At 50.9% G+C, this 140,383-nt stretch overlaps 4 protein-coding genes and 1 non-coding gene across 6 annotated transcripts; 3 read left to right on the forward strand and 2 right to left on the reverse strand.

Annotated features, from left to right (window-relative positions):
• Positions 1-4,964: 4,964 nt before the first annotated feature.
• CYB5R3 (cytochrome b5 reductase 3) lies at positions 4,965-29,000 on the forward strand. Its single transcript, XM_065886900.1, has 9 exons — positions 4,965-4,999; positions 13,553-13,684; positions 17,052-17,124; positions 17,483-17,589; positions 19,745-19,874; positions 20,372-20,455; positions 20,675-20,760; positions 24,703-24,802; positions 28,569-29,000. The coding sequence occupies exons 1-9, from the start codon at positions 4,979-4,981 to the stop codon at positions 28,739-28,741; spliced, it is 906 nt and encodes a 301-aa protein (XP_065742972.1). The 5' UTR covers positions 4,965-4,978; the 3' UTR covers positions 28,742-29,000.
• A 5,303-nt stretch (positions 29,001-34,303) lies between these two features.
• On the reverse strand, positions 34,304-34,453 carry LOC136131709 (U12 minor spliceosomal RNA). The gene has a single exon (XR_010656435.1). It is a non-coding gene; the product is annotated as a U12 minor spliceosomal RNA (small nuclear RNA).
• Positions 34,454-34,747: 294 nt separating this feature from the next.
• On the forward strand, positions 34,748-57,566 carry POLDIP3 (DNA polymerase delta interacting protein 3). 2 transcript variants are annotated; one of them, XM_065887254.1, is made up of 9 exons: positions 34,748-34,899; positions 45,128-45,518; positions 46,279-46,365; positions 47,518-47,613; positions 49,372-49,551; positions 50,113-50,190; positions 52,997-53,126; positions 54,172-54,238; positions 55,229-57,566. In XM_065887254.1, the coding sequence occupies exons 1-9, from the start codon at positions 34,841-34,843 to the stop codon at positions 55,404-55,406; spliced, it is 1,266 nt and encodes a 421-aa protein (XP_065743326.1). In that variant the 5' UTR covers positions 34,748-34,840; the 3' UTR covers positions 55,407-57,566. The 2 variants fall into 2 exon arrangements, with proteins under 2 accessions (XP_065743326.1, XP_065743327.1); XM_065887255.1 differs by lacking the exon at positions 46,279-46,365 and having other exon boundaries at positions 34,841-34,899; positions 55,229-55,406.
• Positions 57,567-70,683: 13,117 nt separating this feature from the next.
• RRP7A (ribosomal RNA processing 7 homolog A) lies at positions 70,684-77,799 on the forward strand. Its single transcript, XM_065887797.1, has 7 exons — positions 70,684-70,756; positions 72,394-72,536; positions 74,671-74,796; positions 75,527-75,644; positions 75,957-76,054; positions 76,367-76,565; positions 77,714-77,799. Exons 1-7 carry the CDS (start codon positions 70,684-70,686, stop codon positions 77,797-77,799), a joined length of 843 nt encoding a protein of 280 aa, XP_065743869.1.
• A 645-nt stretch (positions 77,800-78,444) lies between these two features.
• SERHL2 (serine hydrolase like 2) lies at positions 78,445-94,082 on the reverse strand. The gene is made up of 12 exons (XM_065887267.1): positions 94,043-94,082; positions 93,070-93,219; positions 92,843-92,956; positions 92,419-92,460; positions 91,975-91,994; positions 91,462-91,536; positions 90,180-90,289; positions 89,735-89,814; positions 83,873-83,907; positions 81,415-81,497; positions 79,553-79,649; positions 78,445-78,628 (listed from the first exon to the last, which is right to left on the reverse strand). The coding sequence occupies exons 1-12, from the start codon at positions 94,044-94,046 to the stop codon at positions 78,509-78,511; spliced, it is 930 nt and encodes a 309-aa protein (XP_065743339.1). The 5' UTR covers positions 94,047-94,082; the 3' UTR covers positions 78,445-78,508.
• Between the last annotated feature and the right edge of the window lie 46,301 nt (positions 94,083-140,383).

Below are 140,383 nucleotides of genomic sequence, written 5' to 3' on the forward strand. Positions count from 1 at the left end.
CATTCTCTGTAAGGTGGCTCAAGCCAACAAGGAAAAGGAAAACAGATGCCTAATTCTGGGGGCAAGTGGCCGTGGGGAGAGCTGAGTTTCAGAAGCAAGGAGAACTGGGTTCAAACTCCAGCCGCAACCCTCACCAGCTGTGTGACCTTGGGCCAGGCCCTTCCCTTTCTGAGCCATGGCCTCTCGGCTATGAGATGGAGACAGGATGCCCTGGGTAAGCGATGACTCACTCTCAGGCTCGGCTGGTCCAGGGGTGCAGGCCAGACTCCACTGGCTCCATGGGTTTTGGATCCTGAAGGCTGGGACTGTGCTGTGAATACTTCCGGAGAACTCTGATGCGGTTGCCATAGCGCACGCGCGGCACCCATTCCTGTTTCATCAACCTGCCAGCTCTGCTGGCACAGAGATTGCACCAGAGCAGACTGTGGCTTCCAGAAAGGCCTCTGCGGGACAGGCTTGGTGACAGTGGAGCCGACCTCCGGTCCCAGCACCCCCTCCCTGCTGAAGCCCGTTCACAGCCTGAGCAGGTGCCTGATTCTACCAGTAATGCCTCAGTCACCGGCTAAAAAGTCACCAGCTAAAAAGCTTCCAGTGCCTGCTGCTGCTGCTGCTTTTTTTTTTTTTAAACAAGCGCTCTCTTCAAATTGTAAATGCCCGAGGGTTAATACCTTAGCTTGCAATAAATTATTTAAATTATTTAAATTATTTCACTGGCCTCTCCTGACACTCAGCTATGAGAGGGGGTGGGCAGGTGGCCTGGCTGGTTGGGCCTCTCACCTCCGTCCACCTCCAGGAGTGGGGAGACCCAGCCCCCCCTCCCAGGGCCCAGAGGTCCAGCCAGCTCCTCCCATGGCAGAAATGCCTCCTAGGAGGTTACTCCACCGCCCATCACACTGCCCTACCTCTGAGTCCCTCCTTCCCTGACTCAGGGCCACTCTCTCCTCCTCGGCCCCAGCCCCTGCTGAACTCTAGACACTGGACTCCATTGCTCCTCAGGCGTTCCCTGCCCCCTCCCATGCCAGGCCAGAAGCCTCCCGCCCACTCACACCAGCTGGTGGGCCTCAGGCCCCATCAGTCCTGCCTCCTGAATGCTCTTTTCATCCCCTGACCCCTGGCCTGAGCCTCATGGCATGTCACCAGCCACTGCAGTCTCCCCCGACTGGTCCCTTTCTAGAACTGTCTGGCAAAGGGCCTCCAAACTTAAGTCCCTTCTTTCAAGGCTGTCAGCTACTCTCAGAAGGACAGCTCATCCCAGCATTCAAGGCCCCACTGACTTTACCTGCCTTATTTCCTATATCTGATAACATGTGCCATGCATTTTTTAATTCCCCACAGCAGGGAGAAAATATTATTCATTGTTTCCCTGAAATTAAAATTGAACTGGGTGTTCTATATTTTACCTGGCAGCCCTAATGTCAGTCCAGACACCCTGGACAACATCATGAGGGTTTTTTTAGCTTAATTTTTTTTTTTTTTTCAGCTGCGCCATGAGGCATGTGGGATCTTAGCTCCCGCACCAGGGATCGAACCTGCGCCCCCTGCGTTGGAAGCACAGAGTCTTAACCACTGGACCTCCAGGGAAGTCTCCTTTTAATTTTTTAGTATAGCTACATTTAAGTGCAATATCTTGGACATACTTGTACCAAAAAACTGATTCATTGTTTATCTGAAATTCAAATCTAATTGGGCATCCTGAATTTTTATTTGCTAAATCTGGCAACCTAGGTCCTACATAGGTAATAGGGACCAGGGGGACTGGCAAGGGTCGGACAGCCCCAAGCTGGACCCTGAAAACTCTGCCCCGCAGTCAGCCTGAAAGCCTCCTTTCCGAACCTCTGCCCTGGTACCTGGAAGGGGCGGGAGCCCAGAGACTCCTTGGGAGGAATTATTCCACTGCTGCCCACTTCTCTCCTCTCTCTGGGCCTAGTTTCCTTCTCTATAAAATGAAACTCATGGTTTCTCTGTCCCGTTTCCCAACCTCTCCCAAGGATCAAACACCTCAGTAGAGTAGGGGATTCTCAGCTGACCGGATGTTTGCCTTTGCAGAAGGCAAACAGGCTTGTGAGCGTTTCTGTTCTCTGGCTCACCAAAGGGCCTTGAGGAATAATTAAGACAAAGGTCCTTTTTGGCTTGTTTTTTCCCAAAGTACCTCGTAAACCAGTTAGTTAAACTACCTCAATGATAATTGATTCAGACATGATCATCAACTAAAAGCATTGGATGAAGTTTGTTGGGAATTAGGACATTCACAGGGTATCAAAGTAAAAGTTACCTTTACAATAGGGAGACGAGGCAGGTGCCAACAGGCAGGTGACCCTTCACCTGCCCTTTGATCCAATCTGTCTCCAGGCTAAAGGAGACCAAAGACACCTGGCCAAGTAAAGGCCATGCCTGACCTGGGATTAGAGCCTGGACCGCAAAAAATAACGGCTAGAAAGGACATTATGGGACAACTGGGACAAGTGGAATGCGGACTGGGGATTAGACAACTGTGTTGTTTCAATGTTAAATTCCCTGAACTTGATACTTGCACAGTGGCATGTAGGAGAATGGCCTTGTTCTTGGGAGATGTGTGGTGAAGTGTGTAGAGGTGAAGGGCTACATATCTGCAACTAACTCTCCATGGTGCAGCCAAAGTAAACAGGTAAATGGGGAGGAAGGGGGAAAGGGGTCAAAGGATAACAGCTGGTGAATCCGGTGGTTCATTGTACTATTCTTGCAACTTCTCTGTACATTGGACATTTTTCCAAATAAAAAGTCTGAAGGAACACCCACCTAGAATAAAATATCAGAAGTAGAAGGGGTCTTAAAGACCTTGTTCCCTGACCCTTTCCCAGAGAGGGGAAGGCCTTGGCCTGTGCTCACACAGTGAATGGCAGCTGAACCCTCCCCACTTGGTCTGAGTTCCAAGAGCAGGAATGGGCCACCTAACCAATGTCACCTCTGGTTCTTCTCCCCGCTCTCCCTCACCCGCCAACACTCTGCCCCTGGGGCCACCCTACAGTCATACGGGAGGTGAGCAGCTCCCGGAGTCTGGGGAGAACTCCACCCTGCCCCTCCCAAAGAAACTGGACCACAACTCCTTCATGCGAGGCCAAGCCTGGCAGGCGGGATACTTTCTAGGGAAGCTTCCAGATGTAACCAGGAGTGAAATCTCCTTTTGTGCTTTACATACTGGAGTGTTTCAGTGGGGTAAGGTGTAAACACAACAGCTTTTACTGTAGTGAGAGCAAAATGCTTCAATAATTTATATTGTTATAATGTTAATCTTATATACTGCAACAATTATGAAAAGGTTCAGACAGATAAATAAGAAATGGACAGTTAATATGATCTTAAGAGAGGCAACAACAGCAGTGATAACTTTAGGAGGAAAGCTATTTCCTTTTTGAGTTTACAAGTGCATGTAATAATTTAAATGACAAGACGAAAAAGTAGATTCCATCCTAATTGTGATTTTTTAGGACTGTTTGTTGGACTAGCATTTATAGCCTTAGTCTAAATAGTATTTAAGTTTTGTTTATTTAAGGCCATTTAGGTGAGGATTAAAAGGAGAAAGGTGGGCTTCCCTGGTGGCGCAGCTGTTGAGAGAGTCCGCCTGCCGATGCAGGGGACACGGGTCCATGCCCCGGTCCGGGAGGATCCTGCGTGCCGCGGAGCGGCTGGGCCCGTGGGCCATGGCCGCTGGGCCTGCGCGTCCGGAGCCTGTGCTCCACAACGGGAGAGGCTGCGGCGGTGAGGGGCCCGCGTACTGCAAAAAAATAAATAAATAAAGGAGAAAGGCAACTTAGTCACCTCCAAATTTCACGAGAAGAAAATCCAACATCAGACATCCACATTCGTGATAACCATCACCAGGCCAGGTGTAACAAAGAACACGGAGAAAACGAGAAGTGACTGGGGGAAATGCTAAGGTTCGGGGTGGCCTGTGGCTCCCCTGGCCTCTGTGGAAGGTGTCTCTGGAGAGGGCACCTGTGCCGTGGGTGGCCTAGGAAGCACCTAGTAATGAGAACTTACTGGCTGCACATGCTCAAGTAAAGCTTTCCTATTTGATTACTTCCTTTGCAATCAAGGCCAGAGAGCCCCGGCAGGCCAGCATGGGCCTACACAGAGCAGGCACCTGCCCACTGTCTGTTGAATTCACTCATTCAACAAGTATTTATTGAGCACCTACTATATGCTACTCTATGTTCTGTGCTGGGTTCCAGGCAGGCAGGGGACTTCAAAGCAGAGTCCTGCTCTCAGGAGGCCCACAGTCCACTGTGATGGGGTGGGGCTGGGGGCAGACCATCCCTGAAGAAACACAAAGGGTGACTTTAGCTCAATGCTAAGTGCCAGGAAGACCACAAGAGGTTGCCTGGAGAGGGAGTCAGGGCAGGCCTTGCTGAGGACGGAACATCTCACCTGAGGCCCAAGCAAGAAGCCAGGGCTGACCCTGAGGCAGTTAGGGATGGTGTTCCAGAGAGGGAAAGGCCTGGAGGAGGGACCAAGCCGAGCAGTTTGAGGAACAAGAAGGCCTGTGAGGCCCAGCAACGTGCTCAGGGGCGCAGGCTGAGGTCAGGCCAAGCGGGGCTTCCTCCTGCAGGCCTTGGAGGCCGCGGTGGAGTTTCCGGATTTTATTTTAGATCCCATCAATAAGGGGCGCCATCTTCTCCCCTTTAGGATGGCAAACGAGGCCCAGAGACTGCCAGCGTCCCACCCGAGACCACTCAGCGGGTCAGAGCCCCGCCGCAGGCTACCGGGTCGACTGCGCCGGCGGCCGGCCTCGCGTTCTAACGGATCCTCTCCCTTCAACCCTCTTCCCGCGGACGGAAGCGGGCGGGCGGGGCGGAGCCGGGCCGCTAGCTCGGCCTCCCGCCCCCGCGCCCCGACTGGGCCGCGCTCGGGCCCGCCCCTCCTCCTCGGTGACGCGGCCGGGGAGGGCTGGCTCGGGGCGCGGCGGTCTCGGCGGCGGCAGAGAGTGCAGAGCGGCGCCACCATGGGGGCCCAGCTGAGCACGGTAGGCGGGGAGGGACGCCGGCTGCCGCGGGCCCGGGGCGTCGCTGCGGACCGGCGGGCGCCGGACCCCCGTCTCGGGCAGCGCCGACTGCGCCCGGCCGCTAGGGGCGGGGGGACCGGGCTCGGACGCGGGGCGCAGGACCCCACCCGGCCCCGCCCCACCCCGCCCGCCGCGCCCCGGTCGTCCCCGTGCGGCCGTGATTCACGCCCGGGCCTCTGCACCCGGGCCCAGCACTCCCGATCAAGGGGCGTCACCCGGAGGCGGGCGGCCACGCGTTGGGGCGCCCCGCCCGCCGCCGCCGCCGCCGCCCCCCTCAGCCCGGCCGGCCGAGGAGTGCGGATGTGTGCGCTAGTGCTGAGCGAGTGCGGGGGTGAACGTGGCCGGTGCCCCCGCGTGTGAGTTAGTATGAGTGCGACTGAACACGTGTGAAGTGTGAAGGAGGGAGTGCGTATGTGTGAGTGTGAGTTTGTGAGGGCGTGGGTGTGACGTGTGCGTGTGCAGGAGTGTGTATGGGGGTGAGTGACAGTGAAAGAGTGAGCAGGTGTGCGGGAGTGTGACCGTGAGTACCTGCGAGTGTGTGCGTGTGGAGTGGGTGTGTGGAGTGGGTGTGAGGTGTGTGTGTGTGGAGTGAGTGTATGTGGAGTGTGTGTGTGCACGTGGAGTGAGTGTGTGCGTGTGGAATGAGTGTGTGTGCGCACGCACGTGCGGTGTTGCTGGATTGCAGTTTTAACCGACGACAGCCCCTGAACCCTCTCCGTGGGCTGCAAGCTAGGCTCTGGTCTCTCTTAACCCAGCAAACTTGAGAGGCCCCAGCCGGTGGCCCCACTTTACAGATGAAGAAATGCCACTCAAGACTTGGCCACGGGCCGGGCTGGCGGAGTCTGAACTTGTGGAGCTGCAAAGTCCATCGTCATGCTGTCACTGGTTCGGCCCAGGGCCACCCTCCCTTGCCCTCGGGCCTTTCGAATTTCTCAGAAGCCACAGTGGTGGTGCATGGCTTGCGCTCCACGTTGAGGCTGTGGCCAGAGGGCAGTCCCCACCCACACATGTGGGTGCCTGGGCGCTGGCTGGGGGCACTTGGGCAGGGCTGCCGCTGGGAGGATTAGGCCCAGAGCCTCTTGCCTGGCGTCCTCCTCCATCTCCTCCCTCTGGCTCTGTGGGGCTCCCCCATGGGGACTCGGCAGAAGGCCTCTTGGCCTGGGTGTTGGCTTGTGAATGTGTGGCCCAGCCCAGGACTCTGAGTGGCGTTCAGCCCAGGGGGCAGCTTTGCCCAGGGCTAGCCTGGGGGCATCACCCCAGCTCAGCGTAACGTCCTGACCGTGTTCCCAGCAATCCCCTTCCTCCCTCACTGCTCAGCCTCCGGACCGGAACCCAGACCCCCGCCCCTGCTGTTTTCCCGCAGTGCTTCTCACCTTCTAGCCGTGTTGGTTGGGTTTCTCTCTGTGTCCCCAAGATCTGGCTGCTCAGTGTTTTTGCCGAGTAGCCAAGGACCCCTTGTAGCCCCTCTATGAGGGGCAGAGCCCCGTCTGAGCGTCAGGAGACCTTCACCAACTCCTAAGCCTCCTCTATCCAAAGGGTGGCAGGGTTGCCCTTTCCTCGTGGGCCCTGCCGGGGTCCCCACTTGAGCCCAAATACCTGGAGCAGACCCCAGGCAGGCCTCCTGGCACAGCGGCTCCACGCCATCTGCGGGAGGCCAGCACGGGCTCTGGGCACCAGGCGTCTTATCTGAGACGTGCAGGCCCTGAGAGAGGCCTCCTCCCACACACCAGAAGTGGGGACGCCGAGGGGTTGGCACTTGAACCTGCCACCTGGGGGTATGTTGGGGGCTTAGCCTGCCGTCCCCGACTCTGGCTCCCCTTCCCCCAGCACAGTTGTGAGTGCTCAGTGGACCCTGACAGGCCGCCACCACAGGTAGAGTCCAAGGCTTTTCCCCTGCCCCTGGCAGCTCTGTGCCTAGTCCGTGGTCCAGACACCCAGCCCCTGGGAAGCAGGGTTGGGTCCCCCCTGTGGAGGGCAGCTCCACTGTCCACCTGCCCCTCCTCCTGGGTTCCCTTTCCCAGAAGCGCAGAGCCAGGAGCCCCTCGCTGCAGAGCTTCCTCCACTCCCTCCCACTTGCTCCTGCTTCCCGAGAAGGGGGCCATGAAGGAGGTGGACACGCAGATCCCAGCTGGACAGCTGGCGGGCAGCGGGCAGGGAAGCCTCAGCACAGGGGGCTGGCACCTGGGGGGTCCTGGCAGGTCCCTTTGCCCACCCAGACCTGACCTGGGTAGAGTGGATGGCAGGGTCCCGGTGGGGAGTTCCAGGGGGTGAGCAGCTGGCTGGGTGCCGCACGGGGGTAGTAGGGCTACCCAGCCCCTCGGCTGTGGTGGGTGAGCTGGGGGCTCCCTGGAGGCATCGTGGGACTCTGGCACCCCGTTTCCCTCTCCCCTTCCTGTGTTACCAGAGGTGGGGAAAGGCAGGTGGTGGGTTCCCTGGTGGGCACTGTGTGGCCTATGGGGCACCAGGTCAAGGCCTGGCGAAGCAGCTGCCTCCTAGCTCCCCTGGGGAGCTGGGGTGACGTGGTGTGTGTGTGTGTGTGTGTGAGAGCAGCACAGCTGAGGAGGAGCTGGGGTGGGACCTTGGCTTTGGCCGCCTGCCTCCTGTTTACTCTGCCCACTGCTTGCAGGGGTGGGAGTGGTGCCTTGGATGGGGAACAGGGCATCCCAACCCCTTGTGAGTCTGGTAAAGCCTCCGATTTTCCAGAGACGAAGCTTCGCCTTTCCACGGCACCCTTTTCTCTGCCCGTGTCCATCTCCCACACTGGCTTGAGCTCCCCAGGGACGCGGTCCCCGACCTGTGTCCGCCGCATCCCACACGGGCCCTGGCAGCTGTGCCCACTGGGGTTTGTGACCTGAAGGACTGACTGACAGTGAGGGTCGGCTCACAGCTGCCTCCAGAGAGGAATTTGTACAAAGTCCACCCTTGCTCTCTCAGTGGCCCGACTGTCCGCAGATGCAGAGGGACTGTGCAGGGCTGGGGCTCAGTGCTCGGACCAAGCTGGGTGCCAGTTCTCACCCTGTCTCAGTGTCCTCACTGAAGTGGAGTGGCCATAGCGCCCGCGTCCCGGGCTCAAGGACTGTGCGAGATACGAGGGTGTCGCGTCTGGGCACGGGGACTGGAAGGAAGGCCGCTCACGTTATCCACCACTCACTGGCACAGCTCCTTCCAGCAGCGGCTGCAGTCCCACCACACCTCTGAGAGGCAGGTGTGGAAACAGCCAGGAGTTCAGGATCCAACCCCTCAGCCCTGTGCTCCGTGGAGGGCCGAGCCCCACCCTCCCCCTGGAGGCATCTGGTCCCTTGTCCTGGTTGCGGAAACTTTCAGACAAAGTAAGAAAAGTCGGAGAGAGACTGCAGTGCAGGGGCTTGTTCTTGTTCCTTCGTGAATTTATCCACAAATATTTACCGAGTGTCTCTGCTCTGAGTGCTAGAGATGAGACACCAGGTCCCCCGCCTTGCTGGGTCTGCCGTCATACATTGTCTGTGACCTCACATGGGAACCTGGCCCAGCCGTGTGAGCCCAGGACTGGCAGCCAGGGCACACGAAGCTGGCGCCTGGGATCCGCAAGTTCGGTGTAAGGGCCAAGGCCAGTGTTGAGGACTCGTCTTCAGAACTGTTGACAAATGAGTCATTTTCACGGCTCAGCATGTAACCATGGGCTGGCTGGCATTTGGGGCAGGTGAGAGATTTGGGGTGAACGACAGAAAATTGGGAACCGAAGCCCAGACTCCACCCTGGGCCTCCCTGAGCCACAGTTTCCTCGTTTGTCAAGTGAAGAATGCAGTTGGCCTGTCTCCCAGTGCTGAGGGTCAGTGAGGAAATGGAAGGGAAGGTGCTTTGCAGACTGTGAGACGAGCTGCAGGCCAGGGGGTCTTAGTTATTAAACTTGGCTGACCACTTAAACGACTGTGCTGGGGGGAAATAAAACTCCAGAGAGCACCAAACATAACTCCACTTGGGCTCTTAATGTCGTTTAAGTTTATTTCCAGGACTCCCAACAATGGTGATTTCCTGCAAATGTCGCTTCACTCAACTTTTCCCCTAAACAATGTTCTCCATGGATATGGCTTCCCTGATTGATGTGGGAGAGGCCTGGAGCAGAGGAATCGTCAGAGTCGCCCTCATCCCCGTGGAGTTTGCAGAAGTTGGGTGGGGGGCGGGCTCCGGATGTCTGCTCAGGGCTTGCTTAGCTAGAGGGTAAGAGTTGACGTTTGAGCTGGGCTCTGGAAGTGGAATAGGAGTTGTTGGATGAGGGAAGAGAAAGGGCATTCAGGGCAGAAGGGAGAGTGTACAAAGGCCTAAGGCAAGAAAGGCTTGTGACTGGATAGTGGGGACCTTGAGTGTTGGCAGTGGGGAGCCGTGGTGGGTGTTTGGGGGTGGCGGAGCAGCCTGTTAGTCTGGGCAGCTGGGGCTTCACTGCAAGAGCCGGGAGATTGGACTGTGCTGGAGCAAGGGGATTTGGGCCGTGGGCTCCAGGGCATCTGTCCTGGGAGGTGGCTTGGGAAGAACCACACTTTGGGCTAGACAGGCCTGGGTTGCGTGGCCATGGGTGAGTCACTTAATCTCTCTGAGAAATGGGTGTGAGTCCTCTGAGGACTGGCTTTCCTCATCTGTAACTTGATGATAATCACAGTACGTATAGCCTAGGATTGAAGTAAGGATTATGCCAGAGAATTCACGTCCCACTCTTGGAGCAGTGCCAGCTCAGGGACATTGGCCAGTTTGCTCTAACATGGCCTTTTGCAGCCTCGATTCCTCCCCAGCCCTAGGTGGGGCTGTCCTCATGAACTTGAGGAAGATGGAGCATGGAGAGGTGAAGATTCCCTCCTGAAGTCCTGAGCTGGGTCTCAAACCCAAGTCTCCTGACCCCAGAGTCCAGGGCTGCCAACGGGCCTTAAATGCGACCCAGGGTGGGTGAAATACCACTTGGTAGCTAGGACATGGTAGGTGCTGGTTAAGTGGGCAGGTGGCCAGAGACCCTTTGTGTGGCCCTGTGCAGGCCGGAGGGGTGCGCTGGGGCCAGCTCCCTCAGGCCTTCTGTTTAGACCCATTGGTTAACAGACGAGGGGCCCCGTGGGGCGAGGCCGTGGCTGCAGCCAGCCTGGAGGCTCTGTCTGCGGGAGAGGCACCGTGTTTTGAGCCCAACAAAAGGCCTGTAACCAAAGCTTCGGCTGGGCAACTTGAAGCAGCTGGGCCGGTTTGGGGCAGGGCAACTTGAAGCAGCTGGGCCGGTTTGGGGGCAGGGCCAGGCCCAGTGTGGGATCTTGGTGCCTCTGCCTTCATTTGGGTATTCCATCTCCTGGGTGATGGTGGACCCATGAGGGTGGTAGAAAAACCTGTGTGCACGCCCACATTCCACAGGTTATAGACCCTTCGGTGACCTCAGCCCCCCATCTCATCTCATATCCCAGCTCCCCTGGGCTGTTGGCCAGGCAGTGGCCCTCACCTTCCTTCTATAGCCAAGAATACCGAGGCTCAGAGAGGCCTCAGGTACTCAGCCAGAGTGTCCTCCCCAGTTGATAGAGTGGGGGGGTCCTGGCAGGGCTTCTGGGAAGGGAGGGAGCAGTGAGGCTGGGCCTTGAGAGGTGAGAATCTTCTCACCTGACCCTCAATAGGGCAGGGGCCCATTCCAGGTCTGTTCTCTGCAGAACATGCTACCTCAAGAGGCCTGCAAAGGAAGCAAAGAGGCTTCCATGCAAGCAAGGAACTTGACTCTGAGCTTCCTGGCAGCCAAGGCAAAAAGGGGAATTTGTAGTGTTATGATAAGAAGAATACACACGGTCATCTGCTGTGAGAACTAAAGTCAGGGAGGTACACTAGGGAGGGTGAGTGAACAAGCTGTGAAACAATTTTCTTGAGAACCAGTATTTTGGGAGAACTTTTGGTTGTTGACCCCACTATATGAACCACTAGTGTGGACTCCCTTCTTCACTTTTTATTTTGAAATAATTTCAGACTTACAGTAAAGTTGAAAGGATGTATAAAGAGCCCTTATATGCTCTTCATCAAGATATACCAGATATTAACATTTGCTATATTTACTTTATTGTGTGTGTATTTTAAACTATTTGAGAGTAAACCACAGATATGATGGTTCTCTGCCCCTAAACACTTCAGCATCTATCTCCTAAGAACAAGGACATTCAACTGTTTATGTTTTGTTTGTTTTTTTGTGTGTTATTTGTGTGGAAAGTACTCTAACCCTATTGCAGTACAGTACTGTATAGCTGACTGTGCTAGTTGGGTCCCTAGGCTAACTTTGTTGGGCTTATGAACAAATTGGACTTACAAACGTGCTCTCAGATCAGAACTCGTTCATATGTAGGGGACTTACTGTATTCGTCTCCTACAGCTGCATATAAATTACCACAAACTAGGTAGCATAAAACAGTGGAAATTCATTCTTGCATAGTCTGGAGGCCAGAAGTGTGAAATCAAGGTTTTGGCAGGGCGTGCTCTCTGGAGGCCTAGGGGAGGGGCCTTCCTCCTCTTCCCGCTTCTGGTGGCTTCCAGCAGTCCTTGGCCTCCTTGGCGTGTCACCACGTCACTCCAGTCTCTGTCTTCACACAACCTTCTCCTCTGAGTCTTCTCCTCTGTCTTAGAAGGACACTTGTCGTGGGATCTGGGGCCCACCGGGGGGATCCAAGAGGATCTCATCTCAAGATCCTTAGTTTAATTACACGTGCAAAAACCCTTTTCCATCCCCAGGATCTGGGTGGACATGAGTTTTAGGGGAGCACCCTCCGACCCACCAGAGCCTCCTTTAATCTGGACCCATTCCTCGGCCTTCGTTTCTCTTTTTTTTTTTTTTTTTGCGGTACGCGGGCCTCTCACTGTTGTGGCCTCTCCCGTTGCGGAGCACAGGCTCCGGACACGCAGGCTCAGCGGCCATGGCGCACGGGCTTAGTTGCTCCGCGGCATGTGGGATCTTCCCGGACCGGGGCACGATCCCGCGTCCCCTGCATTGGCAGGCGGACTCTCAACCACTGCGCCACCAAGGAAGCCCTGGCTTTGACATTTTTGAAGAGTGGTGCCAGTTCTCGCGGCGAAAGGCCCTCGGTGTTTCCTTGTGTCAGAGGCAGGCTGTGTGCTCCTGAAGGAAGGCACAGAGCGGTGCTGGGCCCTTCTTGCTTCGTGTCAAGAGGTGCACGGTGTCAGCTGGCCCCTTTCCTGTGCCGCTCCCTGGTTAGGGTGGGGTCTGCCAGGTTCTCCACTGTAGGGTTGGTCTGAGCGGTCTTGAGGCTGTTGCTGTTCTCTTCCTGAGTCTCACTTGTGGTCCAGATAGTGGAGGCTGCCCAGGACTCGACTTCCGGATGGCCAAGGGTAGCTTCTGCACACAGATACCCAGTGAGGTCAAGTGCCTGCTGGGCACTGGGTTAGCCGATCTCCATCTTCACAGCCAGAGAGTGTAGCTTATGACTCCCATTTCACAGACGGAGAAACAGGGCCGAGAGGCTAAGTGCTTTTCCCAGGGACAAAAATAGCTAGAAAGAGCAGCAGGCTGGTTGTCTTTCTTTGCAAGGGTGTCCTCTCCACATAAACCTAAGCAGTTTTATTTGGCCATGGGATGTGGGTTTTCTCTGTTTTTAAAAAATCCAAACTGCCTCTAGGGTCTTTGTGAGGCTGCGATATGGGGGGCAGGGGGCTGGCAAGGAAGAGGTTCTCAGAGCCACGCAAGAGGGTGAGTGATGATGAGGGTGAGGCCTGATGTTTAAGAGTGTGATTGGGGAGGCAGGCGGACTCAGGTTTGAGTTGCAGCTCCCCACCTGCCTGCTGTGTGACTGTGGGTGAGTTGCTTCACCTCTCTGAGCTGTTTCCTCATCTGTAAAGTGGCGGTGATGACAGTGCCTACCCCATAGGGTTGTCATGAGGTTAACCCCTGTGCAGGGCTCTGCATGATGCTAGGAGTAGACTCTCAGAGCTTCAGGGGACCTTGCAGTTCACCTGGTCCAGTTCAGTTCAGAGAGGGGAAGGGACTTGTGCAGAGTCACACAGCCAGCAAGGAGCAGAGCTTCCTAGTGTCTAGCTCAGTGCCTCGGCTGCCCCCGCATCTGAAGGCAGAACCCCAGGGCTCAGGGGTTTGTCTGTTTGTCTAAATAGAGCTAGCACTTGACATCACTTAATAGGGCCAGGGAAATTGACTAAAGGGAGGGAGGGAGCGAGGGAGGGAGCGAGCACAGATACACAGTGCTCAAGATTAAGCACAGGTACTTGGGAACTTTATGCTGAGCTTCCTGGCAGCCAAAGTGAAAAGGGCTACATGCTCAGTTATGTAGCTTTCTTTGTCCCCATTCCTCAGGGAAAATGGAGCTTTTCCAATGACTCAGTAACACAGTGATAGGTTTCATGAGTCTGATTTTTGTAACTTCTCCCAGCTGGCACCAAAATGGAGCTGGGGTTCCCTGAATGAACATGATGGGGAGAGGGCGTTCCTGGTAGGGGAGAGGCCCGGAGGTATGTTTGGAGGAAGGGCAGGGGGCAGGCTGACCTCGTGGGTCTGTCCTGTCGTTTCAGTTGGGCCACGTGGTCCTCTCCCCAGTCTGGTTCCTGTATAGCCTGTTCATGAAGCTGTTCCAGCGCTGCACCCCAGCCATCACCCTCGAGAACCCGGACATCAAGTACCCGCTGCGGCTGATTGACAAGGAGGTCAGTGTGGGGCCTGAGGGGGTCGTGGGGCATGGGCACCTCTCTGTCCTTGTCAGCATCACAGCATTTCACAGGCACCTACTATGTGCTCAGGGCATGGCCCCTTGTGAAGTAGGTCCCATTATCTGCCCATTTTACAGATGGGGAAAGCAAGGTGGTCCCTTTCTAAGGCTACCAGTAAGCGGCAGAGGGCTTTGAACTCAGGTCTTTGCCCACAGAGCTGGTTCTTTGAACCACACTCACTATTCCCCAGAAGGTCAGAGTGGGAGGGACCCTGTAAGGACTCTTGGGTCCAAGTAACCACTTAATGGCTGTGAAAACAGAGGACAAGAGAGGAGAAACTCAGGTCACACTGTGAGTTAGGGGCAGGACCAGGACTTAGGCCTAGGCCTCGCGGCTCCCATCCCAGTGCCCCTTCCTTAAAGATAAGGTCTCCTCCCCTCCTCCTTCCCTGCCCGCAGGGTCACCCACTCAGGGCCCCTAGCGTCTTTTGCATCTGTCAGATTCCCCGCGGGCTGGCGGGGCGGCTCCATCTGCTCCTCCCACAGACTTGCTCCTGCCCTCCCCACTTGATGCTTTTCCTTTTCAGACCTCTGATCCTGATTTAAAACCATCCTCTCCCTCCTTTGCCCAGCCGCCCACCCTGTAAGGCTGTTTCCCTCCTTACTCTCTCTCATCAGAGCCCCTCCCATGTGCTATTTCTGGCCACCACAGCTGCCTCAGGAGGGGTGTGACAGGGAAAACTGAGTCATGGGGCAGAGAAAGTCAGTCACTTGCCGGAAGCCTGAGTCCTGGGCTCTAGTCTGCACCCGGGCTCCCCATGAGAGCTGGGGCTCCTGTGACTGTACTTGTACCAGGATTTCATAGAAGTTGAAAACCAGAGAGAGACAAAAAGAAAAGAAAAAGAAAAAAAAATTACTGCTTCCCAGATGAGACCACACTTATCCTCTCAATATATCTTATACACAATTTTTTCTCACTAAAATGAAATAACAATGTTTTAAAAGCTTTTCCTTTTATAAAGTTCTTTTTCTTTGTTGTTGTTTTTTAATTCCCAAAGTAATGTATGATTTATATGTGCTCGCTATAAAAATTTTACTTTTATAAAATAAAAGCACATGTTTATATGTGCTCTGTTCATGAGGTGTGAACGTTCCCCTCCCCCATAACCCCTTTGCAGAGGGTCCCCTTCACGGGTCACCGTGAGCCCTTCTGGTAGTACATTCCTGTGTACATGATGTGTGGAGGTTCAGGTATGTGTATACTTAGTTTCTCTTTTTTAATAACCTGAGTTTTTACCCAGCTGTGCAATATGGACACCTTTACATGTCTAACCCAAAGCTGATTCATTATTTTTTATTTATTTATTTATTTATTTATTTATTTTTTTTTTTGCGGTACGCGGGCCTCTCACTGTTGTGGCCTCTCCCGTTGCGGAGCACAGGCTCCAGACGCGCAGGCTCAGCGGCCATGGCTCACGGGCCCAGCCGCTCCGCGGCATGTGGGATCCTCCCGGACCGGGCACGAACCTGCATCCCCTGCATCGGCAGGTGGACTCTCAACCGCTGCGCCACCAGGGAAGCCCTGATTCATTATTTTTGACGACTGTCTGGTATTTTGTCGCAGGATGTCACACGGTGGACTCTCCAGGCCCCTTTGATTGATCAGGAGGCACGCGTGCTAGCAGTTCCCCTCCCCCATTGTAGCCTAGTGGTGGGCCAGCAGGTGGGCCTGCTCTTGATACTTTTGCCTTGGTCCAGGGAGGGGTCCCGGCTGTCAGCCCTTCCCCTCTCTGAACGGGACTGGACCAGGTGATCAGCAAGGTTGCCCACAGCTCTGCGAGTCTACTGCTCGGGTCATCACGGCCAGCACGTGCCGAGCCCTCACACACGTTAGCCTCATGACTTTTGCTGTGCTGGGCTAGTAATCATCAGTGTCTTTCTCTCATTTCTGTTCTTCCTCCAAAAATATCTGGCACATGGGTTTCTGACCTTGAGCCCCAGGACCAGTTGATAATCCTGGGATCCACTTGCGGGAGGCCCTGGGCTCCCTTTGCAGCTTCAGGCCCGGACTGTGGGGCGGAGAGGCCCACTGGCCGCCAACAAGCACTGTGTCCTAAGTGGTGGCTGGGCGCCGTCTCTCCTGAGATCCAGGCCACCTGCCTTGGCTCACACGCTTCAGTGATGCTTAGAGTGATGCTCTGTCCCTTGGGAGAGGTCTGGCGTCTCCCCTCCGGGTGGTAACACTCTCCATCACTGGACCTTGCCTCGTGTGGGTGTGAACATGTGCTGGACAGCTAGCTGCCTGCCTTCCGGACGGCCCCTCGACACCCACCATCCTGCTGCACCTGGTGCAGGGGAGACCTCACAGGGGCCTTCCGGAGCCCAGGTCGGAGTCCGGGCACTGGGTTCGGTTCCCAGCTCTGACACCTGCTCGCCTCCCTGGCCCCAGTCAAGACTGGGCTCCTTCCTCAGCCTAGCCTCACTCTTAAGCAGCCTCTGCCCCACCCTAGCGGGGGAATGGCCTTCACCCATTGACCACACCCTGGGTGCACACCCTGTCTTGGCTATGGCCAGCCCCAGTGACCTCCTGGGCAGCAAGGCTGCCATGCCTCCTGCCCTCTGCAGCCCAGCCACGGTCATGCTGTCCCGCTTCTCGGGGCGGGGGGCGGCTTTTAGTGTAGTGGCTTCTAGAGCCCATCTCTTGAGTCCCAGGCCTGGGCACATGGGGCCTTGTCTCAGCTCTGCCCCACTGCTGGCCCAGTCCCTGAGCTGTTTCTGCCACCCCGGGACACTTCTCAAGCTGTGGCGGAGGTGGATCCTTTCCTCCTGTCCCTGGAATTTTCTGGGCTGTCTGGCAGCCTCCCTTTGGGATCTTTTTTTTTTTTAAAGCACAGGCTCTAGGCGTGCAGGCTTCAGTAGTTGTGGCACGAGGGCTCAGTAGTTGTGGCTCATGGGCTCTAGAGCGCAGGCTCAGTAGTTGTGGCGCACAGGCTTAGTTGCTCCGTGGCATGTGGGATCTTCCCGGACCAGGCCTCGAACCTGTGTCCCCTGCGTTGGCAGGTGGATTCTTAACCACTGTGCCACCAGGGAAGTCCCTCCCTTTGGGATCTTGAGCTCACTCCCTGCTCCGACCACCTTGCCCTGTGGCCCTGGGTGGGTCAGTGCCCTCCTCTGGGCCAGTGAGAGCAGAGGCACACCCAGTGTGTACCTGACCTCTGTGCCCTTGCACACGCGTGTGCAGGTTGTCTGTCCATATGTCAGTGTCACTTCTCTCAATGACACTCCGGTGCTGGGGAGGGGTGGGCACTCTGAGTCGGGGGCCCCTCTGCCCTGGGTGCCATCCAGCAGCTCACGCTTCATTGCAGGTCATCAGCCATGATACCCGCCGGTTCCGCTTCGCTCTGCCGTCACCCCAGCACATCCTGGGCCTCCCTGTCGGTGAGTGCGGCCCCAACCCAGCACACGTGGAGCTGGTGCTGGGACAGAGAGGTGGGGACTTTGCATTTCAGTTAGTGCAGGGAAGGCTTCAGGGAGGAGGTGACAGCCACCCTGGGCCTTCAGGGGTGAGTGTCAGGATAAGAGGCCAGTTGCTTCAGTGTCCCCGGCGGTGGCACGAGCACGAGCAAAGGCAAAGAGATGGGACGTGATGGGAGTCCCCGGGGGTGGCGAAGGGAGCAGCGGGAGCCGAGGTCAGGCTAGGCTTTGAATGCTGGACGGGGTACAGCGAAGTGGGCTGACAAGACCCAGGGGGCCCTGCAGGGGTAGTCAGCCCACACTCACCCCTGCTGTCCTGCAGGCCAGCACATCTACCTCTCGGCTCGAATCGATGGGAACCTAGTCATTCGGCCCTACACGCCCGTCTCCAGCGATGACGACAAGGGCTTTGTGGACCTGGTCATCAAGGTGAGGTCTTGGGGCCACAGCTGCTTGGCGCCGGGGTGAGCACCTCGCGGCCAAGGCCCCACAGTCTGATCTCTGAAGGCCCTGTGCTCGCTGTGCCTGGTTTCCGAGTGAATAGCAGATCATAGTTCTTAGCACAAGCCAAGCTTTGGGGTCTCGGCAGAGGACAGGGGTCGGGATCAGGCTGAGCATCTGCAGAAGAGGAACCAGGCAGGCCCACCAGCCCGTGGAGGGCTCACCTTCCTGCTCGCGGACTGGCGAAGCCCAGTGAGCTGGGCACCTGCTCTTCCCCTGGGAAGCATCCCACGGGCCCGCTGGGGGTGCAGTGTGAGGAGCTCATGGGACCGTGTCCGGGAGCCGGGGCGAGGGCCTTTCTGGGATCCATCGCCGTTCGGGGGCTGGGTGTGCGCTGTGGGAAGATGTAGCCATTAGAAGCAACAAGACCAGAGAGACGTAGAACAACCAGCAAGGATCTTAAAAAACAAGGTGCTGAACAGAAGGAGAAATGACAACTAGAGCCCGGTACATTTTTATGGAAATGAGAAACACAAACTTTCCAGCAGTGATCCGTGTTCTCTGATCACACACCCACCCAAAAGTGTGAACCAGCCCAGACCGGTGGGCTGGATGTTAGAGACCCTCCCTAGTCAAGGCCCAAACCTCCAGGGCCCCCTCACTGGACCCTTGGGTGGGGGAACAGGAGCAGAGACCCCCGCTGGGCCTCAGCTTCAGCCCTGGGTCTTACAGGGTCCTGGGCTGGGCGCTGTGTCTGTGAGGGCAGGAAGGGAGCTGGGCCTGTCAGTCCTGGCTCTGGCCTGGATCTCCTCTTCGCTTGGTGTCATTTAGACCCTGTGCTGGGTGCCCAGGCCCACTGGCCTCGGTATCTTGTCTTTGGCTGGAGAATGCACACTGAACAGGTGGTCACACAGAGGTCAGTGTTTGTTCAGGGGACAAGCACAAGAGACTGAGCACCTAGAATGGGCACCAGAGCTGGGGCGGGGGTGGGGTGATGAGAGCTGCCCCGCTGAGCAGGCAACAGTGAGGCAAGGTCTGGCGGCTGAGGAGGCGGCAGCCAGGTGGAGACGGAGGAAAAGGACCTTCCAGGTTCAAAGACCCTGAGGTCAGGAGGAGGCTTGAGGACTTGAGGGACCGAAAAGGGAGAGGTCAGCAGGGCCAGGCAGATCCTTGGAGGCCCTGGTAGTCTGGGGCTTTGTCCGGAAGGAAAGGGAAGGTGGTGAGAGTTCAAGCATCTGTTCTTGCTGAAGTCTCTCGAGCCAGATGTGGAGGAGGTGTTGGGGGGATTCAAGTAGAGATGGAATACTCACCAGGACCAGGCCCTTCCTGGCTTGGAGACCTCACTGGCCCCCTTGGCCCTGGCTAAAGGTCAGGCCCCCAGCCTGGCACGCAGTGGGCTCTGCCCACTCTCCCTGCCCCGCACCCCAGACACACAGACACATCCCCTGTGCTGTAGCCGCAAGCTCTTCTCCCCACCCCACCTCCGAGGCCCCAAGCCCTATTAGACGTCCTGGCCTTTGCCCACGCTGTCCCTCCCCCACTGCCTCTCCCCCTTCTCTGCTCATCGCTCCTGCTTGCCCTTCAAAGCCCAGCAGAAATGCCCCGTGGTGCAGCCATCCCAGCCCTGGAGCTCCTCCCCTGTCTGCCCATCTCTCTGTACGAGCGTTGTAGCACATCCCTTTTTCCAAAGCTGAAATCCCAAAAGGCACAAGGAAGGAAATGGTTCCAAGAGTGATGTTTTTATGGCAGCACGAAGTGGAAAGAATTGAACATCCACCCGGAGGGCCTGGTGAGCCGGCTTCCCAGAGCCCTTACTGAGCTGACAGCCATGGGGATCTCCTGCCGGGGGAGGGGGCGGGGGTGGTCACAGATGCTTCCTGGCAGGACATCATGCAGCAGGCCCTCGGGTCGCTGCCTTGGACACCAGGCTGATGCTTTGCCCTCCAAGGGGATGTTATGGGGAGGGCAGACCACTGCGGGGGACTGGACACAGACGGGTAAGTTTTGATGGGTGGAAGGGGCATCGTGTGAGAAGGCCACACACGGCCGCAGAAGACCCCAGAAGAGCGTCTTCCCACTGTGGCCCAGAGCTCACCCCGGCAGCCCTGGGAACAGGGAGCTGAGGACTGTGGGTGTCTTGCAGGTTTACTTCAAAGACACCCACCCCAAGTTTCCTGCTGGAGGGAAGATGTCCCAGTACCTGGAAAGCATGAAGATTGGAGACACCATTGAGTTCCGAGGCCCAAATGGGCTGCTGGTCTACCAGGGCAAAGGTGATCCGGGTTGGACTCCCCGAGGACCCAGTGGGGGCGGTGGATGCTGGGTGCAGGTCCCGACTCTGCTGCTGTCTGGATGGGTGACTCTCGCAGGACAAGCCATCTCCTCTCTGGGGCCTCCGTTTCCCTGGCTGTTAGGAATCAAGGTGGCCGGCACAGGGGTTGCAGACCAGCTGCCTCTGGGGGCCAGATGCGGCCCACAGACCAGCTTTGCTTGGCTGAGAACAAACAAGGGGTAGGGCTGAGCTGGGACGCCCCTGATTCTCCAGCCTCCCTGCTCCCCAGCCATGAGCAGTGAGGCACTCGTCCTCGAGCTCCTCTTGGCCTTTGAGCTGGTCCCGGTGCCACCTTCCCATCCCCCTCACCCTGACTGGCTGGGGGCTGTGGTGGCCGCCGCGCCCGAACCCCTGAGGTGGGGGCAGCTTCTCCAGCCCTTCCGACCCCGAGGCACAGCATGTCTGAGAACTGGGCCTCACCCCTTCTCCTCTCCCCAGGAACGTTTGCCATCCGTCCGGACAAGAAATCCAGCCCTGTCATCACAACGGTGAAGTCTGTGGGCATGATTGCAGGAGGAACGGGTATGTGGACCAGGAGCCCCTCACTGAGTCCCTAGCGGGCGGACGTCGTGGTTCAGGGCCAGGGTGTGGGATGTGGCACAGATTACAAGTGACTGGGAGCTTCCCAAGGTCAGGGACCCAGACCCAGTGGTCCTGGCAGCTCTGGGCATCTGCCTGGCACTGGGCCTGCGCGTATGCAGCAGGCGCTCACGCGGTGTGTGGGGGGTGGCTGTGTTGCAGGAATCACCCCAATGCTGCAGGTGATCCGTGCCATCATGAAGGACCCGGATGATCAGACCGTGTGCCATCTGCTCTTTGCCAACCAGGTCAGTGGGTGGGCCTGAGGTCTGCAAACCCGACTCCTGCTGAGAGGGGGCGAGGCCCAGCAGGCACTGCTCAGGGGTCTGCACAGCTTTGCGGAGATGCTCAGGGAGGCTGAAATGTGAGGGGTGCTCTGAATGTTCTGTGCACAGCAGCCCTCACAGGGGCTGGTGGGGTCAGGCTTTTCAGTGCGGAGCTCAGAGCGTCTCACCCGAGTGGGGCTGCTTTGGTGGAGGGGTGAGGCACCTGGAGCACCCACAGCTCCTCTGGCTGCTTCCTTGGAACCTCAGGGTTCCCTTCACCACACACAGAGTTTGGAACCCACCAGTGAAGTGGGAGGAGCCCGAAGGGCCGTTTTCACAGATGACGTGCCAAGGTCCCACCCGCGCGAGGTCCCTGAGCTGGGGGAGTTGGGACAGGGTTTGGACCTGGGCTCCCCGGATCCTGAATGCATGTCCTCCTCCCCACACCCGCTGCCTGCCCACCCCAGCCTGCAGTGTGGCCTTGGACAAGTCACTCTCCCTTTCTGGGCTTTGCTCCCTCACTGTGGAATGAGATGATGAAGCAAGGTCGTCACAAGGGTCTTTCTAGGTTCAGTGTTTCGTGACGGAATACGTGGATCTTACAGTGACGCCCCTTTTGGGGGGGAAGCTAAGACGGGGCACCCCCTGCCTGTGTGGGGGCCGTGCCCAGGCCCCCTGCGCCTCTCAGATGTGGTTCAGGTCAGTTTGCCCCTGGGTCCATCTGGCCCAGGCTCCACTCCGTGTCATCTGTGAGGACATCGAGCCTGGAGGCGGGGGGGCCGGGCTGAGGTCCCCGGGCTGAGGTCCCACACAGCTGCAGAAAACTGCTCTGAGGCCAACTGAGGTGGCCTTGACTAGGGGTGGGTGGAAGCAGCCACAAATTCCAAGCTGACTGGTGGGGTTGAGAGGGTGGGCAGCGTTCAGCTTGGTAGTGCTGGGGCAGTCTCTGTGGAGGCCGTCAGCGCTCTGTCGCCTAGACGGGCATCTTTGTGCCCATTAGCAGGGGCGGTGGATTCTGTATCTCTCTCTGCACTTTAGTCAGTGCAGTGTCACAAGTCCTGTAGCCTCTGGAAGCCGTGAGGGAGGAGAGTGAAGGAGGCAACTAAGTATCATATGAAAATCGTTCTGACCTCAAGGTCCCTCTGAAGGGTCTCGGGGACCCCAGGGGTCTGCAGGCCACACTGTGGGAACTGCTGCTTTGCTCCAGTTGAGTCATTGCCCCTCCTTCCCCTGTCCTCAGTGACCTCTGTGCTTGGCTTGGACGGGGGCCACAGCCCCTCCATTTGCCCATCCGTAATGTAGGGTAACGGGGGACCCACCTCTTGGGACGGTTGTGAGGGTTGAGATGGCCTTGGATAGGAGCGTTTAACGTTGCAGACGTGTGCATTCTTCCTGGAGTGACCTAGTGATGGGAGTGGAGGCTGGTGGGGAGGCAGGTTGAGGACGACATCCTGAGTCCAGGGGAGGCCGGGGCTCTGCCCCCAGCCTCAGGGAAGCACGACTTTTCAGAAGGGCATTAGGGAGTGTTAATAAACAGCGGGGCGCCCTGCTTCTTGGACAGGGAGACAGAGATTCCGAAGGTGTCAGTTCTTCATAAAGTAATACTCGAAGTCCCAGTGGGGATATTTTCTCCCCTTTAATATGACAAAATGATGCAGTATGGCCTGGAAGATAAAGTACACATGCACAGCCAAGAAAGTTTTGAAAAAGAAGAGTGACAAGGAAGAACTTAGCGCACTGGATGTTAAAACATACTGAAAAGTGTCAGTGATAAAAATAGCCTGGTTCTGGAGCCACACGTGAGACCTGGGCTTACTGGACTTAACTGCACTTCTGGATAGCACGACAGGAAATCTAGACTGTGCTGGGACATGCCGGAACGTGTGGCTAGTTACACTTAAATTAGTTAAGATTGAACGAAGTTAAAAACTCGCTTTCCCAGTCTCACTAGCCACATTTCATTGGTTTCATAGCCACATGTGGCCAGTGGTTACCCTGTGGGATAACACAGATCTATTGTAGAACGTTCCCATCATTGTAGAAAACTGCGTTGAACAGCCCTGGCCTAGAAACAGACCCAAGTGTAGGAGAGACTTTGTATCTGATGCAGGTGACATACCAAACATAAAAAGAGAAAGGAAAAGGAGTGTTGAGTTAGTTGCTATGCACTTGGAAAAAACGAAGTAGATCCCTTACCTTGTACAAAAATGAAGTTTAGGTTAAAGATACACATGTAAAAAATTGAAGCTTTAAGAGTAGAAGGTGAGGGCTTCCCTGGTGGCACAGTGGTTGAGAATCTGCCTGCCAATGCAGGGGACACGGGTTTGAGCCCCGGTCCGGGAAGATCCCACATGCCGCGGAGCAACTAGGCCCGTGAGCCACAACTACTGAGCCTGCGCGTCTGGAGCCTGTGCTCCGCAACAAGAGAGGCCGCGATGAAGAGTGGCCCCCGCTTGCCACAACTGGAGAAAGCCCTCGCACAGAAACGAAGACCCAACACAGCCATAAATAAATTAATTAAAAAATAAATAAATAAAGTATGAGTTCAACATATGCCCTTTTCTTAAAAAAAAAAAAAGTAGAAGGTGAGCATTTCTACAGGAAGTACTGATGTATGAGTGAACAAGGATGGTCAGTCTAAGCAAGACACCAGGGAGAGCCCGTCAGAGAGAAGATTGGTGGAACCATCTGCTTAAAAATGAAAAGCTCCCCTGGGGAAAAACACAAACTATAAATAAGGTAGAAAGATAAGTAACTGGGGATGAGACATATAATGCATCACCAATGAAAATTAATATCCTTCATATAAAAAGTTTTTACAAACTAATAAGATATTACTAGACCGGTGACAAACTTACTTATTAATAATAAAAAATAAAACATAAGCTTTACTTTCCATTAATCTGATTGCCAAAGCTTAAAGGATCATTACCCAGTGCTGGTAGAGGTGTAGGGAGATGGATACTCCTGGGCACGCTGCTGGTGTGCGCCTCGGTGTAACCTACCTGGGGGTTGTAAAGCAGCTGCTGTGTTGAACGCCCTAACCATGTGGAATTTTCTACACTGAACTCCACTCCCTCGAGTTTATCCTCAGGAACAGGGCAGTGAGGGTGGTCAGAGAGGCATTGTTCATAAAGAAGATGCTCAGAGACGCAAGAGGGAGGAGATACGGGGATATATGTGTATGTATAACTGATTCACTTTGTTATAAAGCAGAAACTAATACACCATTGTAAAGCAATTATACTCCAATAAAGATGTTAAAAAAAAAAAAAAAAGAGGAAAAGAGGTTGCTCAGAACAATCTCCACGCCTCTCCCGTAGTCTCCCTCACCCAGCCCGGGGCTCAGTAGAGGTATGTGAGCCAGTGACCTTTTCTGATCGACAGAGCTCTTTGGCCCCCAGTTTCACAACAGTCTTATGAGATCAGTCTCGCCACCCACCGGCCTGAGGAGCCCTGTCCGTCTGTGAGTGACCTGCAGACATGCAGGGCAAAGTCTGTGGTTAGGAATGGAAAGAGGGGCTGTTTCAAAAAAAAAAAAAAAGAGGGGCTGTTTCAGGAGCAGATTGCTGATGTTCCCTGGGGGTCTGAGAAGGCTTCCTGGAGGAGGTGACAAGCCGAACTCTACAGGGCCATGTGGGGCTGGCTAAATGAAATCAGTGGGGATGGAAAGTGGGGAGCTGCAGGCCAAGCAGAGGGATTGGCGTGGGCAAGGCTGCGGAGGGACAGGTGTGATCTGGGGAAGTAGTATCTGTATTTCCTAGACTGTGGACGTACAAGCTGAGATGCCAGACATAGAAAGACTTGGACTTTCCTTGGAAGCTTTGCCAAGTGTGCGGCCCATGGGTGGGCGGGATGACGAGGGTCTCCAAAGGCAGTCCCTGTCGCTGTCCCTCCTGACCGCTGGGTCCTGTCCCCCTGCAGACTGAGAAGGACATCCTGCTGCGGCCCGAGCTGGAGGAACTGAGGAACGAACATTCTGCGCGCTTCAAGCTCTGGTACACAGTGGACAAAGCCCCTGAAGGTGAGAGCGCCCAGGAGGGTGGGCTGGGTGGAGGTGCCGGCCCACGCTCACCTGGTGGAGCCCTCTGCCGTTGTAGAGGCTTCTGCTTGCATGGTCTCCTTTGGTGCTCACTGTGGCCCTGTGAGAGGAAGGTGATGAGGAAAGAGGGATTAGAGAGGGAACGCAAGTGCCCCACAGAACACAGTGGGAAAACCCCAGAGCTAGGGCTTGAATTCACACCCGCCTCCTCCAGAGTCCCAGACCTTCCCCTGCCTGCCCTGCTCTCAGCTGGACAGACAAGGCTGGTGTTCTCCCCCTGGGCCGGGGCTCACTGTGGGGCAGGTCTCCAGGGCCAGTGCTGGGGTGAGGGTGAGTGTTTCCACGTTGCAGTGTATACCCTGTAAGGCACTTTACACCCATTTTCTCTCCCATCATCAGCCCTGGAGTGTGGGCTGGGCTGATGTACAGTTACCTTCATTCTACTTATCCAGGTGTTTAAGCTGTTTGCCAAGGTCACATAGGAGGTGGTGAATGAGGGCTGCCCCTAAAACCTGAAACAAGGTTGCCCTCTGGGAGCTAAACTGTACTCCATTCTCCTCCTTAGGTAGATGTGGTTACAAAAAATATCTTAACTTCTTCTCTGTTGTAAGAAAAGCAGCAGCTGAGGCTTCTTGGTAGATAACACCAGTGATGTTTGGCTTCAGAGTTAGGAGACTATAGGGAGTGGTGGGGACTGTGACGAATTGGAGAGCATCTGCCTGTGCAGAGGGGCAGCCCCTTCCCAGCTGCGGGCAGCCCTGCTGTGCAGGAGTACCGCCCTGGAGGCCAGCCTTCCCATTTTTCAGGGGAAGCTGGGGGCCTGCACTTTCATGGGAAATTTTTAAATATTAGAAACTGGACATTTTCAAAGCACCCACATGGGCACCAGCTTGCTGCCACACTGCCCTTGCTTTGCCTCCTCCTCCTCACACAGCCACCCGGTCCCCTGTTCCCCACCGCAGTGTGGGGAACAGGCCACCCTCTGCTTCCCCCAGAAATGAGCAGGCGGGCTCTGGAGGTACCCATCTCAACAGGGTCCATCCCTGAGAGAGGAGCCACCCTCCTGGGTTGACCAAATCGGATCCTGGGCCCCTGGTGGATCCAAGGACCTGACAGTCTTATTCTGGGGCCTCTGACTGGACCAGCCGTCCTGGGCCCACCCGTGTCTCAGTGGGTCTCCTCCTGGTCGGACCCCTCACTCTGTGTGTTCCCGAAACCAGCCTGGCCCGAGCTGATGTTCTAGTTGGGGAAGACGAACAGGAAACAGGTTTATTAGTAAATTATAAAGTACAGTAGCAGGTGATTAGTGAGACCCAGAAAAGACAAAGTAGAGTCATAGAGACTGGAGGTCGCACAGGAGGCACTGGTTCTGGGAGTCCGAGCTTCCAGTAAAGAAAGGAATTTTTTTTTTTTTTTTTTTTTTGCGATACGCGGGCCTCTCACTGCTGTGGCCTCTCCCATCCAGCTCAGCAGCCGTGGCTCACGGGTCCAGCCGCTTCACGGCATGTGGGATCCTCCCGGACCGGGGCACGAACCCGTGTCCCCTGCATCACCCGGGAAGCCCAAGAAAGGAATTTATCTTGTACCCACGTCTCATTCAAAAGGGGGAAATGAAAGCTGGCTTAGCTCCCTTCTGGTTGCAGGTTCTAGAGTGTGGTCAGGTAGGCTCATTGGCCACGATGGGAGTGTCCTTGCAGGGGTCTCTACCCCTGTTGCCTGCACATGGCCTGGCCGCAGGAGGAGTGGACACTGCCCTCTGGTGGTGACGCCTGGCAACGCCTATACCGAAGTGCCTCCTGGGGACAGTTTTAAGAGTAACCAGTTACTGACCAAGGAGAAGTACAGTTGGGTAGTCTCCCGGTATTTTACACTTACGTTTATTATTACCCTGACCACAGTTCGAGAGTAGTTCGGGTATTGCCGTAACATTAAGGTGTAAGCTGAAGAGGGTAGACGCTGAGGAGGAAAATGGTACCAGGCCAGCAGGCAGTTGTGGAGCTAAGCAAAAGAACAGGGGAGAGGGGCCAGCTGACTCTGTTTCCCCTACAAAGTCACCTTCAGTATACAAGTAAAGAAAAATACACTGTCTAAAAACGTCCTTGTGAAATTGAGATGTGTCTTACATACCTGTACATTCATTACACTAGCAAATATGGTTTAGTCCCATGCAGGTTTTTTCAAAGTAATTTTAGATCTGTTAATAAAATGTTATCTACCTACCTATGTCCCGCCTTGTTCCAGAGGGATTTTAGGCACCTTACAAAGACTCATAGAGTGAGTCGGAGTGGTATAAATGGAAAGTGGGAGTGAAAGAAAAACAAGGGCAGGGCCATAGAATGGAATTGGGAATGAGGTTTGTACAGAAGCATGGGCTGTGATGCACACTTGCTGTGGGTGGCCATGTATATCACTCTGAGCTTCCCAGCAGCCAAAGTGAAAAGGGAGATGGGGTCAGTTACTCAGCTCAGTGTCCATGAGGTAAAGAATACCCCATTGCTCAGCACAGCAGACTCTTCCTCATCCCAAGACCAGCTGGGACTGGCTTGGCCCCTCGCAAGGGACCCCCCCCCATGGAGTGTACATGATGTGATGCAGAGAGCATTGTCTGCCGTGATGGGGGAGTTACGGCCCTGAACGCAGACGTGGAAGCCAAGGCGTAGATCGGAGCCAGAGTGGAGCCGGGCTGGGTGTCGCCTCCTCCCCCTCTCCTCGGGCCCCAGTCATCAGAGCCCCATTCTCCTGGCAGAGCCCTGCCAGCCTGCCGTCCCCGTGGGCCCACCGTGCTCCTGGAACTGGCTGGTTCCCCTCCCTGAGCAGCCCCTACTGGCAGGTCAGTCCTGAGGGCCCGGGTGGGACTAGAGCCCTGCCAGCCTCGGGGCACCAGGTTCTCGCCGCGGGCACCAGCAGTGACTTGTAGGAATAAAAGGTGGCTCTGGATCTCAGGTGAAACCTGGAGACACACTGCGCATGTACACGTGCGTGTGTGAGACAGGGAGGCCGCAGGACCTAGAGGAGCTGTGGCTGCCACGAGGGTCCTGCATCTGGAGCTTCAGCCTGGGTCCTGGCCTTGCTGTTTTCAGGCTCACCGATTGCTTATTTGGGACACGTTCCTTTACTCATTGCTTATTGCGTAACTACTGTGTGTGGGGCTGTCTGGGCACTGGGACTACAGCTGTGGACCAGACACAGCTCCTCGTGGACCGACATGCAGTGGAGGGAAGAGTCAGACAGTGGGCACAGGGCCAGTAGGTAGCATGGAGGGTGGTGGGGTAGGAGATGTCACCCTGACCAGCCTGGCACTGGCTGGGGGACCTCTGGGACCTGGGGCTAACGTCCCAGCCCTGTCCATGCCTTTTTGTGTGACCTGGGACAACTCAACTCTGGGTCCTCTTGGCCTCAGTTCCCACATCTGTAAAATGGGATCAGTAACCCCTGCCCTGTCCGCCCACAGGGCGGTTCTGAGGGCCACATGAGAGGCCAGTGGCAGTGAAACGCGTTGCACGCTGTGAAGCGTGGTGGGGGAAGTTGATGGGCTCGCCTTTGAGGCACAGGTGAGCCCGGCTTGGGGGCAGGGGATCGGGCTGAGGGCTTACTTGGCTCAGCCTCTTCAGCCTTCAGTGTTTGTGGAAAGAAGGGAGGAATTCATGGCACAGGAACTTCGTCACGGAGGAGAGGGTGCTGGGCGGGTGGGCAGTGGGCAGTTGGTCACACGGCCGTACTCGGGCTCACCTGGTCTCCCACCCCGCAGCCTGGGACTACAGCCAGGGCTTCGTGAACGAGGAGATGATCCGGGACCACCTTCCGCCCCCAGAGGAGGAGCCGCTGGTGCTGATGTGCGGACCCCCGCCCATGATCCAGTACGCCTGCCTGCCCAACCTGGACCGCGTGGGCCACCCCAAGGAGCGCTGCTTCGCCTTCTGATGTGCGGGCCCTGGCCACTGGCTTCGCCCCACACTCACCGCGCCCTGTCGCCCTGTCCGTACCCACCCCTCCTGCTGTCGTTTGTTAACACCACTCTCCCCCATGTCTCCTGCTGCAGCCGGGTTCAGCCTGGCCTGCCCGTGCCTGGGAGGTCACCCCGCTGGGCTGGCCCCCGAGGGGCCCCTTTGGGAGCAGGGCTCTGTTACAGGTGGCCGCTGTCGGCCACCTTTAGGGCAGATTTCTGTCTGGGCCTCACTGGAGATGTCTACCCCCCCCCCCCCCAACAAAACACACACACTACTGGGCCGAGGCTGCCAGCACCATGCTGCCCACCCTCCCCAGAGCATACCACACTCTGGAAATAAACATAAATATACGGGCAGCCCATAGCTGCAGGTGCCAGGCCCCTACCCACTGCCTGCTTCAGGGCCACAGCCAGGCCTCGGCACCTGACACTACGTGATCGGTAACACCAACACGTCCTCTTGACGGGGCTGCTGGGGTGAGAGGCTGCCCCGACCCCAGGGCACAGCAGGCCCGGCCAGCAGGGAGTTGGGCTCCCCCTGGGGCTGGACTAGGAGGGGGCTGACCAAGGGCCCTTCCATCCGGCACACGGGCCCTCCGGGAGCCTTCGCATTTCCCTGAAACACCAGAACGTTCGGGCAGCTTTGGGAGTTCCAAGCAGTTGACCTCTGATCGACCAGCTTGGGGTCCCGGGCCGCCAGTCCTGATGGGAGAGCTGAGATGATGTGTTTATCCCTCTGTCCCAGACCCCCGTCCTGCTGCCCTCACCCCAGGTGGGGGAGATGTTGAGCAGAGCCTCTTGTCTGAGGGACATTCTCAGTGGCCTCGACGTTGCCTTTAGACCACAGCGTGTCATCCTCTTGCATATCGGCTTTTCAGAGTCATTTATGAGCACACATGTTGAAGTAAAACTTTGCTAATCTGAACACTTTTTGCAGCTCCTGGAGGCTCTGTGACCTATGTCCTTGTGGGGGAGGGAGGGGGAGAGGAAGGGGCTGTGTAAGGCCTGGCATTTATTTCTGACGTTTGTGTTTATAGTAGAAAACTTGGGGACTTCCCTGGCAGTCCAGTGGTTAGGACTCTGTGCTTCCGCTGCAGGGGGCCTGGGTGTGAGCCCTGGTCGGGGAACTAAGATCCCACAAGCTAATGTGGTGCAGCCAAAAAAAAAAAAAAAAAAAACTGGGAGAGTTCAGAGGAGTATACACAGGGGAAAAAGTGCCGGAATCTAGAGGCCAGCACTGAGAACTTGGATGACACCACGTCATCCACTGTGTGGCCTCTGCTTTCCCCTACTGTCAGATGTGCTTTCCCGCTGTGGTCAGAAGCTCGCCATAGGCCCACATGGGTCATGATTTTCTTATGTAGCAAATCCCTGTTGTTGGACAGTTAGGCTGTTTCCAGTTTGCAGATTTTGTAAATAACAGTGGCCGTGTTCACCCTCCTTTTTTTTAAAATTTATTTTTATTTTTGGCTGCGTTGGGTCCTCGTCGCTGCTTGCGGGCTTTCTCTAGTTGTGGCGAGCGGGGGCTACGCTTCGTTGCGGTGCGGGGGCTTCTCATTGTGGTGGCTTCTCTTGTCGTGGAGCACAGGCTCTAGGCACGCAGGCTTCAGTAGTTGTGGCACGCAGGCTCAGTAGTTGTGGCTTGCGGGCTCCAGAGCGCAGGCTCAGTAGTCGTGGCACACGGGCTTAGTTGCTCCACGGCATGTGGGCTCTTCCCAGGCCAGGGCTCGAACCCGTGGCCCCTGCACTGGCAGGCGGATTCTTAGGCACTGCGCCAGCAGGGGCAGTCCTTCACCCTCCTTATGACTTCTTTTAGGGTAGATTCCTGGGAATAGATGGAGTGTGGACAGTGGGGGTCCAACTTTTAACCCTCCCCTTACACCCAGCCTTATTCACATCATCTCAGCCGCGTTAAAAGGTGTCCCCAGTCCCAACTTTGGACAACCCCCTGTGTCCCCAGTGTTTTCCTTTTTACTCGGTCCTCTGGAGAGCCCTGAGAGAAGTAGAGAGAAGTCAGTAGCACCTATTTGCAACAGAGAGACTGAGGCTCAGGGCAGTGAATGGCTTTCAGGGTGGAGGTCGGGCCTGAGGCAAGGCAGGTGTTGCCCTGTCCTGGGGAAGCTACAGGTGAGGAAGGGAGTGCCTTCATTCATTCAGGCACTCTTCCAGGGCCAGGGCCAGGGCCAAGGCTGCTCCAGACACACCCTTCCCTGCTTCTGGGGTGTTCACAAGAAAGACACTAGACAAGTAACAGGTGATGGGAAATGCCAAGATGGAAGTTAAAGATGGGACAGTGTGGGGCTTCTCTGGTGGCACACTGATTAAGAATCCACCTGTCAATGCAGGGGACACGGGTTCAAGGCCCGGTCTGGGAAGATCCCACATGCCTCGGAGCAACTAAGCCTGTGCGCCACAACTACTGAGCCTGCGCTCTAGAGTCTGCAAGCCACAACTGCTGAGCCCACGTGCCTAGAGCCCGTGCTCCACAAGAGAAGCCACCACAATGAGAAGCCCGCGCACTGCAATGAAGAATAGCCCCCGCTCACCGCTACCAGAGAAAGTCCCTGTGCAGCAACAAAGACCCATCGCAACCAAAAGTAAAAATAAAATTAAAAACCAAAAAAAGACGGGACAGTGTGGGAATGAGGGCTGTTCTCAGAGTTGGTCACCCCTGAGGAGGTGACCTTTGTGCTGCGATGTGAAGGGAAGGAGCTGGCCCCGCTGGGGTAGGTGTTCAAGGCGGAACAGCAAGTGTGAAGGCCTTGTGGCTAGAACAAGCTTGTGGAAGAAACTTTCAGAAACAGATCAAGGAAGGCAGGTGGCTGAGGGGACAGTGAGGATGAGACTGAAGAGGGAGGCAGGACTAGAGGGGTACTCCAGCGGGAGTGACCAGCAAGTGCGGAGGCCCTGGGACACAGTGAGGGCCAGTGTGGCTGGAGTAGAGTGGGGAAGAGGAGAAGACGGGGGAGTTCACAGGAGGCCTCGGGGCTAGGGAGCCACTCTCCCCTTTCATCTCTCACCTTCCATTCTGTCTCTGGCCCTCACACATCCTGGAGCAGGGCTGGGACTCCTCAGTGGGCAGGGGAAGGACTCAGCCTGGGCCTCTCAGGCCCTGATGGCGCTTCTCCACACCTACCGTCTGCTGAGGACTCTGCTGAGCGCTTGATACACATTAGGTCTCCTGGTGCCTGTCCCCGTCTGGAGGATAAGAAAACGGGCCTGAGTGTTGAGACTTGCTGCACACTGCCTGAGCCCACAAGAGGCTGTCTGCTGAAGCTGGGAAGAAGGACGTAAATTGGACCTGGTCCCTACCCTCTTATAAGTCTGTCTCCCAACCTGTAAAATGGGTGAGTGAATAGGCCAGTGATTCTCCACCCTCTCAGACGTGACACCATTTAAAAACAACATTTATAACAGCCGCTTTATGCTCCTGAAGTCACCACTGATACCACCTACCTATACAGAATTTTTAAAAAAATCAACACAAAGGGGACTTCCGTGGTGGTCCAGCGGTTAAGAATCTGCCTTCCAATGCAGGGGACGCAGGTTTGATCCCTGGTCAGGGAACTAAGAGCCCACATGCCGCGGGGTAACTAACCGTACGCACTCTAGAGCCTGCGTGCAACTACTGACCCCACGCTCTCTGGAGCCCGCGCTCCACAACTGGAGAGGAAGCCCTGAGCGCCACAACGAAGAGCCTACACAACACAACTAAGACCCAACGCAGCCGAATAAATATTAAAAACAAAAATGCAAAACCCAAACATATTATAAAAGCAAAAAAGGAAAGGACTTCATAAAATGATGCACATTTCAGCATGTAAATGCTGGTGGCCCCAAGGCCCGTAGACGGAAGCATCAGGAGTCTGCATGGACGCATGGTCCCTGCACTGGCTCTAATGCCGCCCGCCTTCCCCGCTCTGCCGACAGGGGTGCGGTTTTCCCAGGCGGGTCACAATGGTTGGTTAGTCTCCAAGTAAGGCAGGACCCAGTTCCTTTGGCTACAGCGCAGGTGCGTTGCTGGCAATCCCATAGTTGTTTACACCAGGAAAAAAGTCCTGCGTGTTCATACAAGAAATGGAGCGAAACCCAGGATCAAAGAATCGTAATCGGCGCCTCCGCCCCGGGAATGTCCCGAGCGTTGGGAGATCCAGCGGGACGTCCCATCCCGTCCCCGCCTCCACGTGACCGGATCCCTGCCGTTCCGACACCCAAATAAGACCCCACGAAGTTCCGAAACGCTTCTGGAGGAGGGCAATCCGGCAGTCACAGAATTACATGACATCAATGACTCCACTATTGGGGTAGTTTAAGGAAATTATTTAAGCGCTATTTTTACACTTCGCTTTCTTCGCGTGGAGGTGCGAAAGGGCCTTAACTCTCGCGCTCCTCTGGCCCTTTCCTATTCCTGCGCACCTGCCTGCCCTCCGCTGGGCAGCCGGCCAATGGTTGGTTCCTGGTTTCCGCGTTCCTTCCCGGGACCTCGCGGAGGGAGGAGTTAATGGTCCTGTTTCACGGCTGAGAAAAGGAGGGCCAGCCAGCAGCCAATCACGGCTGCGAAGGCGGGGACCTGGATTTCCCTCCTCCGGTGCCCAATCTTCACCACCTCGTCTCTCCACGGACCTTCTTTCTGACGCCAGGTTTTCATCTGCGGTGTGATGTTCTGTCGAGAACACATAACTCCACTCACCCGTTGTACTTACAGCAGTGATTCATAGGGCACTTAATCTTTGTTCGGCGCTGGTCTAAAACGCGTTGCACGTTTAGTCTTTGTTTTATGTTTCTGTTTTTCTGTTAGTGGTGTTTCGGCCACACCGCGCTGCATGCGGGTGTTTTACTTCCGCGATCAGGGATCTAACCCCGGGCCCGCTGCAGCAGAACCGCGCAGTCCTCACCACTGGATCGCCAAGGAATTCCGTTTCCTGCTGTTGTTGTATTTTTCATTCACTGGTTCGACATACTGAACCTCCCACCAGGATCAGTGCTGGAGACTGAAATTACATCAATTAAAAAAAAAATACAGATTCGGAACACTTCATTTGGCCCTCGCAGCGACGCAGTTCCTGTGCCCCATTGTGCAGGTCAGGAAGACAACGGTCAGGCTAGCAAAAACATTGTAAACGTCCTACTGCCTACAAGTGTGAGCCGTGGTACGTAAGCACTGCATTATAACCTACACAACGAGACTCCTATGTACTGCACGTTGTCTCCCCCGAACAATTAACTGGTAACACTCCCAGTCAGCGCACCTCGTAAGCTCCAAAGCACCTCGTAAGCTCCTATGTACTGCACGTTGTCTCCCCCGAACAATTAACTGGTAACACTCCCAGTCAGCGCACCTCGTAAGCTCCAAAGAACTGACTGTATTACCTAAACCCAATCTCAACCGTTTTACGGGTTAACAACCCCGGATAGAGGCGCGAGATTTGACCACCACAGTTAATCGATAATGACAACTACACGTAATTCCTCGATTCGTTTTCAACTTTCCTCAATTCGGTTAATTACTAAATTCTACTTTTTAGATGCAAGGGGTACGGGCAGATCGCAACTCCCAGGCATCCCGCAAAGTAGGCGGGTCACCGTAGGGGCAACCTTTACCCGCTCAAAAATTCGTCTCACATTAGCAGTGAGGATTCGGGCGTCACCCCGAATCGTTATTTTCCTTACTCATAAGTTTAAGGCATAAACCCCTCCTAACGTTTACTTCCTAGGTAATGAATCCCATTCTCATTAGCCCTACGGTGAGTGGCAAAGTTGACCGTCGAACCGAGAACCTCTTTCCTTTGAAGACTGTCTTACTCATTTAATTGTTTTCTGTTGCTTTGCATTTTATTTGCTCGTCTGGAGAAAGAGGGAACGGTAGGGTTACGACCCGCCGTATGCAGATAAGCAGCGGACGTCGCAAAGGCTCACGGGGAGAGCCCCGCCCCTTCCGGTTCTTGCTGGGTTTGATCTGTCGCGAGATTTCGTCAGCCGAACGCCGGAAGCCGCTAGTTGCTCCGTAGCAGCCGAAGGGGCGGGCTCGAGGGCTGAGGGACGATTACTGCTCGCGGCTCGCGCGGCGGTACAAGATGGCGGACATCTCCCTGGACGAGCTCATCCGGAAGCGAGGGGCTGCGGCGAAGGGGCGGTGAGCGGCCTTTTCTCCTTTCGGGGTTCACGGCCCGAGTCTTAGCGAGGCTCGGGGCGGAGGAGGGAACGGTCTGGGCGCGACGCGGAGGGCCGTCTGCTCCCGCCCCCTGCCACAGCCGCGCTCCCCATTGGCCCGGCCGCCGCCGCCGCCGCGGGCCCGGCCGCCCGGCTGCCCACTGGCTGCAGGCGCCGTCGCTCCGGCGGGCCGGGGGGAGGCCGGTGGGACCGCTGACGGCAGAGCGGCCGGACTGCGGGGCTTGTGGGAGCGGCCCGAGGGGCGCCCCGCGGGGGACGGAGTTGCGGTTGTGGAGGGGACGCGCTGTCCGCGGCCCGGAGGGTCTCCGGCGCAGCCCCTTGTCTGAGGAGCCGGGCGCTGCCCCACGGTCTCAGCGCGGCCTCAGAGTTAGGACGACTGGAGTTGCGCGGGCAAGTGATTTGCTCAGACTCTGCCGGTCTGTTAGTGCCGAAGCCGAGATCCACACCCAGACCTTTAATTTCCAAATTTTGCGCCTGGTTCTCCTCTAACACTCGACTCCCTTTGTGCGGCATTTCAGGTTCTCTAAGCGCTTTGCTGCCCAGGCGGTCTTTGCTCTTTTCGCAGCCCTGCTGGCCCGCTCTTAAGGGTTTCCCCATTTTCCAGATGAGGAGCTGGAGGCGGAGTGAGTTGCCCGAAGCCACGGAGAGCTGAGATCGGTGCCGAGTGCACTTTATGAGCTGGCTGAGTTGGCCTCAGGCTTGGGCAGAGAAACAGGTGGGACGGGGCTGGAGGCCGGCTGTTTCTCGATGGTTCGCAGAGAAGACTGTTGTGTATCTGGGTGAGGAGTCGCGGGGATGGTTCGCAGTTAGGTGCCCCGGACTTCCTCTGGGCCTTCAAATGTTGTTAGTCATTTCCAGCCTTTGTGCGCTCCAGTTCACCTGTATGAAAGAGTGGGGACTTCGGCCAGTAGTTTTCCAGCACGCGTTAAATTAGTTCACACGTCCTGTAAACAGCCGGGCTGTGAAGGTAGGTGTAGTTTTCTCAGTCATTCACTCAGCAGACGTGAATTTATTAACGCGGCCTGCGTGCCTGTGGCTAGAAAATGGATTATTTTACTCTCTGAAAGGTATCCCCCTACCCTCACCTCTGCACACATAGCCACTGCGCCCGCCACCACGGAATTCACCAGCCAGCACTTCACCTGGCTTCTGGTTCGTGACAGGCACCCAGCATTAATTTACTCTGCCGTTATGTGTGAGTAGTTCTCTCCTAGGTCTTCCTTCGAGTAACTGGTGTGGAATTGGTGCTGGGTCCTCGGGCCACTTCTAAGCCCATCCCGGTTTCACAGGTTTGCTCGACAGTTGCCGAATGAGCTAGCTTCCCAGGACCTGCGCTTCCTGCAGTCACTTCCCTCAGTTCCTGACTGCAGGCGGTCTGTACTTTTTTTGGTGTTGATGTGTGCGGTCTTGTGTTGGGCATTGGGTGGGCATGCAGGGAAGGGAGGATATGTGGACCCCTGGGAAGGGCAGAGACTGTGCAGCCAGGCAGACCTGGTCCCTTGGCAAGGCCCATTGTTGGGTCTGTGCCTCCCCGGCCAGGTGAGTTCTGAGCTGGGCAGTTTCCTCATTTGTAATAATGGTTCCTGGTAGGTGGTTGAGAGAATTAAATGAGAATGTAAGAATGTATATTTTAAAGTTTGTACCAGATAGTAAGGGTTTAGCAAATGACTTTAAAGGAGTAGAAGCCCAAATCCCTTCCCCCAGGGTACATAATAGCTAAGCATTGGGGTCCTAGAGTCAGACTGCCAAGTTTCAATCCCTGCTTCTCCCACTTTCCATATGATCTTATGAAAGTTACTTAACCACTTCATGCCTCTCTTCCCTTATCTATAAAATATGGATAATATTCACTTCATTAGGTGTTGTCAGGACTTAGTCAATCAATGTATCTAAAGTACATCAGAAAGCATCTGATGGGTACTGAGTGCCCAATAGATGTTAGTTATCATCATCGTTAAGGAAGGCTTTTAAGTACAGAAGTAACATCCAGTCTTCAGTGTGAGAATATTGCTTTGCTTTTATGTGAAGATTGGATTGGTGGAAGTGCAGGCCAAGAGACAGTGTAGAAGAAACTGGATGCTGTGTTTGGGTTAAACCTGCTGGAAACTCCATTTTTAGTTTGCTTGCACAGCCAGCAAAGGGAAAAACTAGATGGTGTGGGGAGGGAATCCCCAACAAGGACTGAAAGGTCTGAACAAATTTCAGTGAACAAACGTCAGTTCCTACAGTAAACAAATGGCTATTTTACATGCTTTCTAGAAGAAATCACCTTACTGGAAACTTTGGTTTAATGTAGCATGGATGTCCCAGGAAGAACTTTGTGCTTAATAATTTAGGAAGAAAGAACCTGTGACCATCTCAGAAAACTTCTTTCCTCTTCTTATTGGAAATAGCAAAGGACTGAGCCCGTGGAAGTGTGAGTAACCCCTTTTCACAGGTCATGGAATTTGCTTGTTCTTCAGAGCAGCCATTCTGTTTTGTGTCCATCGGATTGTGTGAGTCAAGAAAGGTGTCATCATCATCGTTATTACATGGCCCCCAGTTAATCATCAAACGGTTCCTTGATTAATATGAAATTAGAGAAGGGGGACAATGATTTCATGGTACTTTATCCAGGCCGTGGTGAGGTGCTCTCCTTCCTCACACACAGCACATCTCTAGTGGCTCCAGTTGTTCAAGACCCATAGGTGAGTCCTTCCAGGGCAGCACTGGGCACCAGCTGTGGCGCGGGCCTGCCCCTCTTGTCGATTTCTTCCTTCAGATGTGAGAGTATCACTGATTTGGTTAGTCAAGTCACCCCGTCTTTGGTTTGCTCAGTTCACCCCTCACAGGATAGCTATCTGTCACTCCCTCCATGTCATTAGATGAAGGTGACACGGCAGCCTTAGTGGGGAAGTTGGGCCTTGAGTGTGCTGGAGGTGAGCAGCTCTGGGCCAGATGCATATGTGAGAGTCCTTGGAGCCATGGGGAGAGGAGGTTAGGGAACTTTTGAGTTCAGGCCAGGGCTCTGGTCCTGGTACTCACTGCTGGTTTCCTTATTGAAATAAGGTAAAGGAAATTAGATCTAAAACAAGGAGGAGGTAAATGAGTTGCTACATTAGCTTAGAAGGGAAGAATTGTAATTTAAAATGAAACATCTGCACAAAACTCTCTTGGAGGGTAAGGGGGTCGTGTCTTGTTTTTCCTTGTGTCTCTAAAGCACATAGTTCAGAATTGACCCTCAGTAATTGTTAGAACTAAACTGTGTTTCCTCCCTAAGATGACCTCAACACACACGTTCTAACCCAGAGACCCCCATGGATTAAAATCCACTTTAGAATAGTCCAGGGTCCCCCTTGTGGGCCCGAATCCTTTGGACTGGACATCTGTCCAGAGCCAGCTGCCACTCTGCTCTCCACAGGTAGATCCAAGAGGGTGAGGGATCCCTAGCCTCAGACAGACCCTCCCTGGTCATGTGTATGCCAGGTTCCAGCAGGGGACTGGGGGAGGGGCACAGGCTCCAGAGGGCATTTGCCCTCTCGCCCACACCACTCTTCCTAGGACCTGGTGGCGTGCCTGGGGAGCGTCTGGAAACAGTGTACAGTTGCACTGTTTCAGGTGTGGTGGGGCCAGGCAGTTAAGAGACTTGCCCAAAACCTCCCTCTCTCCCCATCCCGAACATTTACTGAGGCCAGAAGTGCAGAATGTGTTTCGGGAACATCAGATAGTCTGCCGTGGGAGGTGAGGCTGCAGGCAGCGGGGGCCAGACTAGTGGTTCCACTAGTCTGTTGGGCTTTGTTGGGCTTTGTTAGAGAACTCTTAGCAGTTCTTGGAGCAGGAGGGTAACATAACTGGTTCTATGTTTTAGAGACCTGCTTCTAGCAGGAGTGTTTATTTGAAAAATTCCTGATGACTAATGCCTGCCATATAAGCAGTACTGCTGCTTGCTGGGATGAATGGCTGTCTTTTCATGCAGGGAGAGGAGCAATGATTATAAAAAGCCTGAACACTGAAACCCCCTAAAGCTGCTTATGAAAGGAGTTGAAAGAACTGGTGTAACCAGGGAACTGAATACATGGACTTGAGGGAAAGTAGCTTACTCGTGCTCTTGCATCCACAGCTGTATCACCTCCCTCCCCAAAATGTACCTTTTTGTGCTGTTCAAATAGATAAAAATACCAGCACGAGACATCTTGGTGGTCTTCCTTGCTAGACAAGCAGTATGGTGTGTGGGTCTCTGGTGAGCACCCTGTCCGCCAGCCTCAGTGTGTGTGCTCACCCTCTCGTCACTAGAGGGTACGCTATATCCCTGGATGTGACTGGAGTCCTAATTTTTTCCTTAGCTTGGGGACAGTATTCACCCTTCCTTAACTCCTTGAGTCCTGTTCTTTATTTTTGACCCACGCTTGATTTATTGGTATTTTAACTAGGTATAGTGAAGTTCAAATCCAGCTTTCACCATTTTAGCTCTGTTATTTGGGATAGTTACTCTCCTTGAATCTCAGTTTCCTCATCTATAAAAGGTGGATAATAACCTAATTCTCAGAGTTGTGAGGGTTAAAGGAGGTGGGTCAAAGTTTATGGATCTGTAGTAAGTGCTCAAAACTGTTAGTTGAGAGTGCCTTCTTTGTAAAATCTTTCATAAACCGTGGTAGCCAGTTGCCCCTTGTGTGGCCATGGCAGACATTGCTTATCAACCATAGACTTCTGTGAATTCTCAATGCAGCACTTCAAACAGCCATTACAAATCATCAGAGAAGGGAAATTGTTGAGGAATATGAATAAATTAAGGTTTCAGAAGCCTAATCTCCCCCGCCCTTCCTTCTACAAAGGTTTACTGTTCAGACCCAATTGGAATGAACCAGAAAACTTTTGAATCTGCCCCTTTCTTCATTCTCTGTTCAAGGATATGAATTTTGTTTTCAAGAATCTCATTGTTGGGACTTCCCTGGTGGCGCAGTGGTTAAGAATCCACCTGCCAATGCAGGGGACACGGGTTCGAGCCCTGGTCCGGGAAGATCCCACATGCCGCGGAGCAACTAAGCCCGTGCACCGCAACTACTGAGCCTGTGCTCTAGAGCCCATGAGCCACAACAACTGAGCCCACGTGCCACAACTACTGAAGCCCACGCCCTGCAACTAGAGAAAGCCCGCGCAGCAACAAGGACGCAACGCAACCCAACGCAGCCAAAAACAAATAAATAAAATAATTGTTTTTTTAAAAAAGAGAGATAAGCTGATAATCCTACATCCATTTAAAAAAGAATCTCATTCTTCCTTTAATTATTCAAAATAGTTGCTTTCAGTAGCTTTTTCTTTTTTTTCTTGGCAATAATGTTTAATTGCTTGAATGACTGGTGAAATTGGGTAACTTGACTTTTTGAAAGCATAATTATGCCATTGGGTCTAGATTTGCCCAATTTTATGGTATTGTAAAATCATGGTGTATCACACGATAAGATCATCCCACCTCCTGTAGTTATAAATATCAGGAACCTTTGGTAGGGGTACCCTGGTGATGGGAGGAGGTGGGATTTGGAGAAGACAGATGAAGATAGGAAATCTTCATTCAGGCTCAAGTTTGGGTTAGGATGTGTCTGACCTCCACTGTGTGGTGGACCTGGTCATCAATGAAGTATTCCACTGCCAGTGTGTATGCAGCCTGGTTCCCTTTGTAATGTCCACTCATTACAAAAAGACCAGCTGCTTTCTCTTCCAGGAGACCTTTCCTGAAGCTCCTGCAGCTCGGCAAGATCCTTGTGGGTCCCACTTTTGGAGTAAGGGCCAGAGTGGCCCTGTGCCATGGCTGTGTGGGTGCCCCTCTCTCAGCTGGGAGAGCGATTGGTGGCCAGGATCCTAGCAGGGCACTGGACCAGTTGGTGAGGGCTGGGTGGAGGACTGGCTTTGCAGGGGCAGTCTTCTCTAGGAGAAGCCCTTCCAGGGCAGCCACCCCTTCTCCCGTCTTACCTCCCCTGGGGCTTGGAGTAGGAAAGAGAGAAGCTTGGAATCTGTTATAATGGAAAGAGTCTGGAGTCTGGGGTCCAGTCCCAGCCATGCCACTAGCTCTTTGATTTGGTTTCTCCTCTGTAAAATGGAAGTGATGGCAGGTGATCTCAGAGATTGTGAGCCTAAAAGGAGAATGTAAGTTAGTAGCCCTGTAGGATCCCTGACATAGCTCTTTGAGCCTTTGTCATTCCCCTGGGGCACTGTTGACTTAGGGGAGGAGCTGTAGGATGTACCCCCTGGGAAGCTCTTAATCCTGTGGATGATGCAGGCTTGTAAACAAATCATTGTGATGCTGCTTGGTAAGTGCTTTAATAGAAGCTTTATTCAGTGCTTTGGGGGCTCCAAGGAGAGAGCCTTCAGCTGTGGAAGTTATATGGGAGAAGTGAAGGAATGCTCTTGAGGGTGGGGAAATGGGGAGAACTTAAACGCCTCCTCAACTTCCCCCCTCCCCCTCTGCGAGAGCAAAGATGCTACAAGCTGTGGGCTGTAGGGGGCGCTCTCCACATTTGGTCTGCCTAGGGTGCCTTTTGACACTACTCTTTCCAGAAACCCTGGGCTACCTCTAAGCCCTCCCATGGCCCCACAGACTTTGTTTTGTTTTTAACATCTTTATTGGAGTATTATTGCTTTACAGTGTTCTGTTTCTGCTGTACAACAAAGCTATACATACACATATATCCCCATATCCCCTCTCTCTTGCGTCTCCCTTGCACCCTCCCTATCGCACCCCTGTAGGTAGTCACAAATCACCGAGCTGATCTCCCTGTGCTTTGCGGCTGCCTCCCACTAGCTATCTGTTTTACATTTGGTAGTGTATATATGTCCATGCCCCTCTCTCACTTTGTCCCAGCTTACCCTTCCCCCTCCCCGTGCCCTCAAGTCCATTCTCTATGTCTGCATCTTTATTCCTGCCCTGCCTCTAGGTTATTCAGAACCATTTTTTTTTTTTGGATTCCATATATATGTGTTAGCATACAGTATTTGTTTTTCTCTTTCTGGTTTACTTCACTCTGTATGACAGACTCTAGGTCCATCCACCTCACTACAAATAACTCAATTTCAGTTTTGGGGTTTTTTTAACATATATAAATTTATTTATTTATTTTTGGCTGCATTGGGTCTTCGTTGCTGCACGTGGGCTTTCTCTACTTGCGGCGAGCAGGGGCTACTCTTCGTTGCAGTGTGCATGCTTCTCTTTGCGGTGGCTTCTCTTGTTGTGGAGCACAGGTTCTAGGCTCGCAGCTTCAGTAGTTGTGGCTCGTGGGCTCTAGAGCGCAGGCTCAGTAGTTGTGTCGCACAGGCTTAGTTGCTCCACGGCATGTGGGATCTTCCCGGACTAGGGATTGAATCAGTGTCCCTTGCACTGGCAGGCAGATTCTTAACCACTGTGCCACCAGGGAAGTCCCCTCAGTCTCCCAGAGTCTCTACATGAGAAAATAGAGCAGGGATGGACAAGCAGTCCCACCTACCCACTTTAAACCTAATCTGATTGATTCTGTAAATGACCCCTTCCATTCTCTCTTCCACCTGTTTTTTGTTGTTGTTGTTGTTTTTAAATATTTACTTATTTAATTTATTTGGTTGCTCCAGGTCCTAGTTGTGGTATGCGGGATCTTCGTTGATGCGTGTGAGATCTTTCTTTAGTTGTGGCCTGCAGGATCTTTTTTTTAGTTGTGGCATGTGAGATCTAGTTCCCTGACCAGGGATCGAACCCAGACCCCCTGCATTGGGAGTGCGGAGTCTTAACCACTGGACCACCAGGGAAGTCCCTTCCACCTGTTTTTTGTATAAACCCACCGGAAAGTACTTAAATCCTAATTTGCCATTTTTCAAAGAAAACTGACGTTATGCATCACTGCCTTAGGTCTGGCTCTGGCATAGTAGTGGCAGCAGGTGTTTTTCCACTATGCTTAGAATAACAAGATGAAGGTCCAGGTTTTCTTTTACTGGTGCCAGGAAGACTCACCTTTGGTTGCACTCCTGCTGTTAGCAGAGGAGCTGGTGGACAGTCTCACTCCAGCTGGCTGAGGAAGAAAGAGGCAGTAGGAGAACCCAGTGGCTTGCCCACTATGAAGGATGCCTCCTGGGAGGCCTGCGCAGTGATGTGGGACATGGTATAGGAACTTGTTTATTCAGTAGTTTTACCTTCTAACTCCAGGTCAGAGATTTTCAACACTGCTGTTCTCCAGGATCACCTGTTGAGTGAAAAATGCATATGCCCAGGCCTTCACCCAGATTTTGGACTCAGTAGCTCTGGGGTGGGGTTTAGAGAGCTGTATTTTTTTGTTTGTTAGTTTTCTTTCCTTTTTTTAGAGCTATCTATATTTTTAAGAAGCTCCTTAGATGTTTCTGATACTGAGCCAGGGCTCAGCAACACTTACAAAGCACGGGGCAGTGAATCAGGAATGAGCCCCATCCGCCACTTCCCTCCCAGTCCAGGGTAGGGAGAGAAGGGAAGAACACAAAGGATAATAGCACAAAGGAGGGCTGTCCTGGAAGAATCAGAGAGGGTTTCCCAAAGAGGAGGCGTGGGAGTTGGTGTCCCCAGCAGGGCACCTGCCACAGGACTGTTTGTGTGGCTGGAAGCCTTATGGTGGGGTGGGCAGAAGCCCACAGATCCCAGAGAGGACTTCCAGGATTGGACTAGAAGCATCTTCTGTTTCCTCGCAAGCCATTAGAAGAGCCAACAAAGGAGCCCCAGAAGAGAATGGGACTTGTTTTATGGAGTTTTGTTCCTTTCCAGTTTTAACAGTTTCTGGATTGACATTTTTGTTGTTGCAGACTGTGATAAGTATATATTTGGTCTTTGTCCTGGCACACAGTTTCTAAAACCCTTGGAATTTCCTGAGTGATAAGGGTGATAGGAGCATCTTTTGTTCTAATGAAGCAGCTCTTGGTAGGCCCCTAGGGAGCTTCAGGACAGGGGCTGGTCACCAGAAAGACCTAGGCATGATTAGCCTGTTGGAACTTGCAGCTCCACCCCACTCCCTACCCTGGACCTCCAGGGAGAAAAGAGGGGCTAGAGATTGAGCTTATCATCAGTAACCAGTGATTTGATCAATTATGGTAATGGAACCTCCATAGAAACCCCTATACAATTGAGTTTGGAGAAACTTTGGGTTGGTGAACACATCCATGTGCCAGGAGGGTGGTGTTGCCATACCCTTTCTCTGTACTTTGCCTTACACATATCTTCTTCTTGGCTGTTCTTGAATTGTATCCTTTGTAATAAACTGGTAATAATAAGTAAACTGTTTTCCTCAGTCCTATAAGGTATTCTAGCAAATTATGTAACTTGGGGGGGGGGTCGTGCGAACCCTCCATTTATAGCCCGTCGATCAGATGAACAGGAAGCCCAGGACTTGGAATTGACCTCTGACTTGAGGACAGTCTTGTGGGACTGAGCCTTTAACCTGTGGAGTCTGTGCCAACTCTAGGTAGTTAGTGTCAGAATTGAGCTGTCAGACACCCAGTTGGTGTCTAGAGACTTAGAGAATTAGTTGGCGTGAGGAAAAAACCTACACATTTGGAGTCAGAGTATTGTGAATAGAAACAGTTCAGAGTGATTATTTTTCTTTCTACCAAGTCTTTATATCTTAGTCTGTTAGTCCTCTGGCTCCAAGCCAGACCCATGTGTTGGCTTTCTTGGTCCCAGCCCAGTGGGGATATCTGCCTGCCCTGGAGGCAGGAGGCTGCCGGAGGCAGGAGGCTGCCGGAGGCCAGCTGGGCACCCTTCGTTAATCACTCAAGCTCTCTAAACCTGTTTCTTCTGCTGTAAAATGGGCATAATAATGCCTGCTCCACAGGGTGCTGAGAGTGCTGACTGAGAGCACGGATGTGGAAGCACTTTGGAAACTGAAGTTGCTCTTCAGGTGTGTGGGGTTTTGATATCTGGGGAATATTCTTATTTTTTGTGGTATTGTTTGGAGGTGTCTATCATACTGTCTAAAAACACCTGGTCTGGGAGCAAAAACAGTCTTAACCTAGTGATAGAAACCAGCAGGCCCTCCCTCCTAACTTTGTTTACAGTGCAGAGTTAAAAGTCATAAAATTACGAAAGAAGTCTCTATTAATTGTTTCCTCTGACAGGGAGCAGCTTTCTGGTTTCTCCAGGACTTTCTTTGTTTCCGGTATTACCATGGCTCTACTTCCACAGCCTGCTGTTGATATCCAGATCCTCTTAATGTTACAGTTTTTATTTGCAGGCTCAATGCCAGACCAGGAGTTGGAGGTGTCCGATCTCGTGTTGGGATCCAACAGAGCCTTCTCGGCCAGCCAGCACGCACAGCCACCTTCCAGCAGAGGTTTGATGCTCGGCAGAAGATTGGCCTCTCAGATGCCCGGCTCAAGCTGGGAGTCAAGGATGCCCGGGAAAAGCTTTTGCAGAAAGATGCCAGGTTCCGGATCAAAGGGAAAGTGCAAGATGCCAGAGAGATGCTGAATTCCCGCAAGCAGCAGAGCACGGTGCCCCAGAAGCCCCACCAGGTGGCTGATGCCCGGGAGAAGATCAGCTTGAAGCGGAATTCCCCTGCTGCCTTCATGAGCCCACCCATCGGGACAGTGACCCCTGCTCTGAAGCTCACTAAAACCATCCAGGTAGGTTGTGGCTCCTGTCACAGATTCCTGGAAACCAGTAACAGCTGTAGTTTCAGGCCAAGGACCAGGAGTGTTTAGGCAAAGTGCCAGTTCCCCCAGCTGTTTGTGTAGTAACCATATGAGGTAGGCAAGATATCATCTCACTTTTCTGTAAAAGAAAAGGGTGGGGGGTAGTCCAGAGAAATTAAGTGATTTTCTAAGTGAGATAGTAGTAGAGGGAAGTGAGAGGAAAGGACAAAACATTGACTGAGCTCGTGCTATGTAGCAGGTACTTAACATGTATTCCTCACTGCAACCATGGATTATTACCCCAGTTTTATAAAAGAAGAATCTAAGTCTCAGAGATGTGAGTAATTGAGCACAGTTACACAGCCGGTCAGTGGGAGGGAGGACCAGGATAGAAGCCCAGTCAGACCTGGCTCTTAGTGCAGGGTCTTGGCCACCTGCACAGCCGCTGCCCCAAAGGGAATGGAAACAATATCATTTAATCTTCTCAGCATCTTTGGTAAAAGGAACAGCAGCAGCAGTGAACATTTATTAAGCCAGGTTCATCGAGCCCTGCAAATGCATCGTCACATGAGCTCTGGGATGATGGGTCTTCCTGTCGCTTTCCTGCTTTGGGCATAAGGCAGTCTTGTAGGGCCTTTTACCACAGACCAAAACTGAGTGCCCACCATATTTTAAGTTAAGTGATCCTCTACTCACATAGAGAACACTTGCAGGCCCTGTGGGATGAATTGTGACCACTGGGTATTTCTAGGTTCCACAGCAGAAGGCCATGGCACCAACTCATGCCCATCCTGCTGGAATGAAGATCAACGTCGTCAATAACCACCAGGCCAAACAGGTGGACTGTGTGTGTGTGTATACACACGTGTGTGGTTTTGTTTGTTTGTTTAAATTTTTTAATATTTATTTATTTATTTTGCCTGTGCTGGGTCTTAGTTGCAGCATGCGGACTTCTTAGTTGCGATGTGCAGACTCTTAGTTGCGGCACGCAGACTTCTTAGTTGCGGCACGCATGCAGGATCTAGCTTTCCGACCAGGGATCAAACCCAGGCCCCCTGCATTGGGAGTACGGAGTCTTACCCACTGGACCACCAGCGAAGTCCCCCACACTTGTGTGTTTTGATGTGGCCTTCCACGTGGATTAACTGAGGCCTGGCCCAAGGTTCCAATTTGAAGAGTTGGAGGAGGGATTAATTACATTTGACACTTTTTGCAGTGTATGAGTTTTAAAAAAAAATTTCTTAAATGCATAGGGAGAGAGAGGCAAATTGAAATTTTTTTTATTTTTATTATAAAAGTAGTATGTGCTTATACAGAAATTTTGCAAAACAGAGAAAGGTTAAGGAAGGGGATAAAAAAGTCCTCACGCTCTGGCTCTCTACAGCCAGCCCCTGTTGAAATTCTGCCCTGGTTCCTTCCTGTGTCGTGTGTGTGTGATTATTATTTATTTAATGCATAGCTGTAGTTGTGATTATGTTATTATCCAGTTTCATGTTGTTTGTTTTCACATTTACTGTAAACATTTTAATAACTGCTTGATCCATTGAGTTGACATTTGGGTTTATTTTAACCATTTTCCTGTAATTTCCACTGTTAGAAATCCTTCTATGAACATCTTGGAGGAAAAAAGCTTTTTCTAGAGTTTGGGTTTATTTCTATAGGCCAGATTGCCTGGCACAGACTTTGTAAGCCAAAGGATATAAACAGACATTTTAGGGGCCCTTGATAGGTAACTACAAGGTACCCACTTGTAGAAAGTTACTTCTGATGTAACTGGAATTGCAGCACTTTCATTGCGCCCTTGGGGGCAGGGAGGCAGCCTGCCAGGACTTGAGCCCCAGTCTCCCAGACCAGTTTCCCCCAGGCACTCCCCCTGCACCCACTTCTCCCCCCACCTCACTTACTCCAGCCCTCATCTCCCTGTTGTCCTTACTCCAAATGTCTGTTGAGAGCCTGCATACCATGTTAGCTTATATTTCTTTATTTTCAGAATTTATATGACCTGGATGAAGATGATGATGTTATAGCTCCCATTCCTAGTAAACAGATGAAATTTGCAGCCTCAGGCAGCTTTCTCCACCACGTGGTATGACATCTTACCTTCTTCCTACACTCTGGGTGTGTCTGATCAGGTTCATGGGAGAGGTGGTGGAGAGTAGGGCCTTTCAATTCAGAAATATTTCTTCATTTGGGTCATGAGATTATCAAAACCGGAACTAGTCCAACCCCTGGCTTTTATAAATGCTGAGACCAGCAGCGCGTCCACTGACTTGTTCAAGATCCCACAGATAGTGAAGTGCAGAGCTGCAGCTCCCAATTGCTGTGTCTGAGTCACTGCAGGGGAAATATGAGTGATCCCACAGGACAGAATCACATTTTATTTCCTTTGTGGCAGGACATTCTGCCTGGTCCCCTTCCTTCCATGGTCAGCAGCTCTGGCTCCATTCTTGAGTCTGGATTCCCTTGGTTAGTGTGTTAGCAAGAATAAACTGAGCCTTGCCTGAAGGCTCCACCAGGTGCAGCCTGCATGCAGGGAAAGCTCGATGGACTAGGATGCTGATGCAGAGAAGGAAAGAAAGTAGTTCCTCGGAATATCAGGGACCTCTGAACATCATGCCCAGCTCAGTGCATGCGGCCAGATTACACATAGGGAGGCAAGTGGGTGCCCAAGCTAAGTGCCTTTGTTTGGTCTTCAGAGACCCAAAGACTCAGTTTTGGTCACTGCACTGAATATGTGGACTAATTTCCTGGTTACCGTTGAAGCTCTTAATATGATGTGTGAAGCTGAATGATGCCAGTTTGTTACAAAGGGGCTGGGCCTTTCCTAACTCAGTTAGTGGCTAACCCTAATTGGAAAAAACCCTGTGTTTATATTAACTTATTTAAGACTTCCTTTCCTTCCCACCCTGTGAGATGGGTACTATTATTACCCCTATTTTACGGATGAGGAATTAGGCACAGAGAGGTGAAATAAATCTGCTCAGCTTGTAAGTAGTGGATCAAGGATTTAAACCTAAGCAGTCTGGCTCCCAGGCTATGTGTTTAACCACTACACTCACTGGCTCTTGAGACTCAGAAAACAGCTTGAGAAATGTGGGATCCAGCATGAAGCTAGATTCACCTGGATTGGCAGAAGCTGGTGAATTGACCCTGTCCCATCATCTGCTTGTCTGGCTGCTGCATTCCTCCTTTTTCCTACGACAAGACCACCTGCCACTTCTGCCTCATGCATTTTTTTTTCCTCAGACACATTAAAACCAGGGAGTTCACTGGTTTATATTTCCAAGGGATCACGTCCGCACTTAGGGGTAACAGGTAAGTGAGGGATGGAGCTGTTTCTGCTGGTTTGCACATGCTGACTCTGCCAGCATGTCCCTGACAGTCTGGGAGCTGAGGAGGCAGGGCTACACATCGTTCCTCTGTGCAGAACAGGGACCAAAAAGCTGGGAGTCCAGGCCTTCTTAAGAGTGAGTTCCTATTCCCAGCCAGCCCATCGTGATAGAAGCGTATCTAGGAGTGAACTTGACCCCGAGCTTCTGGCCTCTTAACTCCAAATTGTAGGGTTTTTATAAAGTCTAAACGGTATGGGTGAGCCTGTGGCTCCTGTTCAGGACTGCGTGGAAGCTTCTTGGAAAGGGCTTCCCACACTGGAAAGTGGCTTCTGTGAACACACGTGCAGGCCGTTTTTCTCTCCTCCTTCCCCTTCCCTGGCAGCTGGCACCTTTCTGGCTTTAGATCGATAATGGAACTGGGAGGTGGGAGGCCTTGAGATACTGGGGGTTGTCAGACCCCTGGGGTGTCTGGGTCGCTAGCTTTTCAGATTCCTCTCTTCCTCTTTGTTTAGGCTGGGGTGAGCAGTTCCAAGCTTTCCATGTCCAAGGCGCTTCCTTTCACCAAAGTGGTTCAGAATGATGCATACACAGCTCCTGCTCTCCCCTCCTCTGTTCGAACAAAAGCCTTGACCAACATGTCCCGGACGTTAGTGAACAAGGAGGATCCCCCCAAAGAGCTGCCGCCTGCCGAGGTGAGGTGAAGGTGAAGGAGAGGAAGTGACCACGCTAGTTGAGAGTTAGCCTGTGCTGGGTGGGCAGTGTGCTGTGTGCATCCTGTTGGGTCCTCATAGTGCCTTTGAGGTGGGCGTTGCCACCCCCGCTTTACAAATGAGCAAACCAAGATCCAGTGGCCCCTGCCCTCAGAGAGCTCACAGGCAAATAGGGAAAACAGAGCTGCAGACAGAGCACTGTGCCTGGTGATACAACAGACGGCTGCCAGGAGCACTGAGGAAAGAGCATCTAATTCAACTGAACAGATACGGGAAGGCTTTAAAGAGAAAGTGCCATCTGAGCCGGGCGGGTCTTGAAACGTGAATGGCATTCCAGGCAGAGGCTCGGGCCCGAAAGGGCCTGGCGTATTTGGGAAATGATGAGAGGTTCCATTCCCTAGCATAGGGTGATGGGGGCATGATTAGAGGGGCCCAGTTGTGACAGGCTCTCCATGGGGGTTTCCTCTGGACCTTCCTGGTTGTTTGCCTGAAGTGAGCTCTGCTGTTCACTGACTTCCGGTAACGTTCTTTTGTCTGTGGCAGCCTGTCCTCAGCCCTTTGGAAGGCACCAAGATGACCGTGAATAATCTGCACCCTCGAGTCACCGAGGAGGACATTGTTGTGAGTACTGTGGCCTGCCAGAATTTCAAATCTCAAGCCACTTCTGTTTCAAGGGTCCCCAAGAGCACCCCCTGGTTAGCTGATTCTCTAAGAGGACTCACAGGACTTAGCATAGAGTTGTATCAGGGCTAAGATTCATTACAGGAACAAAGCAAAATCAACAGAGGGAAAATGTTCGTGGGGCAAAGGCTGGAGGAAAGCACACTCAAACTTCTGGAGTCCTCTCCCATTGGAGCCACACAGGATATACTTTATTCCCCCAGCAGTTGCTTGTAATGACATGTGTGAAACCAGGGAAGCTCATTAGAGACTCAGTGCCCAGGGTTTTTATCAGGGACGAGTCATGTAGGCACCCTCTGCCTAACGCCAAAATTCCAGACTCAGAAGGAAAGCAAGTGTTTAGCATAAACTGCATTGTCGGCACAAACAGTTTAGGCTCAGTGCGCCACTGTTATCGGTTAGGGTTATGGGAGCCCTCCCAGAATCTAAGTTCCCAGATGCCAGCCAAGGGCCAGCCTTGGAAGCAGACCTTCCAAAGAGCAGTCAGGCCAGGTATGTGAACCCTTTTCCTCACAGCTTCTAAACCAGAGCCAGGGGAATTCCCTGGCGGTCCGGTGGTTAGGACTCGGCACTTTCACTGCCGGGGCCTGGGTTCAATCCCTGGTCAGGGAACTAAGATCCTGTAAGCCATGCAGTGTGCCCCCCCCAAAAAAAAACGAAAACAACAAAAACAGAGCCAGGTGCCCAACATAAATCTCAGGGCCATGGAATTGTGCTAGAATGGGATCATTTAGTCCCACTGTGCAAAATCCAGTGGTTCATATTTTCCTCAGTCTTTGGAATTTCTTCCTCCTTTAGGGGTTTTCATGATAGCTCCAAAGTAAAAGGGATGAAATGGACTGGTGTTACCTAGTGGTTGGCCCCTCTGGATTGCGCTTCTGGTCCATCCTGTCCCACCCTTGGCAGTCATGGGCAAAACCCAGTTCAGGTACCTAGTGAAGGGTGGCCCAGACTTAGCCAGGACTTTTCTTTTCTTTTCTTTTTTTTTTTTTTTTTTACATCTATATTGGAGTATAATTGCTTTACAATGGTGTGTTAGTTTCTGCTTTATAACAAAGTGAATCAGTTATACATATACATATGTTCCCATATCTCTTCCCTCTTGTGTCTCCCTCTCTCGCACCCTCCCTATCCTACCCCTCCAGGTGGTCACAAAGCACCAAGCTGATCTCCCTGTGCTATGCGGCTGCTTCCCACTAGCTATTTATTTTACGTTTGGTAGTGTATATATGTCCATGCCTCTCTCTCGCTTTGTCACAGCTTACCCTTCCCCCCTCCCCATATCCTCAAGTCCATTCTCTAGTAGGTCTTTGTCTTTATTCCTGTCTTAGCCCTAGGTTCTTCATGACATTTTTTTTTTTCTTAAATTCCATATATATGTGTTAGCATACGGTATTTGTCTTTCAGCCAGGACTTTTCAACCTCATTTTCATTCAGGCACCAATAAGACTGTTAAAGAACCCAGGCGCCCTTTTTACTCAACTGTTAGATCACAGAATGAATGGAGCTGGACTCCAGCCTCTCCCTGCAGCTGAGTCCCAGGTTCTATAACAGCCCACACTGGCCGCCACGTTTGTTAATGGTTTTACTTGTGAAATGTGAGTGCTGGGTGATCACTTTGTGAACAGTGCACATGAGAATAGAAATTGTTGCCTACTTTGTATAAGACTTGACAAATGAGAAAGAAAGCAATTTTTTCCTGATTATAAAAGTAATAATAGCTTTTATTTATTGAGTTAATTATAGCTATTATTATTTATACACTTACTGTGTGGCAGGCATTCTGTATGCAGGATCTTTGAAATTACAGAGGAATGAAAAACGAATTACCTGTAATGATTACTACTCATAGTAAACTGCCAATAATCATAGTGAACTGCCAATAATAGTCATCCTCACCTCTTTTCTACCCAAATAAGTAATGTTAAAAGAAAAACTAATAGAGTTAGAATTACACTTAGTATTCAGTTCCGTATCTTGGTTTTGATATGTAGCATTTTTCCTTTTATCATTAGAAAAAAGTCATTTCAACGACCTTTTTGTAAATCTTTTTGTCCCCATAACCAACTTGTGAAGGCAGTTGCAGGTGAAGAAATGGCTTGGGTGCTAGTTGGCCTTTGCAGTCTGTATCCATATTGGGTTCCCTCTCTGGCCTCAGTCTGTGAAAGAGGAGGGATTAGAGTTGGAATAAATGATGATGATGACACAGGTGTACAAAGCACTGCCTTGAAAATGATTTCAGTTGAAATCCCTCAATCTAGCCAAACTAGGATGATTGGTCACCCTGCATAGAACTCCAGAATTTGTGTTTCTAACTGATTCCCAGATGATATATTAGCTACTGTCTTTGATGAGCCTATATGTCTGTCCATTCTCATTACAGACACTCTTGACAGAAATTCCGTATTCCATAACTATTTCCCTTGTTGAGGAAGTGAGCACTGAGGCAGGAAGACTTTGGGGGTGACTTGGAGTCACAGGGACTCCAAGACTTGTAAGCCCAGACTCACTTCTCACTGCCAGAACAGCTTTTCCCCTCATCTGGTCCCAGGTTGAGGCCTGTGGATGTCCCAGGACCACCTAAAATGGAGCCTCCCTGAAATCTTGGCTGCTGGGCGTGTTCAGTCAGAGTGCGGCCACCAGTCAACCCAGAGCCCTGTCTGGAGTGTGTGAATGGCAGGCTGGAAGGATAATGACTGCCCAAAATGCTCCCCCAACCCTAACTAACCCCTCTTGTTCTTCACAGGAGCTTTTTTGTGTTTGTGGAGCCCTGAAGCGAGCTCGGCTGGTCCATCCTGGGGTAGCAGAGGTGGTCTTCGTGAAGAAGGACGATGCCATCACTGCATATAAGAAGTATAACAACCGGTGTCTGGATGGTAAGTCAGGGAGAAAGCAGCCACCTCACCTTGCTGCTCCTCACTGCTCACAGCAGGCCTTCCTCTGAGATGGGTGGTTGGACCTCCTGGTGCATTAAACCCTCCGGGGCCACCTGTGTACTAAGAGCAAGCAGAGATGTTATGTTTTTAATTGAAGTATAGTTGAATTACAATGTTAGTTTCAGATGTACAGCACAGTGATTCAGAGATAGATACACACACACACACATTCTTTTTCAGATTCTTTTCCCATATAGGTCATGACAAAATAGTATAGTGCTATACAGTAGATCCTTGTTGGTTATCTCAGCCTCTGCTTTTTTATTGGATTATTTAATCCGTTCACATTTTATGTGGCTTTCTTTTGCATTATATGAAAATCTAGTGCAGCATTTTAGTTCTTTTAATGATTTTTTTCCACTGTATTTTTTGAGTCACTTTCTTAATGGTTGCTCAGGGGTTTACAGTATACATTGTAGGTTATCAGAATCTATTTCAGGTTAGTATTAACGCAGTTGCAGTGAGATTTAGAAATATCACTCCTATAGGGCTCTATTCCCTCTTCCCCTTTTTTTGTGCTGTTATTCTTACACTTATCACATGCTATATAAAGTGGGAATCCAGTCCTTGTAAGGTTAATCCTTCATGGACAAAGTAGACATCTGAACATAGGCTTTGAATTTTTTTTTCACTTAATTTTATACCGTAAGCATTTTCCCTTACTACTTGTTTCACAAACAAGTTTGGAGTGCTTCATGCTGAGTCCACTTTTTCCCTTACTTTGACTCTGATCTCCTGCATGAAGCTAGCTCTGTTGCCACTTGGCTTCTTGGTGCCATCATTGGCAAGGTTTCATGGACCTCATAACCCTGGGGTTTTCTTAGTCTCTGGCTTTGCCAAAACCTGACAGCCCCATCCCTAGCTGTGCAGCCAGAGCTGCCAGTGGTGTATGCTTTGACTCCTGGTAATGAAAATGGCAGTCCATGTCCTTTTGTGTGAGGAGCTGAAGTCCCATGGCAGAGCCTTTTCTTTTTTGGTTTTTCAGGGCAACCAATGAAATGCAACCTCCACATGAATGGGAATGTTATCACCTCAGACCAGCCCATCCTGCTGTAAGTTCCAAAGGTGGGGTGCTGGGGACCAAGTGGAGCTTTTCTGCTTGCCTACTCTGCATGACCATCTCTCTGTTCTGAGGGGTAAACTGCCTGCATACAGCTCCATTCCATTTCCTCTGCTCTGGTAGCAGGCAGCCAATCAGGAGGCTTAAATTTGTGCAAAGTGGCTTGTCACATCATCTGCAGGGGATTGACCCCACAGGGGCTAACATTAAGACCTCGTTCCCAGCCTTATAATTTAGAAACACCTGAGAAGAAAGCGGCGAGCAGGCCAGTTGTGTGTGCGTTGTCCGGGTGAGCGGAAAACCCTGCCTCCTCATGATTGACTCTGGGGGACAGTGCTGGGTGCTACCCCTTGTTTTGTTACATACCCAGGCATACATTGCCTGGTCCAGGACTGAGGACTTTTTGAAGCCTGAGATGCAGAAAATGTCTAGACTGACATTCAGAAGGAAGTCCTTTTGTAGACAAGGATACACAGACCCAGGGAGAATGTTAGCCTTGCCAAGGTGGGAGGGGTAGTGTGGGGCAGGCCTGAAATAGACTTTGAAATACCGAAAGACGGCACTTTGAACCCTGGATATTGCGTCGTGTGACTTACATAAGTTTCTTAAACCGTGTTGCAGGATTAAGTTGTATTCTGAAAAATGTGCGTTTTATGACATAGTGAGTTTGGGAACCACTGGGCTAAACCCAGTTAAATCTATAAGACTTCTCAGAATGTGTAATATGCCGATGTGTGTTTGACCATCCCTGAGGGACATGCAGTGTTTCCTAAACTTAAAACCCAGATCATAGCAGACTGCATCTCAATTTTCTCATCAGCAAATTTAAAAAATGATAGGTTTGCTATAAGAAATGGAGTAAAAGGGTACGGAAAGCATTATGTTTGGTGCTCAGCTTTTGAGAGATCCTCAGCTAACAGTGGGACTGCTCTCTACGTAAGGGAAACCCACAAGGACTTTGACTTTTCTGTGCTCTCTACAGACGGCTGAGCGACAGCCCCTCAGTGAAAAAGGAGAGTGAGCTGCCTCGCAGGGTGAATTCTGCCGCCTCATCCAACCCTCCTGCCGAAGTGGACCCTGACACCATTCTGAAGGCACTTTTCAAGTCCTCAGGGGCCTCTGTGACCACACAGCCCACAGAATTCAAAATCAAACTTTGAGCGGGGGAGCGAGACAGCCAGAAGCGGGGGCAGAGGAGGGTGGCTCTGTTTCCCAAAACAAAGCTTGTGACCTATGGGCCATTGGACTGGAGGCCCCTGAGCGTGGGAAGGGTCGCCGGGGGTAGAGAGCTTCCTCACTGGATGGTACCCGCCTTTCTGTGTTGTGTTCTACCCTGTGCTCTTCTGTATGTTAACATTTCCTGTAGTATGTCTCTTCTCTCTCCACCTCATCACCAAGGTAAGCTTGTGTTGCTCAGAGTGTCTCCCCCTAAACTCAGCCCTAAATTGTTTTTTTCTGTCTGGAAATGGTTCCCTGAATTCTCTGGGTGGCCTTCTTGAGGCCCAATGGAATGCAGGCCAAGGGCTGTTTGAAGGACACTGCTCTTTCTTCAGGGGTGAGGGTTTGACTCCCCTTTCTCTTTTTTAAACTTTTTGAAGTGGGGAATGGAAGCCCCTGCCATCCTAATAGGAACCAGGTCAGCTCAGGATCTCTGCCGCTCACTCTCCTGGTCAGTGGAGGTGGCCTAGGTGGGGATCAGGTCACAGGCCCCTTGTCCTCTCACCGCAGTTGGCTCCAGACCAGTGTGGTCTGGAGAGGACCCTGTGGCAAGGGCAGGGTGAGACTTGCTTCGCTAGGAAGAGTGCACCGCTGGCTCTTGGTTTGGGGGACCTGTACTGTCTCAGTCAACCTAGAGTAAATTCTTGAGTTCACACTCCCCTCTTCCCTTGAGTTGTGCCGAGTGCCCCGCCCCAGCTCTCTTGGCCTTCTGGGCGTCACTGCTGGGAGGGGCTTGCAGCATTAGCCTCCCATTTCTCAGCAGTACAGCATTGTCACACCCTGGTTTTGGTGCACATGCCAGCTCTCTGCTCGTTGGGTGTTTCAAAGGGCCTGCCTCCCGTCCTGTGACTCTGTGGGCCTGGGGGGTTATTTGAATAGGAGTTGTTGACTTACTGCTAGATTTTTTCTTCTGGCCTTAGGTACAGGAACAGGACAATAGTTAGGGATGCTGAGAGGCGGCATATATCCAGCAGCCACCAGGGGGCACTGCTCCACTGTTGTGAGGGACCCACCCTGACGGGAGGGTGTTTTCCTGCCTTGGCAGTCGGGGTAGGGGAGCGATGGGTGGTGGGGAGGGAGGTGAGAGAGCAAAGCAGCCTTTCCAGGCAAGCTGGTGAGTTGTTCCCTCAGTATGGTTCCAGGCATTTGGGGCAAAACTGTAGAACCTGGGGCAGCCCCAGAATATACCAGCACAGCATTGCTCCAGTGACATTCATTCTCAGTTTCCTGCCGGTTTGTTGGGACTGTAAAGGGAAGCCAGCCTAGCAGAGCTGGCGTGTTTTGGGGAGTGGGATTCTGGGAGGGCTACAGATCAGTAGCAGGTGGTATGGAAGGCACAAGCCTAGAAAGTATAAACGGGACCTGAGACACTAAGAATCTCTCATGACCTACTTGGGGCCAGTCCAGTGAAGAAAAACCTGGAAACTCATGTTTCCACAGAGTTAAATCTGTCAAGCAGGGGGGACCCAGGGTTTGAACCGAGCTCAGTCGTCCAGGTCTGAGGTTGCCCAGGCCTGGGAAGCCCGAGGAATCTGCCTGTTGCTGCTCCACTTTCTAGTACTTTAAAGAAGGCTGCTTTCGTTCCCTTCTCTCCCTTTGAATGGGTGCAAACTTAGTTCTCTTCAGCAGCTGGGAGACACGCCTCCTACACTTTCCCCTCCTTGGCCCCAGAGAATGTCCATAAGACACTAGGACCTGGTTTCGCAGGTACTGGAGACAGATCACTGCGTGGACTCTGCTTTCGGGAGGGACGGTATGTATCCCGACTGCATGGCTTTATCCTCCTGTCTCCCCTCCAGTACCATGTCAGGCTGCTCTGCTTATCACAGGGTTTCAGTGAACCCACCTGCAGCTGCCTGGCCATCTGGGCCCTGTCCTCTGGCTGGCCATATGGTACATTGCAGGGCAGAGCCTGTTTGCCCCCCTGTTCTACAGGATGGCATCGTGGGAAACAGAAGGTGGTAGGCCAGTCCTTGTGTCCTTCACCTCCCACTCCCCTGCATTCCCCGTCTGTGTCTCTTTTGTTCAAAAGGAGAGGAAGAGGCATTAAGGGATGGAGGAGGCTGTGTTACCCATTTCTGAATAAACATTTGTTATTCCTACTTTTGAGCTGTCATTTCTGAAAAGATTATGCTAAGAGGCCTCATGGAATTTGGCACAAGGAAATGAGGATTTGCCTCTGCTTTACGGCTCACCAGCTATGACCCTGGGACAGTTGTTCCCAGGACTCACTGAACTGCAGTCTCCGCAGCTGAGAGAATGTGAGCATCAGTGTATTGGAAGCACCTGGCAGAGGAGCTCGGCGCCTGCTGGGCCTAAAGTGCCTCACTGTGTATTAAGCATGGTCAGCTCCAACGTAGAGTTAGGTCTGTTCATAGGGAGCAGAGGAGCCTTTGCCTTGAAGTTACACTTACGGGTGAAATTTACTTCTTAGATCAACTATGCATTAGAAAAAAAAATTATACACACAAAATTTATCATCTTAACTATTTTTAAGTGGACAGTTCAGTGGTATTAAATACATTCACATTGCTGTACAGCCATCACCACTACGCACCTCCAGAGCTTTTTCATCTTGTAGGAGCTGAAATTCTCCCTTAAACACCAGCTCCTCATTCCTCTCCTGAGATCCTCCCCTGCCCCTGGCAACTACTATTTTCTGTCTTTATGATTTTGACTACTCATGTAAGTGGAGTCAGACAGTATTTGTCGTCTTGTGACTGGCTAATTTCACTTAGCATAATGTCCTTAAGGTTCATCCGTGTTGTAGCATGTGTCAGAATTTCCTTTTTAAGGTTGAGTAATATTCCACTGTATGTATATACCACATTTTGCTTATCCATTCATCTGTTGGACACTTGGGTTGCTTCCATGTTTTAGCTGTTGTGAATAATACTATGAACATGGGTGTACAAATATCTCTTCAAAACCTTCAAGACCCTGCTTTCAATTCTTTGGATATATACCCAGAAGTGGAATTGCTGGATCATGTGGCAGTTCTATTTTTAATATTTTGAAGAATCGCCATTCTGATTTCCACAGTGGCTGCACCATTTTACATTCCTATATGGGAAGATGGGATGGAAGTATTTATCCCTATCCTTTCCACTAAATAAAACCCTGGATATTTTATATAAAACAAACAGAAGACTGGAAGGTGGAGAGAAGAAAGACTGGCTGGGGACCTTGGGACCCAATGAACGACTGGCATTGAGTTCCCTGGGTTTTCTTTTTCCTTCATATAAGCCAAGCTGGGTGCTGGAGAAGCAGACCAACAACCAAAAAACCCAAGTGAGGACCGGAAAGGGGTTAGCTTAACAAGACTGGAAGAAAACTCTAGTGAAACACCACGGGAAGAACTGCAGCCCCTCCTTCACCAGTAAATGCCGAGTTGGGTCCTAGACTTCCAATCCTGGGTCCTAGACTTCCAATCCTTGCTAGGCTGTACTGGGGGCACCCCCAAATCTCTGCAGGGCTGGAGTCAAGAGAAGGCCGGATAGGGAGCTGGGACTTTAAGTTGATGTCCGTGGAGGCCACGTGAGGAGAAATGGGGCACCCCAGCCCCTCCCAACCAGGGTTTTAGTAGAGGTGTGGTGGGATGATGGAGCTCACTGCCACCCACACCTGGCAGTGATGAAGCAGTGCCTTTTCATGCCCGTCAGAGGAGGTGTGCTGTAGGAAGATTTAAATAAGATCCAGAGTCGTCTTAACGTAATACCCAAAATGTCCCATGTTTCAGTCAAAAGTCAACTCATACCAAAGATCAGGAAAATCACACCCTGAAGGAGAAAAAGACAATGGACATCGACACCACGATGACAGAGATGTTAGAATTATTGACAAGAATTTAAAAGTGGCCATCATAAATGTGTTGATGAGCAATTAACACTGCAATAAGTCTCAGCAAGGAAATAGAAAATGTAAAGAACCATTTAAAGTCGAAAAATACAGGGCTTCCCTGGTGGTGCAGTGGTTAAGAATCCGCCTGCCGATGCAGGGGACACGGGTACGAGCCCTGGTCTGGGAAGATCCCACATGCCGCAGAGCAACTAAGCCAGTGCGCCACAACTACTGAGCCTGCACTGTAGAGCCTGCGTGCCACAACTACTGAGCCCACATGCCGCAACTACCGAAGCCTGCGCGCCTAGAGTCTGTGCTCCGCAACAAGAGAAGCCACCATAATGAGAAGCCTGCACACCGCAACGAAGAGTAGTCCCTGCTCGTGGCAACTAGAGAAAGCCCGTGTGCAGCAACAAAGACCCAACACAGCCAAAAATAAATACATTTTTTAAATGTATTTAAAAAAAAAATACAGGGAATGCCCTGGAGGTCCAGTGGTTAGGACTTAGCTCTCTCACTGCTGGGGCTGTGGGTTTTATCACTGGTCAGGGAACTAGGATCCCACAAGCTGTGCGGTGCAGCCAAAGTTGAAAAATACAATTACCGCCCCCCCCCCGCAAATGGAGAAGAATCAGTGAACTTGAAGTTAAAACAATAGAAACTACCCAGCCTGAAGAGCAGAGAAAATAGACTTAAAAAATAATAATGAAGGACTATGGGGACCTATGGTACTAAAACAAAAAGTCTAAAGTCTGTGTCATCAGAGTCCCAGAAGGAGAAAAGTAAGGGTGGGGCTGAAAAGCAGTTGAAGAAGTAATGGCTGTCAGGAGTTCCCTGGTGGCCTAGTGGTTAGGATTCTGGGCTTTCACTGCTGTGATCTGGGTTCAATTCCTGGTTGGGGAGCTAAGATCTCACAAGCCATGTGGCATGGCAAAAAAAAAAAAAAAAACAGAAAGAAAGAATGGCTGTAAGCTTCCCAGAAATGGCAAAAGATGAAAACCTGCATGGGACTTCCCTGGCAGTGGTTAAGACTCCACGCTTCCAAGGCAGGGGGCGTGGGTTCAATCTCTGGTCAGGGAATAAGATGCCACATGTCGCGCAGCATGGCCAGAAGATTAAAAAAAGAAAAAATAGCCCTGCGAATTCAGAGAAGCCTAAACAAGGTAAACCTAACGAAATGCACACCAAGACACATCACAGCTAAACTGAAAACTAAAGAAAAGAGAATCTCAAAAGCAGCAAAAGAGAAATGATATCTTACCTATAAAGGGACAGGAGATTCCTCATCAGAAACCATGAGGCCAGAAGGAAGTGGCACACTTCAAATAGTGAAAGAAAATTATCGTCAACTGAGAATTCTATATCAAGTGAAAAATATCCTTCAGAACGTAGAGGGGACTTAGACATTCTTAGATGTAGGAAAACTGGGAGAATTTGTTGCCAGCAGTCCTACCCTAAAAGAATGGCTAGGGCTTCCCTGGTGGCGCAGTGGTTGAGAACCTGCCTGCCAATGCAGGGGACACGGGTTCGAGCCCTGGTCCGGGAAGATCCCACATGCCGCGGAGCAGCTAAGCTCGTGCGCCACAACTGCTGAGCCTGTGCTCTAGAGCCCACGAGCCACAACTACTGAGCCTATGTGCCACAACTACTGAAGACTGTGCTCTAGAGCCCATGCTCTGCAACGGGAGAAGCTACCACAATGAGAAGCCCGCGCGCTGCAACAAAGAGTAGCCCCCACTCGCAACAACTAGAGAAAGCTCGTGCGCAGCAATGAAGACCCAACACAGCCAAAAATAAATATATTTATTTATTTATTTATTTTAAAAAAAGAATGGCTAAAGAAGAGCTCTGAACATAAAGGAGAAAATAAAAGAAGAAAACTTGGAGCATCAAAAAGGAAGGAACAGCAGAAATAGTGAAACTTGGGTAAATATTTTCCTTCTTTTATGTTTTCTAAATTATGGTTGATGGTTGAAGCAAAAATTATAAAATTGATGTTCTCAATGTATGTAAAGGAAATATTTAAAACAATTACTTTATAAATGGGAAGTACTAAGGGATATCAAGAGAAGGAAGGTTTCTACACTTAGAAATGTCAACAACATTGATAAAATGTCAACAGTATACTGTGGTAACTTATGTGTATTTGATGTAATTCTTAGAACAACTTCTAAAAAAAGATAATACACCCCAAAACACTATAGATAAAATGGAATTCAAAAAAAAAATTCAAGTAACCCACAGGAAAGCAGAAAAAAAAGAACAGAAAACAAAAAAGATGGGAGACTCAAGCCCTAACATCACTAATTCTATTAAGTGCAAGTGGTCTAAATATATCTATTGAAAGACAGAGATTGGCAAAGTGGATGAAAAAGTGTGACTTAACTACATGCTATCTACAAGAAACTCACTTCAAATATAACTATAAGGTTGAAAGTAAAAGGATAGAAAAATATATCATGCAAACAATCAAAAAAGAAGTAGGTATATTAATATCAGATATATTAGACTTCAGAGCAAAGAAAAGTTACCAGGGACAGGGAGGGACACTATATAATGAAAAAAGGGTCAACCCACCAAGAAGGTACAATCCTAAATATGTATTTACAAAACTACAGAGCTGCAAAACTGATACAAAAACTGATAGAATTGAAAGAAGAATAGCAAATCCACACTTCCACTGGAGACTTCAACACCTCTCTCTTAACAATAGGTAGAACAACTGGACAGAAAACCAGTAAGGATGTAGAAGAACTTAACAGCACTATCAACCAACATGATCCAATTAATATAGAATACCTCACCCAACAAAAGAAGACACATTCTTTTCAAATATCCATGGAACGTATACAAAGATAGTCCATATCCTGGCCCATAAAACAAAGTCAACAAATGTGAAAGAATTGAGACCATACAACCTCCTTGGTCACAGTGGAATCAATAATCCCTGGGTTAAAAATTGAAAGCTTTCCCTCTAAGAACAAAGGCAAGACAAGGATGTCCACTTTCACCACTTCTATTTAACTTTGTACTGGAGGTTCTAGCCAGGGGGTTCAGTGGGGGGGGGAAAAACATCAGATTGAAAAGAAAGAAGTAAATTCATCTCTATTTGTAGATGGCATTGTCTTGTATATAGAAAATGCTAAGTAATCCACTAAAAGGCAACTAGAACTAATAAACACAGCAAGGTTGCAGGATATCGATACACTTGCAATGAAAAATCTAAAAATCACAAGAAAATAAACAATTCCACTTAGCATAGAATCAAAAAAGAATAAACATACATAAATGTAACAAGTGTTAGAATACTTATACATAAATATAACAAGGGTTAAACGCATAGTCTGAAAACTATAAAACATATTTTTAAAGAAGTTAAAGGGACCCTGAGTAGACAAAACAGTCTTGAAAAAGAATTGAAGGACTCACACTTCCTGATTTCAAAATTTAAGTACAAAGCTATCAAGACAGTGTGGTAATGGGACTTCCCTGGTGGTCCAGTGGTTAAGACTCCACACTACCAATGCAGGGGATGTAGGTTTGATCCCTAGTCGGGGAACTAAGATCCCACGTGCCGTGTGGCGTGGCCCAAAAAAAAAAACCCCAACTATTAAAGTATAGAAAGTCTTGAAAACGGAAGAAAATTCCTTTTTTAAAAAATTTTATTTTATTTTATTTATTTATTTTTGGCTGTGTTGGGTCTTCGTTGCGGTGCATGGGCTTCTCACTGAGGTGGCTTCTCTTGTTGCAGGGCACAGGCTTTAGGCACGCGGGCTCAGTAGTTGTGGCTCATGGGCTCTAGAGTGCAGGCTCAGTAGTTGTGACACAAGGGCTTAGCTGCTCCGTGGCATGTAGGATCTTCCCGGACCAGGGCTCGAACCCATGTCCCCTGCATTGGCAGGCAGATTCTTAACCACTGAGCCACCAAGGAAGCCCAAGAGAAAATTAAAAAAAAAAAAAGTATGGTACTAGTATAAGAATAGACATATAGATCAATGGAATGCAGTGGAGAGTCCAAAAGTAAGCCTCACATATCCGGTAAATTAATTTTTTTTTTGGCTGCGTCCGGTGGCTTGCAGGATTTTAGTTCCCCGACCAGGGGTCGAACCAGTGCCCCATGTAGTGGAAGCGTGGAGTCCTAACCACTGGACCACCAGGGAATTCCCCTGGTCAATCAATTTTTGACAAGGGTGCCAAGACAATCCAGTGAGGAAAAAGAATAGTCTTTTCAACAATGGTGCAGACAACTGGATATCCACAAAAAATAAATTTCATCAAAATTTAAAAATTTGTGCTTTAAAGGACACCTTTGACAAAGTGAAAAGACAACTCACAGGAGATAGGAGAAGATGTTTGCAAATCATATATCTGATGAGGGAATTGTATTCAGAAAAGATGAATAACGGAAACTCAGCAATAAAAGGACTGGGATTTCCCTGGTGGTCCAGTGGTTAAGACTCTGTGCTCCCAATGCAGGGGGCCCAGGTTTGATCCCTGGTCAGGGAACTATATCCTGCGTGCTGCAGCCAAGACCCAGCACAGCCAAATAAATAAATATATAGTTTAAAATAATAAAAATAAAAGGACAAATAACCTCCCAAAATGAGCAAAGGATTTGAATAGACATTTCTCAAAAGAAAAAAAAAAAAGATACACAAATGGCCAACAAGCACATGAAAAGATGCTCAACCTCATTAGTCATTAGGGAAATTAAATCAAACTCCAGTAAGATACCACTTCAGTACAGTACCTTCCAGTAAGATACTTCTAATCAAAGATAGATAATAACAAGTCATGGTAAGGATGTGGAGAACTTGGAAACCTCATACATTGCTGGTGGGATTTTAAAATGGGACAGTCACTTTGGAAAACAGTCTGGCTGTTCCTCAAAAAGTTAAACGTAGAGTTACCATATAACCAAGGAATTCCACTCCTAGATATATATCCAACAGAAATTAAAACATGTCTGCACAAAACTTGTACATGAATATTCATATCAACATTATTCATAACAGCCAAAAGTAGGAACACCCATATGTCCATTGACAGATGAATGGATAAAGAAAATGTGGTATATACATACAATGAAATATTATTCAGCCTTAAAAAGACAGGAACTTCTGATACATGCTACAACATTAATTAACCTTGAAAACATGGTAAGTGAAATAAGATGCAAGAGGACCTTATATGAAGTACCTAATGTAGTCAAATTCATAGAAACAAAGTAGAATAGTGGTTAACAGGGGCTGGGAAAAGGGGAAAGCGGGTACAGACGTTAAATTTGGGAGAGTGAGAAAGTTCTGGAGGTGGATAATGGGGACAGTTGCACGACAATGTGAATGTACCAAATGCCACTACATTGTACACTTAAAAGTGATTAAAATGGTAAGTTTTATGTTTATTTTACCACAATTTTAAATAAAGGAATGAAGTACTGATACATGCTGCAACATGGATGAACCTTGAAAAAATTATGCTAAGCAAAGGAAGCCAGTCACAAAAGACCACATATTGTACATTTCCATATATATGAAATGTCCAGAATAAACAAGTCCACAGCGACTAGTGGTTACCAGGGGCTGAAGGCAGAAGGAGAAGACTGGGTGGCTGGTAATGGATATGGGGTTTCTTTTTAGGATTCTCAAAATGTTCTAGAATTAGATAGCAGTGATGGTGGCACAACCTCGTGAACGTACTAAAACCCACCGAATTACATACTTTGAAACAGCGAGTTTTATGGTATGTGAATTATATCTCAATAAAGCTGTTATGAAAAACGTAGTGACTTAAAACAGCAAGAATAATTTATGTTCTCAGTATTCTGCTACTTGGGCAGGGCTTAGCAGGGATGACTCGTCTCTCCGCCACATGGTGTTAGTGGGGTTCACTCCTACAGCTTCATTCCATCAGTACAGTTGGGGCTAGAACAACTGATACAACTTAATTCACACGACTCAGCTGGCAGCCTCCCTCTCTCCATGTGGTCTCTCTCTCTCAGAAGTCTAGGTCAAGTTTCTTTATATGGCTAGATCCCAGGAGGTTGGAGGCTATAAGCTTAAATCCTGGGCTTGAAAACCCCAGTATATGACTTCTGTCACAATCTGTTGGTCAAAGCAAGTCACAAGACTGGCCAGATTCAAGTGGGGACATAGCCTCCAGCTCTTGATGAAAGGAGTGGCAGGTATTTACAGGGATGGGAGGAATTGTTGGCAGCCATCTTTAGAAAAAATCTCCCAGAGATCATATGAAGCTGAAAAAATAAGACCTTTGCTTCCGGGAATAAGCAGAACTAAGTCATATGGAAAACCCTCTCCTTACAAAACATCTAGAAACTCTTCATATAACAACCTTCCTTTTAGTGCTGTACACCTGTGAAAATAAGGAATATCTCCAGGCACAAAAATGAAGAATCTAGATATTGGAATGTTAAGTTAGCAGTGAAGCTATAGCTACCCTACAAGTATTTGTTGATACAAGGACTTAAATACTGGATTTCAAAGGCTAAAGAGGGAAGAGGAGGCAAAGCTATCAGTCTACTCAAGATGGAGTGTTGGAACTTACAGCCATGCACTAAATTCCCTAGTGGTGTCTCCTGGGATCACCTACCAAATAAACTACTTGCGCCTGAATCCTTGTCCCAAGGTCTGCTTCTGGAAGAACCCACTCTAGAACAATTGGTACCAGAAGGGTGTCTAAGAAATAGATACTCAGAATTAGATTCTGGAATTGGAAGGCTCAACAGCTAGATGGCAACAAAGATCCAGTTGGTGACAGTAACTGGAGTAGGTATTATGGTGGATTAAAGATAGCTGCAAATTATTTGACACTCTTCCCTTCAAGAGGTGGGGTCTGTGCCCCTCCTGAATCTGAGTAGGCTCTGTAACTGTTTTTTTTTTTTAACATCTTTATTGGGGTATAATTGCTTTACAATGGTGTGTTAGTTTCTGCTTTATAACAAAGTGAATCAGTTATACATATACATATGCTCCCATATCTCTTCCCTCTTGCATCTCCCTCTGTAACTGTTTTGACCAGACATGACTCAGCCAGCTTCTGGCCCCAGACTTTGAAAGGTTGGCCACTTCCCCACTTCCTACCCCCAGAACACCCTCTGGCGGCCTTGAGCCACCACGTATGAAGACTCACTACTGAGACCATATATTGGGAAAGCCATGGGTAGGTGCTCTAGCTGACAGTCCCACGTGAGCCCAGCCTTCCAGCCATCCCTGCTAAGATGCCACATATGTGTGAACCTGACTTGGCCCCTTCAGACCAGACCATATGCAAACTGAATGACCTCAGTCAATGCCATATGGAGCAAAGGAATCACCTGGCCCAAATTCCTAACCCACAAAATCATGAGAGGTAATAAAACAGCTATTGTTTTGAGCAGTTAAGTTGTGGGGAAATTTGTTATGCAGCAATAGCTAGCTGAAACTTGTTGTGATAACACTTGGCATGCTGAATCTCATAATTACTAAGACTCATCTCTTCTGCCCTGGGATGGGGCACATTGGGGAAGGGGTACACTGGCTTAGGCAATGTCTCTAACATTTGAGATACATGGGGCAATGGTAATTTATATGGAAAGTGAACTTGATGATTATTAAGTGGCAATGATGTGCTGAGGGAGAAAATAACAGGCTCAGGACAGACATTTATCAATCCGTGGCCCAGTGTGAAAGCCAGGAGGTTTCAATATCAGTGTTTAAAGACTCTTGTCTAGGGCTTCCCTGGTGGCGCAGTGGTTGAGAGTCCGCCTGCCGATGCAGGGGACACGGGTTCGTGCCCCGGTCTGGGAAGATCCCACATGCCGCGGAGCGGCTGGGCCCGTGAGCCATGGCCGCTGAGCCTGCGCGTCCGGAGCCTGTCCTCCGCAACGGGAGAGGCCACAGCAGTGAGAGGCCCGCGTAACGCATAAAAAAAGAAAAAAAAAAAAAAAAAAAAAAAGACTCTTGTCTACTGCAACCTGTACTGGTGAAGGCCCAGAACCTGCCTGAGAAGAGTGGAGTTCTGAAGCAGGCCAAAAAGATGACTCTGCTAAAGCCTGTGCTCCAGTCGTGGTCACAGAAGGGAAGGAGTGGGACACTGAAACCTAGCAGGGGGACATCTGGTAGATGGGCTTAAGGATCTTGAACCCCAGATTCCCATTAACCCCCTGAGCCAGTAGAAGTGGCCCATTCCCTCTTGCTTAAGAATAGCAGCCTCTTACCTGGAGACCACGCAAAGTCCCCCCTGTGATGGTTAATTCTTTTTTTTTCTTTCCCATGAGGCTTGCGGGACCTCAGTTCCCTGACCTGGGACCAAACCTGGACCCCAGCAATGAAAGCCCAGAATCCCAACCACTAGGCCAGCAGGGAGCTCCCTGTGATTGTTAATTCTGTCTGTCAGCATGACAGGGATAAGGGAGCCCAGATAACTGGTAAACAAATTCTTTCTGGGTGTGTCTGTGAGGGTGTGTCCAGTATAGATCAGCATTTGAATTGGTAGCCTGGGTAAGACATGGCCCTCACCAGTGTGAGTGGGCATCACCTAGTCTGTTGGGGGCCCAAACAGAACAAAAAGGCAAAGGAAGGGTAAATTGGCTCCCTTTGCTTGAGCTGGGACATCCATCTTCTTCTGCCCTCAGACATACGCGCTTCTGGTTCTCAGACCTCCACACACAGACTTAACCAAACCACCAGCTTGCAGACAGCCGATCATGGAGCTTCTTGGTCTCCATAATCACATGAGCCGATTTTTATAATAAATCTCTTCTATCTATCTATCTAGCAATGCTTTCCCTCCTCAAGATCTCCCCTAAATTCCCTCTTTGCTTCTGGACCAATAATTATGATCGAGTCTCCCCACAGTCCAACTGGGAGAGTCCTGCCCCTGCCATGAGAGAATTGAGATGATTCCCCACACTGGCTGCAGAAACTGGCCGAGATGTGCCACCAGAACAAGACCATGTCCAAGGTGGGTCTTGAGGGCTCCGGTGGGAAGAGAGCAGAATATTAGGTTGGGTGAGGGAGAGTTTACAGACATGGAGCCACTCCCCCGAGGCTCAGGATGTGATCTGGCAAGACCCCTGGAGCCAGTCCTGATATGCCACTGAGATGGCTCATTGAAGTGTGGAAGAACTGGTGGCCCCACTAAATAAGAGGGAGGTAACAGGACAATCTTGGCAGGGTATTGAGAAGGGACCAAAAGGCTCAGAGGTGGACGTAAGACCAGAGAACCCAGCTGGCTGCGTGCTCAGAGGGCCCACAGGAGCTGCCTTCACTCAAGCACAAGGGATGCACGAGTGAGGAGCACTGATGCCACAGGGGGCTCGGGGGGCTGCCTCTGAGGCCAGAGGGGTGGACCGTACCTTGGAGCTGGGCTCCCAGAGGTCAGTGGGGATGACAGGATTCCAGAGAGCAGAGGCTGGGGTTGATGTAACTACCAGAACGGGAGCAAGGCCAAGTGGCGGCCAGGGAGCATGGGCCTGCAGGGTTCTGTGCTGATGGCTCGCAGACCATGGTATTCCCAGGGACTATGGCAACCATGATATTTCTTAACTTTTATCATCAAAGAAAGATGGAAAACAAGTAAACAGGAGGCTAACGCCAGCTGCTAATGGAAGAATCTCAACTCCTCATCAAGTTTCCAGGCCCAAGTCAGTCCTCAGACCCAGAGGTCACTGATTGAAAGGGAGGGTGGGTTCCCTTGAGAAGAATGCTATAATGCCAGAGCAAACATTTGTAGTAGCAATTCCATCAGGCCTTCCCCAAAGGGACCCACAGCCCCTTCCAAGAAGTAACCGTACACTGGGACAAGGGGAATACTGGAAATTTCAAGGGGAGTTGGGTACATGGTCTGAGTGGGCCTTTGGTCATCAGATAAATAGAGTCCTTGGACTTCTCTCCTCTGTCTACATTCACTCCCTGGGTGAAGGCACCCTCTCTCATAGCTTTCAATAACATCTGTACATCACCAGCTCCCACATGTATTTCCCAAGTCAGACCTCTTCTGTGATCTTCAGTTTCATATCTCTCTGCCCACCTGACCTCTCCCCTGGGATGTCTAATGGGCATCTCAACGTGGTCCACAGCAAAGTCCAGATCTGCCCACCCTTTCCTGCTCCAAGCCCACCTCTCCTACAGTCTTCCCATCTCAGTAAATGACAACACCGTTCTTCTAGTTGCGCAGACACTGAAACCTGGCAGTAGTCCTGGATCTCTCTTTTTTCTCACACTGCATACCCGATCGGTTATCAAATCCCATTGGAATTATTCAGAACATACCCAGAATCCAACTACTTCTCACCACCTCCACTACTACTTCCTTGGTGACCAAGCCATCATCTTTCCCCCAGATTATTGCGATGGTGTCCTAAACAACCCCGCTGCTGCCCTTGCTCCCCACAGTCTAACTGTAATACAGTGACTCCTCTCTGCTCAAAATCCCACAGTGGCCCCCATCACACTTAGAGTAACAGTTAAAGTGCTTCCAGTGGCCTACCTGATCCTACCTGACCCACCAAGCCCCCTGCCCCCTGACCGATTCTTCCTCTGGCTCACTGTGCTCTCCGCTATGTCTCTACTACACCAGGTAGGCTCCAGCCTCAGGGCCCCTCGCCAGTTCCCTCTGCCCAGAATCTCTTCACCTGAACGCCCTGCTCCCCCACCTCCTTCAGTATTTTGTTCAAATGTCACTTCAATGAGGGCTTCGTCTTATTTAAAATGACAACACCTTCTCTCACCACACTCCCCGCACTTTGCACTGATGCGTGTGCTTTATACGTTGCTTCTTAGATGTTTACTGGTTTCTTTTTTATTATTATTATTTTTCAAATTATTTGTTTATTTTTGGGTGCGCCGGGTCTTCATTACGGCATGCGGGATCTTTAGTTGTGACATGCATGCGGGATCTAGTTCCCCGACCAGGGATTGGACCTGGGCCTGCTGCATTGGGGGCGCAGAGTTTTACTCACTGAACCACCAGAGAAGTCCCTGTGGTCATAGTTTCTTTCCCTCGTTAGAAAATAAACTCTGGGAAGGCTCTATTTTATTTCACCCCTGTATCTCTAGCGCTGAGGACAGTGCCAGGAGTATTCACTGCTATTTGTGGAATGGATTAATGAATGAACGGAAAGTAGAGGTCGCACCCGTGAGCGGCCCAGCTCTACGGAATTTACCCCCACATTCACGCGCAGACTTTAATCCGAGCAAATGAAGGTGGCGCCCTGGGAGGACGGCGGGAGGGAGTGGGCGGGGGGGTCGGGGAGTAGGGGCCGGGATAGGCGGGCCTGGAACCGAGGGGCGGGGCCCCCAGGCGGCGCCGTCGTCACGGAAACGGCTCCCTAAGCCGAACTACAACTCCCAGCGGCCGCCGCGGCTTCCGGTTGGCAAGATGGTGGCGCGCGGGAGGAAGCGTGCGGCGCGGGAGTCTGAGAAGGGGATTCTGAGCCCGCCGGGCTACTCAGGTGAGGGGCTGCGGGACGCGGGGCCGGGGGATGGCCAGGCTTCGTCGGGAGGAGGCTCGGGGTCGGCAGTGGCTCTGGGCCCCCAGGAGCAGCCACACAGTTGGACATGAGGCCCAGAAGGTTGTGAGGCCCGGGGCCCCCCAAGACCCGCGCGGCGCCCTGTTCCCATCTGACTCCACTCGTCCGGGACGAGCCTAGTTTGGTTAACGCTTCTCTTGAGTGAAGCCACCTCTGTCTACACTCTCCCAGGGCGAACCCGCGTCCGTCTACACTCTCCCCCTGAGGTGCGCCCGTCCGCTTACCAGCTCCCCTTTGCAGTTCTTAGTCCAGCCCCCTCAGCGCTCACCTGGCCTGTGCCCTCCGCACTGGTTCTCCTGCCTTCCGTTTTCCACCCAGGAGCCAGAATGTTCTTTCTAAAGTCAGATTTAAATCAGAGCTTGCCTCACACGCCCATACCCACTGAACTCCCTCCAGAGGCTAAAGTTAGCACCTAAAACAAAATCCACACTTCCCACCATTGACCTGCGTGGCCCCGCATAGCCTGGCTCCTGCTAACCTACAGCTCTGTCTTTCTGTTCCTCTGAGGCAACAAGCTCTTTACACCCTCAGCGTTTTTGTGACTTACTGGGTCTTCTTCCTCAGACAGCTCTGCGCTGTTACGCGGCTTCCTGTCATTCTGGTCTAAGCTTTAATGTTTCTTCCTCGAAGAGCTGGTCCCCATCGATGGCCTGTCCTCAGGCTTCTGCCACCCATCACCCTGCACTACTTCACTCTGTGTGTTTCCTTCCTATTTGATACGACCTTGTTACATGCTTACTTGTCCTTTTCTCCCTTCACCATGTGAGCTTCCTGAGCGCAGGGGTTGCAACTGTATCCTCACAGTGCTCTGAAGAAGGTGGTGAGAAAAGCAGAACCGTCCTTAGCTTGATGAGGGTTAAAGTTTATGGGAATGCCAGCTATCATCCTGATCATCGCACAAGGGACTCCCCTGGCGGTCCAGTGGTTAGGACTCCGTGCTTCCACTGCAGGGGGCACGGGTTCGATCCCTGGTCGGGGAGCTAAGATACCGCATGCCATGGTGTGGCCAAAAAAAAAAAAAAAAAAAAATCACACAAATAGAGACATAGAGACCATGAGAGAAGGTAAGAAGGCGCAGAGCAGGTGGATCTAACCTGGCGTGTAAGGCTCTCCTGAGGAAGTGAAGTGAAAACCTGAAGGATGGGTGGAAGGACGAGGGTTGATGTTTCAGGAAGGGGAGAGCATGTGTGAGGCCCTGGCTTATTGGAGGAACAGAGAGGAGGCCGGAGGGGCCAGCATGTGGTGTGGAGGGGGGAGGGTGGGGTGAGAAGAGGCTGCAGAGGCGGCCACGGTAAGGACTTGGCTGTTTACCCCAAGAGCAGCGGAGTTGGAACTTCTCTCCTTTCGCATCCTGTTCACATTCTCTCTCCTGCAAGCTTGGGAGCCCTTTCTGGGCAGATTATCTGTTCACCCTCCCAGCCTGCATAATACCCTGCACAGGCCTTGCCTAGGGAAGGGCTCAGTGAAGGATGGATGGACAGACAGACACACAGGACTGGAAACGGACAGACTGAACCTGACTTTCATGCTGTCCCTCCCCGCCCCCATTTTCCTTCCAGCCGTTCCCATCAAATTCTCTGAAAAGCAGCAGTCTTCTCATTACCTCTATGTGAGAGAGCACAAAGTTCGAGAAGGCACCAAGTCTTCCTGGCCTCAGAAACGGACCCTTTTTGTCCTCAATGTGCCCCCATACTGCACAGAGGTAAACTGGTGTCTGGGAGGGAACCTGAGCCTGGGGCGGGGGCTCCAGGCAGAACTGGGCTCCTACGGGCCCCCCACCGAGTCCTTAGTGGTGCAGTGGAAACAGCTAACTGAAGCCCTGAGGGGTGGTATCTGTAAGGCTGCCTCTCTTGTGACAGGAGATTGGCCTTTTAAAGGTGTGTTGTAAAAAATATAATTCTCTAGGGAACCCAGAGCTTTTTGTATGTTACCCAGAATTGTTTGAGTTAGTATTTTTTTCCCCTGATTATAAAATTGATACATGTCCATTGCAGGTACTGTTAATAATACAGCTGAAATGTTCTGTTGCTTAAAGCGATCGATGCATAACTGTCTCTGTCTACCATAATTCCATACGAAGACAGAGACACATGTTCTCAAACATTTTTCTTGAGTATTGTGAAAGTTGTGCCAACTACTTGTGTGACATCTGACAACATAATCATTGTCTTTTTTTAAAAAAATTGAGGGACGGGACTTCCCTGGTGGTCCAGTGGTTAAGACTCCGTGCTCTCAGTGCAGGGGGCCCAGGTTCGATCTCTGGTTGGGGAACTAGATCCCGCATGCTGCAACTGAGTCTGCATGCCACAACGAAGATCCCTCGTGCCGCAGCTAAGACCCAGCACAGCCAAATAGATAAGTAAATGTTAAAAAAAATAAAAATCTGATACATGTCCATAGTAAAAAATAGGAAAAGTAGAAGAAAATAAAATTACCTCTGAGTCTACTATGCAGACATGTCTGTTAATTTTTTTTCACAAAAGCTGTTAAATTTAGTATTTCATTATTTTACAGAAGAGAAACTAAGGGAATTGCTGGATTTTCGATGTTTTTTTACAGAAAAGAAATACTAATTTCTAAAAGATTCCTCTACAGTTAAAGAGAAACAGTAACAGTGAGAGGAGAGGGTGTTATTTTTAACCTTTCCTGAAGACTAGTGTATGTGTGGAGAAGAGCCTGGACCCAAGTGTAGCACTCACTCATTTCACAAACCGAGTAAACCTGTGTCATCAGTACCCAGGTGGAGAAACAGAACATCACCCCACCCCCAGAAGTCCCGTCATGCCCCTCCCCCCACCAAGGATAACCAGCATCCTGATTCCAACGGAGTAGATTTAACTCTTTTTTTTTTTTTCCGGCTGTGGCTTGCGCCATGTGGGATCTTAGTTCCCCAACCAGGGATTGAACCCGTGCCCCCTGCAGTGGAAGCATGGAGCCCTAATCACTAGACAGCCAGGGAATTCCCAGATTTAACTCTTTTTCAATGGCTGATTCAGGTAGTAAAACTTAGTTGGTTTTCGTATAAAATCAGAGTACTCAGAATAAAAGTAAAAATGTCCCCACCTGTTCTTATAATAATTTTTTAAAAAAGTTGAGAACCCACTCCTATTTTACGGATCATTCACTTTTTTTTTTTTTTTAATTTATTTTATTATTTATTTATTTTCGGCTGCGTTGGGTCTTTGTTGCTGCGCGCAGGCTTTCTCTAGTTGCGGTGAGCGGGCTTCTCATTGCGGTGGCTTCTCTTGTTGCGGAGCACGGCCTCTAGGCACGTGGGCTTTAGTAGTTGTGGCTCGCAGGCTCTAGAGCGCAGGCTCAGTAGTTGTGGTGCATGGGCTTAGTTGCTCCACAGCATGTGGGATCTTCCCAAACCAGGGCTCGAACCCGTGTCTCCTGCACTGGCAGGCGGATTCTTAACCACTGCGCCACCAGGGAAGTCCCGGATCATTCACTTTCAAACGGAGAAATCCCTTTCAGGAACAGACCAAGCGTATCCTGGGCACGTGCTTCTAGCAGGGTCCTGTCATAAAGCTGAAAAGCTTATACCTGAATTTTGTCTCACCTCTGTGTCCTCCCTCCCGAGTCCCCGGCCAATGGACTTTTTACCCACAGCTTTGAACATGAAAATTCACAAGGTTGCTGTCTGGGGCCGTGGGGGGCCAGGGTTGTGACCTCTGTGTTGAGGAGGTGGTGGCTTGCCCAGGCCGTCTGTGCACGCCCACAGGTTGGACTCCGAGACCTGGGACCCGGTCCCCTGGCAGTGCTGCCCAGGGCAGAGGGAGGCTCCAGAAAGGCCCTGTAGCCGCTCATACTGTGCTTCTCTCCGGCCACGGCAGGAGTGCCTGTCCCGCCTGCTGTCCCCCTGCGGCCCTGTCCAGTCGGTGGAGTTACAGGAGAAGCCGGATCTTGCTGAGAGCCCAAAGGAGCCAAAGTCAAAGTTCTTTCACCCCAAGCCAGTTCCTGTAAGCCTCCACTACAGGGGTCTGCTTGAATGATGGTGTGGGTCGGGCTAGGGCAGTATCCCCAGTGTGTAAGGGGAAGGTGGTGTCAGGGGTGGCAGTGGGACTTGCAAGCGTTCCCTGTGCTCAGGCCAGTCCTGGCCTGTGTGGTCTAGGAGGGCTGTCAGGTAAACAGCTTCCACTCCTTTCCCAGATTTGCCGTGTCCTGTCTGGCTCTTTCCATTGTCCTGGGTGAAAGGTCAGGGGCATCTCTGCTCACTGCCCAAGGGGCCTCCCTGAGCCACCCGCTGCGTCCCACATTGAGGTCGATTCTTTCTTAGGCTTGGTGGCCTGGGCCTTGTTTCCCTGTGTGCCTTGAGTCCACACCTCCTCCTGTTTAGTGGAGTTTGAACTAGTGAGCGCCCCATCTGTCTGTCCACTCCTGGCCCAGGGAGACACGCTCTTCCCTGAGTCCCTCCCACACCTGGAACAAAAGTCCTGAGTGTCTCACCTCTCCCTGGTGAAGAGGTGGGATCGGGTCATTTTTAGCAGAAGTTGCATAAATAGGAGTGTGGCCGCCCCTCCCCTGGATTAGAACAACCTCCTGGTTACCTTCACGTTCAGGAACAGCCCAGCACATCTCCCCCGGCCCCGCGACAAGTCAGGCTGAGGGCAGGGGGGAGCCCTTGGGCCAGGCCTGGGATGGCTGGGAGGATGGGAAGGCTCCCGGCACTGACATCTCTCCTCCTCCCAGGGGTTCCAGGTGGCCTACGTGGTGTTCCAGAAGCCACGTGGGGTGTCAGCTGCCTTGGCCCTGAAGGGCCCTCTGCTGGTCTCGACAGAGAGTCACCCTGTGAAGAGCGGCATTCACAGTCAGTACCTCGGGTGCCAGCGGGCGCCTCCTTCCAGGGCTCTGGGTCGGGGAGGGGAGCTTTGTGGGCTGGCGTCTGCTGTGTCCCCTCGCCCTCAGAGCAGATGTGGGAGGCTTGAGCTTGGCACTCGGGGTGGGCATAGGTGAGGGCCCAGCTTGCCACCACTAGGCTCTTCCTCACGCCCTGAACCCTGGCCCACGAGTCTCCCTGCCTGCGGCCTGTGCAAGAAGATCCCACCTGGCCTGCAAGGTCCTGGGCGGGGCCCCGAGGGGCGGGCCTGGAATCCGTCTCTCTCGCTCCCTCCTCCCTCAGAGTGGATCAGAGACTACGCAGACTCGGTGCCGGACCCCGAGGCCCTGAGAGTTGAGGTGGACACGTTCATGGAGACGTACGACGAGAAGATGGCTGAGGTGGGGCTTCTGCATGGGCAGCTGGTGGAGTCCAGGCTCCTCTCTCTCTGCTGAGCCCTGGGCCTCCTGGCTGGTAACATCTAGTCTCGGAATGGTCTCTAGGGAAAGGACGGTCGAGGGTGGAGGAGGAGGTAGCGTTGGCATGTCTGCCCCCCGCCCTTCCCCCACACTCAGCCGCTCACACAGTGCTGGGTGCGGCGCCAGGGCGGTCCTGGGCACGGGAGGGAGAGCGGAGATGGGGAGGTGAGGTGCTCCTGGGGCTGCAGGGCGGCTCCCAGGCACCTGCCCATCCCAGGGCCACGTTCTTTGCAGGAGGAGGCTAAGGCCAAGGAGGAGGAAGGGGTCCCTGACGAGGAGGGCTGGGTGAAGGTGACCCGCCGCGGCCGGCGGCCGGTGCTCCCGAGGACGGAGGCAGCCAGCCTGCGGGTGCTGGAGAGGGAGAAGCGGAAGCGTGCACGCAAGGAGCTGCTCAACTTCTATGCCTGGCAGCACCGCGAGACCAAGATGGAGCGTAAGGGCGCGCCCCAGGCCCCTGTTCTTCGGCCCCCTGCCCTGGGCGCCCAGGCTGTGAACGCGGTCTTGTGGCCGCTCTGCCAGCCCTGGCGAGACATGGAGTTCTTGACGGCAGGCGCCAGGCCTGCGGGCGGGTAGGGTGTTCTTGGGCGCAGACTTCCTAACAGGCTCTGGGGTTACAGTCCCAGCCTGGCAGCGTCCCTGTGTCGTGGGCTCCCTGTTGCTCCTGAGGCAGCTGCGGGTGCCTCTGGGTATTGAGGCTGCACAGGCACCTGGGATGTAGGCCCCACCTCCAGGCCCTTGTCAGCCTCCAGCAAGGAGCCACACGCAGAGGGTGGCCACACGCAGAGGGAGCCCCTGACCACCTGTGGCTGCTCTTGGGGGCTATGACGCCGAGCTCGCGGCCCGGGCCACCTGGTCTCCTGCTGGCAGGACGGCTTCCCCGTGGACCCGGGAGAGGGTCCTGGCCTTGCACGGGGGAGGCCCTGACCCCGCCGCCCGGTCACACCGCGCCCTCACCTGCCTCACTGCTCCTGCCCACACCGTGCCCACTGCTCCTTCGCTCTGCGCTCCTCTGGCCCCGCCTGACAGGGGCCTCCACCAGCCTCCCCGCCTTGGGCTCAAAACCCCACACCCGGTGTCCCGACCCGGTCACCCTTGGTGACTGGAGTCGCCGCGTGAATTCTGTGGCAGTCTCGGGGTGGAGGCCCCTTACTTAATTCCTGACGCCCGTCCCCAGCCTGATAGCTGCCGTGAGGAGGGGCTGGGAGAGGTGTCCCGGGAGTCTCCCAGCAGCCCCAGAACCTTCTTCCTTCACCTTGGGGGGCGTGTTGGAGGCGGGGTGGTAAGGGGGCAAGTGCCTTTTGGCTTTCTCTGCTTTCTCTTCGACCTGGTGAATTTTCCGCCTGAAACCTCGGGTGTCCCTTCTGCTCCACTTCAGCCTCTGCCCTCCGACTGGGCTGCAGTCTGGTTCCAGTTCCCACCGCAGAGGCGACGGGGGAGAGGGGCGGCCGTGCGGAGCGCCCCCAGCGGGGAGTGGGGACTGAGGGAGGGGCTGCTGCCCTCGTGAGTCGGGGGCAGCGGGGGCAGCTTCCACCCGGCCTATCTGATCCCGGCCCTGTCTCGTCTTACCCCCTTTCGCCCCAGATCTCGCGCAGCTGCGCAAGAAGTTCCAGGAGGACAAGCAGAGGATCGAGCTGATGCGGGCCCAGCGCAAGTTCCGACCCTACTGAGCCTCACCCACCCTCGGGCCCCGTGGAGAGGGGTGGTGACTGGGTGGCAGTGCGTGGCCAGCGAGGACACAGGGCCTGCAACACTCATCTCAGTGGCCGTGCCCAGGCTGAGGGACCACACGTCAGCCCCAGAGATCTGAGCCCACGTGATGTGGGGTACAGGACAGTGTCACCCCTTGGTTCCTGTGCTTCGGCAGTCCTGGGGCCCGGCGCAAGGACCTGGACTCCGGAAGCCACTGGCCCAGGAAGTGGCTCCTTCCCTGTCATGGGCTCTGTCCCCAGCCTGTCTCTGGACTCTCCTCTCAAGGCTAAGTGTCTGCTGTGTTCTCCCCTTCCTCCTAACGGAGAAGCCCCATGGGCAGTGAGACAGCCTCAAACGCAGAAAGAATACAAGAACATTTTATTTTTCATCGAGCTGGGCGGCAAGAGAAGGCTACAAAAGGCGGGTGGGCCTATCCCAGCCCCTCCCTCTGCCTGCTACGCAGTCACAAAACAGGTAACTCCCACACCCAGACACCGTCTCCCCCTTGAAGTCACAGATGTTAGTGTCAGAATCTTGTATCCCCTCCCCCGTCCTCCCCCCAGCTCTGCCACAGAATTCTTTTCTGGCCATGCTGGTCTTCAGGACCAGGGGGCCCTGTCCCCACCACACCTGGCCTGGGCTTGGGAGTCTGGGGCTGAGCAGGTGTCTGTAGCCCCTGGCCCAGGGCTACAGGTGGGCTGGGATCCTCTCCTTGCTCTGTAAAAAGGAGCTGATGATACCAGCCATGTGCTGGGGTTGGTTCATGTGGACGTAGTGGTTGCCGGGGACTTGCACGTACTGGAACCTCTGGGGAAGGGAGGGGACACGTGGTGAGGTGACCCAGTGGAGGGCTCTGTGGGCCCCTCTGGCACACTGGGGCTTTCCCGCGGCCTGCTGCCTCCCAGTGGTTCCAAGTGTCCACCACAGGAGCCTTGGCAGTGCCTGACCCGTGGCCTCGCGGGCCCCAGTCACGGCACCCCCTGGGGGGTGTCAGGGCCTGGCTCAAAACCAGTGAGAAAGGCCTGTCTGGGAGGGAAGAGCCCAAACCCTGGGGTTCTAGGCCATTCTGAGCTGAAGTTGTAGAGCTAGGCTGGGGAGGGGGCTGGTAGTCAGGGCTGCTGCTGGTTCTGAGCATCTTATAAGGTCCACTTGCAAAAAGAATAGGCCATCAGCCTTTCAAACTCGCCCTTGCTCGGGAGAAAGGCCGACAAGGCAGGAAGGCACTGCAGTTGGCCAGCCAGCCACACGGGCTTCCCTCTAGTGACACCCAGTCGTCTGCACAGGCCCCAGGGTCAGGTGTTTATGGTGGATGATGGTCATAAAATGCCAGGTGCTCCCAGGAACCCAGGCAAAGGGCAAAGTCACAGCACATGTCCCAGCCCTCCAACTGGGAGGCCAGCACCCACTGATGAGACTGGTCATCTGTTCCCATGTGGGACCCTAGGAAACCATGGCAGTGCTGAGTTGGGTGTGGTGCAGGGAACATGTGGGGACAGTAAAGCCAGGAGATTCTGCCAATGAGAAGTCTGCTTTCTGCGCTGATTTATATGTGACTGCAGGTCTCCAGGGACCGCAGCAGGGAGTGAGGCCTGGTAGCTCCTGGGGGGTCACCTGTTAGACCTAGGGCCAGACCAGAGGTCCCAGTGCAAGAAAAGAGAGGGGTGAGCTGGAGCCCGGGGCGGCCTGGCAGCCCCTCCTGAAGCCCAGCTGCCCTGAGCTCTACGTACCCACCTCTTTCAGGGTGGATCTCAGTGAGCTGGTCACGAATAGCACGAGCTCCGTGTTAGCATCATTCTCTCTCCTCAGATCGTAAAACCCTTGGGTTGCTCTGGGAAACGAGAAGAAAGGTTCATCTGGGACCACCTCTTTGCATGTTCTCCCCCAGCCCTGGGCTCCAGGCTCTGAGACTGAGACCGGCCTGGGCGTCCCTCCAATCTTCCCACCGCTGGGTCCCTTGGAGCCCAGGTTTAATTCAGGATTGAGTTACTCAGTCCCCGCAGGCACTCACAGCTCACTGAGGCCTGCTCAAGTGAAGCAATTCAGGTTTATCTCGGGACCTGGCCACGGTCACAGCCACTGAATGGCAGGGCTGGGATCTGAACGGGGTCAGAGTCCGTGCGTTCTTTCTCTGTTAGCAGCTTTATGGAGATAATTTCACCCATTTAAAGTGTACAATTCCATGGATTTTGGTATATTCAGAGTTGTGCAAGCATCACCACTGTCAATTTTAGAACATAATGAATCACCTCAACAACAGAAAGTCCCGCACCTACAGTTTCCACATAGAGCTCCCCGTCCTCCACAACCACTGATCGGCCTTGTCTCTGTATGTTTCCCTCTTTGGACTTGCATATGAATGGAATCATATGCCACCTGGACTTCTGTGACTGGCTTCTTTCAATTAGCCTAATGTTTTCAAGGTCCATCCATGTCATAGTATCAGTGCTTCATTCTGTTTGTCACTGAACGATAGTCCGTTGTATGGATGGAGCATATTTTGCTTATCATCTGTCCATTGATGGACATATGGGTTGCCTCCAACACTATTCATTATGAAAGATGCTGCTGTGTGCACAGATGCTGGAAACACACCTAGGAGTGGAACTGCTGGGTCATGGTAATTTAATGGCTTGAGAAACTGCCAGACTTTTCCAAAGCAGCTGCACCATTTTACAATACCAGGGGCCCTGGTGGCGCAGTGGTTAAGAATCCGCCTGCCAATGCAGGGGACACGGGTGCGAGCCCTGGTCCGGGAAGATCCCACATGTCGTGGAGCAACTAAGGCCGTGCGCCACAACTACTGAAGCCCGCGCGCCTAGAACCCGTGCTCTGCAACAAGAGAAGCCACCACAATGAGAAGCCCGCGCACAGCCACGAAGAGTAGCCCCCGCTCGCCGCAACTACAGGCAGCCCATGCACAGCAACAAAGACCCAATGCAGCCATTTAAAAAAAAAAAAAGTTTACAATCCTACAGCAGCATGCAAGGGTTCTAGTTTCTCCGCATCCTCACCAACACTTGTCTCACTTTTAGAGTCTGGCCATCCTAGGGGTGTGCAGTGTATCTCACTGTGGTCTGGATCTGCCCCTATCGAGTCCATGCCTTCTAAACCCCTGTGCTCGGCAGATGTGTCCCTGGAAGTCACAGTTCCTGCCAGTCCAGGATGGCTGCAGTGGAGTGGGTGGTGGCACCTAAGCCACACCAAAGGATGTTCACTGTGCTGTGGCACCCAGAGGCAGTGGATGGCTTCTGGCTAGCAGGTGGGGGAAGGGAGGACAGCAGACAGGAGCAGTGTAGGCCTGGGGATGTCAGGAGCCCGGGGTGGCTGGAGGACTGGGGAGGGCAAGCGGCAGACTCCAGTGTCTGCCAGTCTCTCTGCCTTACCTGGGTGTGCCCCCCACAGATACAGACACCTGCTGAAAAGTGCGGTGCAGTCCTTTCCCATCCCTAGCTGCCCAAGCCCTCCCACTGCCTTGCCTGCCTTCCACACACCAGCGGCCAGGGGGCTGCCCAAGAAAGATGGTGGAGAGGTCTCACACTAGGAGACCTGGAGATTCCTGGCACTTACCTCTGGGGCGCTTGGTTCAGACTTACTTGATGAACAGGACGCGGGCCTGCAGCTTCCTGATGGAATGCACAAACAGCTCCCTGCTGATGAAATTGAAGTAATACTCTGGCTGCAGAGACAAAACCCCAGTGAATTCTCACCACGAGGCCCTGGCATTGCTGGGGGGCAGAAACCGGTCTCTCTCGGTTACAGTGGGGGCCCCTTCGGCCACCTAACCAGGACCAAGCCCACTGCCCAACTGTATCACTGCCTCAACAGAGGGCTTTAACTCCCTCAGGCCAGAGACTTCCCCCCTCCACCTCCAAATCTGTTCTCCCTCTTCCTGGGCTCATGGCTGCCCAGCTAGACATGTCCCAGACTCCCCTCAGCCAGGTGTGGCCATGCAACTAAATGCAGACAAGTGACCTGGGCTACTTCTGGGCTTAGGTTTGGGACTGAGGCATGGCCCCTCCACACCTCCTTTCCTGGTCCACGGGCTGCCTTGTAACGCTGCCCAGCCAGCCTGGGCTCTGGACTCTCGGCAAGCACAGCCCACTTACCTCCACCGACTGTTTCCATGAGAAAGAAACCTGCTTAAGCCACAGTGCAGAAAGAGTGCACCTTGGTGTCCCCGCAGCCACTGCTGGCCTCCATCACAGCCCTGACCTCCCCGTCTTACGACCATTTAAGAGGTCTAGGTCTATACTGTCCACACGGTAACCATCCGCCATCTGTGGCTACTGAGAGCTTGAAGTGGGGCTAGTCCAGCCTGAGACACACTGTAGGTGCAAACTGCACGCTGGATTTCGAAGACTTCGTATAAGAAAACAATGTCAAATATCTCAATATTTTATGTTGATTACATGCTGAAGTGGTGACACCTTGGATACACTGAGTTAGAAAATATTATTAAAGTTGATTTCACCTGTTTCACTGTTCATACGGCCACTAGAAGACGTGACGTTAACACGAGCTCACATGATACTTCTATTGGACTGTGCCGCTCCAGGCCAAGAAGCCTCAGAGGGCAGAAGCTCTCAGGATTTTCTGTGCTCACAGCTCTCGGCACACGGCGCGACAGAGGCGGGGCTCAGTGAGGGTGTACTGAGTGGGTTAATTCAAGAGAGCTCCCACACAGACTGACTGTCGCGTTGTGCTACAGCATCACGATGAAGCTACGACTCCTGTGAAGAGACAGGCACACAGCTGCCTGGTCAGCCACTTACTGTCGTCGTTCTGCCCTAACCCCTCCCAGCCACCTCCTGCTCCTCGGGCCACAGTGACCTCAGGGGCTTCTCCAGAAGCAGAGGCCCCCCTATCAACCACGAGGCCCAATGAATGAGCATTTACTGAGCACCCAGACTCGCCACACATTATCTCCTCCCCGAAGGATCAGAAACGCTAAGTCCCTATGTCACAGTCAACAGCTAACAGGAGGTGGTGCCAGGACTCAGCTCGGGCGTGAACTGCCCCTCACCCCCTCCTACCCCAGCTTCTCAGCCTCGTTTTTTTTTTTTTTTTAATTTATTTATGTTTTGGCTGCATTGGGTCTTCGTTGCTGCGCGCGGGCTTTCTCTAATTGCGGCGAGCGGGGGGCTGCTCTTCATTGAGGTGTGCGGGCTTCTCATTGCGGTGGCTTCTCTTGCTGCAGAGCACGGGCTCTAGGCGCACAGGCTTCAGCTGTTGTGGCACGTGGGCTCAGTAGTTGTGGCTCGCGGGCTCTAGAGGGCAGGCTCAGTAGTTGTGGTGCACGGACTTAGTTGCTCCGTGGCATGTGGGATCTTCCTGGACCAGGGCTCAAACGCGTGTCCCCTGCATTGGCAGGTGGATTCTTAACCACTGCACCACCAGGGAAGTCCCTCTGGCTTCTTTTTTCTCTTCCTCTCCATCTCTCCTTTGACTTCCTTTTCCTAGTCCACTTACATCCTCAGATCTGTATTTTTCTTTTGTAATTCAAGTATAACTTACAGCAAAGTCCACAGACCTGGGTGTCAGCCCATTATGGCCTTTGACATACGGATGCGGCCGTGCAGCCATGACCCGGATGAAGGCCTGGAACCCCTCAGCACCCAGCAGGCTCCCTTCAGTGTTTTTCTCCAAGGGCACCCCCCTAGATCAATTTTGCCACTTTTTGAACTTCATATACATAGAATCATTGTGTGCTTTTTTGGTTTGGGCTTCTTTTGCTCTGTAAATGTGCTTTTTTCATTCCTGTGTGGTGTTCCATTGTATGAATGTATAACAGTTTATGCATTCTATTGTTGATGGACATTTGGGTGATTTCTACTTTGGGGCTATGATGAATAAAACTGCCAGGAATGTTCTCATACAGTTCTTATGGAGCACACAGCACACACTGTTGCCGGGTACATATCTAGGATTGGGATTACTGGGCACAGAATTTACATATAGCATAAATATCATACTATGTATGTTTTACTACCATAAAAAAAAGAAAGAAGCTGTCAGGCACACTGTGAAGGGTGGGAAGACAGTAGCACTCACCCTAGTGATCCTCCGATCTCTGTTCAGAAACAGACCTGGAAGGAAGCAATGGAGACATGGCCTCAGCGCCGCCTGTCAGGGTGTGGCGGGGGGAACTCAGCTCGGCTCCCCTGGGACCCTGGGCCCGGGCAGCCAGGGCTCATTTCTTCAGCCTGGACCTGCAGGGACCACCCCCAACATCCTCTTGGGGTTCAGCCAGAGCAGAGCTTGCCCACAGCTACCCTGCCACGGACAGGAACGCCCATGCAGGTGCCTCCCCGGCCATCCCGAGGGCTGCACAGAATGACGGCGGTGGGACAGTCACCCACCCGGCACCGTAGTCTCATCTCTGAGAACCTTAAAATGTTCACTCGGATCTTTAAGCACCAGGAAGTGCCCAAGAGCTAAGGATCGCATCCTCACTTGTTGGAGAGAAATCGAGCCAAAAAAGAAAGGCTGAAAAAAAAAAAAAAAAAGAAAGGCTGGAGGGGTTGAGAGGCCTGGGTCGTCCCAGCTCCAGCTGGGTTCTCTGCCACGGTCCCAGTGGGGGCAACTTGGCCTCACCTAATGAGGATGGACACCCAGCAGTTCCCGCCTGGGCAATGTCTCCTCAAGAAAGGGCTGCCAGGTTCCCTGGTGGTTTAGTGGATAAGACTCCGTGCTCCCAATGCAGGGGGCCCGGGTTCGATCCCTGGTCGGAGAACTAGATCCCGCATGCCTGCCACAACTAAAAGTCTGCATGCTGCAACTAAGAGTCCATGTACCACAACTAAGAAGCCCGTGTGCCACAACCAAACTCCCACGTGCCGCAACTAAGACCCGGCGCAGCAGGCATGCATGCATAAATGCTAAAAAAAACAAAAAAAAGGGCTGCAGGGTCTCAGGGAGGTCACAGAATCTCAGACCCTGCAGGCTGCCCGATGTGAGCAGTGCAGGGAGTGAGAAAGGGAGATGATACGGTGACGTGGGTCACCCCAGGAGAACGTGCCGGCCAGGAGAAGCAAGGCTGCTCCCTCCTCCCTACACACCTTTGCTCAAATGCCACCATCCCAGCCAGGCCTCCTGGACCTCCCCTTTACACCCACAAACATCTGACCAGAGCCCCTCCATCCCCCGCTGATTTATTTCTCTCCGTAACTCCCAGCACTTTCTTTCTTTCTTTAGTATTTATTATTTGGCTGCATCAGGTCTCAACTGCTGCACCGGGATCTTCACTGTGGTGCACAGGCTTCTCTCTAGTGACTCACGGGCTCCAGAGCATGTGGGCTCAGTAGTTGTGGCGCAGGCTTAGCTGCCCCGTGGCATGTAGGATATTAGTTCCCCGACGAGGGATCAAACCCGCATCCCCTGCATTGGAAGGTGGATTCTTAACCACTGGACCACCAGGGAAGTCCCTCCCGGCACTTTCTAATGCACTCTATCATTTACCCTCTGCTAGATCATATCTTCCAGGACAACAAGGGGTTTGGTCTCTTTTTAATTCACAGCTGTTTTTTTTTTTTAATTTATTTATTTTATTTATTTATTTTTGGCTGCGTTGGGTCTTTGCTGCTGTGCGCGGGCTTTCTCTAGTTGTGGCGAGCGGGGGCTACTCTTCGTTGTTTCAGTGGCTTCTCTTGTTGTGGAGCACGGGCACCAGGCAAGTGGGATCCAGTAGTTGTGGCGTACGGGCTTAGTAGTTATGGCTCGTGGGCTCTAGATCACAGGCTCAGTAGTTGTGGCTCACGGGCTTAGTTGCTCTGCGGCATGTGGGATCTTCCCAGACCAGGGCTCGAACCCGTGTCCCCTGCATTGGCAGGCGGATTCTTAACCACTGCGCTACCAGGGAAGCCCCACAGCTAATTGTTGATAGAGGTTCTTAGGCATCTGTGACTCAAAATACTTAGAAGGACCATGTTGTTGGAAGGTTTTCTGGTTTCCACACTACTAGATCATCTCAGCCTGATCAAACCGCGGCTGAGGCTTCTGGGCTGGCTTCAGCTCCGGCCACGACCTCCCTGCACAGATGACTGGCCCTGCTGCATGTGCAGGACCAGGGGTGACCCCTGGGTGCCCCCGCCCCCAGGCTCACTGCCCTCCTCCTTCCTCCAGGCCTGGGTTTCAGGTGCTGAGAGGATGTGAAAAGACTTAAAAAGGGGGTTTTCTTGGGGGTGGGGTGACCCCCCAGGTATTGTGGACCCCCATCGTGCTGTTTTCTCTGCCCTAAGAATCGCTCCTCCCTGTGGTCAAGTCCTCCAGCTCTTTTCAAGCCTGCTTCCACCTGACACATCCTGACGTGCCCCAGGCACTCCCCCAGCCGGCTGCTCTTCTGTCTGCCTCTCCTGTGTCAATGACCTTTGTGAGGGCAGGAATGGTGTTTCTCAGACCAGTGGGCCAGCGCAGATGTCACTTAAATAAGGAGTCCAGGGGCTTCCCTGGTGGCGCAGTGGTTAAGAATCCGCCTGCCAATGCACGGGACACGGGTTTGAGCCCTGGTCCAGGAAGATCCGACATGCCGTGGAGCCACTAAGCCCGTGCACCACAACTACTGAGCCTGTGCTCTAGAGCCTGCAAGCCACAACTACTGAGCCCTCGTGCCACAACTGCTGAAGCCTGTGCGCCTAGAGCCCATGCTCCACGACAAAAGAAGCCACCACAATGAGAAGCCAGCACACCGCAACGAAGAGTAGCCCCTGCTGGCCGCAACTAGAGAAAGCCTGCGCAGCAACGAAGACCCAACGCAGCCAAAAATTAATAAATAAATAATTAAACAAATAATTAAATAATTTAAAAAAATGAAACGGTCTTGAATGCAGGAGATATTATCAGGATCATAGACTCCCCACTTCCCTGCCAACAGTTAGGGACTGTGACACTGTGATATAACAAAACATATATTTTAGTCCTGGTCCTTGGCTCCTAGCCAGAGCTCCTAAAAACTGTTGTTATTTCCTAAAGTGGTGAAAGTGCAAGAAGCCTCTTTTGTCCGAACATTTGATCTCTGACACAGAGCTCCTAAATCCCTTGGAATTTCCTGAGCGATAGGAGTGTCTTTTGTTCTAATGAGGTGACCCTTGGTGGGTTCTTGATGGCTTCAGGATCGGGGCTGGTCACCAGAAAGAACAAGCCATGATTAGGAACGTGGAACTTCCAGCCCGGCCCTTCGGGGAAGGGAGAGCGGCTAGAGCCTGGGTTAACCATCATTCACGCCTATGTGATAAAGCCCCCATAAAAATCTCTGAGTTTGGAGAGCGTCTGTGTTGGTGGATACCGGGAGGTATCAGGATGGTGGGTGCACCACCCGCTTCCTCTGCTGGGACCTGCCAAGGTCACGGACTCACCGCAGAGGCTGGGCAGAGTGGGTGCAGCGCCCGCTCGCACACAGCAGGGTCTCCGCACAGCTGTTCTTGCCTATGCGGAAGGCAGAATGTGCTGCCAGGTGTTGCCATTTTTCAAAAGAAAACGGAAATCTCCATTTTCACATAAACTCTCTCTATTCTAAATATGAGCAACCTATTCAAAATCCCCCTCGTGGCAAATTGTTGTGTTTAAACTGCGCAAGTCAAAAGAAATCATGCCCACAGCCCCAGGGCAGGCCAGCCTGTGACAGGGTCTGAGCACCCCCATGGTGGGCCGGCTGCAGGCGGTGGATGCTGACAACAGACAGTCCTTGGTCATTAACTCCACCCGGAGCTGGACCTTCCCTCCTTCACGCTAACGCTAACACGTTGACCTCATTTTGAAGGCCTGGGCCAGGGCTGTGATGGGAACGCAGATAAGAGGTAGATAAGATAGGAGCTGGCCTCCCTCCTCGCCCTGGCTCACCGCCTCCCGTTTCTCCCACAAGCCTGATGGAGCCCGTGCACCAAGCCCTTCCCGGCAGCTCATCTGCATGATGGGGTTCAGGAGTCACCTTCTCCGCAAGGCCAACCCAGGCCCTTCTACTGAACATCCTGACCCCCTTACCCGCTGTTTTTCCCAAAGCGCTCTCACCTCACACTCTGTGAAGACGTGGGGAGAGGGTCACACATGAGCCAAGGAACACCTGAGGCCACCAGAAGCCAGGAGAGAGGCACGGACAGCCTGTCACAGCCCTGCCAATGCTCTGGCCTTGGCTTCTGGCCTCTGAAACAGTGAGACAGTAAACGTAAACGTCTGCTGTTGAAGCTGCCCCATCTGTGGGACTTTGTAACGGCAGCCCTAGGGAAGGAATTCAGAGTTGGGGGGTATGGGGTTGGATGACGGAGGTGTGTGCGGCTCCAGAACGGAATGGGGGCTCTCGGAGGCTCTGGGGCCTGAGGGAACGGGCTCAGGAGGGTCCTGGAATGCCGGCTCCCCCGCTGTCACCCCGCCCACTTGGGTCTGGGAGGCTGGCTTGGTCTTCTTTTAGGTTAACCCTGGGCCTCAAAGGGCCACACTGCTGCGGAGGGGCTGGGCCCGACACAACGATCCAGCCGCCTGCCCAGTGCCCACCCCTCCCACCTCCTCTGCCCACCCCCTTGACAAGTGGCTCAGCGGACGTCTGCTCACTGTTTCATGTGACCCTGGGCTGGCCAAATCGGCTTCCCAGGCCAGGTGCATGTCTAATTCTGGATTAGCCCACTTCCGCACGAGGGCCCCTCTGGCCCGCCATCTGTACCAGCACATCAGGGAAGCTGGGGCCCACGCCCTCTGCCATCGACCTCCCTCCTCCATGACGGATTTGCAGGGAGGACCAGACAAACGCTCAGAGATGGTAACCAAGACAGGAACGGGTCTCCAACCCCCTTAGGTATATTCCACTTGACCTAATGGTGTGTTGGCAACTTCTGAGAAACATTACAACACAGCAGGGACTTCCCTGGCGGTCCAGTGGTTAAGACTCCGCGCTGCCACTGCAGGGGGCACGAGTTCGATCCCTGGTTGGGGAACTAAGATCCTGCGTGCCACGTGGTGCGGCCAAAAAAAAAATTACAGCACAGCAGACCTCTGGCTCCTTTTGAGCAGCTAGAAATTCTGGCCACAGGAGCCCCAAGTTCCCATGTGATAAGCCCTGGGAGCCGCCCTCCTGCAGGGCACACGGTCTCAGTGCCACAATCCCCACCACTTCACACGGCCCCACTCCCAGCAGCCGGCATAATTTCACAACTTGTTCAGCTCCCACAGGCATCTGGGGTTTTGACCCCTGCCTCGTTTGGTTCTTTACAAACTGAAGTCACCTAAGAAGACCAGGGAGTCTGACTGTGGGAAGGAGCTTGCCCACAATCTCTGAGTTCCTGGGGCAGTCGCTGCCAGCAAGGGCGCTTGTGGATGGCGCCCTCTGGAGTTGTGCTGGCTGGGTACTGGGCCACCAGGAGAGGGCGGGTGTCTGTTCTGGTTCACCATGCTCCTGCAGCCTCACAAGGGGCTGGGCACAGAGCGGACTCCGAGTAAAAGGTTTCTTCAATGAATATGTTGGGAAATAAAGTGTAGAAAACACAGGCCTGATGCTGCCCTGAAGCCAAGGTGCCCCCAACTCCACTTCTCCATTCTGAAAACCATCTTCAAAGTCGCTTGCCCCATGGGAGTCCTCAAAGCCTAGCCTCGGACACCAGGCACCCACCACACAGGATCAGCAGAGCAGGGCTGTGCTGTACCCCAACATTTAGTCCCAAGACCCCTGACCAAGCTCCCCACAGGACGTGGCTTTCCAGGATAGGCAGTAGCCGCCTGACCTGGCACAAGCCGCTTGGCCCTTCTGAGCCTCAGTTTCCCCTGCTTTAAACAGGATGAAAATAGGGCAGTAGGAGCGCTAAAGGAGATACTTTTTGTAAAGCACTAAGTATCATGCCTTGGCCAGAGCAAGCAGCCATAAAGCCTAGCCATCATCATCCCTCAGTAAGCACAGTGACAATAAGCAACGGCCTTGGACAGCGAGTCCCTTACCTGTGGCCACCTGTGTGGTTCCTCTCTGCAGGAGGAGTTTCCCACACTCTTCTCCCACATGACTGTTGTTCTTCAGGAACCTGGGGGAGACAAGGACGACACTGGATGCCTTGGGGCAGGGGAGGCCAGATGAAAGGAGAGGAGGGCAGGGAAAAGGCTACCCCACTAGGACACAGGCCTGTACCGATGGGGATGTTCGCATCGGTGTGGGTGTGTGTGTGTGTGGAGAAGGGGGCAGAGAGTATGCGGAGGGGTGGAGAGAATGCAGCTCAAGCCCCAGCTGGGGCGGCTAAGGAGCGCCAGGTGAGCACAGGGAGAAGCAGGCTTGCTGTGGATTTGCGAGTAGGAGAAGGAAGCTTCCTCCGTGCCCCAGAGATCTCCTCCCTCCGTGGTCCAGAGCTCCCCCAGGCCTCTGACGCTACCGGTCTCACCCGCCGGCACCCACCCCTGCAGCATCTCCTCCGGGCTGACCACTTGCGAGGGCTTCTTGGAGGCCTCCACCTGCAGCATGTGCTCTATGGCTTTCCGCTTGTAAGTCAGCATGTTCTCCAGTTCCTAAGGATTCATGGGTTCTGCTGGGTGGGCAGGGCGGGGCTCCCAGCTGCATGCACGCAAAGGGGCCTGCTCCCTCGCCCAGCCCCACCCTCCACCCTCAAGAGCCCCTCAGCTACGCACCCGCCTGGCCCAAGATGCATTCTGACCCAGCGGGCGGCGGCATGGGATCAGTCCCTGCCAGTTAGCCCTGTGACTGCCTCGGTCACAGCCAGCCCAGCCCTGCCTGAGGCCCGGGACAGCTGGACGGATCAGGTTGAAGATGGAGGAAGCCCCCAGGGGCACTGTGTGTGTCAACTCAGTGGGTGAAACCGGTAAAGAAGCAAGAGTGGCAGCCACCGCTGTCTCGGTGAATCCTCACAGTAACCTACGAGCTCTCTGCTCACGCAACGCACGTTTATCGAGCACTTACTATGTGCCGGGACTCGGCAGGTGGTGGTAAAGAGACAGCTACGTACGGTCCTTGCCCTTAGGGAATCTGTGATCATTTTATGGACAAGAAAACTGAAACTGATGAAGGACCCGTGTGAGGCTGAGCCCTCGGGAACAGAGTGACCACCTGTCAGAGCTGGAGGGCACCTCCACAGTCCTCTACTCCAACCTCCTCATTTTACAGGTGAGGAAACTGAGGCCCAGAGAGGCAAAGTGACCTGCCTAGGGTCACAGAGCAGGGAAACGGCAGAGCCAGCACTCAGATGCAGATAGCACTGGTTGTTGTCATTGGTGGTGGTGGTGGCGGTGGCGAGAGGGGTCAGTGCTTTTCCCACGGGTCCACACTCAGGTCTACTGTGTGCAGTGTGTGCACAGCTCAAAGGTACTTGACTGAGCACAAGTGCAGGTGGGCGCACCCAACTGTGCGCCCCCAGAGCTTCCTCAACCCACTGCTTCTACCCTCTCTCACCCCTGCCGCCTCGTGACCCACCTGGCATCCTGCAGACTCCAGGCCACACACAGGGTTCCCAAGGATGACCCAGGCCCACACGCCCTGTTCCTTACCCACTCCTAGGGTGTAAGTAGCATAACCCTGTCCTCTGGCGGTGGGGGGGCCTGAGGCCCTTTGTCTACCCTCTGCCACCTCCTCCCGCCCCACTGAGGGAGGCAGGGCTGAGGGCACTACCTGGGACCGGACCCAGGTCTACCCCAGCGACAGCATGCATGAAAAGCCCTGTCCTTACGTTAGTTTCCAGGATAAATGGTGAGGATTCCAGCAAGACAAGTTTATCCACCATCTCAGGGAAGATACAGGAAAACTATAATGTGACACAAAAGGGGAAAGATGAAGGGGAGAGTAGGCAGGGAAAGGGACTCACTTTCCTGTGGGGACACCGGTGTTTTAGGCTGGGGAAAGGGTGCTGCCCAAGAGGCCAGCAAGAATCTCCTATCCCTTCAGGGCACCCTTCTCTCCCCTACTCCCAGTCTGCATCCAGCATCAAGATCCCGACCCTGGGGCTGGACTCCAGGGTTCTCTGTGACAGAGGAGGTGGGCACTGCTGGAACACTTAACTCCATCAGGAATGCCCTCACAACAGTGATTATCACGGGACTACAAAGGAAGCTGGCACAGTCACTAAAACGCTGCCTGGAACTCCCGATGTGAGGGGGCACTCCCCTTTCCAGGCAAGTTCCCCTTCGTCGTCCCGCTCTCGCCACCCCACCTGGAGCAGGGATGGTCACTGTAATCTACTCACCATTCCACCCACAGTGCCACCTGGGGGGACAAAAGAGTAGTTAGCTGATATTCCGCAGCTCTCAAAGTCCTTCTAAAACTCCTTCCCAGGGGTCGAGCCAGCCCCGAGCCAGGGGCCAGGCTCCTGTCCCCCACCAGCAGGCCCGGCTCTGCATTCACTATCAAACTTGAGGCTCCCTCTCTGGGGCCACGGGGTCCCTGCATCAGACATGACCCTGTTTCCCTCGTCAGATCCGGAGACTGCTATCTACGGGGCCACGTGTCCCTTGGGGAGCTACCTGACGCCAGAGGGCATGGTGCCCAAGGGTCAATGTCTGATGAACCCCCTCCATCTCTCCTTGTGGTTCCAGAAGTGCAAGGGAAAGATACCTGTGTACCAACTCCCCTCCCTTCCTCACAGCCCCACAGCCCAAGACCAGTCAGGTCTTGGCCAAAGCGTACTCACCAAAACTGTGGCCCAGGAGGGAAAAACGGTTCCATTTCAGGGCTGAAAACACACAGAGCCAGGTCTGGATGGGCCCAGCTTCCCTGCACCCTCTGTCCTGCAGTCGCTGTGCTCTGGAAATCCCTCCCCAGCATCTGGGATGCCCCACTCAGGAAACCCACTTAAAGGAGTCCCAGTTCCACAGCAGGGGTGGAACTCGCAGGGGGAAGTGAGCTCTTCTTGCCAGCTCTCTCCAGCTTTCCCAAAGTCACCCATGAATTCCTGGCAGAACTGGGGCCAGACCCCAAGTCATGCCCAAGCCAGCGTTGCTTCCTGGCCACCACACCCAACTTCAAGGATGAGGGCATGTCCCAGAGCACCCCCCCCCCCCCACACACACCCACAACACACAGAGATGAACATACAGGCTCTGTCTCTTACTCACCTGCTGCGACCCTTCGGACCTCACTCACAAAGTTTTGGTGGTCATACGGGAAACCTGGGCTATAATGGGATGACAGCCCATGACCCCCGAAATCCATGGCAACGTAATAAAAGTCTGAGACAGAGGGAAAGGGTAGGGGAAGGCGTCTAGGTCAGCCACCTCCCCTTCCTGATTCTCCTGCAGTCCCACTGCCTCACCCCTTGGCTTCCATTCAGCCTCACACCCACCTTTTGGGAGAAGAGGGATGAGTCTGTCAAAGGAGTTGGCATTGTCCAGCCACCCGTGAAGGCAGAGAACTGGGGGGCTCTTATGGGAGCCCCAGGCTTTGGCAGCAATGTGGCCCCAGGGCATAGCGAGCTTCAGCTCTGAGATTAGACCTGAAACACAGAGTGACCATTCATGGAGCCTGCACCTCCGGAGCCCCTCATCCACACCCAATGTGTCCAGAGCATTGGCACTACCCAGAGGGTTCAGCTGCCTGCGCTGCCCCCGGGGGTTATGGGGAGAGAGCCAGATGAGGAAAGCTAAGCTGGGTCCACTGGGTGAGGAAAACCTTGGGAGGGCTTCACAGCAGAACTTTCTAGAATAGGTTGGGGGGTTAGCTAGGCCTGGGCTCCGCCACTTGCTGGCTGTGTGACCTTGAGCAAGTTAGTAAAACCTCTCAACCCTCAGTTTCCTTTTCTGTCCCTTCGCAAACCCAGAAACTGAGGCACAGGGAGGTGCAGGCCATTCTCCAGGTCACACAGAGAGAATGGGGTGGAGCGAGGATTTAGCGCGGGCGGCACGACCCCAGTCCCCAGTCCCGACCACCGGGCACTACACTGTCTCCGGCCTGCTCAAGTCAGAGCTGCTTCCTCCGTCGCCCAGGGCTAACATTTTCACCCTTCAGGCTCTCCCGGCCGGGCCTGAGACCTGCCTACCCGCAGACGCCCGCGAACTTGCCTCTCTGACCTGGGGCTCCCGGAACCCTGGGAGGTCAAGTGCGGCCAGGCCCCCGCCCCCCCGTCCCCCCGCGCCCCCCACCGCCGGTGTGGCTCGGCCTGCTCCAGAGGCTGCGGACGCAGGACTTGCTACCGCCAGGAGGGCGGCGAGCCCCCCCCCCCACCGCGGTCCCAAGTAAGTGGGTGGGCGGATGGAAGCGCCCGCGTGGCCTCCCCCATCACACTCCGGTCTCGGGGGCCCCGGACTGGGGACCTTCACCCATCGCTCGCGTCCCGCGGTCTCAAGGCGGCCGTCTCTCCATCCAGCTAAGTCGCGCAGGAGCCTAGGGACGCCAGAGTTCCGGGTTCCGCCCTTCAGCGTCCAGACCCCCGCCCCGCCCCGCCCGCCCCGCCCCGCCCGCGGGACTTCCGGCGGGCTGGCTGGATCCCGAAGGTGGTCAGACCTGACCTTCAGCTCCCACCGCCGCCCGCACGGGGAAAGCCGTCCCCCGCCCGCCCGGCGCAGGCTGTGAGCCGAGCGGCTGGGGAACCCGGGGGCTGTGGCCAAACGACCTTCAAAATCTCGGGCTACACCCGGGGCCGCGACGCAGGGAGCGGAGCCGGCCCTGCTTGACACGTGGGTGGTGGAACCGCGACCCTTGGACAGTACACATGGCCACCCCTGCCCCTGCGCGGGACCAGCAGCTGGCGAAGGCCCAGGAGCTGCCCCAGCGAGCGGGGCACCCCGTGGGTCCTCACTGACCAGTACCGTAGGGCTAAAGGTGGGGTGACTCTTTATTTAGTGGTTTAATGTCCTCCTGGAAGGAGGGGCTGCGTCCACCGTGTTCTCACTGTGTCCTGGGGTCCTCACCCTGCCTGGCATGAGCCAGCCTTAGTAGTTGTTGTATGGGTGAAGGAATGACTGTATTAATTGGGAACATGAGGAACCCCCCAGGTGAGGAAGGGTTATAGACGATGACGTTGAGCCTGGAGAGGATCAAGTACCCCAAGGGGATGTTTGGGGCGCTAAATCCTATAATAAGGGCACTGTAGTGCGCATCCTTTGAGTCTCTGAAAGTGGCTAGTCTAGGACAAGGAAGGGAAAATATTTCCTATTCACTCAGCACCATTTGCTAGTTGGAAGGCCTAGGAGAGAATCCATGTGGTCCCTGAGGGGTCACAGTCCAGCAGAGCTCCTAACTGGAACCAGAATCCAGCCAGCTGAGGGCTGGAGAGAGCTGTACAGTAAATTCTCCCTGGGGTGTGTGTGTGCCCGGGGGGGGGGGGGGGCGGGGGGGAGGTGATCAGAGACCCTGGTCCTGAAGACAGGGCTGGTGGACATGCTGGGGGGCGGGTCACAATGCAGGGAAAGTTGGTGGCTGGAAAATGTGGGTAAGGGTGAGGATGGGTCTGAGTGTGGAGCTAAGGAGTTTGGACCTTACTGAGTGGTGGGGGTCTGGGGAGGCTGGGAGCTGGGGTTGACGAGACCATCTCTAGGTGGTTACATGCACAGTGGTGTCCATGAGTTCCAGAAATGCGTTGGCTTCCTTGACAAGTTATGCAGGGGGGTCACAGATCCTGAGGTGACAGAAGTGATCCATGGAATACTGACCGCCACGTCAGTGAACAAAGGATGTCACAGTTCATCAGCAGTTGCAGCCACAGCCAGTGGTGAGCTGGTGGGTCCTAAGCGGACTTAGGAAGGAAAGAATACCTGCCATCTAGCCGCCATCAGACTGCAGCCGCTCCCTGCGGTGAGCCCTGAGGAAACTCAGGATGTGAAAACACAGGATACTGGCCCCAGATAGCTGAGGTTGTGTATCAAAGGAATAATTTCAGTGAGCCCAGACTCGTGCATCTTCCCATACACAGAAAAGTGCTGAATTCCTTAACTTGAGATAGCTGGTTTTATTTTTTATTTTATTTTAATATTTATGTATTTATTTGGCTGCGCTGCGTCTTAGTTGCAGTACGAGGGATCTTCGTTGCCACATGTGGGATCTTCCTTGCGGCATGCAGGATCTTTTTTTTTTTTTTTCAAGTTGCGTCATGTGCGATCTTCCTTGCGGCATGCAGGATCTAGTTCCCCGACCCGGGATCAAACCCGGGCCCCCTGCACTGGGAGCGTGGAGCCCTAGCCACTGGAACACCAGGGAAGTCCCTGGTTTTCTTTAATTAACAATAATCTTTTGATGTTCAGACTACCCGCCCTTTGTTGCAAAACTCCCATCTATCCTGGGTCCCCCCACCCCTCACCTCCTCAGAGCAGTTCTCTCAGGGTTACTTGAGATGCTGCCTCCCAGGCTTGAAGTCCTAAAAAAGTCCCACCGAATAAAACATAACTCTCAACTTTTAGGTTGTGAATATATTTTTTTAGCTGACGGAAGTAATGGGGACATGGACCCTGTGAAGAGGCTCCTTCCTCCTCTGCCCTGGGGACACACTGCCACCTCTTCATGGATGATGCCACATTTATACCTGGCACCAGGCTCCAGCCTGACCGCTGAGTGGGGACTTCTAGCACATTTGACCTCAAATTCCCTCAGCCCAACCGGCCCCTTCAGCACAGACCATATCCGCTGCCTCATCTCTGTCCCTCAGGCTCGCCTCAGTCACCCACCTCCGCCTCCTTCCTCATCCTCACATTCACATCCTGACCGTGATCCCACCGCAGCCTTTCCCTGCCTGCCTCTGCCCCCTTCCATTCCAGTGACCCCCCCTGGGCTGGGTGCCCATCACCCCAGGAAGACAAGAGAAATCCCTTCCTCCGGGCCCCCTGCTCCACCCCACGTATCCCATTGCCACCAGCTTACCCTACAGCATGGCTGCAGCTCTGATCTTTGGCATCACTACCTCTGGGGGGAGGTGGATCTCCCGCCCAGCACTGGAGGCCCTCCCTGAGGTCAGTCTCCCTCCTTTTAACACACATTCCAGCACCAGGAATCCCAGGCTACTGGTTCTCTGCGTGTGCCCACATTTTCACGCTGCTGCACCTGTGCTTACACCATTTCTTCGGTCCAGAATCCCGTTCCCCTTTGCCAACCCTTGAAACCCTGCCCTTCTTTCAAGGCATGGTTCGAAAGTCACCTGCTCCAGGAAGCCCTCTTCAGTCCTCTCAGGTGGGATGCATCTCCCCATCTCTTGTTTTTGCTGCTGGTATGCTGCCTATCACCCCCTGTCTGGTGTTGTATTCAACTGGGTCCACTCCCTGGGTGGGTCAGCTCCTAAAATTAGGAAAAGGTCTTACTCAACTCTGTTTTCCCCCTCAGCATCTACCAGAGTACCTTGCACACAGCTGAGGCTCAATCAACTTCTGCCGATTGAATTGGCTGAGAATTACAAAGAACATTCCCTCCCAGCCTGTCCCTCTGGGCTCACCAAAGCAGCAGCACACAGTGTGGGAAGTCAGGGAGTAAGTCTTAAGGTCTTACGTCCTTACTACCTTGCTATGTTCCTCAGGTTAAAATAGTGACCACATCCAGAGAGGTGGGAAGGGATTAATAAGTGAGAGCCAGAAATGTGCCCAGGAGTTCCTCCTTCATCAGCAAGAGGAAAGTCCCTCGGCTAAGTTTATGAAATAAAAGCAGTCCTTGATACTAAATGCAGTGTGGTATCCTGGATTGGATCCTAGAACAGGAAAGGGACATTCTTGGAAAAATCTAAAATCTAGAGTTTAGTTCACAGTAATGTACCAATGTTAATTTCTAGCTTTGTATCATGGTTATGCAAGGCATTAACATCACAGGAAACTAGGTGAAGGGCATAGAGGAAATTCTGTAGTACCTCTGCAACTTTTTCTGTGAGTTAAAATTATACCAAAACTTAAGTTTCATTTAAAAAAAAAACAATCCTGACAAGAAACTTGACTTATACTTTAATTTGATTAAATATAATATACCCTGTGTGTTGCACTGTGAAATGTACAGCCATTATTAACAAGCCTGTTTTGCTCTGTTCCAACTTTAACTAAAAAAAAAAGTTTCCCCCTTGTATCCTATTCAATGTATTTAAAGCTTTAAACTTCTAAAGACGATTTTACCTGTGTCCCATATAACTCGACATGGTATATTTCCTTCTCATTGAGTTATGCATATTTAATTTTTTAAAGAGATAACACACTCACGTAGTTCAAAGAAGAAACACACAAGAAGGTGTGCAGTGGGGTATCTTGTTTTCACCCCATCCCTGGCCAACCCACTCCCACCACTCACTTCAGGAAACTTCTATTAATTTCTTAGTATTCTTCGTGGGTTGTTTTTTTTTTTTTTTGCGGTACGCGGGCCTCTCACTGTTGTGGCCTCTCCCGTTGCGGAGCACGGGCTCTGGACGCGCAGGCTCCGCAGCACGTGGGATCTTCCCGGACCGGGGCATGAACCCATGTCCCCTGCATCGGCAGGCGGCCTCTCAACCACTGTGCCACCAGGGAAGCCCCGTGGGGTTTTTTCTTTTTTGTTTGTAATGTACGTGTGGGCAAATCTTCGCACTTTTCTGGCACTAGGAATGGCTTGCAATACTCACTATTCTGTGCCTTAGCAGTATATCCTTGAGCTTTGTCCACATTCATTAAAAAAAAAACATGTTTCCTCATGCTATTTTTATACTTATGTAGTCTTCAACTGTGTGAATAAGCCACAGTTTTATTTATCTGTCCCTTACGGAGAGAAAATTGACTCTCAAAAAAAATGTTTCCCAGTTTTTTGCTTCACAGCAATGCTGCATATACCACGGTCAGGGATCACTGAAAGTTAATCTCCCAGAGGAGGGAGAGCTAGAGCAAAGGCTAACACAACCGTGATGTTGCTGGATGCTTCCACATCGCCAGACTCTCATTCTGCCCTCTACCTGTGCTGGACAAGCCTGCCTACTCCCCTGTGGCCTTGACAGAGGGGGCCAGTATCCAGCTTTTGAATTTATGTCAGTCTGATAGACGAGAAATTTTATCACAGGGTACTTAAAATTAGAAGTTCTCTTTTTGGATTAATGGGCTTGATCTCTTTATGAACTTAAGGGCCATTTGTGTTTTTAGAATGTGCTGTGTCTATTTTTGCTATTCCCACCCCCCCCATTTCTTAGAACTCTTTAATTATTTGAGAGATTAGTTCTTTTTCTGTGATGTGAGTTGCATATTTTTTTCCTAAATGCCTGTCATTTGACTTTTGAATCTATTGCCACACAGAAGTTTTTAAATTTTTATGTAGTCAAATCAGCCATCTTTTCTTATTTCACTTGTAGATTTGAGTCATCCGCAGAAAGGCCTTTGTCATTAAGTCTTGGGTGGATGGTTACACAGCAGTAGGTTACTGGAACAGCCATGGCACATGAAAGGAGCTTGGAAATTTGTTTGTTAAATGAATTAATAAATGAAAGAATAAGGAATGATACATAACCTCGGAAAACCAGTGCACCGCAAAACTTGTATTTTTCTTTTTAGTTCCTTAGAGTGCCCGGAGAGTGCTCTAGGATGTTCAGGGGCCTCTGGTCTCTAGTTTTGTGGGTCAGTCTCCATGCGGGACGTTGCGCGTATCTCATTTTCAGTCCCCTGTGGGTCAGGTAGTTTCACACTGTTAGAAAAAACCGTTAGGGAGTTCCCTACTCTACACAAATATACACCCTGTCACGGGGGCCCTGACAGAGGGTGACCCTCATGGGCTCAGGGCAGTTTCCTCCTCCACCCCCTGAAGACGGGGCCCTGCGTGGAGGAAGTGCCCGCATACTCCTGAGGCTTCAGGACAGCAGATCCTCTTTGGTTTGGGCACAGATTCAGGGATGCTGGTTGTAACTTAGGGGACAGAGGGTATAGCCAGAGCCAACTGAAACAGTGACGGGTGTTGGCCCAGCCTGGTCGGACTGAGGGGCTGGTGTGCCCGGGGTCTTGGCGAGGGGTACTTGAATGCCTGAAGGTGGGGATGGACAGAAATGCTGGGTCCCTGTGGTGTGCCTGGCCCTGGGCAAGTAGCTTCAGAGTAAGTGACATAGTCCAGGGCAGCTTGGCAAACCCTCCGGAGCTATTAAAAGCCTTTGCTGAAACCTGAGCTCAGGGCTGGTAATACACTCTGTCACTCCACTACGTGTAGTCATAAGAGCTGCGTCTGCCCTGCTGTCCTTAGGCTGAGTTGGCTGCCAGCCTGCCCTATCCTACTGGCCTAAAGCACAGAGGCCTAAGCACCCCCTGCCAAGCCAGCTGTTCCCTCCTCCCCTCCCCTTCCTGCCCTGAGGCAGGGCCTGACCTGTTTCCTGAAAGACCCAAGGTGACTGATGAGATGGAGGGAATTGACTCTGCTCTGTTTCCTTGCCACAAACAAGGCAAGGAAACATTTTTTTTTTTTTTTTTGCAGTACACGGGCCTCTCACTGTTGTGGCCTCTCCCGTTGCGGAGCACAGGCTCCTGACGTGCAGGCTCAGTGGCCATGGCTCACGGGCCCAGCCACTTGCGGCATGTGGGATCTTCCCAGACCGGGGCACGAACCTGTGTCCCCTGCATCGGCAGGCAGACTCTCAACCACTGAGCCACCAGGGAAGCCCTGGTCCGGGAAGATCCCACATGCCATGGAGCAACTAAGTCCAAGCCCCTTCTTTGAGGGGCTAAATAGCAAGCCCCTTCTGAGAATACCCACAGCTTCCCTTTTGCCCAGGGAGTCTGGGTTTTCACCTCATTTCATTTAGACTTTAGAAGGCACAAAATGACACATATCCACTACAAAATGTAAAATAGCTAGCTAGTGGGAAGCAGCTGCATAGCACAGGGAGATCAGCTCGGTGCTTTGTGACCACCTAGAGGGGTGGGATAGGGAGGGTCCGAGGGAGGGGATATGGGGATATATGTGTATGTATAACTGATTCACTTTGTTATACAGCAGAAACTAACACAACACTGTAAAGCAATTATACTCCAATAAAGATGTTAATAAAATAAAATTACAGGGATACAATGTACAGCATGGGGAATATAGTCAGTAATATTGTATTAACTTTGTAAGGTGACACATGGTAACTAAACTTATTGTAGTGACCACTTCACAATGTGTACACACGTTGAATCACTATGTTATACACCGAAACTAAAAATATTATTGAATGTCAGTTATACCTCTATTAAAACAAAACAAAGTCACAAAAGACACACTGCTATATTTAAAATAGATAACCAAGGACCTACTGTATAATTAATTAATCAATTAATTAATTTTAAAAGTCACAAAGTAGAGTTCACCCAAACCAACAGATCTTGACTCAGTGAAACTAACTCTCCTCCCAGACTCACCCTTCCGGAGTGATATTCAAATGCGCAAGCACTCGCCAGGCTGGGGTCCACCTTAACCCCTCAGTGCTGGGGAGGTCTGCAGGGCGTCCCTGGAGGGGCTCGTGGAGGCTCTTCACCAGCAGGTGTGAGAACATCTTAGTAGCTCAACAACTGGTCCAGCTGCACCATCAGTGTGGCCACCACTGTCCTCCTGTTGACTCAGGTTAGAAAGGGAAGCCGCTTTCTCTCTTTATCCCAGAATGTCTAGCTGGAGGGGATCTTATGGTTCATCTACCCCCAACACTTCTGTTTTCAGATCATCAAAGAAACATTTTGTGGGCAGGCAGTTTTCGCCAGACCTAGTGCTGGGAGCTGGAGTAGAGAGATGTGTCAGGAGTCCCTGCAGTCCACGATGACAGGAGGGTGCAGAGAGCCCAGGTTAGAGAAATTTGGAAGGTAGAACAGACAGGGTTGGGGGTGGCTGAGGAGTGGGGAAGAGACTGGAAGAGGAGGGCATCCAAGGATTCCGACCAGGGTGACCAGGTGGATACTGGGATTGAGCCATCGGCTACAAAGAGGTGCTCTCACAAGCTACAGTGAATATACCAGAAATAGTGAATGTCCCTGCAGAACTGCAGGAACAGTATCACAGGAGGAGCCCCTTCTGTGTTCCCAGAGAATGTCAAGTGCGCCTCTATCAGTTCTGAGCAGCCAGTGTTGGAGGATGTGTCAACCTTCCTCTCTTCTGTTGCATCAGCCCTAGGAGCTGTGTCAGCTTCTTGCAATTACTAATCTTGCAATCTTTCTTAGTTTGCCCTTCCTTCTGTATCAACATTTTTGTAAACAATTTCCCTCATTAAATTCCCTCTGTTGAAATACCTAGAGTTTTTCTGTTGACTTAACTAGACACTGGTTGCTGTGATTACATACCCACCAGATCAGCAAAAAAATTTTTTTAATTTATCTATTTATTTATTTATTTTTGGCTGCGTTGGGTCTTCATTGCTGTGTGTGGGCTTTCTCTAGTTGCGGCGAGTGGGGGCTGCTCTTCGTTGCGGTGTGCGTGCTTCTCAGTGAGGTGGCTTCTCTTATTGCAGAGCACGGGCTCTAGGCGCGTGGGCTTCAGTAGTTGTGGCGCGAGGGCTCAGTAGCTGTGGCTCGCGGGCTCTAGAGCACAGGCTCAGTAGTTGTGGCACATGGGCTTAGTTGCTCCGTGGCATGTGGGATCTTCCCAGACCAGGGCTCGAACACGTGTCCCCTGCATTGGCAAGCGTATTCTTAGCCACTGCACCACGAGGGAAGTCCGGCAACATTTTTAAAGTTTGATAATACCAAGTATTGGGTAGGATGTGGAGCAATTGAAGCTGCTGGTGGCAGGGGTGGGGGGTGTGTGTGTGTGTATAAATTGAGGCACTTTGAAAAACAGTTTGACATCAGCTATTAAAGTTGAAGATTGATACTCTATGACCCAACAGTTTATCTTTTAGGTATAAAACGTAGAGAAAATGGTACACATATGCATTAAGATATATGTACAAGTAGTATTGCTTGTGAAAGCCAAAAGATGATCTAAATGTCCATCAACAAAGATGAATAAATTGTGGTATATGAAATTTGATGGACTACAATATAGCAATGACAAAAAAATGAATGAGTGCTACACACATTACCAGACATGAAAGTTACAAACATCATGGTGAGTGAAAGAAGCAGTACACAAAAGAGAATGACAGGGACTTCCCTGGTGGAGCAGTGGTTAAGAATCCGCCTGCCATTGCAGTGGACACGGGTTCGAGCCCTGGTCCAGGAAGATCCCACGTGCCGCAGAGCAACTAAGCCCGTATGCCACAACTACTGAGCCCACATGCTGCAACTACTGAAGCCTGCGTGCTTACAGTCCGTGCCCCGCAACAAGAGAAGCCACCGCAATGAGAAGCCCATGCACCGCAACGAATAGCAGCACATGCTCGACACAACTAGAGAAAGCCCGCACAGCAACGAAGACCCAAGGCAGCCAAAAATAAACTTATTTTTTTAAAAAAAGAGAGAAAATGACAGTGTAATATACTTTACAAGGAGTTCAAAAAGGAGAAAAACTATAAAGTATATTGTAGTAAGCAGAAAAAAGCCTCCCAAAGATGCTCGTGTCCTAATACCTGGAACCTGTGAGTGTGTTACTTTACATGGCAAAAGAGACCTTGCAGATGCAGTAATAAGGACCTCGAGATGGGGAGATTAATGTGGATTATCTAAGTGGGCTCAAAGAAATCACAAAGGTCCTTGAAAGCAGAAAAGGGGGCAAAATAGAAAAGTCAGAGCGGAACATGTGATTACAGAAGAAAGGCACAGAGATGTGAAATGTTGCTGGCTTAGAAGAAGAAGGAGCCGAGCAATGTGGGTGGCCTCGAGAGGCTGGAAAGGGCCAGCAATGGATTCTCCTCTAGAGCCTCCAAAAGAAACACAGCTCTGTGGACACATCGATTTTCAGCCCAGTGAGACCTGAGTCAGGCTTCTGACCTACAGAACTGTGAGATAATACATGTGTGTTGTTTTTAAGCCACTAAGTTTGTTACAGCAGTAATAGGAAACTAATACATATATATTGTTCAATCTTTTTCTGTTTTTCAGATTGGATAATTTTTATCGATCTGTCTTCAGGTTCTTTATTTTTTCTGTCATCTTCAGTCTGTAGCTAAGCCCATTCAATGAATTTTAAATTTCAGATATTGTACTTTTCAGTTCTAGAATTTCCATTTGGGTCTTCTTTCTAGCTTCTATTACTCCGCTCAAATTTACTGTCTTTCCAATAGTCATTATTTTCTTTTATGTCCTTAAGCATACTTATAACAACTACTTTAAATATCTTTGCTAATTCCAACATCTGGGTTCTCTTGAGGTCAGTTTCCATTGCTTTTTTTTTTTTCTCTTGGTCATATTTTCCTGTTTATATGTTGAGTAATTTGGATTCTGTTCTGGTTATTGTGAATAATACGTGATATGGAGTCTGGATACAGCTCTTCCACAGAATATTGATTTATCTATTTTAGCAATTAACTTGGCTGAACTCCTGCAAATTTGGTCTCCCTTTTAGTAAAAAGCAGCTCAAATTTCAGTTTTGTTCTTTTAGCCTCAGCTGGGCTTCTTGGAGTCTACCCCATGCCTACATAACTCAGTGGTCAATCAGAGGTTTGGACAGGATATATATGCAGATTTGGGGGATCCTCATCTCTTGTTCTCTCCTTTGGAACTCCCCTACTTAACTTGCCAGCTTTTGCCACAATCTCTGTTTTTCAGTTTTCAAACTAGGAAGACTGTGGGGCTCTATTCAGGTTTTAGCTGTCTGTATACCTATTTTAGCTGTGAGGATTGGGGCCTGCTTTTAGCCTAAATCCATTTTTAGAAGTGGGAAACTCACTCGGTTCCTTTCTTTTCCAAGTGTCAACCCCCATCCAGTATCTGCTTGTTTCGGTTGCTTTCTGGTGCCTTCAGGTCATTGTTTTTTATATTTTTCCCCAGAATTTACAATTGTTACCTGTGGAAGCTTGGTTCAGTAGAAGCCACTTGGTTGAATAAAAGTGGAGTATCTAAAAAATACAGCTTACAGATTAATACATAGTGGTAAACTATAAGGTACAACAAGGGGACGAATGTTAGTCTTGGGAATGTGATCAGGGAGAGACACATAGGTACCATCTCAAATGATGGCAATGTTCTAGCTCCAAAACTGTTTGGTGGTTATATAAGGGTGTGCCTTATTTTTATAAATCTTCAATGTGTTACAGATATCTTACATACTCTTCTATATACGACATACAATTTAAAATACAATGTTTAGTGTCTTTAAGGACGGAGATATAGAATTGGAACCATGGGCCTACAGCTGGCAGGTGATGCCATGGAGATGAATGAGCTCCTACTTGGAGGGCGTGCAGTGCAGGAAGGGGAAATGAGGAGCCCTGGCATTTCCTGGACAGGCGAGGGGAGGGGCCCACAAAGGGAGCCTTACGCAGTGCAGTCAGACCCTTGGGAGAAGAAGTGGTCTGCCACCCATGGAAGTGTGCAATCTCCGGGAAGCCAAAGGAGGAGACTGTCAAGAAGGGAGTGGTCTAATGTACAGAGTCAAAAAAAAAAAAAGAAGGGAGTGGTCAACAGAATCAAGCACTGCAGAGAGAACAGCACAAGCTGAAGCTGGAGCTGTGCTAACGGGAGTGTAAGGATAGGGGAGGGTTAGCACTCGGTTCACTGGTGAGATGGGGTCAGTATCCTGATACAGTGCATTGAGGAGTGAACAGAAGGTGAGGTGGGAAGGCAACAAGGCCAGGCTCCATCTCAAGGGCAGGACAAGGTACATAGGCACCTGGGAGTATTTGAAAGAAAAGTGTAATAAAGCTCAAATCAAAACAGTAGAAGAGGAAAGACAAGAGTCACAAAAAAGGGTGAAGTGACATCCCTGCCAACTGAAACTGATTAGGGTTTGTCTAGAGATTGGAATGGAGAAGGAAGAGGAAGCATCTTTGTTGAATTTGTATACTTGTGTTATAATTATGTATTCATACATCCCGGCCACCTGTCTGGAATGAGTGCAAAGGCTCAGGGAAAAGTTAGTAAGGCTCGGCCTGGCCTCTGCAGTGGAGAGGACCGCACTCCACAAGGAAAGGCCCGTCCAAGCCTGTCTCCCCATCACTGAAACAACTGAATGCTTCCAGTTCCTCTGCCTGTTCCTTCCAGAGGGCTCCTGGGACCACCATGGCACCCATCCCCACCCCAGCATAGGCCCTGGCCCAGGATGGCCTTCCACTTGGGATGTCTCCTCCCCCTTACTGTTGCCTTTAAAGCATCTGAGAAGGAGAAGTGGGTATGGGTGGAGAGGAAATTTGGTGATGGGTTGTACCCAACCCACCTGGGTACAAAAGTACCACCGGGACAAAGTACCACAAACTGGGGGACTTAAACAACAGACATTTATTGTCTCACAGTTCTAGAGGCTAGAAGTCCAAGATCAAGGTGTCAGCAAGGCTGGTCCTGAGGGAGAATCTCTTCAGGCCTCTCTCTCAGCTTCGGGGGTTGCTGGAGATCTTTGGTGTTCCTGGGCTTGTAGATACATCACTCCGACCTCTGCCTCCATCTTCACATGGTGATTTCCGTGTCTTCACATCTTCTTTCTTCTGTGTGTGTCTGTCTCTGTGTCCAGATTTCCCCTTTTGATGAGGACACCTGTCATACTGGATTAGGACCCACACTTAGGACTTCATTTTAGCTTGATTATCTCTGTAAAGGCCCTATTTCCAAATAAGGTCACATTCACAGGTACTGGGGATTAGAATGCCAACATATTTTTTGGGGGGGACACATTTCAACCCATAACATGGGTATATGGGGGTTTGTTATACTCTTTTTATATATGGGGTGTATGCTCTCTACTTTTGTATACGTTTGAAATTTTCCATAATAAAATGTTAAATAAGCAAAACAAAACAAGCCCCTCCCATCCCCTTTCAACTTTGGCCCCATTTCTCAATTCAGCTTCATATCAAAATTCCTTCAGAGACGTCTCCTCCCACTGACTTGCCCCCTCTCTGCCCAGCTGTCTTGAACCTACTTCAAACAGGCTTTTTTTTTAAGAAAAAACATTTTATTTTATATTAGAGTATAGCTGATTAGCAATGTTGTGATAGTTTCAGGTGCACAGCAAAAGGACTCGGCCATACATATACACGTATCCACTCTCCCCCAAACTCCCCTCCCATCCAGGCTGCCACATAACATTGAGCAGAGTTCCCTGTGCTATACAGTAGGTCCTTGTTGGTTAACCGTTTTAAATATAGCAATGTAGGGACTTCCCTGGTGGTGCAGTGGTTAAGAATCCACCTGCTAATGCAGGGGACATGGGTTCGAGCCCTGGTCCAGGAAGATCCCACGTGCCGTGGAGCAACTAAGCCCGTGCACCACAACTACTGAGCCTGAGCGCTAGAGCCCGCGAGCCACAACTACTGACGCCCGCGAGCCGCAACTACTGACGCCCATGCGCCTAAAGCCCGTGCTGAGCAACAAGAGAAGCCACTGCAATGAGAAGCCCTTGCACTGCAATGAAGAGTAGCCCTCGCTCGCCACAACTAGAGAAAGCCCGCGCACAGCAATGAAGACCCAATGCAGCCAAAAATAAATAAATAAAGCAGTGTATACACGTCAATCCCAAACTCCCTGACTATCCCTTCCCCTCTGGTAACCATAAGTTTGTTCTCTAAGTCTGTGAGTCAAACAGGGAATTTCTACCAGTATCTATCTGTCAGGGTCCAGGCAGGGGGCAAAAATCATACAAGTGATTTGAACAGGGAAAATTTCAATACAAAGAATTATTAACGAGGTAAAAGATGGTTAACTACTGGATGGAATAAAAGAGAAGGCGTAACTGAGGTAGCAACCCAGCAGAGGCGAGCACCTCTGGGGCTGAGGTAAACGTGAAAAAGGAAGGATTGGGAAGCTTAGGGCACGAGGCTCCACAAGGCTGAGGTTCAGATTTCTGACGTGAGGCCCCGGCTGGCACAAGAACACGGTACCCCCGTAAATGAAACAAAGGCAGAAGAGAAGAATGCTGGGATGAGAATTACTGAATGTTTAAAAGTAAATTAATAACCAAAAATTATACACAACATGATACATAGGCATCTCTGGTTTTGGAGCCTGGTCACGGATATTTTGGGACAGGATGATAGCCGCGTGGGCCTCTACAGTGAAGTCCACGTGGTGTGAGCCTCCAGAAGGGCTTCCTGTTACCCATCCTGACAATGAACAAGTGCAAAGTGGGTGAGGGGCTGACCCAAACAGAGTCCTTCCATGAGGAAGAGGTGGTGTAGCCAAATGCACCAGAAACATGTTCTGGGTGTTTAAGTAAAACCATGTCATTCACGGCACATACCAGCGACAGACTGCATTACCTATAGACACTGGCTGTTACCCAGAAACACATGCCCCAAAGACCCTTGCACTTTCCAGGACTAAATGACACAGAGACCCATGCTGCCACCCGGGCATTACCCATAGACCCTTGCTGCCGCCCGGGCATTACCCATAGACCCTTGTTGCCACCTGGGCATTAGCCATAGACCCTTGAGTTGCCTAGGACTGCATAACCCACAGACCTTTGATGCTGCCCAGGAAATACAATCCTGACAGGCAGTCAGAGATTCTCTCACTTTGGGCTTCTCTTTTTTTCAAAGGTTACAATTAAGGGAACTGCATTCTAGGTTGTCCTTGCTTCCTTAAAATGTCATTACAGCTTGGGCTCACATATATGGATAACTGCTTTACCTTTTTAATCACAAAATGAATAACTTCTTGTTATAAAAATTCACATAGTGTGGATTATCTTTTATTAAATCGATTGTCTTATAAGAGGCAGGGGAAGAGAAGATAATCCAGTAGATCCCTAACACCTGATTCATAGGGTAAACTAGATAACGCAGAGAAAGCTCCTAGCCCAGTGCATGGCACTCGGTCAGCATTCAGTAATAATAGGCAATATCATTATCCTCAAGACACAGGGGGGAGCTCGGGGAGAGGGACAGGAGTGAGGAGGGCTGACAGACTGTCAATGTAGTTATTGCCACAGTCAGACAGAGGAGCCCAGGACCCAAATCTTCCCTGAGTTATGAAAGGAGCACAGAACAGGGAGCCCAACTGCGTTTAGTTCTTCTGACTCCAAGTCATGTATGCGACACGTTTTCTCGCTGTAAAATGAAGCAGTGTATGGTCTCCGTGTCTCCTAGTTCTAACATGTTAGCACCCCCCAGTCAGCTTCAGGGAACGTCCTTGCCCTGAATCCTGCATCCTGCCCGCCATGGTCTCTACAGTAAAAGGGGGTAGGTTCTTCCTGGTTGATTAAGCAACCAGAGCAACACAGACTAGAATTCTTCAACTCCTACCATATAACAGAATAAGTGGGGTTTTCTTTCTTTCTTTTTGCTCAATGACTGTGACAAGGGTCAACTCTGCCTACACTACATTATTTTATTTTTTAAAAGATACTTTTTTATTTATTTGGCTGCATCAGGTCTTAGTTGCGGCACATGGGATCTTTCGTTGCAGCGCACGGGCTTCTCTCTAGTTGTGGCGTGAGGCTTCCAGAGGGCACAGGCTCAGTAGTCACGGCACGCGGGCTCAGTTGCCCCACGGCATGTGGGATCTTAGTTCCCTGACCAGGGATCGAACCCGGGTCCCTGACCGGTTACTGGGGTGGGCAACCTGATCCAAGTTGGGCCAAGTTGTCCCGCAAATGTGGAATTGGGTTTGATACTCCAGCCTTACTCTAGGCCTGTCTTCAGAATGGAACACATTTTTTAAAAAAATTAGGAGCTGTAGTATGACCATCATCTACCCCTGCACCCTAAGCAGTGGGAAAAAATCAGACGTGCACAGAGCAGCAGAGAATGAAACAGGCGTGGAGGGGGTGCTGTGGTGTGCCAGCCAGATCCTCCGAGGGCTGGGGTGCCATTCCTCCAGCCATCGGCTGTGACAGCTCACAGCTGAGTTCTTCCCTGAGACTTGCCCTTTACTGAAGGGACCAGCCATGACCAAGGATATGACCTCCCTAGCGCAGTCCACCACCAACAACTGGTCCATGCAGGGGTACAAAGGGCTGGCCCCCTACCTTGATTCAGGACAACTCTGAAGGGCCATCCCAGCTCCTGAGCTCCCTGTGGAATTGGGTCAGGCTCCCAGCTGCATCGAAGTTCAACTTTTGTCCAGTGCAGCTTCTCTGATTTACTCAGAGGCTGCCCAATAAGCTTTCTGCATGCACGAGTAAGAGACTCCAGCTTTGTTTCCCAGGGCACCCAACCTAAGATAAGAGACTTATAGTTGAAAGGGACTGGTGGTATAACTGATGGTTGCTATGACGATGCAGTAGTTCCTCCCAATGAGCATCTCTGCTTCCTTGCTGGCTCTAGTGTTGGGTCTTCCTAGATTAATGTTTACTAAATGGAACATAGTTTGAGGGAGGTCAGGGTGGTAATCATTTCAGCCTCCAGCATAGCAGAGTAGGCCGGGGGAAAACTTTGCAAGGGAGGTAAAGTTTGGCCTTGGCACTTCATCCTTTTCCTGAACCTCCCTCACACAGCCCATCAGGTCCCCCCACCGTCCTAGGGCGGAGATATGAGGTGCTTCACCCAGCCCAGCCGGCTTCTCTCTTTCAACAAGGACTGAGGGCCCACAAGGTGCGGGGCTCTTTCCCTTACTCATCTCGCCATCACAGTGCCCTGGACCAGGTCCCATCTCTGATCCCTGCAGTAGGCGACACACACGTGCATTAATTCCCACCAGCTGCATTTTTACCACGGTGTTTTCCCTTGGGTTCCTGTTCCTGGTCTCAAGGAAATTTCCTCCTCTGGTGAGACAGCAGCTCAGTCCCCATTTAAAATCTGGAAAAGTCTCCAGGCTGAAGGCGGTATAGACGCTCAGAGGCCCTCAGATGGGCTCCAGAAAAAAATTTCATCCAAACCTCTCGTATTGCCACTGAGGAAACAGAAGTATTTTAACCAATCCTGCAGGCCGGGACAGGCGGGTGGGGAAATGCTTTTCCAACGACTGAGAGGTTCTTCGTTTCAATTTGATTCTCTCACCACCCAGCACCAGCCGCCTCCCGCCCTTTGGATGGTTTCCAGGCGCGAATTTGCTTCCAGGTGCGCAAGGGGCGCGGGGAAGGCGGGGCGCGGGCGGGTACCGTGGGGGAGGGGAGCGGGGGCGGGTGGGGGCCAGAGGAGCCGTTCTGGGGCCGGGGGCTGCCTGCGTGGGTGGGAGGTGGGGTGAAGGGGTGCAGGAGGGAGGGAGAGAGCGAGTGTGTTTGTGTGTGTGGTCCTCACCGCCGCCCCCCACCCCCGTTCTCCTTCCTTCTAGAACCCCTTCGGGGGCGGGGCGAGTCTCCATCCCGGCCGCGACTTACGCGACACTTTTTTGGAGAAAGAGAGCTTCCTGAATTGAGGGCAGTGGGGTGACAGGCCGAATGGAAGAGGAGGGAGGCATTTCATCCTTACCGGGATATAGAGTTCGAAGAAGACCCGCCTCCTGCAGACCCGGAATTCGACCCCTCGAGAGCGGCTCGGGCCGCACCGGCTGCCGGTGCGAGGACGCAGGTGGGCGCTGCGGGGTTTAGGGTGAACGCGAGCAGAAAGGGGGAGACGCATGAGGGGGCGCTGGACGGTCCACGGAGGCCCCGGCCGCCGCGTGACCCCAAACACGCAACGCCGCGCGGACCTCAGGCGGTGAGGACCTCGTGCGCGGGTCAACCCCCAGGAAGCCGTGCGGCGCTTCCCGGGCGGGACTGGAGCCCCCCCTGGCGGCCCCCCGCCTTATTGCAGCCCTTGCCCGCGTCCTCCCCGGGCGGACGCGGGGACCCGGGCAGGCGCCGCGAGAGCGTCCAGCAGCTTCCTACCAAGGCCTGTAGTCCCTTCGCGCTTAGGCTGCTACTGATCTGGCCTTAATTTAAAGAGAAAAGGGAGGAAGGGTCTTCCTTCCGACCCCTGTGTGAGAAAATGGAGAGTAATACACATACACTCCGGTGGGGTTCTCTAGACGTTTTTGGTTCAAGGACAACTTCGGGGTCAAAGATTCTAAAGCACATCTCCTGCTGCCGCCGTACAAAGTCTTAGGGCGCTTTTAATTGGACAGTCATTGAAAAGTTAGATTTGGCACTTGGGAATGGGGTTTCAGATATGTACAGAAAACAGAATAATGTTTTTACAAACTGTTGTTTCGTTTGTGATTTGATTCTTTGAACGTTGCTTCTTAAACTGCCGGGAGGACCTTCGGGGTCAACTCAGAACCAGTATTGGAGAATACTTTTGATTCACCAGGCAGGAATTGTAAGGATCGTCAGTTTATTTTAGGTTGAATTGTTGGCACCAGGGACATTCTGGGATCTCGGAGTATTCTAGAACTGTGTCCACGTTGGGCTAGCGGTTGATAGAGTACGGTTTATCAAAGTAATGTAAGACAGAAAGGGCTTCCGAATGTAACCGATTTAGTGATAAGACCCACCGTATCTGCATCATTTAGAAGAACATACTTATTGATCCATCGATACAGGGCTAGAAAGAAATAGATTTCACCTTCTTCCTTGGTCTCATAACATTTATTTTTCCGAAGTTCTAACTTAAACACTTTTTGTTACACTTTTAGCACACCATCTCATGTTGCTTTTGGAAATGGAGGGCAATTTATCATTAACTTCTACATGATAAATTTCCAAATAATTGAAGACAATTATTAATTGTGTACGTTTCAACCTTCTTTCCTCCAGGTTAAATAATGAAAGTCTTTAACCTATCTTCATATCATGTATTTTCTGTCTCTTCTCTCTCTAGCTTTTTTTTTTAGTTCATTACTAATTCATGGGGCAGCACACACCTACTCAGTGTCTAAATCTGCCTTGAGGTCTTTGTGTTTTCCTTTGCCTCTTATCAATTGCTGTCTGTGGAGACAGCTCCAAAGAAGAATGTCTGGGTATCTACCCTTTGCCCCAGAAACTCCCAGTTGGAGGATTCTGAAAGCAAACATGAAAAAAAAAAAAAAAAGGTATTTAACCTGGCAAATGCCACGCCGCCACCTCCGCCTCCCCCCCTCCCTGCCCCGTTCTAGACGTTTCGTTGTCAAGGCACATACAAAACTTTCTTGATACTCTGGCACTTGTCACCCAAGAGTAGAATTTTGTCCTATGAAGTCAAAAAAAAAAAAAAAAAGGAAAGAAAACGTATCCATTCAGTTTACCATTATGGAAAGTGCCAGGTGGATAGGGAAGAAGGAGAGTATATAGCGTCCCTTGTCCATAGCATTTGATTATAAAACATTTGGTAGGAAAAGTATAAGAAACTGCTACCTGAACATCTAAAGTTGTAACTCTGGTCCCCAGCTCAGCACCCTGTTTGCTTTCGTCATCCATCCCTGTTTGCAGCTGTTTTCTCTTTGTCTTTGGGCTGTTTTGCTGCTCGTCAGTTAGCTCCCCAGGGCAGTCAGCACCTCAGCATCAGTCCTCTGCCTGGCACAGAGGCAGAGCCCTCTCAGAAGCTGTGTTCGGGGTAGAACCAGGTCTCATTTGTTCTTCTGGCAGTCTCTGCACCCTGTGTTCCCTCTTCCACGGATCTCCTCCAATTCCCACAGGGAATGAGTCAGTAGTCTCCAGTCCACATGTAATCTACGTTATGCCATGTGTCCGAAATGGACTATATTTTCTGACAAGCCACCAAATCCTTTCCAAGAATGTTCTGAAATCAAGTACGAAGTGAGAAGTGGCAGTGCAAGAAGGGACAGACCTGACCTCGGCTGGGCTCTGCCATGTACTAGATGGGTCACTCTGGACCGAACACAGTGTCCAGATTTGTGGTGGAGCGTCATACTCCTTCCCTCGTTAGGAATGATGCGACATGTGGAGATTAAGTGAGGTCATAATGGCCAACATTTATTGAGCGCTAGCTATGCCCAGCATGGGTCTTAGAACTTTGTGCACTGAATCATTTAATCAATGAGATAATGCCAGTAGGGTGCCTGGCTCGGCGTCCTACACAAAATAAATGGTAGATAAAAATAGCATGAAAAATTTATTCAGTGAGAAAAGAGACTACAGATAGAAAACTTCTTAATGCTTCTTTAGCCTATTGGAAATGCAGTTTATGTACACAGTCAAAACTCTTCTGTTTTACTGTGTGAAAACTGACATATAATGTTCAAAGGTTGCAATTTTAACTGCTTTTTCAGCTTCTTGGTGTGATGTATTTTAAGTTTAAGAATGTGTCAAGTTATTGTAAGCTGCATACGTTTCATTTGAATGTTTATATTTCGGCACTACTGATTTAAAATGCGTAAGTATTTAAAAAAAATTGAGCTACATACTTAAAACTTATTGTGGGATTAAAGAAAATACTTATATTTAATTTAGCTTTATTTTCATATAAATAATTTTATAAAATATGTAATATTTAGCACTGTTTTGATATAGTATGTGCTCAGTAGTAGCTTAGCGGTTATTATCACTATTACTAGCTGGACCTCTGAAATAATAGTCAAAATAAAAATGTCCATGAGAGAAATAACTTATTCTTAAATATTCTTGAATATTCTTCAGGTACATTCTTTCGGCCACCTGAGCTTTCTCAGGCAGACATTTTAAGGAGCTTGGGGTCCCCATCCTAGGGACAGCCTTGAGCTGCTGGAAACATGCTAGTGTTTGTTCAAGTCTCTCAGTGTGGGGAGGTGGCTGAAATTGATTGTGCTAAAAGCTGCAATTCTTACAGGCCAAGGTTGAGGTCTAGTGGAGAAGAGGACTCAGAGGAACCTGACTAAAGTTTGGTGGGGGACAATCTTTGTCACTTTCCGTAGCAACTGTGCAGAGCTGCCTCTGTCCTTTTATGGATGATGGTCCCTATTGATGAACATTTGAGTACAGTGTGGTGAAGGTTTCATAAATCCAAGCTATTTTCAAGAAAACAAATATTAAATGGAAATTGGTTTTTCAAAAATGATTAATACAGCATGTAAAGAAATGGTATAATAATCAATCTGAGGTTGGGTTGTTTTTTGTTTTTTTAAGAATCCTGAACTATTATCCCTTTCCTAGGACTAACCTTGTAAAAATGTGTGATGAACTGTATATTACCTAAGATGCCATGGCCTGATGCTTGGGTTTCAATCCTGGTTCTGACACTGATAACCTACATGGTTGTGACATGTAAGTTATCAGTGCCAGATGACTCTGTGTCTCTTTGTCTGCATCTGTAAAATGGGATAATAATCTCATAGGGTTGTTGTGAAATTTAAGCTAATGAGTCCATGTAAAGCCCTTAATAACTGTTAACTAGTTTAATCCAACTTTTTCTCACCTCCCACACCCAGGCCTAGAGAAGTCTTGGGAAGGACCAAGGATGACTATGTGCTTTTGTACCTTTAGTTTGCAATATCTGTCCTATTTCTGTATCTTAAAAAGTTCTCCAGCATTCACTGATGATTTCACAGGTACCTATTCCCTAAACCCCTTGCTGGTCCCACTGACTTGCCATTAGCATCCTATGTGTATTTTCCATTATAGAATTAACTTTAGCTCTCCATTCATTACAGTTTGGGGTTCTTGTCTAATCTTGGCTACTCATCTTTTGACCCCCACCAACTCAGTAAACCTTTAAGCATTTGCTGAGGGTCTCACCTCATGTGGGATACACAAGCGGGGTGAGATGAAGTTTTCTTTCACAGAGAATATACAGTTCCATTACGGCTACTAGCTTTCCAAGCTCTGTCAAGTGCCAAAAGGTCTAGCAGAGGTAATTGCTTTGTTTTTAATACATGTCCTGGAAACCTAGAGGAGTCAGGATCTTCAGGGAAGGAGGAGTGGGCTTGAGGTAGGTCTTCAAGGATGCTTAGAGTTTGATAGGTGGCCTTGGCAGGAGACAGGTGCCTGGGGAGACTGGAGAGCCAGCCTTGCCTGTGGGGAGAGAATTCCGATTTGGGGTTGGATGGGTAGGGCGGGACCAAATTATGGTGGACTTTGGAAACTAATCAGCTCTTTAGATGTGATAAGAGAGGAAATGGAGAGGCCCTGTGTATCTTTTCTTTTTTAAAATAATTAATTAATTTTTGGCTGCGGTGGGTCTTCGTTGCTGCGCATGGGCTTTCTCTAGTTGCGGAGAGCGGGGGCTACTCTTCGTTGCGGTGCACGGGTTTCTCACTGCGGTGGCTTCTCTTGTTGCGGAGCACGGGCTCTAGGCGTGCGGGCTTCAGTAGTTGTGGTGCGCGGGCTCAGTTGCTCCGTGGCATGTGGACTCTTCCCCAGCTAGGGCTCCAGCCTGTGTCCCCTGCATTGGCAGGAGGATTCTTAACCACTGCGCCACCAGGGAAGTCCTAGCCCTGTGTATTTTAAACAAAGTCGTAGGTAAATACGGCCCCTACTAAAAGAGCCTGCGTCAGGATAATAAAATCAGTGGAATCACTACAGCCTGGGAATTTTTCATGAAAAGCAACTTTTAAGTGTTTATTAACATCTCAGTTTTTGTCCTTAATCAGTAGGAATTGTAAGTGGAATTGAACTTGTGACACGTTTTATTCTCTCTCCACCTCATGAAAAAAAATGCTAACCTCCAATCCCAGTGGCACCTGGCATTGATCTTTCTTTCATGGTGACATTCCCTCTGTGAATTAGGAACCCAGTACATTCTCCCTTTCAAGAACACAGCAATGCGTTTGTTCACTAAATATTGAAATTCTGCTACATGTTGGATACAGTATTAAGGGCTACAAATAAACAGAGAAGTACAATAAATTCTTGTTTTTGTGGGTTTACTGTCTTGTTGAAAATTGACATCTATATAAATACAAAAATAGAGTAGCCCAGGGACTTCCCTGGTGGTCCAGTGGTAAAGAATCCGCCTTCCAATGCAGGGGATGTGGGCTCAATCCCTGGTCGGGGAACTAAGATCCCACATGCCGTGGGGCAACTAAGCCCACACGCCACAACTACTGAGCCCACACACCTCAATGAGAGAGAAGCCCGTGAGCTGCAACAAGAGCCTGCGCGCTGCAACAAAAGATCCTGCGTGCCGCAACTAAGACCTGAGGCAGCCAAAAATTAAAACGATAAAAAAAAGAGTAGCCCAGGGGTTGGCAAACTTTTTCTATAAAAAGCCAGATAGTAAATATTTTAGGCTTTGTGGTCATACAGTCTATTCAACTCTGTCACGGTAGCGTGAAACGCACCCATGGACCCTAGCTAACTAGGTACACAAGTGCTGCTGTGTTCCAATCAAATTTACTTATGGACTGAAATTTAAATTTCATATAATTTTCATGTGTCGTGAAGTATTCTCCTTTTGATTTTTGCTCACCGCTTAACAATGTAAAAGATACACCTAGTTTGCAGGCCATACAAAAATCAGTGGCAGGCTAGATTCGGCCCACGGGCCACGTTTCGTTGACTCCTGGAGTCAACTCCTGGAGTGGGCTATGACAGACCTCGTACGTACAAAATGCTACAGAATACAGAGCAGGCAGGGGTTAACTATTTCTGCAGGACAGAGGTAGGATTGAGAATGCTTCCAGGAGGAGGGGAATTTTACCGAGGCTTTGACAGTTAAGTATTTGTTTGCCTGGGGTCAGTTGAAGGGGGTGGAGGATAAGGACCAGTGGGGAGCTGATTCCAGGCTCCTTGAGCAAAGGCATAAGGACAACAAGGCCTACAGGGCCTGGCGTATTCGGAGCCTTGACCTGTTTGCTGTGGCTTGAGCTTGGGTAACAGGAAGCAGGAGACTGGCCCGAAGCGGGCAGAGAAATTGGGCCAAGTTTTGTGAAGGGCCTTTATTGCCATGCCACAGCGTTTGGGTTTTATTTCATAGGCAGTGGAAACCTTGGAAGTTTCCCAGCAGAGAAGTGATTCAAAGCATATCAGTGTTTTAGACATTCCAGGGCAGGGGCATGGGAGCCAGGTTAGAGAAGGGGGCCCAGGAGCATTTAGTGGTCGGGTTATAGGCAGGCCGGGTAGGATCCGGGAGTGTGGGCCATCCCCAGATGGTGGGTTGTGGGCACTGCCAGATGGAAAAGAGGCTTTAATGGAGTCCAGGGAGCGAAGCCAAACGCTGAGAGCCAGAAACAGCCTGGAAGGCACTGCCTGGCAGGACTAGGGGGGCAAGGTATTGGGAGAGGTGAGACCGAGAGATGGAGGGTGTGGGAACGGGCAGAGATGGTCCACTAGTTCCTGCAAGAGCTGGACAGGACCTTTGGGGAAAATATCTCATTTTTTCTTATAAAAACAGCACTTAATAACTGGAGAAAAGTAAAACAGCACAGAGATCCATATGGTCCTCCCTCTGGACCTCTCTCCTCCCACACCTGGGGGGAGTAACCGTTCACAATGGGGTATGTGTCCTCCCCAGCTCTCTGTTCTACACTCATGCAAACATATAGATCATGTCTTCTTAAATAAAAAGGGAAAGCATACATATTTTTATGCAATTTACTTTTACTGAAAATATCTATGTTGCAGACATCTCTCCTGTCAGCACGTATATATCTACCACGTTCTTTTTAACAATTTTGTCATTTTTCAGAGTGTGGGTGTGCCATAGTTTATCTGTGGATGGGCGTTCACGTCGTTGCCGTCCATCTAGGATTTTAGATAAGGCCACACACACAGTGAATGCACGTGAACCCTTGCCGTGGAATCTCGGGCTCGGGTTTGCCTGTGCAGTTTGCTCGGCGCTGCTGGATTAGGGCAGGAGGCCAGTGCGGCCAGCAGGGGCTGCCCTGACCACTTACATTTGGGCAGAAAAACGGGTCTCGACTGGAGTGAGGCATATGAAGTAGAACCAGTAGGACCTGGCACGGCAGATAACGTCGTAGCAGGAAGTTTAAAAATGGGTAAAAGTGTTCTAGTTCATCAGCAAATCCCACTGGCTTTATCTTCAGAATTAATCCAGAGTCGGTCCGTTTCTTCCTCCCCCCACCCCAAAGCCCATTCTGATGTCAACCCCCTCCCGCCCCTGCACTAGGGGAACAGTCCCCAGAGCAAATGGAATGATCCCTTTAAAATGTAAGTGAGACCAGGCCTCACCTCAGAATCCTTCACCGGCTTCCCAGCCACTCAGAATTAAGTCCAGCTCCCCACCGAGACCTCCAGGGCCCCGAGGGCGCTTGCCCTTATTGCTCCTGCGCCATCCCATCTAAACAGCCCCCCAAGGCTTCCCCGGTGGCGCGGTGGTTAAGAATCCGCCTGCCAGTTCAGGGGACACCGGTTTGAGCCCTAGTACCGGAAGATACCACATGCCATGGAACAACTAAGCCCGTGAGCCATGACTACAGAGCCTGCGCTCTAGAGCCGGGCGAGCCACAACTACTGGAGCTCGCGTGCCTAGAGCCTGTGCTCCGCAACAAGAGAAGCCGCCGCAATGAGAAGCCCGTGCAATGAAGAGAAGCCCCCGCTCACTGCAACTAGAGAAAGCCCGTGGGCAGCAACAAAGACCCAACGCAGCCAAAAATAAATAAAAATAAAAATAAATTTATATTTAAAAAGTAGGCATGGGCTTCCCTGGTGGTGCAGTGGTTGAGAATCTGCCTGCCAATGCAGGGGACACGGGTTCGAGCCCTGGTCTGGGAAGATCCCACATGCCGCGGAGCAACTGGGCCCGTGAGCCACAGCTACTGAGCCTGTGCGTCTGGAGCCTGTGCTCCGCAACAAGAGGGGCCGCGACAGTGAGAGGCCCACGCACTGCGATGAAGAGTGGCCCCCACTTGCCACAACTAGAGAAAGCCCTCACACAGAAATGAAGACCCAACACAGCCTAAATAAATTAATTAATTTTTTAAAAATGTAGGCATGCATTAAATACTAATAGAAAAAACAAAACAAAAACAAAAAGACTGGCGAGTGTGCACCTAAAGTCACGAGTAGGATTTTGTTCATAACTGTTCCCTCCTCCACTGACAACTCAGAGGGTTGCCGTGGGCATTTGGGATCTTGTATACCAATAGAATACAATGTTCATTGCCTTCTATTGAAAAGTAACAGTATCTATCATTGGTTAGCATTTTACAGTTTACACCACATTTCTTCATGCATGATTTACCAAATATTTACTGAGTGAGTGAATTTTCTCATTGGATCACAGCATCCTTTTGAGACAGGCCAGCAAAACCACATCACCATCTGATGGGGATGAAGGGCTTTTCCAAGGTCACCCTGCTAATGAAGGGCAGACCCAGGACCATAACCCAGGTCTTTTGACTCTTGTGAGGACACATTCCAAATCCAGCTCCTGTGACGCGCCTCCGTGTCTGACCAGTAACCACGTAAGAAATTATAGCCTTTCTTCCCCTTCTAGTTGGGGATCCATTCTAAGATAGCGTCCAGCTTTGAGGTAGGTAGGAGAATAGTTCAAAGGTGGAGGCTACTCTCTCTGGAGTTTTAAAATAGGTCATAGAGGCTTCTTGGCTATTTATATATTCATAAACTAGTATTCCTCAGAGGTAAAAATGGAGGCTAATTTTTAAGGAGAGGGAAATGGGGTCAAGGACACCGATATGAAGGCTTCCTGGAAGCTGAAGGCGTGGCCAGGTCCCACGTGATTCCTCGCGCTTGAAGAAACTCGACAGCAGCTGGTCTCATCTGGTAAAGGGCTCTGGATTACTGCGCAGTAGGACAGGGGATGAATTTTACCCTTTAAAATGTAGAATCTTTTTAGTATGTGCCAAACTGCAATACTGAGGGTTGAATTGGGGGTCTTAAGTGAATAGTGGGAGTTTAAGAGCTACTGTCTTGCCCTTGTTTTGTTGCTGCCTTCATGCTTACTTATCTGGGAATGTTTTCTCTTTTCTCTTTATGCTTCCCTTTGCTCCATGTTTTCTGACTCTCCTCAAGTTGATGGGTTTCTCCTTTTTTACTCAAGAAGAACCATGAGAAGTAGAGTGAGAACTGGGCCTGGAGCCAGGGGGTCTGACTGGAGCCTGGGCAGGTCCTGGAATCCACAGGCTTCACATTCAGAGCCTGGAAGATGGTCAGGCATTCAGTGACCCTCAGCCATCGGGGAGGGTGCTTTCCTAACTCACCTCATGGGTGTTTCCAGCATCAGATCAGATCATGGGTGAAAACTGTTAAGTGCTGCAGCAATGGCAGTTCTGAAATAAGATACTAGTCACATAGTCAGAACCTAATTTTTATCTTAAAATAGATTATATGCACCTTCCCTGATTTGATGTCAAAAAGTTTACAAGCTTTTTGGCCATTTGGAAAGGCCAGCATAATCCTGAGCTTCATAAAATAGACACATAACCCCAACAGCCGACACAACCTAAGATGTCATGTAGTGTTTTACACTTTTAAAAAACCGACAGGAATAGCATCAAGGGAAAGAGGCCCAACAAAGAGCTGAAAGTGTCATCTACTCCACTGTAGCTTGCACTAAATTTATATGTGATAACTTGATTTTCTGTAAAAATCCTAATTAATATACTTAGGATCTTCTGTTTCTTTGAGTGAAATGAACATTTATAAATGAACCAGAAATTAATTTTTAAATTTTACCTTTTCTCTCCTTTGGCAGTAATTTCTCATGGCTTTGGTGATGGCTGACAGCTCCCACCTTTCTATCTCTGGCTGGAACCTCTCCTCTCGTGCACCCCGCTGCCTTCTCAGCATCCCTGTGTCCACATCTGTCTTGGGCCATCCCAGTCCGCATGTCTCATCTTGCCTTTCAGTCCTGCTCTCTCTGTTGAGCGCAACTCCAGCCCCTGTCACTCAGGCCCAAACCCTTACAATCATCCTTTCTTTCTCTTCTTTCACCCCAGAACCCATCTATCACGAGATGCCGTTGGCTCTGTGTTAAAATAAATGCAGAATCTGTCTCTCCTCACCACCTCTATTGCTGCCAGACAGTTGGAGCCACCCTCATCTCGCATCTGAAAGACTGCCAGAGTGCCTCACCCTGTATAACCTTTTGTTTCCTAAAATCTATTCTCAACACAGCAGCCGGAGTGATGCCCTGTCCAAACCTTGCAATGGCTCCTCCTTTCCCTCCGTCAAAGCCAGCATCCTTACAATGGATTCAAAAGTCGCAAGTGGGGACTCCCTTTGTGCCACAGTGGATAAGACTCAGTGCTCCCAATGCAGGGGGCCTGGGTTCGATCCCAGATCAGGGAACTAGATCCCATATGCATGCCACAACTAACCGGTGGGCTTTAGACAGATTTATTGGCAGGGGAGATAGAGGGGGGAAATAGAAGGAGGCAAGGATGTGTGGGACATTTGGTCTTTTTTTAAAAATAAATTTATTTATTTATTTTTGGCTGCGTTGGGTTTTCGCTGCTGCATGCAGGCTTTCTCTAGTTGCGGCAAGCGGGGGCTACTCTTCGTTGCGGTGCACGGGCTTCTCATTGCGGTGGCTTCTCTTCGTTGCGGAACACAGGCTCTAGGCACGTGGGCTTCAGTAGTTGTGGCTCACGGGCTCTAGAGCGCAGGCTCAGCAGTTGTGGCACCGCAGGGGCTTAGCTGTGTCACCAGGGAAGTCTGTGTCAGCAGGCAAGTCCCGACATTTGGTCTTGAAGAAAAAAAGTGATTTATTTTTCCCGACATTTCAGTTATTGGAATTAGTAAATCAAAATTCTAAAACTTCAGATAAACAGAAATTCCTTTAGGATTGGGGAGGGGAGCAAGGCGTATTCCTAATTGGGATCCCATGCACTTTAGATGATCCCACGGACTATGTGAAGTTGTGTGTGTGTGCATCTTGTGCATGTTTGTGGAGAGTGTGCCAGAGCCCTCACTGAAGTCTTGGACACAAAAAGTTAGGGGCCCCTGGCTCAGGACAGCCCCAAATGTGTCTGCTGGATGCTGCTGACTTCCTGCCACCTGGATGCCTGTGAGAGTTGCTGTTGGCCCTTTCTGACTCCGGTTCCCCACTTTAAAATGGTGCATGGGACTTCCCTAGTGGTGCAGTGGTTAAGAATCCGCCTGCCAATGCAGGGGACACAGGTTCGAGCCCTGGTCCGGGAAGATCCCACATGCCGCAGAGCAGCTAAGCCCGTGCGCCACAACTACTGAGCCTGTGCTCTAGAGGACGTGAGCCACAACTACTGAGCCCGTGCGCCACAACTACTGAAGCCTGTGCACCCTAGAGGCTGTGCTCCGCAACAAGAGAAGCCACTGCAGTGAGAGGCCCGCGCGCCGCAACGAAGAATGGCTCCTGCTCGCCGCCAACTAGAGAAAGCCCGCGCACAGCAACAAAGACCCAACGCAGCCAAAAAAAAAAAAAAAAAAAAGACTCAGTCAGTAGGTATACCTCGTTTTCCTACTACAGACAGCTCCTCGTGTGCCTTTCTTGGACAACCAGAGCAGGTATATACTCGACAGTCTTTGTGGCAAGCGAGATTGGGCTCAGAGTGTCAGTTTCACGATAAACCTTTGGTGTCAGTAGAAGCACACAGAAAGCAGTATGGGTTTTTCACCTCCCACTATTCCTCTCTCTTTTTCTCCTGGCAAACTCTGCAAGTGAGCCCCAAATAGGATATTACAAAAATATATTAATGCGTAGATAAAAGATGGGAAAACCGAATTAATTTAAAAGCCCGATAAATGTCCTCTTTAATAACAGAGCTTTATAGGGAGATGGCTGTTCAATTTTCCTCACAACACCGCCATACTGTCGTAATTTGTATGTGTTTTTATAGGGTCATTGATTCATTTAGCAAAAGTATGTTGAGCCCTTGTGGAGCAGCCTTGTATTGATAGCTGCGTAGGAGGCCCATGGCATGAGGGGTAGGGCCAGGTCACAGAGTCTGGTGTAAGCTGAACCCTGGACCTTGGGGAACAGGAGATTAAGACCTGGAGAAATGAAATGATTTTCCCAGGACCTCCTGACTTCAGCCTGTAGGTTTTTCTTCTAGACTATGCCCATTGTATTCTTCTTTTTTAAATTAATTAATTTTTTATTTTTGGCTGCATTGGGTCTTCATCGCTGCGTGCGGACTTTCTCTAATTGCGGCGAGTGGGGGCTACTCTTCGTTGCGGTGCGCAGGCTTCTCATTGCGGTGGCTTCTCTTGTTGCGGAACACGGGTTCTAGGGCACGCATGCTTCAGTAGTTGTAGCATGTGGGCTCTAGAGCGCAGGCTCAGTAGTTGTGGTGCACGGGCTCAGTTGCTCCACGGCATGTGGGATCTTCCTGGACCAGGGATCGAACCCGTGTCCCCTGCACTGGCAGGTGGATTACTTAACCACTGCGCCACCAGGGAAGCCCAGCCATTGTATTCTTGATTTGATTTTTTTAAACTTTGGAGGTAAAGGAAAAAATTTTCATCCTCAAAACAATTTTTTTTCATCCTCTTAAAACTGGTTGGATTTATATGAAAACACCATTTCCCAAACTATTTCATGGAATAGTAGTTCTATGAGATATTATTATGTATTCCCGATTTAAAAAATTGTTAGCAGTACTTTTTCTAAAATTATAGGTTTAGGGTCCAAACCCTAAAATGCAAGGAAATAGAAACAGCACAAAAGATCACCTGATAAATGAATTGCATGCTGGATCTTGTAGTATGGATCTCACGCATGGGCATCATTTATCATCTCAACATTTTGTATGTCATTTAGGCACCTGTAAACCTGACTTCTGGTTTCTGGATTATATTTTTCATTAAAACCTCAATATATGATTGATATTCAGTATTTATTTTATATTAAACACCAAATCAGATTTTAAAAACTTTTTGGAACTGTAGGCAGCCTTTTAAAACGAGTTTGCACTTCGTTACTGAATTGTTCAACTCTATGCATCTCTAAAATACCCAGTCCTACAGATAGACAAGTGGGTGGGTATGGAGCCCTCGAGGACCGTGGCTTCTGGTGGAAGAGGACAGCTCATGTGTCTGTGATCAGTTCTGTCACTGGTTCAGTGTGTGGCCTCTGTGCTCCAGTTCTTTTGTCTATAAAGTGGGTGTTGACCAAAGAAGCTTGCAAATAGAAAATAAAAGGGACCAAAAAACATACCATGGGGAAGTTAGGTATTGAGGGATGAATTATTCCATAATCTTTATCCAAAATGTCTTAAAAAATTTTTTTTGTTTGTTTATTTTGACTGCTCTGGGTCTTAGTTGCGGCATGAGGGATCTTTACTTGCAGCATATGGACTTCTTGGTTGTGGCATGTGGACTCTTAGTTGTGGCATGCATGCGGGATCTAGTTCCCTGACTAGGGATGGAACCCAGGCCCCCTGCATTGGGAGTGTGGAGTCTTACCCACTGGACCACCAGGGAAGTCCCCCGAAATGTCTCTTGAAGGTAATAATTTTAAGCCATTTGGCCCACATTTTCTGTAAGCACACAATTATTAGGCACAAGGATTCTGGAAAATGTTTTTTGTGTGTATGAATATGTTTTAAATTAAAAAAACAGAAACATATGCCCCACATAGGTTGTCTGTGATGCATAGTTTAGTGGACTTAATGATTTTCCGTTATGGGAATTCCCTGCTGGTCTAGTGGTTAGGCCTCCGTGCTCTCACTGCCAAGGGCCCGGGTTCAGTCCCTCGTGGGGGAAATAAGATTCCACAAGCTGAGCAGCGCAGCCAAAAAAATATATTTTTTTCCCTTAAAGGTATTTAATAAATATTTTGCAACTCGAGGGGGGGAGTCCAAGCTCAGTCTTGGTCTTAATTCAGGATTTAAATTTAAATTTTTTTTTGAAATTTTTTTGGCCGCCTGGCATGCGGGATCTTAATTCCCCAACCAGGGATCAAACTCGTGCCCCCTGCAGTGGAAGAGCAGAGTCTTAACCACTGGACCACCAGGGACTTCCCATTAACTCACAGTTGATTTTTGCCTAGTGAACCTTCCTGCAGAACTCTGAATAACACAAGTTAGGTCCAGAGCTCAACATTCTTAAAGTCCTAGCTGCAAAGATGGTCAAAGATCATGGTTAAAATGATTTTTCTGGTATTAGGAACCTTATATTCTGGGTAAGGATATGTTGGCTCCTAAATAGCAAATATTGATTTTTTAAAAAATTGATCATTTGGGCTTCCCTGGTGGCACAGTGGTTGAGAGTCCGCCTGCCGATGCAGGGGACATGGGTTCATGCCCCTGCCCTGGAAGATCCCACATGCCGTGGAGCGGCTGGGCCCGTGAGCCATGGCCTCTGAGCCTGCACGTCCGGAGGCTGTGCTCCGCAACGGGAGAGGCCACAACAGTGAGAGGCCCGCGTACCACAAAAAAAATTAAAAAAAAAAAATTAAAAAAAAAAAAAAGAATTGATCATTTGGTCATGTTTTTCGCAGATATTTTATTATACTTTTATTTAAGTATTGTTGATTTTATTATACTGTTTTATAAGTTTAGTTAACAAAAGAAAAACTTTCTTGGGTGTCTTGTTTGGTGATAAATACTGAATCTTCATTCCTCCTGGGTAGTGACAAAAGTTGAAATGATTTACTTGGGTCCTCAATTGTATTTACAGCAAGAGTCAAAACATTATTTCATTCAAGTATGACTGATAGGGGCCTGCCCCAAATTTACCTTAATAAACCCTTTCTTTATAGTATGCATTAATTTATAGATAAGATTGTGAATCAGTCATTTAAAATGCTTAAATTTTATTACACTTTGTCTAATTCAGAACTTTCACTGATTCGGATTGGCCTTTCCCTCAAGTGGGCCAGATTGGCCACATTGTCACACACCATCGTCACCAGCACCAGGACCAGCATTGATTCCTGACCCAGCAGGTTTGCAGATCAATGGTCAGAAGGACCCTGCTGGTTCAGCAAGACGTTCGGAGCAAGTAATTTCAAGCTCTCCATCTTTGAAGTTCCTGCTGGCTAGAATCTTTGGTGACTTGAAATTTTTTTTTCAAGAGGAATTTTTTAAAGCCTGAGAAATGGGTGTTCCTTTGGGATCGCACGTTGGCGACAGGGTACGGATCCATCCCTCAAGCATTAGCGGGGGTCGACGCGCGCCAGGTCCTCTGTTGGGCGCCAAACGTACGCGGAGCCTTAAGGGTCTGTCCAGTGGGGACAGAAAAAGAGGAAAACAGCGCTTGGGGACTTTGCAATCGGGGTCGCCCTCTGCAGAAGGCGGTTCAATGGGAATAAACAGAGGCGCCTTCAAAACAGAAAGGGCCGTGAGCCGTTGCAGAGAACGACTGCGTTTAGCGAGCGCGTCCCAACTACACAACCGCTGGGAGCCCGCGCTGGCGACCCCGCCCCTGCGACCTCGGGCGGCGGCCACCGACCTTGGGCGGGGGCTGAGCGGAGGGGGCGCAAGTGGCGCCAACCGCGGGGCCTCATTTTCTTTCCTGGGCCGGTGAGTTCCCAGAAGGGTTCCGATGCTTTTGCTTGGCAGAGCAAGGGGAAAAGACATTTAAAACGTATTCCGTTGTCTTTCCTGGTGACAGAGCGGCCCCCAGCAGCGTGTTTCCAAGTGTCTCTTTGTAACCGTGCGAGAGCGGTTACTCCTTTCTCCTCTTAAAGCGCAGCGATAGTGAGTAGGAAGAAAAAGTGCTTGTTGCAAAGCGTCGATTATTCTAGGTCATTGAGCGTTCCGCATCCACCTGCTGAGGAAATCATGGCTTTGCCTGCGGGGGGATTTATTGCGCAGTTCATTTGCATGTTTAGAAAACCTGAAAGATGGGAACCAGCTAACGGGGGGCTACTGAACCAGAGCCACCAGAGTGTTTGAAGGGTGAATGCAACAGGGTTTAAACAGCTGGTAAGTTCTTCCTCTTAGTTTCCACTACCCACCCCAGAGGCAGTAATATCCCACGTCCCTTCGGCTGTGGCCCCGTGTGGCAAAGTGTAGCTGGCACATTTTCTAGGACCTGAGCTAGCTGGAGGTGGGACCCTTGGCTATTACAAGCACCAAGTGTAGCTGCTGTCATCTTACAAGACCAGTTGGTGGCAAGTCCTTCCAAGGCTTGGATGCCAACAGGTGGGGGATTGGATAGAGAAGTGGAGGCATGATTCCAGAGCCTTCCTTTTTTTTTTTTTTTAATCTAGACATATTATATTAAAACTTCTGAAAACCAAAGGTAAAGTGAGAATCTTGAAGGCAGCCAGAGAAAAAGATACATTACATTCAGAGGAAAAAAGATAAGAATTGCATCTTTAAAGAGCTGAAAGAAAATATTGTCAACTCAAAAGGCTATACCCAGGGACTTCCCTGGTGGTCCAGTGGTTAAGAATCCGCCTTCCAATGCAGGTGACGCGGGTTCGATCCCTGGTTGGGGAACTAAGATCCCACGTGGTGCAGGGCAACTAAGCCCGCGCTGCAGCTACTGAGCCTGTGCGCTGCAACTACAGAGAAGCCCGAGTACGGCAACGAAAGATCCTGCATTCCTCAAGGAAGATCCAGCATGCCACAACTGAGACCCGATGCAGCCAAATAAATAAATAAATATTTTTTAAAAATATATATTTTAAAAGGCTATACCCAGTGAAAATATCTTTCAAAAATTAAGGCAAAAATACAGATGTTTTTAGAAAAACAAAAGCCAAGAGAATTAATTCCCAGCAGGCTTGTGCTATAAGAAACATCAGGGCTTCCCTGGTGGCGCAGTGGTTGAGAGTCCGCCTGCCGATGCATGGGACACGGGTTCATGCCCCGGTCTGGGAAGATCCCACATGCCGTGGAGCGGTTGAGCCTGTGAGCCATGGCCGCTGAGCCTGCACGTCCCGAGCCTGTGCTCCGCAACGGGAGAGGCCACAACAGTGAGAGGCCCGCGTACCGCAAAAAAAAAAAAAGAAACATCAAGGGAGGTTTTTCAGGTAGAAGATGTATGATACCAGATAAAAACCTGGATTTACACCAAGAAATGAACAACTCCAGAAATGTAACAATGAAGACAAATACAAAATACTTTTAGGGCTTTCCAGGTACACAATCATATCACCTGCAAGTGATAGATTTACTCCTTTTCTCCCCAATTCTTGTACCTCTTATTGATTTCTCTTCTCTCACTACTTTGCCTGATGCCTCCAGTACAGTGTGGAATAGTAGAGGGCCTCTTTGGTTTATTGCTGGTCTTATGGAAATGCCCTTAGTATTTACCCATTAAGTTACATTCTAGCTTTAGGAACAAAGTATATATATTTTATCATATTAAGAAACCACTCATCAATTTCACTCCAGAGCCTTCCTTTTATCACATACTTGCTGTGGCTTTGAGGAAGTCCTGTAAACCTCCAAAACCCCAGTTTCCTCCTTTACCAAATGGGGGATGGCTAGTGGCCTCCGTGGGTTCTACGACCATCTGAGTAACAGGATGCAGCCGTGAGTGTCCACTGGGAGATGATGGAGAACAGCATTCTGACTACAGTGTCACTCAGCTCCTCCTTCCCTGGGCCTCTTTGGCACAAGTCTCCTTTGTACTGTGGCCTGAAGTCAGCAGCTCAGGATAGCTGTAACCATATAGGAGGGTGAGCCTGTATATACTAATTAGTTGATATAAAGAGCAAACTCAGGTTCTTCCCAGATTTTCTAAGATAAGCACTTTACAGAGAGAAATGGACCTGAAAGGAGGTATCTGGAGGATTTAAACTGCATTCAGTCTGCTGGGCAACTGCATTGTAAAAAGACTTACTGATAAAAAAAAAAAAATAGTTGCGGCTGCAGTCAAAATTGGGGGGCAGGGTGATAGGGTATGGAGAGGAGAGGCAACATGTATACAAACCCACAAACAGGAAAAGTCAGTCTGGGGCTTCCCTGGTGGCGCAGTGCTTGGGAGTCCACCTGCCGATGCAGGGGACACAGGTTCGTGCCCCGGTCGGGAAGATCCCACATGCCGCGGAGCGGCTGGGCCCGTGAGCCATGGCCAATGAGCCTGCGCGTCCGGAGCCTGTGCTCCACAACAAGCCAACAGTGAGAGGCCCGCGTACCGCAAAAAAAAAAAAAAAGTCAGTCTGATAAGGTAGCTCTGGGCCAGGGCAGCTCAAGTCAAGGAGAGTGGGTTGGGGTGGCCTGGGGAGATAGTAACAGAAGGCCATATGGAACTGGAGGTGGCCTGGGTTGGACAGTGTCCCTCAAATATTCATGTCTACCTGGAACCTGTGAATGTGACCTTATTTGGAAATAGCATCTTTGCAGATGTAATCCAGTTAAGTTGGGGTCCCACTAGGGTGGGCCCGAATCCAGTGACTGATGTGCTCATAAGAAGAGGAAAATTTGGACATAAAGGCACTGACACAAAGGGAAGATGGCCATGTGACGATGGGGGCAGAGACTGGAGTGCTGCTGCCACAAGCCAAGGACCACCATGGACTGCTGGTGTCTTAGTCCAGGCTGCTATGATACAATACCACAGACTGGGTGGCTTCAACAGACATTTATTTCTCATAGTTCTGGAGGTTAGGAAGTTCAAGATCAAGGTGCTGGCAGATGTGGTGTCTGCTGAAGGCTCTTCTTTTGGTTTGTAGGTGGCTGCCTTCTTCCTGTGTTCACACATGGCAGAGAGAGGAGGAGAGAGATGAGAGAGAGATCTTGTCTTTCTTCTCATAAAGGCACTAGTCCCATTATGGGAGCTCCGCCCCCATGATCTAATCTAAACCCGATTACCTCCCGAAGGACTCGTGTCCTAATACCATCACACTGGGGGGTTAGGGTTCCAACATTTGGATTTGGGGGGACATAGGCATTCAGTTCATAGCAGCCGGGAACCACCAGAAGCTAAGAGGCAAGGAAGGATCCTCCTCTAGAGGCTTCAGAGGGAGCGTGGGCCTGCTGAAACCTTGATTTCAGACTTCAGGTGTCTAGAACGTTGAGAGAATAAATTATTTTTCTTCTCTTTGAAGGGTAAATCAGTCCGTTCATCAAGTTTAAAAGGTGGCCTTGTCAATGAATAGCAGTTATCTGTTTTATACTGTCAGATTGCAAACAACTTCATAGAGCAAAGCCACAAGAATCATATTATTAAAATGCAGCTGTCCATGGGCTTCCCTGGTGGCGCAGTAGTTGAGAATCTGCCTGCCAATGCAGGGGACACGGGTTCGAGCCCTGGTCCGGGAAGATCCCACGTGCCACGGAGCAACTAAGCCCGTGCACCACAGCTCCTGAGCCTGCGCTCTAGAGCCCATGCTCCACAACAAGAGAAGCCACTGGAATGAGAAACAAACAAGGAGCAGCCCCTGCTCACAAAGAGCAGCCCCCCCTCACTACAACTAGAGAAAGCCCGCATGCAGCAACAAAGACCCAACGCAGCCAAAAATAAATTTAAAAAATTTTTTAAATTTAGAAATATGCAGCTGCCTCACACACAGAACCTACATGACCTATAGCCTGGGAGAGAGAAAACCATGGCATCTGCGTATCTGACTCCTGCCTCCTTCCCCAGCCTCACCTGTGACCACTCTCCTCCTTGCTCGGTATACTGTAGCCTCTCTGGGCGACCTTCTGCTTCTTGATAAGCCAAGCTCTTCTCTGCCCCAGGGTCTTTGCACATGCTACTCCCTCTGCCTGAAAACTTCTTCTGTCTCTTCACACGGGTGGCTCCTCTTTGTCCTTCAGATCTTGCCTTCAGTGCCAACTCTTTAGGGAGGCCTTTCCTGACCGCCTTATCCAAAGAAGCATCCCCACTAGGGCAGAATAATGCCCCTCCTGCAAAAGTATCCATGTCCCAATCCCTGGAACCTGTAAATATATTATGTTCCATGCAAAGGGGAATTAAGGTTGCAGATGGAATGATGTTTGCTAATCAGCTGATTTAATGAGATTATCCTGGATTATCTGGGTGGGCCCAGTGTAATCCTAAGGGTCCTTAAATTGGGATGAGAAAGGCAGAGGATTCAGAACTGAGAGATGGCATCACGAGAAAGACTTGGCCGACCATCAGGCTTTGAAGATGGAGGCAGGTACCCGGAGCCAAGGAACGTGGGTGACCCCTAGAAGCTAGAAAAGGCAAGGATGCTAATTCTCTCTCGGAGCCTCCAGAAAGGAATGAATCTCTGCCAACACCTTGATTTTAGCTCATTGAGATGCATCATGGACTTCTAACCCCCAGAACTGCCAGATAATACATCTGTGTTGTTTTAAGCCACTAAGTTTGTAGTACTTTGTTACAGCAGCAACAGGAAACTGATACAGACCTTAACTTCAGTGCCAACCCCTCAGACACGTTGCCTCTGACCACCGTATCCAAAGTAGCATCCCCACCCTCATCTAGCTACTCTCTCAGGCACCTCCGTGCGCTAAGCGGTGTTTTCGGCACTAGGGATACAGTAGTGAACAAGACATTAGAAATCTCTGCCCTCACAGAGCCTGCACGGGGGACAGGGAGACACAATAAACAAATAAGAAAAATAAAGTGTGGTGAGAAGTTCTAGGGAGGAAAAGCACGGTCACGGAAAACGACATGTGGGCAAAGACCCGAAGCAGGTGAGGGAAGGCAGCAGCTCTCTGGGGAAGGAGGAGACCGGGCAGAGGAGAGAAAAAATAGCAAGTGAGCGGCCAGTGCGGCCGTCTAATCCATCATCCAAACCGGGGCCTCTAAGAGTGGAAGTGACACCATTAATAACCGTGTGCGACCAGCAGTCATGAACCTGGCCCCTCTCAAAGCAGGGTCCCCCGGCAGCGAGGACGGATGGCTGGATCACAGTGGCCGAAGGAGGGAGCAGGAATGAGGTCTGAGAGGCAAGGGGCGGGTTTGGTACGGCCTTGCAGGTCACCGTGAGTGTGCTGCCTTTTACTCCAGGAGAGGTGGAAAATGATAGGAGAGTTTTGAGCAGAAAACTATGACTGGGTTTATGTTTTAAAAGGATTTTCCTAGCCGACGTGGTGAGAACTGACCCTCAGGGCAAGAGAGCAGAGGCAGGAGGCCAGTAAAGTCTCCTGGAATCCCCAGGGGCCCCTGCAGAGTGGACTTGGGGAGACCAGGTCTGATGGTGGAGCTGAGAGGATTGCCTTCAGACGGGAAGCGGGGTGAGGGAAAGGGAAGCCGAGGAGGAATGTTCATCTTCAGGGACTTTCCACGTCTGTGAGTTTCTGATTTGCTGTGTGTTTATCGTCTTCCTCTGTGTAGATGGACGAGCCATATGCTCAGCACCCAGCATGTACTGTCTGGCACAGAGTAGCCGTTCAACGTATCGTGAGCGAAATAGCATCTTAATTTTCCTTGCACCAATGTGACATCTGAAACAAAAGAAATTAAATAAATGGTTTGCCCAGACCATTGTTGACTTGGGCAGAACTGTGCATCAGTCCAGGCCGTCCGACTCCACCTCCGCAGCCCGCGGCTGTGGAATCACGGCCTCCTTGCCTCACATCCTTGGTCCATTTCCTTGCCTTTGTGTGAAATTTGGTACTATAGTGAAGGAAGGGCCTTGGAAGTGCCCAGGTTGGGAAGCAGAGGCACCAATGATCGAGAATTAATTTCACAAGGGAAAGCTCCAAGTGCTCCTGGCATGAGAAAGGGCACTGAACTGGGCTGGCCCCCAAAGAATCAGAAGCATCACCTCTGTTCCCACCATCAAGACTGATGGGACACCAAGGACGGGTCTTCCGAAGTACCCGCTTCATCCCCACTGCAGAAGGGAGGGTGCTTTTGCCAAGCAGAGTTATTTGTCCTAATAATTCAGGAGGAAAGCATGCATTTTTCTGAATTGCATTACCAAGCTACTTTTTCCTTTCCTTAATTTTCTGTCCTCCATCAGAATTCATCCAGTAGCACTGCCTGGCAAGACGCTGAGGGGGGCCAGGACAGGGAATGGGGGAAGAAGGAGCTGTCTGAAGCTTTCTGAGGAGCTGTCTTGGTTTTCTCTCCCAATCTAGGTCATGTACGATTTCCACGCTATTGCCAAACACGAGCTTGGTTCTATGTGTGAGATAGCTGCATTTTGATCACGTGTGATTTTTGTGGATTTGTTCAGTGAAGTTGTTTGAGATCTGACAGAATTAAGCAGATTAATTGCTACTCTTTAATAAGGTCACCTTTTAAACTTGCTGAATGGACTGATTTACCCTTCAAAGAGAAGGGATGGACGTATTTGACCAATTCTTACATAATTATCATGAGAGACTGAATATATAAAGACAATGGCTAGATCATATATAAGAATAGAAATTTTACCCACAGGCTGCAGCAACCTGCCTGGGAAACTGACCCCTTCCCTGCAATAAACAACCCAGGAAGCCAGCCCTCTGTAAATCAGATTTGCAGAGATAGGAAGCCAGTTTCCTATCTCTGTGACAATCCAAGAAACTAAGCAAAAAATTCTATAACAATTGACCCCAAATGACCAGCTCTAGATTAATAACCAACAGCTTTCTTAATCTATGTCCTCTCTTCCAGTTTAGGACCAATCAGAGAAAGCCAAATCTGTATCCTTAACCAATCACATAGGACATCCGCTTGTAGTCAGCCTGCCTACAGCTTCCCCAGGCCAACAGCCTCCAATCAGGGCACACCTGAGGCCTTACCTTTTTTCCGCTTTAAAGCTTTCAACTCTGCCTGCCTTTGAGTCTCTGCCAAAACGCAGGCGGCACTGGCCCACTCCTTCGCTGTAGCAAGTTCAGAGCAAATAGCCTTGTTTTCCTCATTTGCTTGGTCTTCGTTTATTTCCACAGTTAACCAAAGAGATTTAAATACACGTGCATGTATGCATAAAATATGTACGTGTGTGTGTACATACAGACTGGCAACACAGAGTTAAATATCCTTTCAAAAATTAGTTTTAGGGGCTTCCCTCGTGGCGCAGTAGTTAGGAATCTGCCTGCCAATGCAGGGGACACAGGTTCAAGCCCTGGTCCGGGAAGATCCCACATGCCGTGGAGCAAGTAAGCCCGTGCACTACAACTACTGAGCCTGCGCTCTAGGGCCCACGAGCCACAACTACTGAGCCCACGTGCCACAACTACTGAGGCCCGTGCGCCTAGAGCCTGTGCACCGCAACAAAGAGTAGCCCCCGCTCACTGCAACTAGAGAAAAGCCCACATACAGCAACAAAGACCCAACACAGCCAAAAATAAGATAAATAAATTTATTTTTTTAAAAATTAGTTTTAATTGGCAAATGACTGAATTTTAATTCCAGGATTCTTTGGCAAATATCTAGGTAAAAATGTGTCTAAACAAAATGCAGGCACTTTCCCAGAAACTACTGTATCCAAAATGTCATGGTTCTAAATTTGCAGAGGGTTACCTTAAAAGTGTAACCTGTGCTGTGTTGGAGAATGGGAGGCCGGCCCTTGGGAGGGGCAGTGTCTGCCTCCTCCAGACCCTCTTTGGCCCCAAGATGGTGAAACTAGGACAGACCCCCAGCAAACTTCAGGCTGGGGGAAGCCGAAGATTCTGGGCAGGGCAGATCTTTATCTGTTCCTAGAAAGGGCCTGTGACAACCAAAAACCACAAGTGGACAGAAACACCAAAGGCTCCAGGTATCACTGGAGGAGAAACGTAGAGAGGGGCCCTGGGGTCAGATGAGGAAGGAGAGGACTCTGTGGGATCACTGTCACTGTCACAGTGAGGACGGGAGGGACGAATTAATCAGCCTTGCAAATTGAATTGGGCCCCTGTGGACTGAAAGAAATTAAGGTAACCTTCAAATAAATCAGCTATGGCCAAGTATGTAACATTTTTATTAAAAATGTAAATCTAACCCTGGCTTCTAAACCAACCAGACTGAGCATCTTGACTTTCTGTGACTGGCCTCGTGAGACTAGAGTTGGGGTCTGGGGGGTGTCAGGTGGTGGAGACACAGGCTGCTCCCCTGGTCCTGTCGAGTTGGGGCCTGGGGGCAGAGGTGAGGGATTTGATGCAGGCTGTCAGATGTATCTGTACCACCAGCCGTCTGACCCCATGTCCCTGATCCCAACTGTCCTCCCTGCCCTTCTGCACCACGAAGGGGACGCCCAACCGCACCCAAGCTCTCCAAACTGGGTGCATTGTCACCATCGGGCTAATGAGTCAGTGTTTCCTTTCCGCTGGTAGAATCCTTTCTGGCAGCTTAGACACACGTTCAGCTGCTGCATTCGAGTTTCCAGCACGCCGTCTCAGGTGTGACATCTTTTGTTTTATCATTAAATTATCACTTTTTCTGCCTGAGTTCAAATCCTAACTCCATCCCCTGCTCAATCCGTGCCCTCTGTGCCTCTGTTCTCGCATGTGGAAGAAAGCAGTGCTAAGTGCATACTTGGTTGGGTTGACGAGAGGATTCAATGAGTCAAGTGCTCGGGGGGGTCCCTGGTGCGTGGCAGGCACAGCGGACATCCTAGCTCCTCGTCACTAATCTGTCAGTGGGGACCGGAATCTAGGCACTCAGTGGCGGGCAGTGGCGGAATGTACTCTCGGGCTTTGAGGGCTGCAGACAGCTCCAAAGGCAGCCGTCCCAGGAAGGAGAGAAGGAATGTGGCAGAAATCATGTGCTAGCTGAGAAAATAGGACTTGAAAAGAAATGAGATATCCCTGGAGACGCTGAGATATTTGGTGGAAAGGGCCTTGGAGATGCTGCTGGTGAGCCCAGAGCCTGGCTTCAGTGTTTCTGAAACAGTAGCCCTGCTTTGATCTTGTGGTTGGGCTAGCCTACCAGGCAGGGTGATGCCTTTTGAGTTTTGACCATCGAGATGGTCAAAACTGCTACCTGGTGGGCCAGCTTGGCTGAAGGCCTAAGACCCAGCAGACTTCCTTCTGGTAAAGCTTCCCTGAGGCCAGGACCGGCTGCATGATTTGTGGGACCCAGTGTGCAATGAGAATGCAGACCTCTTGTCTGAAAAGTAGGAAATGGTGCTGTTAAAGGTACTAACAGTACACAGCTTTTTCCTTTCTTCTAAGCCTGTCGTGATGCTTTTTATTTGCTACTTAATGTCACGCTCCATCAGGCGTGAGGACAGTGAAGTGAAGGTGCAGGCCCTCAGAGGCTGCCAGGATCCCGTTCCCGCCAGCTACTGGACTACAGGGCCCCGGCAGGGGTGGGAAGTCGACCTCCCCTTCCCACGGGCCTGCCACCCAAGCTCATGGTGGAAGGGGAATCCCGAGGGAATGCAGCTTCCGTGCACAGACACACCTGGTGCCTGGATGAGGGGTGGGTCTCCTACAAGTGACCTGCTAAACATGCCACGGCACAGCCAGCCCGGGGCGAGGACGGCTGCCTGCTCTGAGGCTCCTGCTGGGAGCTGAGGGCGCCAGAGACACACTGGCCTCTCTGTCACTCCCCCCCACGACCGACATGACCCCGTCACTGGCCTGGGCTGAGGGCAGCAGCAGGCTGGGGTGGGGAGGGCAAGGCCGGGGAGCAGGTCGCTGAGAACCATCTAGTTCCTGGTCCCAGGAGGCAGTGGGACGCAGGACCCCAAGCCCCCAGCCTTCTATTGCCCCATCAGACTTCACTTAACAAAACACAAATTCAAAGGTAAAATTATTAAGCATTTCAAGACCACGACCACAGAGCCATGAAATCCTTAAGTACGGGGCCCTCCTGAGCCTGGTGCCCTGTGCGACTGCCCTGACGCAAGCCCATGGCCCCCTTGACACCCCCTCTCGGCCCTCTGGCTCCTCAGCACCCAGTGCAAGCCTCCCTCATGGGATAAAATCTGCATGCTGTAAGCAAAGGGCCACAGAAATGCAACCGAAAATGGTCTGTAATGGATTCTGTCTCGCTCACAAGTCCCCACTCCTGCTAAGGGCAAAAAAATGAAAAAGAAACGTTGAACACCGTGAACTTGCTAATCAAAGCTAACTCAGTCTCTTCAGGCTTCAAGAACTCCTTCCGAGTTAACTCAGTCCCATCAAGATAAGAGGAGTTCAAGTACATTCAGGTTGGGGTTTCCTGTCAGGGCTCCTTCTCCCCACGCCTTCCCAGACAGCCTCCTGGCTCCGGCTTCTGCCTCTAAGGCATGCAGCTAAGGCGGTGCCTGTCCTGGGCCCACTGAGCAGCAGTCGGCCTGATCCTTGGGCTCTGGCCCCAGAACCCTCTGAGACCACCGCCTGGCCTCCGATGTTCTCCAGCCACGCTCACCTTGGGCCTTTCCACTGCTGTTATGACCTGGGGGAGTGAGCCAAGGCCTTTGTATCTGATCTCCTGCCTCTTCCTACCTGATGGGAACTTTCCCAAGTCGTATCCTTTGACCTTGTATCCTGCTTCTGGGTCCAAGTCCACCAGATTCGGTCAGTGTTTCTTAAAGGGGAGCCCTTCGAATTTAGAAAATCCCTTTCTTCTCTGAACCAAGTTCAGTTTTAAGACTATTATCTCATGTGCACTCAGAGTTGGTCTTAAGACTCAATGGTTAAAGGGTCTTTTTTTTTCTTCTCTTGTTACATTTCTACTACAAAAATCACAATCCTCCCTGCGACAAACAGGTGTCTCTGGATGAATGCGAGAAGGAAAAGATATTACTATATTAAGATTTTTATTTCTCTTTTACCTCTAGCATAGCACTTACCACAAATGTATTGAAATTGTTTCCTTATCTGTCTTTCCAAATAGAGTGTAGTTACTTAAAGGCAGGGGACAAATATCACTCATTTTCTACGTCAAGTACCTAAATATTGTGCCTGGCACTTTAAAGGCCCTCAGAAATGGATGGATGGATGGATGGATGGATGGATGGATGGATGGATGTGTAGGTGTGTGGGTGCGTAGGTGAATGGACAGGTGGACAAGTGGATGGGAGAATGAATGAGTGAAAGGATGGGTGGTGGATGAATAGTTGGGTGGATAGATAAAAAAAATCTTCAGGGGCTTCCCTGGTGGCGCAGTGGTTAAGAATCCGCCTGCCAATGCAGGGGACACGGGTTCGAGCCCTGGTCTGGGAACATCCCACATGCCGCGGAGCAACTAAGCCCGTGCGCCACAACTACTGAGCCTGCGCATCTGGAGCCTGTGCTCTGCAACGGGAGAGGCCGTGACAGTGAGGGGCCCGCGCACCGCGATGAAGAGTGGGCCCCGCTCGCCACAACTGGAGAAAGCCCTCTCACAGAAACGAAGACCCAACACAGCCAAAAAATAAATTAATTAATTAATTTAAAAAAAAATCTTCAGGACTTCCCTGGTGGCACAGTGGTTAAGAATCTGCCTGCCAATGCAGGAGACACGGGTTTGAGCCCTGGTCTGGGAAGATCCCACATGCCGTGGAGCAGCTAAGCCCCTGCGCCACAACTACTGAGCGGGCACTCTAGAGCCTTTAAGCCGCAGCTACTGAAGCCCGCGTGCCTAGAATCTGTGCTCCGCAACAAGAGAAGCCACCGCAATGAGAAGCCCGTGCACAACGAGGAAGACCCAATGCAGCCAAAAATAAATAAATATTACGTTATAGAATGAGGTATGAAAGACTGACGTGTAAATGTGAGCTGTCGTTAGTTTTTGAATCTCTATTGTAGCTGTGCTGTGTCCTTTTTGTTCATTCCTAACATGCCTCGTCCCTTCTCCTTCCTATTCTCAGCCGCTCCTGCCAGAGATCTGCCTATTTTATCAGTCTTCTCAAAGATCCAGCTGCGGTTTTGTTGATCCTCTTCTTTTTTTCTTTAATTTCTGTTCTTTGTTATTTCCTAATTTCCTTCCTTCTACTTTAATTTTGCTGCTTTATTCTATTCTCTTCCTTCCTTCTAGAGTTGGACACTGATTTGGTTTCTTCTTCTTCTTCTTCTTTTTTTTTTTTTGGCTACACCGTGCAGCATGTGGGGTCTTAGTTCCGTGACCAGGGATCGAGCCCATGCCCCTTGCATTGTAAGCGTGGAATCTTAACCACCGGACTGCCAGGGAAGCGCTCTTCTTTTCTAATGTGTGTGTTTACAGTTATAACTCTCCCTCTGCATAATCCTGCAGTGGGATTCTTCTAGTTTAGCACATAGTGATCTATTAATCTTTCGGTTCTCAATATTTTCTGATTTCCCTTATGATATCTTCTTTGACCCTTATATTGGGTGATTCGTGAATTTAAATTTTAAAACATATGGGTTAAAAAAAAAAATTTTTACCTAAAAATAGAGTTGCCATGTGATCCAGCAATCCCACTCCTGGGCCTATATCCAGAGAAAACTATAATTTGAGAAGATACATGCTCCCCGATGTTCATAGCAGCACTATTTACAATAGCCAAGACGTGGGAGCAACCTAAATGTTCATCGACAGATGAATGGACAAAGAAGATGTGATATATGTATATATATATATATATATATATATCCTGCTGTAATTTATTAATGGAGAGACATGTAGTTGCTGTTTGTTTATTTTTACGGCTTTATATGACCAAGATGTAAGCTATTTATCTTCTCTGCCACTAAAGGATATTTAACTTATTTCCATCTTTTCTCTATTATACATAATGCTGCTATGAACATTCTTACCCATAGCTCTAGTGCTCATACTTTTACGTATGAGAAGCAAAACTAGAAGTGAAACTGTCAGGTCATAGCATCACCAGATAATGTCAAATTGCATGCTAGGCACTTCCCTGGTGGTCCAGTGGTTAAGACTCTGCGCTCCCAATGCAGGGGGCAGGGGTTTGATCCCTGGTCAGGGAATTAGAGCCTGCATGCCACAGTGAAGATCCTGCATGCCACAACTAAGACCTGGTGCAGACAAATAAATAAATAAATATTTTAAAAATTGCACTCTAAAGTGGTTGTCTATCCTCTGTGTCTCTTAATCTCTCTTGAAGTTTTCCCTACATTTTCTCCTCTACTTTGCATTCTGGATTTTTTTTTTTTTTTTTTTTTTTGCGGTATGCGGGCCTCTTACCGTTGTGGCCTCTCCCATTGCGGAGCACAGGCTCCGGACGTGCAGGCTCAGCGGCTATGGCTCACGGGCCAAGCCGCTCCGTGGCATGTGGGATCTTCCCAGACCGGGGCACGAACCTGTGTCCCCTGCATCGGCAGGCGGACTCTCAACCACTGCGCCACCAGGGAAGCCCCTGGATTTTTAAAAAAAATATCTTCCAGTTCATCAATTCT

The sequence above is a fragment of the Phocoena phocoena genome, chromosome 11, assembly GCF_963924675.1.
Source record: "Phocoena phocoena chromosome 11, mPhoPho1.1, whole genome shotgun sequence".
Taxonomy (NCBI): Eukaryota; Metazoa; Chordata; class Mammalia; order Artiodactyla; family Phocoenidae; genus Phocoena; species Phocoena phocoena.

What these genes read in the sequence shown, in the direction of transcription:
- SERHL2 (XM_065887267.1), bottom strand. An exon ending in CATCCCTCTTCTCCCAAAAG is followed by an intron (nt 92,957 to 93,069) that starts GTGGGTGTGAGG and finishes CCTCTGTCTCAG; the next exon opens with ACTTTTATTACGTTGCCATG. An exon ending in CATTTATCCTGGAAACTAAC is followed by an intron (nt 90,290 to 91,461) that starts GTAAGGACAGGG and finishes ATGAATCCTTAG; the next exon opens with GAACTGGAGAACATGCTGAC.
- RRP7A (XM_065887797.1), top strand. Translation starts at nt 70,684, where the DNA reads ATGGTGGCGCGCGGGAGGAAGCGTGCGGCGCGGGAGTCTGAGAAGGGG. An exon ending in TGTGAAGAGCGGCATTCACA is followed by an intron (nt 75,645 to 75,956) that starts GTCAGTACCTCG and finishes CTCCTCCCTCAG; the next exon opens with AGTGGATCAGAGACTACGCA. An exon ending in ACGACGAGAAGATGGCTGAG is followed by an intron (nt 76,055 to 76,366) that starts GTGGGGCTTCTG and finishes CGTTCTTTGCAG; the next exon opens with GAGGAGGCTAAGGCCAAGGA.
- POLDIP3 (XM_065887254.1), top strand. Translation starts at nt 34,841, where the DNA reads ATGGCGGACATCTCCCTGGACGAGCTCATCCGGAAGCGAGGGGCTGCG. An exon ending in AAGAGCTGCCGCCTGCCGAG is followed by an intron (nt 49,552 to 50,112) that starts GTGAGGTGAAGG and finishes TGTCTGTGGCAG; the next exon opens with CCTGTCCTCAGCCCTTTGGA. An exon ending in TCACCGAGGAGGACATTGTT is followed by an intron (nt 50,191 to 52,996) that starts GTGAGTACTGTG and finishes TGTTCTTCACAG; the next exon opens with GAGCTTTTTTGTGTTTGTGG.
- CYB5R3 (XM_065886900.1), top strand. Translation starts at nt 4,979, where the DNA reads ATGGGGGCCCAGCTGAGCACG. An exon ending in TTGTGGACCTGGTCATCAAG is followed by an intron (nt 17,590 to 19,744) that starts GTGAGGTCTTGG and finishes GGTGTCTTGCAG; the next exon opens with GTTTACTTCAAAGACACCCA. An exon ending in ATCTGCTCTTTGCCAACCAG is followed by an intron (nt 20,761 to 24,702) that starts GTCAGTGGGTGG and finishes GTCCCCCTGCAG; the next exon opens with ACTGAGAAGGACATCCTGCT.